This window comes from Elgaria multicarinata, chromosome 6 (genome assembly GCF_023053635.1).
Source record: "Elgaria multicarinata webbii isolate HBS135686 ecotype San Diego chromosome 6, rElgMul1.1.pri, whole genome shotgun sequence".
NCBI classification, from domain to species: domain Eukaryota; kingdom Metazoa; phylum Chordata; class Lepidosauria; order Squamata; family Anguidae; genus Elgaria; species Elgaria multicarinata.
This window is the reverse complement of record NC_086176.1, coordinates 15473919-15618097: the sequence shown is the minus strand read 5'-3', so window position 1 is coordinate 15618097 and position 144179 is coordinate 15473919. Positions and strand designations below refer to the sequence as shown.

The 144179-nt window shown below is 44.4% G+C and overlaps 3 protein-coding genes across 7 annotated transcripts; 1 reads left to right on the top strand and 2 right to left on the bottom strand.

Moving 5' to 3' along the window:
• Positions 1-55266: 55266 nt before the first annotated feature.
• On the top strand, positions 55267-102640 carry GNE (glucosamine (UDP-N-acetyl)-2-epimerase/N-acetylmannosamine kinase). Of its 3 annotated transcripts, none has more exons than XM_063129097.1 (12): positions 55267-55357; positions 81422-81630; positions 87486-87937; positions 89353-89505; positions 90120-90332; positions 92163-92250; positions 95211-95421; positions 96372-96501; positions 97160-97381; positions 98793-98975; positions 99516-99632; positions 100772-102640. In XM_063129097.1, the coding sequence occupies exons 1-12, from the start codon at positions 55304-55306 to the stop codon at positions 101005-101007; spliced, it is 2268 nt and encodes a 755-aa protein (XP_062985167.1). In that variant the 5' UTR covers positions 55267-55303; the 3' UTR covers positions 101008-102640. The 3 variants fall into 3 exon arrangements, with proteins under 3 accessions (XP_062985167.1, XP_062985168.1, XP_062985165.1); XM_063129098.1 differs by lacking the exon at positions 55267-55357 and adding an exon at positions 68768-68942; XM_063129095.1 differs by lacking the exon at positions 55267-55357 and adding an exon at positions 79721-80013.
• A 4756-nt stretch (positions 102641-107396) lies between these two features.
• Positions 107397-126988, bottom strand: CLTA (clathrin light chain A). 3 transcript variants are annotated; one of them, XM_063129103.1, is made up of 7 exons: positions 126613-126988; positions 118386-118423; positions 116709-116826; positions 115455-115566; positions 112517-112570; positions 109040-109075; positions 107397-107853 (listed from the first exon to the last, which is right to left on the bottom strand). In XM_063129103.1, the coding sequence occupies exons 1-7, from the start codon at positions 126836-126838 to the stop codon at positions 107682-107684; spliced, it is 756 nt and encodes a 251-aa protein (XP_062985173.1). In that variant the 5' UTR covers positions 126839-126988; the 3' UTR covers positions 107397-107681. The 3 variants fall into 3 exon arrangements, with proteins under 3 accessions (XP_062985173.1, XP_062985174.1, XP_062985176.1); XM_063129104.1 differs by lacking the exon at positions 112517-112570 and having other exon boundaries at positions 126613-126986; XM_063129106.1 differs by lacking the exons at positions 109040-109075; positions 112517-112570 and having other exon boundaries at positions 126613-126984.
• An 8291-nt stretch (positions 126989-135279) lies between these two features.
• On the bottom strand, positions 135280-137156 carry CCIN (calicin). Its single transcript, XM_063128503.1, has one exon. It carries the CDS (start codon positions 137053-137055, stop codon positions 135280-135282), a length of 1776 nt encoding a protein of 591 aa, XP_062984573.1. The 5' UTR covers positions 137056-137156.
• Between the last annotated feature and the right edge of the window lie 7023 nt (positions 137157-144179).

Below are 144179 nucleotides of genomic sequence, written 5' to 3'. Positions count from 1 at the left end.
AAAGTCAAGGCTATCTGGCTAAAGAGATGGATTTGCTCAGTCAAGTGCAAAAGTTAGCATTGCTTTGTTACAGGGTGGAATGGCTGCTTCTTTATCTTTCTCTATTTTTAGTCAAATAACCTGGAAGGAAATGCCGCTTTGGGGGTTTATATACGCTCGCACTGCTGCCAGTGGTTCCATGCAAGCAGAACACTTTGGCAATGCCCAATGTAAAATTAATGTTTTGCTAGTCCTAAGGCAAAATCCTCAAATTCATACACATTCACACATAATTTAGCACTATAATCATGCCATTTAGGGCTGGCTCGCACATGCATAGCTTTGCCAGTGGCACTCCAGGAACTGTTTTTGCCTTTAAAGCCACTGACACAATCAATAAGGGATGGGAGGGAGCAATAAGATGTTGCAGGGGGGAAGCCAGGAGGGAGGGCCCCATACATCTTTACCCAAGGGGAGACGTGAGGTGGAGCCAAGGCAGGGAATCCTACCGGATCCTGTTGTTGTAATTATTGCATTTATACCCCGTCTTTATTCCTCCAAGGAACCCAAGGTGGTGTACATAAATCTCCTCCTCTCCATTTTATCCTCTGATGCCATGTTTCTCGCCTGCCCAAGGGCCTCTACTTCCCTTGCTCGGCTTCGTCCATTCTCTTCTGCTGCCCCTTACGCCTGGAACGCTCTTCCAGAACATTTGAGAACTACAAGTTCAATCGCAGCTTTTAAAGCTCAACTAAAAATTTTTCTTTTTCCTAAAGCTTTTAAAACTTGATGTTGTGCGGACTTTATACTGTTAGTTTTACCCTACCCTGTGCCTGCTTACCCTACCCTGTGTCTGTTGGCATTCTCTTCCCCTCCTTATTGTTTTACTATGATTTTATTAGATTGTAAGCCTATGCGGCAGGGCCTTGCTATTTACTGTTTTACTCTGTACAGCACCATGTACATTGATGGTGCTATATAAATAAATAATAATAATAATAATAACAACAACAACCCTGTGAGGTAGGTTGGGCTGAGAGTCTGTGACTGGCCCAAAGACACCCAGTGGGTTTCCATGGCTGAGTGGGGACTAGAACCCAGATCTCCCAACTCCCAGTCCAACACTTTAGCCACTACACCACACTGGCTCTCTTCTTCTTCTTCTTCTTCTTCTTCTTCTTCTTCTTCTTCTTCTTCTTCTTCTTCTTCTTCTTCTTCTTCTTCTTCTTCTTCTTCTTCTTCTTCTTCTTCTTCTTCTTCTTCTTCTTCTTCTCAGAGTCATTTATACAACAAAAACAACAAAAACATGGAGGTGGCTGCTGTTGCTGAGGGGGCAGCCCCCCACCTCTATTGCGTCTCTGGCCTCATCTACGCCAAGCAGGATATTGCACTATGAAAGTGGTATATAAAAGGCAGGAGCCACACCAACCTGGATATAGCACTATGAAAGCAGAATGAAAGCGGTATATGGTATATGTGTCAATGGGCCCCAACAGTTGTCAGTGCACTTCAATACTGCTATAAAGCAGTAGTGTGGCTCCTGCCTTTTATATACCACTTTCATAGTGCAATATCCTGCTTGGTGTAGATGAGGCCTCTGTCAGCATAATGCAGGTGCACTCTGCCTAACTACCCAGCTGAGCATGGAAAACTAATAGCAGCAGATTGTACAGGGCAAATCAATCGACACCTACTGTCTTGTGTGGTGCTGACAGAGTCATGCACACACCTTGCGTTGGCCAACACCTTGTATTCCCAATCTGGTAAAGACATGGGGACAACCTGTCCCTCAGAAACAGCAGTCACCTCTTACCTGTTTGCCTTGTTGGTTCCATAAATGACTTTAAATGCTAAGTGGGGCAGAGGGAACAGCCTCTGGGTCTGGATCTAGCAAGCATAGCCATGCACAGCAATCACTTGGATCCTCTCTACTGAAATGTGAACTGATGCCACTGAAAAATATAGCGTTGGCATGGGCGGTGTTTGATTAGTGATGGATCCTTCACACATGTGAGTCCCTGCTTTCTTTATCAAATACTAGACATGCATGTGTGAACCACTCCTTAGAAGGTGGGCTTCCAAGATGACTGGACACATGACTAGGGCTTTCTCTGTTGTGGAATGCCCTTGCCTTAGAAGCTTGACTGGCGTCAACACTGGCTTCATTTTGGCGCCAAGTTAAAATGTGGCTTTTTATCAAGGTCTTTGAGGGCTAAATTTGCTAAAAGCTGCATGTAGGGTTGTTTTGGTTTTGCTTTTAAATTTTCTACTGGTTTCAGCTTGTTAATGGTTTTATACATCTTTAGCTGTGTACTTTCTTTATCGTTTTATATGGTTTGATTTTATCTGAACGCTGCCCTGAGATCTCAGTAATATAGGGTGGGATACAAATGATTTAATAAATAATTGACTAATGCCAAATCATAATAATGAATTATGGGTGGGTAAGAAATAGGCATTAGCTCCTCCACACTCATCCTATATACTGAATGTATCTCACTAAAAGAACTTTGCAGATGCTAAATCAATCAAAGGGTGTATTGACTGTTGAACGGAGTATTATCAAAGAGAGGCAAAAGCTTCAAATAAAAGTCTAATGTAGAACTATACTTTGTGGCTAGTAGAACCATCACAGATGATCCCTGCAGGTAGTTAAATGGGACATTGGAGGAGAGTATTACTGCCATGCAGGGTTGACCTGGAGGAAAAATAAAAATCAGCACGTTGACCAATCCTATTTCCTTTCCTGCTTGTCAGTGAGAGCTCTGGTGGCTCCAATTTCGGTGAGGCAGTGATTCCATTCTTGGTTTTAGTTAGCACCGGACAGAACTCTAAAAGAGCTAACCAAGGTGTTTGACCCATTTTAGGGATAGGGTTAAGTACCTTAGATAGCTCATTTAGAGTTCTGACTAAAACCCTGAGTGGAAACACCACCCCACTGAAATTGAAGCCACCAGCTTCCATTGCTGTTGGCCAACTAGTGAGACCTCTGGGAGCCAAGTATGTCTATTTATTTATTTATTTATTTATTTTATTACATTTTTATACCGCCCAATAGCCGAAGCTCTCTGGGCGGTTCACAAAAATTAAAACCATAATAAAACAACCAACAGGTTAAAAACACAAATACAAAATACAGTATAAAAAGCACAACCAGGATAAAACCATGCAGCAAAAATTGATATAAGATTTTAATACAGAGTTAGAACAGTTAAATTTAAGTTAAAATTAAGTGTTAAAATAGTTCACTAGGCAAGGTCCCAACCTCACACTATAATGTTTATGGGTCAAAGCCTGAATCCCATTACTGGCATCTTCTGTGCAAAGTGGTGCATTGTCTTTCTTTGCTCAAAGGGTACCCGATACAGGGATATGGCAAAGTTTATACAACTAGCTGTGCAAACGGAGTCAAGGGGTCTACAACAGGATTAGGCAACGTATGGCCCACTAGTTTTGGCTGACAACTCCCATCAGCTCTAACTAGCATAGCCAACGGTGAGGGATGATGGGAGTTGTAGGTTAACACATCCAGAGGGCCACAGGTTGCCCACCCCTTGTCTAAAGCCTTGAAAGGAAAGAACCGTCTCAGAAATCTGATGCTGGCTTTGAATTCCAGCTGCTTTTTGGAGTATGGGGAGCTTTAATGAACAGAGCAGAATTTAGTCAGCTGTAACCGCAGAATGTTCACTTCCTCCCCATTCGCTTGCCTTGTCTCTGTTATGCAAAAATTCTATTTATGTGCAGCTTTCAAGGTCAAGTTAAAAGTCAGGCTTAGGAAGACATCACGCAATGCTGCTGCTTCCCCCAACCTTGTTTCTGCCCGGAGGCCGCCAGACAAAATGTCTGAAAAGAGGCTCGGCTGGCAGACTAGGCTAGCCAAAAGTCCTGGTCGAAGGAACGGCAGTGTAATGCTAAGACGATGAGTTCCCAGGAGAACTCTCTGGGATGAATCAGCTTGCCTAGAGAGACAAAAGGATTAAGCTATTCAAGGTAACACATCGCTAAGGTAGAATGTAAAGGGTCAGGAGTTTAATTCCTGTAGGCCTGCAGAGGGTTCCAAGATGGGATTCCAGCTGACAAGATAATGGCATGCAGCATCCTGGTGACAGATCCGAAGGAGAATGAGAAAAATACAGTGTATTCATTCTGTAGAGCAGGCATCCGATAAACAACGTTGGCAGTGGTATTTTCCACATGCACAGCTCTAAGATACACATCCTACACAGTATAAGTTGGGCGGCCATGTACACATTCCCCCAAAAATGGAAGCGCATCACCAAAAATGCCAGCTGCATAACATTTGCCTATGCTACTTTATATGAATAGACACAAGTAGAGAAATAATCACTATAATTTAAATAGAAACGCATAGTTTTTCCCACCATAGTGGGAAAAACTCACCAGGTGAACTGTGTGCCTGCTCACTCTGCTGTCCAGGTGCTTAAGTGTTGTTGCACAACTTCATCAGCTCCTCATAGAATCATAGGATAGTAGAGTTGGAAGGGGCCTATAAGTCCATTGAGTCCAACCCCCTGCTCAATGCAGGAATCCACCCTAAAGCATCCCTGACAGATGGTTGTCCAGCTGCCTCTTGAATCCCTCTAGCTTCCATTGTCATACCACTCTAACAGTCAGGAAGTTTTTCCTGATGTCCAGCCGGAATCTGGCTTCCTGTAACTTGAGCCCATTATTCCGTGTCTTGCACTCTGGGATGATCGAGAAGAGATCCTGGCCCTCCTCTGGGTGACAACCTTTCAAGTATTTGAAGAGTGCTATCATGTCTCCCCTCAATCTTCTCTTCTCCAGACTACATATGCCCAGTTCTTTCAGTCTTTCCTCATAGGGCTTTGTTTCCAGACCCTGGATCATCCCCATTGCCCTCCTCTGAACACGCTCCAGCTTGTCTTCATCCTTCTTGAAGTGTGGAGCCCAGAACTGGATGCAATACTCAAGATGAGGCCTAACCAATTCTGAATAGAAGGGAACCAGTACCTTCATCAGCTCATGTTGAGTCCTTCAAACAGTGGACACCATCAAGCAGAGGACTATCCTCTGTAAAGTAGGACACTTGGCCACCCTAAATATAACATCCTTATCACAAGAGAAACCCCTAAGGAGTAGCCAGTCCTGTCATAACTGCTCCCTTTGGCTCTCCTTTTTACTTCTCTCTATTAAAGGATCCCAACCATGTAGTTTCATTGACTCTTCCTGGCCCCACAGCAACCAGCCCAGCACTCTATTCTCCACCCAATTCACCCTTTTACTTCACCACTGCCACCATATATCTCAGTACCTTACCTCAGATACTTTAAGGATCCAATCCAGTTTATGAAACAAAGTAACTTTAACAATAAGTAAGTCCATGCAGTTTCTCAATCTTGTGGTTTCATTTGTTGCACTACTTGTTTGTTACGATACAGTGTATATCATATATCCTTGCCTGCTCTACCCACTAGCCAAATCTATCTCCTCCTGTTCCATCTTTTCCCAAAACAATAAAATGTTGATCCTACTCTGATCTAAACCCATCAACAGACAAACCCAGACTCACTCTCTCTCTCTCTCAACTTTCCACACACAACTCTCAACTGCTTCTAACTGCTAACTGTCACACACTTGAATCTCACAGCCTATCAGCATCCACTCCAACATTCCATGCACTCACTCCCCCTCCCAACAGAATTAACCACTTACCATCCAAAGTCCAAACTGCACTTACATCCTAGATAAATAGCAATAAACAGTAAAAACATCACAAGCCCACCTGGAGCTGTAATGGTTGATATGTTAGTGATATGATGTTAATGATGGTTACCAGCTGGGAAGCAGAGGCTAAGAGCAGGGCCAGCTCCAGGTTTCAAGGGCCCTTGGTACCAGTGAGAGGATGCTCCTTCAATCTAGGGTGACCATATGAAAAGGAGGACAGGGCTCCTGTATCTTTAAAAGTTGTATTGAAAAGGAAATTTCAGCAGGTGTCATTTGTATATATGGGGAAGCTGGGGAAATTTCCTCTTCATCACAGCAGTTAAAGCTGCAGGTGCCCTGCCCTCTTTTAAATCTGGTCACTCTAGTATAGCTCCTGCAGCTTTAACTGTTGTGATGAAGAGGGAATTTCACCAGCTGTGACATGGATACAAATGACATCTGCTGAAATTCCCTTTTCTATGCAACTGTTAAAGATACAGGAGCCCTGTCCTCCTTTTCATATGGTCACCCTACTTCAATCAGTGCAGGGCAACTGCTATTTTAATTTCTCTACAGTTCCCAAAGCAACACTATGCTGCCCATTGCTGGAAAAACTGTGGAGGCCAAAGACAGGTATTGACATTGGGCCATGTTTGGAGCACTGCAGCTTTGGCACTTGCACAAGAATACCATCTGGTTATGCTAGGCTTAGCTAAGACTCCTGGAGAGTCTACAGTTTGAACCCCACCTCAGCTAGAAATGTACTAGATGCCCTTAAGAGAACCAAGAACTATCAGTCTCTCCTTTGCCAATGTAAGGCGAACATTCCTGAGCCCTTTTATGTGGCTTTTATTTAGTTCAATTTCTATCCTGTCCCTTCCAATGTGCTGATACAGGGCAGTTTGAGAAGGCTAGAGGACACCAGGTTGGTGGGTGTTTCTGGATAATTAAAGCCAATTAAGGAAGAAGTTATAATGCAGCCTTTAGGAGTCATCTGTGCACTCTAAGAAGGAGCCCAAAGTTGGCTGGCTCTAAATGTTTCTTGACCAAGCTTAAGAGACACTAATATTCTGGCCTTGTTTGTAAGTTTGGTCAGATGCCTTTCAGCCACTGCATTTTCCAGCTTTATTACCTTTCCCCAGATCTGCCACATCGACTCCCTGACACATCTGCCCAGTATCCCCCATTCCTGCTCCAACACTAATCCAATCCTACTGGGACACTAACCTCCAGCCACCCTGTGTTCCTGGCACTGTGTTTATGGAGCAAAACTGCTCAAGTTCCTCTGTTTTATTTGTGTTATCGCCTACAACCAGGAACCCTTGGAGAGTGAAGCTTACACTGCTGGCAACTCCTTGGAGGTACCAGAACAAGTCACTTGTCCTTCTGAAGGGGGGTCCGCTACCTTGGATCTCATAACATTCCACACAAACCCTAGGTGGTGCCACTGCCCAAACGTCAAGGAGTGGACCTCAGGTTCCTCTAGTGAACAAGGAGATCCTGAGGAGCAGTCCCCAAGTGGCTGCTCAACCGTCCAACCTTCATTCCCCAAAGAGAAGTCAATGCCTACAGGAACTGGCTGCTGGCCCTTTAACAGACAGATACAGCACTTGAGGGGGTGGAGCATCCAGAAGGAGGGTCCTGGCCTGACTATAAATACCTGCCAGTTGTTTTTGGTCAGTACTGGGGTAAGTTGTCCAGTGGCCTAGTTCTAGAAGATCTGTCCATGGTCCTGAAATTAACTCAGATCTGGTCCAGCTGCCTGTTCTATGTTATGCCTCCTCACCTGAGCCATTGCCCAGAGTGGATGATGGAATCCAGATGGAGCAGGACAATTTGCAGCCCTCCATGTAGAGCAGTAGATTTTGCAACATCATTTTAAACAGAGGCAAAACACTGATTCCAGCATACACACACACACACTTCACTTCTGTAGGGAGGAGCAAAGGAAGAGATTTCAACAGGAAGAGTTTGAAAGGAAGGCTGTGGTGGTTTTTAGCCAGCAATTTAAAGTGCATTACTGTGACAAGGGAGATTAAGTCATTATCCTGCTGCTCTTTAAATATCTGTTTTTAAGGCTATTATTTTATGGCTGGAAATAGACATTTATTTATCACCCAAACGGATTGCCTTTTCAGTTTAACTAGACCAGGATGGCAAACCTGGATAACGTGCAGACCTCTAGCTGTTTCAAATGTTCTTTCTCCTGTTCTACATATGAAAGGAGGTGCAGGGTGTTGTGTCTTGTGAAAAAGATTGGGCACCTCAGGAAAGAGAGGGGGGTTTCTGTGTTGAGGCTGGCAATCCAGAGGCACAGCTGCCTCCCATTTCTAGACAAAAAAGGGAGAGTGGGCCTCAAACAGGCAGACTGAAGAGATAAATCCAGATGGGCATTGAGCAGGCAGGCTTGTATGCTTAAAAGTAAGCACAGGGTCTTGATTCAAGAGAGAATACATGGATTGAGAAATCAGTCCAAAGTCTGAACCTTTATGGATCAAAATGAAACCTCAGTGGACCCCCTCTGTGACCGGACAATGGCTGCATTAGTAAGCTGTCACTCCCTTTTTCTGACCAGCAGCTTTGGTGATGCTTAAGTGCCCCCAAAGAACAGGCCATAGCGATTCCCTCTTCAGACAAGCCCTGTTGGTATTAATTAGGGCAGCCTCCCCCAACCTGGTAGCCTCCAGATGTTTTGGACTACACTCCCAGCATTCCTGACTAGCTGGGGCTGATGGGAATTGAAGTCCAAACATCTGGGTAGTGGATTGGGGAAGGCTGGACTAGGCTAAGATGATTGGACCTGGCTGCTAGAGACCCTGGCACACTGTGGCTACTCTCAGCCTGGAAGACCACAAGGACTTCCAGAAACCAGGCTCTCTCTGGCAATCATGGTGCTGCTGATGCAATCTGTGCTGATCCCCTAGAAATCCAGAGTCCAGGCTCTTTTACCTCCTGCAGGCTAAAGAAGGTTCTAGGTGTTTCTCCTGACACACTTGAGGAACGCTGGGATTATTATCTCTGGGCTTCCTCATCTGCCTTCTCGATCTTGTTGAAGATCACTGGCTGCATCATGAATCACGACCACCTGTGTCTCTGCAACTTGTTCTTCTGTGGTTCAACAGGCCAGATAAATGAGAGAACTCCCTGGAAATGCACACAAAGGGCAGCATGATGGTCTCCCATTGGTGTAGTGGAGTCAGGACTCACAGGGATGCAGCACCGGCATGTTTTGATTAACAAGGATGCTGCCACCTTCTGCTACCTCCACCTCCTCAGACATCCATGTTCCCTCTGAACTTTGCTGCACTCCTCAAAGTAGTTGTGGGGGTGGGATGGATTTTCCCAGCAACAATATATTGTTCCCTGTTGTAATGCAAAGTATTTTGGAATGGCCTGGTCTTGAATGGGCAATGAAGACCCCCTTAGCTTTACAAAACACCTGCTCCTGGTGGAGATGAAAATTGCCAGATTTGCTTTGTTGATATGGACCAGCACATTATTATTTTTCACTACCCTTGGGGGTGTGGCTATCATCCGTGACATGATGAGCACCTGCACTTCAGCATTTACCTCTACACCATTGCTGCCTCCCATGCATGCCTTCTTCCATACATTCCATGGAAGAAATAGTCTTGAGTGGTCATCACCTAGAGGAGGACATGCTGTAATGCATGCAAATCTACCTCAAAGGGGCTGTGGCATTACCCCACAGTTCTGTTCCCTTAGGTATGTCTGACTTTGCATGTCTAGTGAGTGCAGAATGTTGGACTGAGTGGGCGTGGCTGATGATGCAGTGAAAGGGGGAGGAGTATAAATGTTGGTTAGTTGGTTGGGAGTTGGGAGTGTCAGTTAGGTTTGTCAGTGGTGTGGAGGGTGAAAGGAGATAAGATTAAGAGACTTAAGATTACGGCTATTATTAAAACTAGTAGATTAAGCAGGTTAACTTGAATTTGAAGTAACTAAGATCTGTTAAACAAAAATAAACAGTTTATTTTGTTTCGTTACCTCAAACCACGTGTCTGCTTGGCTTTATCACCTGTTCTTACAGTTACTATCATAAACACCTTATATATAACCTTCAGCTTATTACATACACAGTAAAAGCTTTTCAGATTCTAGCCTTTACCCTCTCATATGAGGGAAAGGTTGTGTTTTACCCTACCCTCAGGTTGTTCAAGCAATGGTGCTTGGCTTGAGGAGGGTTTGTGTGCGACACGGCCTGGTGTGTGAGGCCTGTGTCATGACAGGGCCTCTTTTTGCATACTAGGGTAGGGGAGCCATGGGAATAAGGGAACAATCAACAGCTGGCCTAAGTGGGGTTTTTGTTGTTGTTGTCATTTTGGGGTAATAGAGAGAGAGAGAGAGAGAGAGAGAGAGAGAGAGAGAGAGAGAGAGAGAGAGAGAGAGAGAGAGAGAGAGAGAGAGAGAGAGGCTCAGCACTAAACTAGCTTGTAAATAAACTAAACCTGGAGAGCATTGTTACTGAAAGCTCTAGAAGGACTGATGGCTCCTTCCTGGTTGATCACACTGAATTACTCGTAGAAAATGTTTGAAGAATCACTAGGGCCATAGCTAGACCTAAGGTTTATCCCTGGATCGTCCAGGGGTCAAACCTGTTCATCTAGGTGACACACAGGGGATCCAGTGCTCAGGCAGGGGCGAACCCTGGATGATCCCAGGATAAACCTTAGGTCTAGCTGTGGCCTAGGTATCCCCTTCACTATGTGATCCCTGATTGGCTAGGATTGCCTGTATGATTAGTCCAGGAAGAAGGAAGAAGCAACACCTGGAGGAAAATGGTGCAGGTGTTGCAGCAGCTACAGGAAACAGCAGGAGAGAAGAACTGAAAATGAATATTTGTGTAATATAAGGGTTTTTAAATATATTTCTACCATACCAAAGGAATTATTTGTGGCCTAAAAATCAAAACTGGGGAATATTCAATGCAGCCCTAGAATTTACTATTACCTAGAAAAGGAGTGGAGTAGATTTCCAGATGTGTTGGATTTCAAGTCCCAGATGTGCCTGTACAGCCAATGGTCAGGAATGCTGGGAGCTGAAGCCCAAAATATCTGGAGATCTATTTTCTGCCCACCCCTGGTTTAGAAGAATACTGAAGAGTTATATCTGTAAGAGATATCGCTTGTTAGCCAAGTATCCCAATATGTTTGTGTTTTCCCCCCTGCAATTAAAAGCAATACAATATGTTTCTTTCTCCCTCTGGTGGCTACATGGTGCATAAATGCTCAGTAGCTGACACAACACTTGAGACTGCCTAGCAGTCTTTTAACCTGAGCAACAGATCCGTACAGTTCTGATCCCTCTTCACTCAAGCAGTGGGGAACTCAAGGCAGTTATTCCAGGAGCCCTTTCCTTCAGACAAGGAAGTGTGCTCCAGACTTCTAATAAAATCTGTTTCTTTACAAGCAGAGAAGAGAGGAATGGACAAGGAACACTAATCAGCATGTGTAGCACTAGCCAAAGGCTTAATTAGTGTGCAGGCCTGGAGCCCTCTTTGCACAGCCAACCTGAGCTCCTGGCAGCCACTGTTTCAGCTGTGCTGTCATGTCATCAGTTTGCACCCACAAGGGTCCTAAAAGCGACAGCAAATGAGCAGCTTAATGACATCAGCACTGTGCTGCCTGGCCTGTTCTCACTCCGCTGCCACCCAGCAACACTACTGGTATATACACAGTGGAGGCTGATGGCTCCAATTTCAGTGGAGCTACGAATCCATTCTGAGTTTCGGTCAGAACCATCCAGAACACTAAAGGAATGATCCAGTTGCTGAACCGTATCTCCAAATAGGTTCAGGCTCTGACTGAAACCCAGAATGGAGTCACAGCTCCACCAAAACAGATGCCACCAGCCTCCAGTGATACGCAACCTCCCTTCCCTATTACTTAGCTCCCAGAGGTGGTGGACAGTCGAGATCATGCTGACCCCGTTCAGAAGACACCTTAAACCACGGCTTTATGGTGAATCAAGCAAAGAGCCTTATTCACTGTGGTTATTTGTTGAGATTCTTTATACAGTAAAAAAAAACTGTTTTTGACAGAACAAATAGGAAGTAAAATTAAAATTTGTGTTGGGGAAAAAATGTTTGCAATGCAGAAAGAAAAAAAAGCCCTCCACATCCACAGGCAGCTGCCAATGGCCCCAGCACCTCAGGAGGACCCAATGTTGTCTCCTGCCCTGACCTCTTCCTGTAAACACACTTGTTTTCTGGCACTTGTCGCTAGGTCTGGGAGCCAGCCAGAGGCCTCAAACCTGGAGCCGGCCTTGATTCTCACCTTCTACTCCTCAGCTGCTCATTAGCAGGAGCACACCAAGACACAGGCCAACAGCAGCAAGCAGCTGAAGTCAGAACATCGGAAGCTGCCTTATAATAGGGGACAAAGTACACTAGGGCTTTTCCCTCACGCTGCAACATCTGGCGTACTCACAGGCCTCATAATGCACTTGCCAAGACACTGTCCTCCTGCTGCTTCTGCCCCTGTACTCCAGTATTTTGCAGAGTTGTGTTTTTATAAAAAAAAATGGCAGCTTTTTTGTTTATTACAATATCCCCGTGCTAGCGATTTTGCTGTGGGGAAGCTGTGTACTATCAATAAGAATATGCTCTTGGCAATCTTTCTTTGCCACTTTCATTGATCACCTCAGATTCGGTGGGGGATTAGCTCTGTGAGCAGGAAATAGGGGGCCTGCCCTCCATTTACCAACTATAATCAACCAGGCTGGTTGGTTGGCCATATGTACGTATGGGCCTTGCTAGACCTACTGGAGAATCCGTGTGGGAGGAGGGGCCAGCCCATGCTAGAAGTAGCGCGGGCTGTCGCTCCTTTCCACACGGCAGACACGGCAGGGTAAAGGAAAGCCCCGTCGCGTTGGCCATTTTGTTTAAGATCTTAAAGGGGCCAGGTGCACAGGAGGCGACTAAGGTAGGTGTTTTTTTAAAAAACAAAGGGTTCCCCGCTCCCCCCATCCCCAATTTCCCCCCCGTCCCCGATATCCCCACCCGCGATCTCTGCTTCCCCCCATCCTCTGCCCGTGATCTCTGCTTCCCCCCATCCCCCACCCGCAATCCCCAGTTCCCCCCACCCCCGATCTCCGTTTCCCCCATCCCCCGCCTGCAATCTCCGGTTCCCCCCATCTCCCCACCCTGCCCTGATGGCCGCAGTGCTCCTGCTGAGCGCCGTCTGCCACTTTCCCAAGCTACTCACAAGTAAATGCGGTAGCCGGGAAAAGCGGCGGAACGGGCTACATGCCCATGGTCTCGGGCTCAGCCCAAGATCTTGGGAAATACTGGGCCACAACCGGTGCTGGTTACCCCAGGGCCAGGGAGGTTTGACCCCTGCCTGTGCCCGGGATCCCCTGTGCGTCATCTGGATGCACAGGGACGAGTCCAGGCCTCGCACCGGGCTAACCCCTGGTCTAGCAAGACTCTATGTATGTATGTATCTTTATTGGGTGTAATTTTAAAATGTGCACCTGCACATCTGTGCATAGTTGGAGTTTTGTTTTGTTTTTTCGTCCTAAATAAGAACATAAGAAGAGCCATGCTAGATCAGACCAAGGGTCCATCTAGTCCTGCATTCTGTCTACACAATGGCCAACCAGCTGTCAACCCGGGAACAGGCCATGAGTGCAACATCACCCTCCTGCCCAAGTTCACCAGCACTTGGTGTACATAGGCTTACTGCCTCTGCTACTGGAGGTAGCACATAGCCTTCAAGACTAGTATCTCTGAAGGATATATTATTCAGGCCTATCGGGTGTGAATAATTTCTTGCCTGAATAAAGCTTTGTGGATTACGTTGCTGACCTCTTTATCGTCTCCCAAAAAGGCGGGAGGTTCTGGGAAACACGACATCACCGCTGCCTCACCCACTAAAAAAAAAAAATCTCCATGCAACTAGTCCTGATGACTATATGTTACCTTCAATATCCGAAGCAGGAAGCCTATATACACCACTTGCTGGGAAACCTGGGTGGCTGGGTGCTTTTGCATCCATGTCCTGCTTGCGGTCTACAGCTGATTTGGCCACTGTGAACAGAGTGCTGGACTAGATGGACCTTTGGTCTCGTCCAGCATGGTTCTTCTTCTTATGTTCTTATGAAGAGAGAGGCATGGAATGCCATGCCTCTCTCTGCACAGAGAAAGGGACTCATCTGAGGCTTGCGCTATTCTGGTTGTGCTTTTTATACTGTATTTTGTAATTGCGCTTTTAACCTGTTGGTTGTTTTATTGTGGTTTTAATTTTTGTGAACCGCCCAGAGAGCTTCGGCTATTGGGCGGTATAAAAATGTAATAAATAAATAAATAAAATAAATATTGCAGGCAGGGCCGGTGCCAGACTATTTTCTGTGGCAAGGTGAGCTATTTTCACCCACCCACCCCCCAAAAAATGCTAACTTTGATTTTTAAGAACATATGTTTCCTGGAAAAAAATAAGAAGCACAAAACTTGAAACTGCTAAATTTATTTTAAAGTGCAAGAAATACGTCATGCCAATTATAGCAAACAAATTGGAAAGGAACGTCTATGGGCCTAAAATGCATTATTTAATAGGAATATCACCTCCAAATCAGCCCCCCCAACTCACATGCGTGTGCACACACACACACTCTCAGCATCGCTCTATCCAAACGAACACACACATGAACACCTGCATTCACTCAAAGACCCCATGCACCCCATTCACGTTCCAGAAGTCCAAACATGGAGCCGCCCATCCCAGCGTCCCTGGCTTTGCTTCGGCAGGCGAGATGGCACCTCGCGCCCATCCAGCTGAAGGGAAGCCAGGGACGCTGGGGTGGGGTGGGCGGCTCCACGTTCGGACTTCCACCCGGGTGGAAGTCCGAACGTGGAGCCGCCCACCCACCCCAGCGTCCCTGGCTTCTCTTCAGCTGGATGGGCATGGGGCACCATCTCACCTGCCCAGGCCCAGCTGAATCCTTGGGCCAACTGATAGCCAACGCACGTGAGTGCTGCGCTGCGCCCGGCACCCCTCTTAGCTTGGCACTCTAGGCAGCCGCCTGAGTGGCCTCTATGGTAGCACCGGCCCTGCTTGCAGGAACTGATGCCTGCAAGCAGCAGCCAGCTCTAGCTGCTGCTTCTGTGCCTCAGGCCTCCCAATCAGGGCAGGAGCACTGCCGGAAGTGGTGCAGGGGAATCCCCAGCTTATCTCCAGTCTCTGATCAGAGATACAAAAGGGATTCCCTTTGGTGCCGCTTGTCCTTGGGGAGAGAGGCTTTGCTAGAGGGGGGACTTGGGGAGGTCAGGGGGCAGGGCCCACAAATTGGGGCAGAGGTTGCCCTCCCCCAAAATAAGGAGAGTGAACGCACATACTCCTCTTCCCATTTCAATGGATGGTGCTGACTTGATGCAGGACCTCACCAGCCCGATTCTGCCTGTTGTGATTGCACTGACATTCTTATTTTATGTTTTCAAAGGACAGCATGTGCGGAGCAAGGAACAGTAGACTGAGACTGTTGCAAGGCCTAATCCTTTCTGAGACTCGAATTAGATCTTTGAATCTACCGCAGCCCATTCTGTGTAACAGGAAAGAAAAGCGATGGCAGGGCTCTAATAGAGTGGAGTTTATTGTTATCGCGGCTGTTTTATATATAAATATACAATGGAGTGTGATGGTTGTCATAGCAAATTTCCATCACGGGGAGCATTTGCAAATCCTTGAGAAAACAGGTTGGAGGAAAAACTAAATTGTTTGAAAGGACAGGGAGGAAATGAAGCCATTTTAATAGCTTTCTAAACTGTCAAGCATACCTCGGGTTGTGGTGGAATGAATTCATCACGGTAGCTTAAGTAGCTACCTCTACCATCAATGGCCATCTCCAAACAAGAAAATCCCCTCATTGTGATCCATCCAATAGATTTCCATCTCCTGAGAGCTAGAGCTTCCTCGAAAACAATTTCCTTTCATAGCACTGTCCAAGGAATAAAGATATTCTGGCATCTCTATTGGCCTTAAATCAAAATTACGGAGTTTGTATACATTATATATTTTCAAGAACCACAAGAATAACAAAGTGGGTTCTATGGAGATGGATTTGACATGGGGAAAGAGGTTGAGAATATGACTATTAGAGCTACGCTTGATCAAGAGCTTGCTGTCATGCCACCGCTTTGCTGCCACTTAGCTGGTAAGGTCCGTGGTTTCGCTGCTGCAAGGGGAGTAATCCCCATTGCAGGAGGCAGTGCAGGCTTTCCAGTGACCATCCAAGTACTCAAGACCACCCTCTGCCCTCTGCCCATCTTCTAGCAACCAATCAGCAGTCACCATCTGCCCCAGAACACCCCCGGCTCAATGCCAAAGTGAGGTCACACCGTGGTAGGGCCATGGTGACCTCACTTCGAAGGAAATTTTTTCCTGATGTCCGTATTCCTTCTGGACATCAGGAAATATTTCCTGACTGTTAGAGTAGCACGACAATGGAACCAATTACCTAGGGAGGTTGTGGGCTCTCCTACACTAGAGGCATTCAAGAGGCGGCTGGACAGCCATCTGTCAGGGATGCTTTAAGGTAGATTCCTGCAATGAGCAGGGGGTTGGACCCGATGGCTTTGTAGGCCCCTTCCAACTCTGCTATTCCATGATTCTATGATTCTATGAAAAAGTCTGGGTAAGTCCCTGACTTTTTTAAGGTACAGCCACCACAGGGCAAAGAAGACATATAGACAGCCCCCAGGAGTTTCTGGGCCATGTGTAGGGTTAACACAAATTTGATGGCGGCAGGGGCAGTGGGGGGCTACAAAAACGGCCAGGGGTGCACATGTGGGCTTCATATTGCTCACTCCTGGATTGAAGAATGAGTCCAGGCAAGTAAAGGCTGGATTGGGGCTAAAGTGGCTAGATTCAGGTGCAGAACAGAAGCAAGAAGGACTTGGTTGCATTGCAAGCAGATAGGATGAGATTAAACAGGGGGGAAAGGAAGATTAGAAAGGGATGTAGGCTGAGCAGTCAACTCAAAGGAACAGGTTCACAGAGAGAGCCAGGAAACAAAAACCTAAAAACAGATAGAAAAGGCAGGGTCCAGAAGAGCGGGTTCACTGTGTTAGGCACACCACGTTTGGTCTGAGCAAACCCTACACAGTGTGATATAATGTGCAGAATATGGTCCAGGGTGGTACTGCATGCAGAGGATTCATTGTCTTGAGAATCCCAGCTTTTCTTCTGTTCTCAACACTGTGAAGATATGCTTGAAAATGTGTGGGTTATAAATGGTGATCTCCGGCCTTAGCTACACCCAAGGTTTATTCCGGGATCATCCCTGCCTGCTCCCGGGATATCCTGTGTGTCATTTACATGAACAGGGATGACCCCGGGACGATCCCGGGATAAACCTTAGGTCTAGCTAAGGCCTCAGAAGCCAGAAGGTTGGCACTGCAGGATTGGTAGTAGTTGGAGAACCTGAACCTCCTGCACCCCACAAGTAGCAGAAGCAGAATATACAAAACGGAGAACATAACCACATCATTTATTCCAGCTGCAGAATTCTGCTTTCCTTGGGGCAGAATCTGTGTTACTTTGCACGGAATATCCATTTATTATCACAGGGAGGCACAGATTATCCCTTGCTCTACCTGCTGATAGTCCGCCAAGTAGGGTGGCCAGACGCAGAATTAGACAGGGCTCGTGCACCTTTCATAGATGTGTAGCATAGAGAATTTCAGCAGGTAAAGTCTGCATGAAAACTGCACCTGTTCAAATTCCCCCTTCTGCTATTAAAGGTGCAGCAGCCGCTGTCCTCTTTTGCACCTGGTCACCTGATAGGACCCTAGGCAGTGGCCTTATATACAGAATCAGACGAGTGGATTTTTGGCTCCCAAAACCGTTGTTGAATTTCACAGTAAATGATCATAACCAAAATGCAGTCATAGAACAGTGAGTAAAATCCATAAAAGTTAACTCTCGATAGACAAAACAAAAGCATTCTTGCCTAGTACCGGAAAGGTTGCAATGTTGGCCCCAGGCAAATCTCTGTACAGAGGATGATCCATAGTCAGGGCACCACTGTTGAGAAATACTTTTCTCTTGTCGCAGAACTCCGTGTCGCCAATAAAAGAGGCATCTGAAGGAGGGTTTGGCCACAGTGCAGGGATGCAAAACCTCATGCTTGTGGGCCAAATCTGGCCCGCCTGGACTCCCAATCTGGCCCTCCAGGGTTCTTCAGGTGGCCACACACCCTTCCCTTAGCCCCACCCACTTTCCCCAACCACCAATCATTTTGTACTTTGCTGGCTTTTGCATGTTTTTCCTCCCATTCTAAAAGGTCAAAATTCCTCTCCTACAGCTTAGTTGCTGCAGTAAAAGCTGTAAGCTAAAATATGCTGCTATATTTAGTATTTTGGCCCTAACTCTTTGCCTTTGGCCCTGCCTTATTTGGTATTTTGCCCCACCCACCACTGGGATGTGGCCCCTGGGAGCCTCTCCCAAACTGAATTCAGTGCTCTAGCTTAAAAAGGTCCGATGCCCCTGCTTCTGTGTGTCAAGGAGGAGGGTTTTTCATCCATGTACCTCATTGGGAGCCCTGCCTCACATGTCTGGAAACCATTGATGTTTTGGGGGTTGTGAAAACATCACCTTCCCCATCACATTGGCGTCAGGGAACTAGTCTTCTTGAAGTGCAATGGATCGAAGACCTAATAACATTATCAACTGGTGAACAAGTGTTATATAGACGCAACTTGCAAGTGGATAAACACATGGATATCTGGTCTGCTTTTCTTGACACCTTTGTATAACTTTCTCCCTTTTTATTTATTTATTTATTTATTTTTGGGTATGGTACATTCGATGGAAATGATGATAATTTTATATACACAATGTATGGGGTTTTTTTTCTGTTTTCACAAAGTATTTTCTGTTCTGTTTGTTGATATTCACAATTTAAAAGTTTTTTTTTTAAAAAAAAAATTAAATGCCTGGAGTGGATTGCAGAATCCATTCTGATTCCACAATGCATTCTGGAGTTTGGGCGGAACAGATTAGAGCCTCTATCCAAACTGTTAGGAGAGGAATCAGGGGATTCCATTCATGTGTCATCCACATGTGAACTGGCCATACTATAGCCACCAAAAGGATAAACATATTCTCAGAGGCTAGAAAAAAGAACTTGGACAACAGCACAACACCAGCCAGTGATGGGCGCCTCAACAATTCTCTCTCTCCTTGCCTGTCTGAGCAGAAGCTCAAATGCCTATAACAACAGCAGTCCCGGGGGGGGGGGGGGGATAGACTGTCTGCGGCCACAAATCTGCCCACATGGCTTGGGGCACATCTTTAATAATGACACATTGTCTACCCTGTCAAGACTTCCACGATAAAGGTGCTGTCTGCCTGATGCTATCATTAATCAAGATGACATAAGAGGCCAGGAATAGGTTCAATACATGGAGCTGGCTGGCTAGGCCTTAGGGCCTGTCATTTCTAATTCATCCAGTACGTCTTGGTCTCTATTCATAAAGGGAACTGTAGAACACAAGATGCCATTTCTTGAAAGAAACACATTTGTGAGAGGGAATGCCCATCAAGGAGGAAAATGTCCTGGGGAAATGGGATAGAGATCTGCTTGCTAAAGTAATGGGCCACGAGGGTATCAGGGAAAGCGAAGTAAAAAAATAAGCTGTAATAAATGTACATAGAAAATATTAACTTGAATGAAATCAAGGACAATCCTGAGGTCTCCAAAGTGTGTGTGTGTGTGTGTGTGTGTGTGTGTGAACAGCAATCTCACAGGCAGGGTCACTGGCAGTTGAGTTGGGAGACATTTTCACCTCTTTGAATCCCCAGTGAATCCCCTGATGCTGGAATAGTGCTTTACACCCACCCACCCACCCACCGACACACACACTGCAGGCCATCTGATCAGTTGCACTGTGGGGGGAAGCAGCTAGGCATGCAAAAACTCCACCGGCTGCACTGGGAGAGTCCAAGGGCAGTACTGGCTCTATGTTTTGGAGGGCCCTTGGGCATGACACCTTCAGCAGTGTCACCAGCTGTGGCTGGCCTCCTTCCCCTTCTTCACAATTGCTGTCACCTGCTTGCTTGCCAGGTAGAGAACCAATGAACAAGTAGGCTGTGATGTCTACTGCTCTTCCTTCAGACCACCACTGGGTCAGAGTAAGAGGATGAGGGACAAACAAGTCACAGCAGGGAAAAGGAGGAACAGTTCAAGGCAGAGTGGGGCCCTCAGGAAGTGCCCGACAATATCAACCCTTGACACTGGTCATGGGCCAAGGGTTGTGCACTCCCGGTTCATAGCCACCCGTTCCAAACATTCTCCCTCTTTGGCACAGCCTTAAAGGTTCGCATACAAAAGTTCCAGCCCTTTTCAGCCAGGCCTTCCTCATGGACTTATAAATGCTTGCTAGCCACACCCCAACAGTTGCCTCCTACATGTAGACCAAGGAGGGAGGTATAAATCAGGGACTTTGCTGGGTTGATTGTAGGCTCTCTGTGGGATTGAGAAGCTTGGGTTGATAGTGAGGAGCAGGCCCAATAAGGGCACATGGGCAGAGTGATCAAGCATGGTAGGGTGGCTGTGTGTCCTCTGTTTGAAGGGTTGTCCAGTTCAAGTCCAATTTAAAGGTAAAGGACCCTAAGAACTGCTGCCCATCACCAGTGAGCACCTGGGCAGTAGGCCGAACAGGCAGGCTCAGAGGTCACCTGCTCTTCAGATGAAGTGTGCTATACTTCCATTGAAATTATAATAGTTATTTCTAAATTTGCACCTTTGAGAGACATCTGGTTAGCCACTGTGTGAAACAAGGACACTGGACTAGATGGATCTCCTCACAGGGCTCTTCTTATCCTCTACAGCTTTCCATGAGGTCCTGGAGATAGTGACCTCAATTACTTTTCAAAGCCATTTCTGTCTACGTTTCACCACCACCAAAACACCATTCTCGGAACACACAGTAGTCAGGGACAGAGACGCAAGGCAGGCCTGAAGGACTTGCGGCCCGCCAAATCAAATGTGGCCCAGGAGGCATGTATTGTGGTCTTCCAAGTGCTTGGGGCATCCCCTATTTCGGCACTCCTGGGCACGTAATAAAAAAGAAAGCAAAGAAAAGCAGGACGTGTATCAAGCTGCCATGTCTGAACTACATTTGGCTTTGCATCCAACGTTAGTCTCACTTAAGTCCCATTTGTTTCAACAGGTCTCCTCTGAGTAGGACCAACATTGGATGCAACCCTCTGAGATACAGGAATGATGTCCCAGTTCTTACCCAGCACTGGCAGAGTAGGCACAAGGCCAGATGGTGTGGGCAGGGGTTGAAAGATCAGCCCATGCCAATGGAATGTGGAAATAAGGATGGGAAAAGTGGGGGCCCTCCAAGAATTTTGGACTACAATTCCTGTGATCCCTGACCATTGGCTATATTGGTTGGGGCTGATAGGAGTTGTAGTCCAAAATGTCTGGAGGGCACGAGGTTGCCTATCCCTGACTTGGGAGAGGGGGAAACCTGGCAAAGCAGGGGACCAAGCCGCAAAAGGGATGAATCCAATCTTTCTGTGCAAGCAGAAACTAGCTGTCTCTTTCCAAAAGTTAACTGGAGGGAAGGTTGGCGCTCTCTTCCCCCATGCGATGTAGCTCTAATTAAAGACAGCAAATTGCTCTTGCGGATGATTGCCGCCACAGCCTACGCCGCTGAAGATTCTTCATCGCTTTATAAATAACAGAGTGCGCTTTTGTTGCAAATAGCATAGTTCAAAAGGCATGCTTTATTAACTCATTTGCTGTAACTGTTGCACAGAAAGCTCCGAATTAGGAGCTGAGCAAGACTGCAGGGTGGGTGTTGTTGTAACATTCCTCTTAGGGTGGCAAGCACAATCGGTTCCAATAAAAGCAACTAATTCAAAATTCAGATGAACAAACAATCACCACTTTTCGGCGTCCGTGACAGGGTTGGAAAGTAAAAGAAAGAAAGAAAGAAAGAAAGAAAGAAAGAAAGAAAGAAAGAAAGAAAGAAGCTAGGTTCTAGTAGTCATGTTGGCAACCCCTGGACCATCTATATTTTAAAATACTGGAATTAGGGTGGCCAGTGATGCATGGCCAAAAAAGAGGAAACACATACCCAAAAAAGAGGAAACGCATACCAAAAAAAGAGGAAACGCATACCAAAAAAAGAGGAAACACATACCAAAAAAAGAGGAAACACATACCCAAAAAAGAGGAAACACATACCCAAAAAAGAGGAAACGCATACCAAAAAAAGAGGAAACACATACCAAAAAAAGAGGAAACGCATACCAAAAAAAGAGGAAACGCATCACCAAAAAGAGGGCATAAAGTGTTTTGTATAACATTTGCATATACTAATTTATATATACAGATGCAAATTTAGAAATGATTATTAAAATTTAAATAGAAATACCGTACATCTCACCATAGTGCAGAAGACTGTGACCAGGTGGCCCGTGTGGCCTGCTTGCTTAATGTGCTGTCCAAGTGCTCACTGCTGATGGGTAACCATTCTTATTGTTCATTACCTTGAACCATATTCAGGATGGGCGGGGGCAGCTGGGAAACCAACAAATCTGGACCTGACCACAGTTATCCATGCACTAGTGATGTCCAGGTTGGACTACTGTAATGTGTTGAAAGTGGGGCTGCCCTTGAAGACAGTCCGGAAACTTCAGCTGGTGCCAGAATGCTGCCCCACCCGAGTGTTGGTGGGGGCAAGGTGGTCAGATCATATATTATCACCTATAGCGCACGAGCTACACTGCTTACCTGTGCATTTCCAAGGCCAATTTTTTTACCTTGACAGCCCTAAACAGTTTGGGGCCAAATTTCCTTTGGACCACCTTCATCCATATCAGCCAGCTTCGCCTTTAAGATCAAGAACAGGGTCCCTTCTTGCTTGCCCACCTTTGAGAGCAGTTAAGGTGGACAAATTCATAAGAAAGGGCCTTTTCCACAGTAGCCCCACACCTCTGGAATGTCAATGGAGATCCATTAGGCCCCATTGTTGCAGGATTTTCAGAAGAACCTGGAGATTTATGTTTTACCAAACTGTTCTGGGTTATAGCTGCAATTGTGTTGTAGGTTTTTAGTACTGCCTAGGCCTAATTCTGTTATGGAAAAAGCTTGGGCATTTTTCTTGCATTTGGGGGGTACCCAACTGTGTAGAATATTCAGCCATGTGTTTGGAAACAGGGGAAGGATTTGTGGAAACCAGTCTGTGGACCCAAGTTCTAAAATTCTGATTATGAGCTCCATCCAACGAGGGGAAATCACACTTCCCTACCGTCGCTTCTCCATCCTTGCTCTTGTAGCTTGATACTTCCTCTTTCAAAAGAGGAAGTAAACAACATGCATGAGGGCTATTCAGTGGGGCGTTCTGATCACGCTGCTTCTCCTGCACACAGCACGAGATACTTCCATCTTTAAAAATAAGTCATAATTACTGGGGTGTTTTATTGTGGCACGAAGAAGTCTAGAAGGGGCGGGTGGCATGCGGGAGGCAGACGACGATGTGAGAGGGACCCGCGAAAATCCATGAGTGCCCAGCAATGAGTGTGCAATAAAACGCTTGTCTGATGAAGTTCTATGTCAGCAGTTTTTTTATCAACATCTAGCTTTGTTCAGCTTATGCTAACAGACACATTCTCTTGTAAACGGTCCCATACAATTTTATATAAAATTGGCCATACTGGTGTTTTGCTCGAATCTCTTCTAACCCTTGAGCAACAATAAGTTTCTAAACTTCTGATTCAGAGATGATATGATGTTTGAAAAACAAGAATTATATTCCCTGGGTCCCCTAGGGCCCATGGAATTCTGCCCAGATATGATATTTTACTGTCTTTATTTGATGTCTCTTAAGAATATACAAGCCTGTAGAGCATTTATACTCGCAAGACTTAACATTTTACCAACAGCAGTACTTCAGGGTAGATTTTTGGAAACCCCATTCCAAAGCTGTCCATATAAGGCAGAGGTCCCTGAAACTCTGACTCACATACTCTAATGTTGTAGTTTTTATACTGATTTGTGATGTCATCTAATTTATCCTCTTCTGACCAACTTCCCATACATCCAGATGAAAGACTGGCAATTCATTGACTATCCACTCAGGTCCCATATATCACTAAATAGGAGCCTAATTACTTTCTAATCGACATGTGTATAAGAACTCAGCTGATTTATTACATTTAGCTAAAGTGGGGGGGAACTGTATCCCTACATCCTAATATTGTGTTTTGCATTCCTTTAACCTGAACAGATCTAATGACTTTAATAAATATTAGGGATGTATGCTCTGCACTGAAAATCTGGGGGTCTGCCAGACTTCCAACAAACCTCCGAAATCACAGTGCCCCAAATGGATCTGCAGGTTCAAAGGCTTTTTTGGTGACATGAAGTCTCATTTCATGTTGATGGACAGCTGACTGAATACACTTCCATATTAGGAAGACACCGAGGGGTGAAGGGGGGGGGATTTTGAGATTGACATCTGTGGCTAACCAATAGCCACAGTCTCCTCCCTGTCCTTCCCTCCAATCCCAGTGCTTAGGGGGAGGGATTGCAAGTGATATAACCTATTTTCCCCTGCCCTGGAACTCATTTGTTTGCTAGCTCATGGAGCGAGAAAGACTCCAAGTTCCACTCCCCATATGCACTATTGATGTTAGCCAAAAGGAAGGGTTTTGGAAAAATGGCTCACATTATGAAAATAATGAAAGCCATTCCGTGTAAATGAGTTGTCCCAGGAAGTGATGATGACTGGCAGGCAGGGTAGATCCATACAGTTTCACAAGCCAATATTAGGGTACGGAAAAGAACCTTGTGCCAAAGGCTGATCTGTGTACTGCAAGTATGGATGCAACTCAGCCACGCGTAAAGTCAGAAGAAGAAGGGGCGGCAAGAGAAAAGTGTTTTGAAGACAGGACTCAAGTTTATATGCTTTTATTTTTTTAAAAAATAAAGGTATTATATTTACATTTCATAGAATCGTAGAATAGTAGAGTTGGAAGGGGCCTATAAGGCCATCGAGTCCAACCCCCTGCTCAATGCAGGAATCCACCCTAAAGCATCCCTGAAAGATGGTTGTCCAGCTGCCTCTCGAATGCCTCTAGTGTGGGAGAGCCCACAACCTCCCTAGGTAACTGGTTCCGTTGTCGTACTGCTCTAACAGTCAGGAAGTTTTTCCTGATGTCCAGCCAGAATCTGGCTTCCTGTCACTTGAGCCCGTTATTCAGTGTCCTGCACTCTGGGAGGATCGAGAAGAGATCCTGGCCCTCCTCTGTGTGACATCCTTTTAAGTATTTGAAGAGTGCTCTCATGTCTCCCCTCAATCTTCTCTTCTCCAGGCTAAATATGTCCAGTTCTTTCAGTCTCTCTTCATAGGGCTTTGTTTCCAGACCCCTGTTCTTGTCTGACCTCTCCGTATCTCCTTTTTTTCACCTGAATTGGTGCTTCTTCCCTCCCATCGCAGACCACCCTACACAGCTGTCGAACAGGGACCCACAAGCAGGACCCATGCAGTAGCATCCTCCCCACCCATGTTCTCCAACACCTGGTGTGTAGGCTTACTGCCTCTAATACTGGATAATTGAATCTTCTACCTTATATCAGGAGAAATACGTTGCAAATTATCCTAATCACCACTTGGTGTCAGCACTGCTCTTCAAAAGTAGTAATAATCACTGTATGGATCTAGCACAAATATTGGGCAAAATTGACCAGGGGTGAGGGCCGGTGATAGGTGAGGAGAGAAACTGGTAGGACTAGAAGGATTTCACGTAATTCCGGTAAAGTGACACATGGTTTTGTCTGTCTGAAACAGTCACAGAGCTGAAGATCACTCTTACTACAATGACATCAGAGCAACAGGTTCCAGAAAGAGAGTCTTATGAGTCTGTCATGCCAAAATTATCAAAGAAGCCTGGGGCACTTTAAAAAATATGGCCCCGATCCTGACAACTAGTGTCTGTACAAGGGGATGTACATGCCTACATCCGAAGATGATTGAAAAGAGTGTTTTTGAGTTTTGGAGCTCAGACCCATGTCTGCCTTGTTTTTAGCGTCTTGGAAAGTTACTTTTCTGTTAGTATCACCAGTTTGTCTCTTGGGAAATGGGTGTTTTGTACCAGTCATGCCCACACTGCCAGCCATTTTATTAATGGCAAGGCACACACCCCGATTGCAGCCATTTCGTGAGGGCACCATGACACCCTCTCAAAATTCCAAATGTGCCCACCAACCCAAAATGTTTGGGGACCCTACAATAAGCACTCTAGTGGAAGTAACCACCAAGTTTGCCTAATGCAAAATTTTAAGACAAAATTGGAGGTCCTGCTGGGTGAAACATCTGGAATAAGAAGGGAAGTTAAGGGGGGAACAGACTTTGGATAAGTCTAGTAAAGTTTCTCAGGGGAGTTCCACACACACCCAAATTCTAACCCATGCAGTTTTGTTCTTTGCATGAGTCAGGAAATACAAAAACAGATTTTTAAGTGTGAAACTGTCATCATTTGCAAAGCAGTAGCTTGGAAAGGCTTCCTTTTTCTGCATGCCTGGAACATGAGAGGCGTGCTATTGCCAGAGCTCTCCTCTCTTTCATGGTTAATAGTAGGGATGTGCTCCGCTTCTAATCGGACCGGCGAATTAGAAGCGGAGCGGGGTGCTTCGCCTCCCCTTAAGGCGGAGGCGAAGAGGATTGGGGGGCCAGCGGAGCATGGCGAAGAGGATCGAGGTGAAGGCAGATCCTTCGCCTCGATCCGGAGCTCCGCCGGAAAGGTAAGTGGGGTTTACCGGGCCCTGCCGCTGTCGCTGTCGCCCATGCGGCGACAGCGGCAGGGCCCGGTAAACCCCCCCTCCTCTCCCTTACCTGCCTCCGTCCGCGGTCCCTCGGCTTCTTTAATTGAGCCCACGGTTCAACCAGAAAGTCTAGGCGGCCCAGACTTCCTGGCTGAACCGCGGGCTCAATTGAAGAAGCCGACGGACCGCGGACGGAGGCAGGTAAGGCCCCCCTCCCCCTTGGTTCCTTACCGGGCTCTGCCGCCGTCGCCGCACAGGCGGCGACGGCAGCAGGGCCCGGTAACCCACCCCCCCGCCACCCTCTCCCGGCCTTACCTGGCACCACTCCCCTCCACTGCGGAGCTCTGATTTGGAGCCGGAGCTCCGCGGCGAAGAGGAGCGGAGTATGGGCGGAGCGGGCCGATCCAAAATTTTTGGATCGGCCCGTGGGGCGGAGCGGGGGGTCTGTGCACACCCCTAGTTAATAGCATGTCTGAACAGTGGCCCGCTTTCACACAAGGCCCAGTTAAAGGCATCACTTCATTGAATGAAAATGCAATTGAAAGACTTACCATCCATCACTCTGAAGTAGAGCACAAAACGTGACATGTGATGGGCTCTCCCAGTAATGAGGAAGGAAGGAAGGAAGGAAGGAAGGAAGGAAGGAAGGAAGGAGGAGGAGGAGGAGGAGGAGGAGGAGGAGGAGGAGGAGGAGGAGGAGGAGGGGGAGGAGGAGAAGGAGAAGGAGAAGGAGAAGAAGAGGAAGAGGAAGAAGAAGAAGAAGAAGAAGAAGAAGAAGAAGAAGAAGAAGAAGAAGAAGAAGAAGAAGAAGAAGAAGAAGAAGAAGAAGAAGAAGAAGAAGAAGAAGAATGGAAGGTTTATCCAAGAAATGTAAAGTGTTGTGATGGTATTCAGCCAAGCAAGTATATTTTAGAACTGCAGTGAAATTGCCCATTCTGTGCTTTGTTTTTCTCTCTTCTGTTGCTCCAATTAAATAAAATCTGGAGAGAGTTTGACTGGACTGGACTAGGCTTCTTTTAATTGATCTACTAGCAGAGTTTTACAATAATTGGTCAGTGGATGGAGCTGGGGGTGTGAGTAGTTAAGGAAAGAGGTGGGCTTTGACTGGTTTATGTACCTATAGGAGCTTGCCTTCAAAGGTGTTTGTTTGTTTGTTTGTTTATTACATTTTTATACCGCCCAATAGCCGAAGCTCTCTGGGCGGTTCACAAAAATTAAAACCATAATAAAACAACCAACAGGTTAAAAACACAAATACAAAATACAGTATAAAAAGCACAACCAGGGTAAAACCACGCAGCAAAATTGATATACTGTATTATTTTGATTGTAAGACGCACACTAATTTCAGTACCACGAACAGAAAAAACAAAACTAAGACACACCCCGTTTTTAGAGATGTTTATATGGGGGGGGGGGAAGTGTGTCTTAGAACTGAAGACATATGGTAAGATTAAAATACAGAGTTAGAACAGTAAAATTTAAATTTAAGTTGAAATTAAGTGTTAAAATACTAAGAGAATAAAAAGGTCTTTAGCTGGTGACGAAAGGAGTACAGTGTAGGCACCAGGTGGACCTCTTTGGGGAGCTCAATCCACAGCCGGTGTGCCACAGAGGAGAACGCCCTCCTCCTAGTAGCCACCTGCCTCACTTCCTTCGGCAGGGGCTCACGGAGAAGGACCCCTGAGGATGACCTTAGGGTCCGGGCAGGTACATACGGGAGGAGGCGTTCCTTCAGATAGTCTGGCCCCAAACCGTTTAGGGCTTTGAATGTCAATACCAGTACTTTGAATCAGGCCCAGACCTGGACTGGCAGCCAATGAAGTTGTAAAAGGACTGGCGTAACGTGGTCTCGCCAGCCAGTCCCTGTTAGTAAACGGTGTTGTAGCCAGGGGTGGGATTTTTGTCATGACCATCGCAGGGGAAGAAAGGGTTAACACCTCTCACCACGTACTGTGGTTCTGATGACACCATCACCACCTCCAAGTTGGCTTTTAACAACTAAAAACAAAAGAACAACCTGTTGGGGTGAATTTTCTCCACAGAGGAAAGAAAGGACTTTATAGAGTTAAAATGCTTGGCAGATTTGTCTCTGGACTGCAGCAGGTGTTCAAACTGGAGCCTGGCAGTTTGGCCTACGTGCAAGACCTGGAGTAGAGACAATTGGTTAATTGAACCAAAGGGGGAAAGTATTTAAGATGTCCCTGTTTAAAGGCATTTTGTTGTCATGTTATTGGTGAAGTGTGCTGTATATATCGATGACCATATGTAAAGGAAAGTTTGTTTCAGTAAAGTTATTCTTACTGACAAAATCCTGTGAGTATTGATTTTTTCCTCAGTAAGCCTCTCAAGTCAGAAACTTAGTGCCTCCAGCTATCGCGTATGCTACGCACTCAGCAAATTTATTCAATTCCACAACACAACCATGGCACTTTGAGGGCATAATCCTATGTGTGTTTAGACAGGGAGGGAAGTCCTACAACTCCCAGCATGCCCTAATCTAAACATGCATAGGATTGCGCCCAAGTGACGTATTTAGCATCATGCCTAGTTTGGCCTTTACAGAGCTTTAAACAAACATTGACAGAGTCAAGACTATGTTTTCCTTTTTAATGTGCTGCCTTTATTGGTCCATTCATTCCAAAGACGAACATGATTCATTCCAAAGACAAACCATGATTGGTTGTTTGGAGGAAAATGGATGAGACCAGTGTAAGGAGCTGTGGGCATCTGGGGAACCTCAGAGAGCCAGACTGGAACCCCAGGTGGGCAGGATTTGGCCCACAACCCTGAGGTTCAGCAGCCCTGCTTTAGCTAAACAAATCTATAAAACCACCAAATTGATGATCAAGCTGTGCTTATGGGACCCAGTAAAACTGTTCAAAAGCTCACTTCTGGCATCTCAGATGTTTTAAAAGTTAGGAACAAGGTGGAGAGCCCTATCCTTATTCTAGGCTAGATTCTTTTCATGTTCATCTCCTGTTTAAATAGGGTGACCCTATGGAAAGGAGGACAGGGCTCCTGTATCTTTAAAAGTTGTATTGAAAAGGGAATTTCAGCAGATGTCATTTGTATATATGGGGAACCTGGCGAAATTTCCTCTTCATCACCGCAGTGAAAGCTGCAGGAACTATACTAGAGTGACCAGATTTAAAAGAGGGCAGGGCACCTGCAGCTTTAACTGGTGTGATGAAGAGGAAATTTCACCTGGTTCCCCATATATACAAATGACACCTGCTGAAATTCCCTTTTCAATACAACTGTTAAAGATACAGGAGCCCTGTCCTCCTTTCCATATGGTCACCCTAGTTTATATTGGGCCTGGGTCGCATTGCACCTTAGCAGATAGACTCTCTTTTTGTAGGTATCACAGAATAAATATTAAAGATTTTTCTCCCTCCCTCCCTCTCTGGCCCTTTCTAGACCTATGGATTATCCCAGGCAAATGGAGGGGTCATCCCTGCCTGCTCCCGGGATCCCCTGTATGTCATCTGGATGCACAGGGATGATCCCAGGACAATCCTGGGGAAAAAGGCCATGTAGAAATGGCCTCTGTCTCTCTCAAACACACACATTTTTTAAAAGGTCATTGGCAGCAGATGGCTCTCTGACCCCGGCCCAAAGTAAGATAAGAGCTTTATTGATTTCTCTTGTTGACGTCAGCACCGCTTTCAAGTCCTCCAGGTTCCAAGCGGTGCCTACGGGACCATTCACATCTAACATTTTGCAAGCCGCCAATGCAGCCACAAATTGCATTTTGGAGCAGCCAGAAAAAGGGCTGCAGCAGTGCTGTTCATGACATTAGCTTTATTATTAAGATTCATTTGTACGGCACTTAAAATTTACTAAGCACTTCACGGTCAATGAAGAACAAGTGGCAAATCTCTGCCAGAAGGCTTACTATCAAAACAGAACAAGACATAAAAGAGAAGGGGACCAGGGAGGCTAGAACATGCAGTGTTACGTTTTTATGATTTCACTTTTATCGGTTCTGTTGTGCTGATTGTGGTTTGTATTGATTCCACCACCTGCTGTTATACTAAGCATGGATTTCTCAGAGTATCTAAGGCCAGATTTACACCTTGGGTCAAATCATTACGATCCCATCATGGTAACGCTTTATCCCTCTTGCACAGTTATACCTCATAGGACATTTGTTGAGATATTTTGGATAATGTGGAATAAATAGCAGGAAATAGCACCATGAAAGTGGTATATGGAATGTGTCATGTGCCCCAACAGTTATCAGTACATTTCAATACCACCATAAGGCAGTAGTATAGATCTAGCCTAAATCTCTTCAAGACTGCTTTTTGAAGTGAGTAGCAACACATATATTATTGTTAATTTTAATAATAATAATGTGTATATTAAAAGCACTATGCCAGGTTGCCCCTTGCCATACTCTATGTGCTGGGATGCAGTAGTATGCCATGAGAAATAAATGAATTAAACAGTTTAAAGCTGCTGTGAGCCCATAGTACCTATTTATTTATTTATTTATTTATTTATTTATTATTACACTTATATACCGCCCCCTTAGCCAGAGCTCTCTGGGCAGTTTACAGAAATTCTAAAACTGAGACAAAAACAAGCATACAAAATTTAAAAATTTAAAACAGAACATACACACATAAAGCATTAAAAACCGTTAAAAAACTAAACATGTGGGTGATTAAGATGTGCCGCCATATGCCTGGGCAAAGAGGAAAGTCTTAACCTGGCGCCGGAAAGATAGCAGCGTTGGCGCCAAGCGAGCCTCGTCAGGGAGATCATTCCATAGTCTGGGGGCCACCACCAAAAAGGCCCTGTCCCTCGTTGCCACACTCCGAGCCTCCCTCGGAGTAGGCACCCGGAGGAGGACCTTAGATGTTGAATGTAGTGACCGGGTACCTACCCATTGGATGGGGGCTGAACACTGCATCTCTGTAATGATCCACTGTTCTGGCTTTGCCCCCTTCCAATCATCTCCTGCCACATCACCCCAATAGGTGTGATTGGATCATTCCGTTATTGGATCATTCACCTACTGAAATTCCCTTGGAATGAGACCCTAGTGTATTTGCGCCATTCAGCTATACCACACCGCCATCTAGTGGTTGTGCAATGTAACATACAGAAAAGCAGAGAAAGAAAGAAAAACAGGGTGTGGGGGACATGTTTAAAGGGCCCAGTCTTAATCCCGCAAATAATCCAAAAACTGAGGTCTCGGATAAAGGTGCAAGATAAAAGCCTCATGTAGAGAAGTCCATGTAGTCTGGCCCTAAGATACCTGCATGAGTAAGTCACTGGACAGGTAGAAGCACTCTTGCATCTGTTCTAGAGCAACTTAATTAGATCCTCTATGATTACTTGTCTTTTTAATAGCTAACTGTATGCTCAGTCCTTTTGTATGTTGAAATGGTCTATTGACTGCAATAAAATTGGTGGTGTTGTAACTTAATTCATTGTTACATCATGTGTTCCAATTTCAGCCCTGGCATTGAAAACAAGCCAGGGCACGTATTAAGTTCTGAATCCCATATCAGTGTATTTTATCCAGAGATATCACTAGGGCTGCCTAAAGGGAGAGACGGATAAGTCTTTCAGTGCAGGATCCAGAAGTACCCAGCTGCAGCACTAACTCTGTCACTCTGCAGCATAGGCATATGCAGCACATTTCATTAGGGAGTGCACCCAGGGATATATATGTTTTAAAGGCCAACATTTATTGAATACTCAATCATAAGGGTGGATTCCTGCACTTTAGGGTGGATTCCTGCATTGAGCAGGGGGTTGGACTCGATGGCCTTGTAGGCCCCTTCCAACTCTGCTATTCTATGATTCTATGATTCTATGATAAAAACATTATTTTTATTCAATTATTTATTAAACATTGTATAGGGTGACATATGAAAAGGAGGATGGGGCTCCTGTATTTTTAACAGTTGCATAGAAAAGGGAATTTCTGCAGGTGTCATTTGTATATATGGAGAACCTGGTGAAATGTCCTCTTCATCACAACAGTTAAAGCTGCAGGTGCCCTGCCCTTTTTAAAATCTGGTCACTCTGGTATAGCTCCTGTAGCTTTAACTGTGGTGATGAAGAGGGAATTTCACCAGGTTCCCCATATATACAAATGACACCTGCTGAAATCCACTTTTCTATGCAACTGTTAAAGATACAGGAGCCCCGTCCTCCTTTTCATATGGTCACCCTAACACTGTAGACACTGATACCCTAACTCTGCATTCAGCATGCCTGATCACTGGAGGGCCGTTATAGGTGAGGGGGGGGTATGAGGAGGCACTCCTCAAGTCCCAGCATTGGTGGGGCTTTGTGGTGACACTGACCAGAGGAGGGGCTTATGGGCCCCTCCTCCTGGCCTCTTTGAAGCGGGTCTCCCAGCACAGAGGATTCCAGCCCAGTTGTTCCTTTTTGCTTCTGCTGCCAGGGGCATTGGTACTGGAGCAGTCAGAGGGCAGCTGGAGGACCATTCCCACTGTGTCTGGATACCTACTCAATGGCCCCCTCAGTTCAGCACTTATTGCTTGAGACATTAGGTAGGCTGACCATATGAAAAGGAGGACAGGGCTCCTGTATCTTTAACAGCTGTATTGAAAGGAGAATTTCAGCAGGTGTCGTTTGTATATATGAAGAACCTGGTGAAATGTCCTCTTCAACACAATAGTTAAAGCTGCAGGAGCCCTGCCCTCTTTTGAATCTGGTCACTCTAGGCTCCTGCACTTTAACTGTTGTGATGAAGAGGGAATTTCACCAGGTTCTCCATATATACAAATGACACCTACTGAAATGCCCTTTTCTGTGCAACTGTTAAAGATACAGGAGCCCTGTCCTCCTTTTCATATGGTCACCCTAACATTAGGGTGTGCCTGGGCACACCTGGCACACCCCTTACTCATGCCTATGCTCTTCAGCTGTTCTGGCTATTTGGTAAGAAACAACAAACCTATACACCCAGTCACCCTTGAGTCAAGTTGCCACAGGGATGAAACAGCACCCACACAGCAAGTGTTCATTCATAAACGTTCATTCATGTGTGTCCACAGCTGCCAAAATGTACAGCCTATGCCGGAATTGTAAAGGTCATCTGCCCAGATCAGAGCTATTTTTATAACACCTTTTTTTTTAGTTTTAAAAATTGACAGGCTTTGTGAAGCAGCGCAGACACAACTTCTCCCACAGGCTGAGGAAGAGTAACCTTTTCAGAAAGTTGCATGGCTCTTCTGTTTCAACAGGGGAGCATGATCACATCAATTCCCTGACCTTTGAAGGTTATGTACCTTGAATAGGAAGTGGGAAAGGTGTGTTCTGAAATGTCTCTACCCAGCAAAACTAGAATTGCCACCTTTTCATTGCCCTTCCTCGTGTGCCTTTAGCAGCATCTTGAGACACAGACAATTAGCCGGTGAACCTTTTCCCGTTAATTTTCTCTATGGCAGAAAAAGCTTCACCTGCTGCCTCCCTAGCTGTAACCGGGCCCCAAATAACCTTCCTCTCTCTCCCCCACTCCTCTCTCTCTCCAACTAGGTTTGAAAAAAGCCTGGCTTAAAGAGATAGGGCCATGGGGTACAGGCCACTGAGCTTTTAATATCCCAACCATAGAATCACAGGATTGCAGAGTTGGAAGAGACCACAAGGATCATCAAGTCCAACCCTCTGCAATGTGCAGGAAACCCCATTAAACCATCCACGAGAGGGGGCTGTCCAGACTCTTCTTTAAAAACTCCAGAGATGGAAATGGAAAATAGTTCTTGACCAACTTCCCTGTGGCACCCTTTTATGTACCTGAACACTGCTAACATGTCTTCCTTCAGTCTTCTTTTCTCCAGACTTAACACCCCACATTCCTTCAGCCTGTCTTCTCAAGGCTGAAGGTGCATGCCAAGAGGTGCAGATATATGATAAATTATGTAGGAAGATAGTTATCTATGGCCATCTCTACTAGGCTGACCATATGAAAAGGAGGACAGGGCTCCTGTATCTTTAACAGTTGTATTGAAAAGGAAATTTCAGCAAGTGTAATTTGTATATATGGGGAACCTGGTGAAATTCTGTCTTCATCACAGCACTTCAAGCTGCAGGAGCTATACTAGAGTGACCAGATTTAAAAGAGGGCAGGGCACCTGCAGCTTTAACTGTTGTGATGAAGAGGGAATTTCATCAGGTTCTCCATATATACAAATGACACCTGCTGAAATTCCCTGTTCTATGCAACTGTTAAAGATACAGGAGCCCTGTCCTCCTTTTCATATGGTCACCCTATCTCTACACCAGCCTGATAGTCCAGGCTGGTCGCAGCTGAGTCCCTGTGCGTCCAAATTATGCACAGGGACTCCCGGTGGTGGTGGGTGGCCACAGGTTTCCCCAGGGATAAAGAAACCCTGGGAAAACCGATTCTTCCTGCAGTCACATTTCTGATGGAACGGGGCCTCGCTCTTACGCAACGCACCCTGTTGCTTTAAAAAAATGAAGCCTGCACTGTCCCTGGAAGTGTTGTGGGCATGTGGACCCAGGGGGAGAATCTCAGAACCAGGAAATCCAGAGATCCTCTCCCCTCCCTTCTGGAAGGCCAGGAGGTATCGAAAGGCCTATATACACCCTGAGCCTAGCTAGTTAACAACCAGGGAAATTTGAACCATTAAGGTTTGATGTATTTTTCCTCATTCCTCCAATCAGATACATAAGTCACTAACATACATCAGCTTTTACTAGCCCACTATCATATGTTAGTCATTTATAACCAAAAAGAAACTTTTGTCCTGCCTAGTTTCCTGGAAATTACTCTTATTTGGCATAGATAAGTGAGGGCTTATTTTAAAAGCCTGAGATAAGTCTATGCACTGTAAGTGAATATTCGTTTTTCATCATGTATGGTGCTTCCATATCCATGGCAAACCACCAAAATGAAAATTCTGCTATCTGTTGAGCAAATATTGGGACAACAACGTTGACTTCAACGTTCTGGCAAGCTGCAGGGTTATCTATATATACAGTGGCTGTTTGCACTGTGTACACAGTAGGCAAAGAACCAATTCAAGTGTGTGTTTTCAGACACGGTACAGTCTTTTCGCAGGACTGAACTTCTTCGAAATGCACGTTTGGAAATGACCACATATCAGAATCTCCCAGAACGTGAACAGAGAACACATCAGCTCCTTGACATGTTCGCACTCACACTTTGTACTATCAAGGAATGTATTGTACATGTATGAACAGAGGTTCCAATTGAAATGGTTGACCTAAGTCAGTACCAGGACTTTTATTCCTTGAGCTTTACAATCTGGTTGGCATCAGCTCTTTCCCTGCAAAGAGCTTGTCTATACGGCTTGTTTACCCCAGCATAGCTGTGCATATTCTCCTTTTAGGACACACAAGTCAGCCGTCCGTTCGCAGGAACATCACATTTTAACCACGATAATGCGCATATTCACATCAGCAATTTACCATTACTTTTCAATCATGTCCGAGTTTGCTCTGCGTTATGGTTATGTGTCATTGGGGGAGTTAAATCGTATTTTGACAGGTGGGTGGAGCTTTGAGGGTAGGAGAATGTGATTGGCTGGTTTCCTGCTTTCCCACCTATCGGCTGGGTCCTTTTTTTGCGCCATTTTCAGGCTGAACGATCTGATCCTACGGAGCTCCGCAAAAGCCAGAGGTAAGTGCCCATCTTTTTTTCAGCAGAGTTTCTGGTGTTTGTCCCTGAATAGCTTGCGATGACGGCTGCGTCATGTAGATGTCCTGCCACTACTGCGAATCCACTCTGGGGCAAACCCTTCGTCAAGACAAGCCCAGATTCTCACTACTGGCTGCCCCCTCTCCTTCCCCTCTGTGTATTCTTTATTGCGTACTACATATAAGCCGGCTACTCCACTATTGTGAATGAAACAGTGCAACTGTGAATGGGAAAAGGAGGGTACTGCGAATGGGAGGGCTGCTTTCACGAAAGCACAACCCAAATTAGCTGCTGAACATTTTCAGCTACGTTACCGTGATTTCATTCATGTTTTTTACCTGATCAACATCTCAGCCATTGCAATGGGTATTTCTTCACTGTCTTCAAAATGTGGCAAGCTAGCTGTGCTGTGTTTGGAGGTCCTCCTGCTTATTCTGTTGAGTGGGGCCTTGGACTTCTTCTCCAAAGCCCTACCCTGAATGCACTACTCTGTGTGTGTGTGTGTGTGTGTGTGTGTGTGTGTGTGTGTGTGTGTGTAAAATGATGTCCTAACAGTGCCATCTGGTGACTACAGACATAAAACATCCGTTCTTTCTGGGAGCCGGTTATACAAAGAGTCCATCAATTATTGTCATTGAGTACATTTTTGTGGTTTTCCTCCATTTCAACGGAAGCCTTCACCCTCTTTTTAAAAGAGAGAGCACTTGAGCATTGAATATTTATAATGGTCTCATTCAAATCCTGTACACTTGGTTCAGGTTGCCACATTCTGCCGCATCCCCCCCCTTGCCAGAGCTTCTCTGCCTAACAGCTGCATGACAGGCAGAACTCAACAGGTAAATCTTTTTCTGGAGATATAAAATGGGGAACATCTTCCGCCTGATTGCCTGTTATGCAACTGCCAAAGGGCACAGTAACCCAGCCAGCAAAACGGTTGGTCATGATTTATTAATTTCTTTTGTTATTGTTATTTAAACACGGAAGCTGAGACAAAGTGGGATTGCCATCTTTTTTTTATGGGCCTGCTTCCATGCCTTTAACAGCCTCTGTCACCCAGAAGTTAAACAAGTAAAGTTTTCCGCATTATAATATGTCTGAAGTGTCAGGGCATCAGGTGCTGTTAAGACACAGGAGGAGGGGCAGGAAGAGAAAGCCTAGCAAGACTGAAACACAGGACTAATCTACACCTGTAGCCCTTTTGCTACAGAAGAGCGCTGCTTAAGAATGCTCCCGTTTCTACGGTCGTCACTCACGGAGCACACGCGACTGATCTTTACCGCAATTACAGGAGTGCTATTGTGGGAGCACGTGTGTCCCATTATAGTGCTCCCACACGTGTATTGGTAGAAGTGGGCGGGGCTAGGGAGATGGCTATGGGGCAGAGGGGGTTTTTTAATGACTCATGAGGGTTGCGCAGGAGCGCAAACGCGCAACAACACATGGGGGGATGGGACCTCACAAAGGTGGGGGGGAACGACACCGCAAGCGTTCTTCAGAATGGTGAGAGAGCCGGAAAAAATGCAACAAAAGTAGTCAGGGATATTCTGGTACAACTGAAAGGTGGAGCGACGATCACAGCAGGAGCAAGTGAATGTCATGTGTCCCGTTAGTGACAACTGCGATACAATCCTGCAATAAACGGCTGGTGTAGACTCCACCACAGTGCCCGAGGTTGGCAGCCAAAGAGTCCATGGTTGTATTTGAATTGGTCCCTTCCTATCCTTTGGGTCCTACTGGGACCTCCCCATTCCCCACCCACCCCAAGAAGGCCCAGTTTAATCAGCTGGAGAGCACCAAAAGTGTTCAAGGCTCAATTTGAAGTTCTCTTTGGTAAACCGCTTTTCAGTAAAACACAACTGTGTACTTTGTACCTAAAACCGATCATAAGCATGAAATGTATTGAATTCCCGAACATTTAGATGTTTGCTTAATTGACTTGCCCTTATCTTCACCTTCCATCCCACTGACAAGAGACAAATCTGTAGCTCGCTAGCTTCTCACAAAGCAAACTTTCCTGTGCTTTGTTTAAGGACAGTTATGATCCAGATCAATGAAAAGACTGGGTGGAAACAAGGATACAAATCCGGAATCATGTCCTTGCCTTGACGTCTTTGCACAGCTATAGTGACGTAATAATACACACACAGGCTTGAATGGGGGGAAAATCTCAGGCTGGCATAAAACTGTCATTCAACAAAGCAACTGGCAGCCCAGGAGCCAAGCCCAACCCTCTAGAAAGTGCTACCTGCCAACTGTACACGCAAAAGAGGAGAGCAAATGAGTAGCATCTATGTTTATTATTGTTCACCACATTTTGAAGTGGAGTAATACACATTATGCTCTCAAGGGTGGGTGGGTGTAAGGCCTTGATGTTCAAAGTCAAAAATTACCCAACTGCATTACTCCATCTACATCAACAGCTCTTCACAGTGGAGCCTTTGAGGAAGTGCACGTGGACCTTCATGGCACCACCTATCACTCCCTCTTCATGGTGTCCAACAAAACTAGGGCATGTCTAGACCTATGGGTGTAGAGGGCCAGAGAGGGGGCGACCCTGAACTTACTTACTTCCGGGATCATCACCTTCTGTCTGTCCCAGGAGGATGGAGGCCATCGCGCCCACCATTTTGTTTCTTTTTTTATTGAAAAAGAGTGCAGGAGCGCTCCTGTGCAAAGGTAAGGGTTTTTTTAATAAAAAAAAATTAGTCCCGCTCCCCCCCACTCCACCCCCAATGGACCTGGAGCTCCTGAGGAGCTCAGTGCCCCTTGCCTGGTTCCTGGCTCCTTGTGGTAACTCACGAGGATCCAGGACAAAAACGGGATGCCCGGCTGCATGTCCCACAATCTTGGGATCACCCTGAGACCATGGAAAAAGTCAGGATAGAAGGGTAGGGCAATATCCCAGGGAAAGGGATGGATCATCCCTCCCTGCTCCCAGGATCCCGTGCATCATGTCGACGCACAGGGATGATCCCAGGGCAATCCCTGGAATATCGCCCCATCTAACCATGCCCTTTAGTTGCTGAGCAGAGATGTAACTTCATTCCAGATAAATATAGCCTTGTGTGGAACCTCTTCATGGAAATGTAAATATATCAGAAAGATGAATTCTAAGTGAAAAGCATTAGGATTGTCACAAGGGCACCTAAATTTCAGACCCACCCCATACAGTAGGGGAGAGGGAGTTTGTGTGTTGTGAAAATGGCCCCATTTTGAGTGTGAGAGTCAGGCCAGATCTACACATTGTGTCATATCGTTACGAATGTGCCATAAAAAGCAGGGATATAACACTATTAAAGTGGTATATGGAATGTGGATTGTGGCCCAACAGTTAGCAGTGCACTTCAATACTGCTATAGAGAAGTAGTGCAGATCTAACCTCAGATTTTATTATTTATTTTATTATTTATTTATTTATTTATTTATTACATTTCTATTCCGCCCAATAGCTGAAGCTATTTTCAACAGGCCTAGTAACTTCAAAGGTAACAGAGCTGGGGTGGGGGGGAATCCTCAGTCTCTTTGCGACCAGAGGCAATGAGTAAGGGCTACCAGGAGATAATTTAGACTGACCCCAACCACATAACACTATTCCCTCTTCTGAAGAGGTCTGGGCCACAGACTACTAAAGACAAGCAAAGTAGCAGACCATAATAACAGTTCTCATGTGGCCACTTGCTTTATGAAGCAGGTGCTTCTGCGGGCTACCAAACAGAGGGACTAACAAGCCATAAAGTTGCCTGGCTGGGTCTGCCAGAAATCCGGCCTCAACCCTCCTGGAAGGTCCATGTTCTACAGCACCTGGTCTCAGATGAGCTTGATGAACTAGTCCTACCACAATAAAACCATGATCACTTTGAAAAGCAGTTTCTCAATCTGGCCTCACCCACAACCCACCAGAATCTGACCCCCCTAGATAATGTCCTGGCTCTCTTCAGCTTTCAGCGCCAGTTTTGCTCCCTCTGCCCAGCTGACCACTTTTCCCAAATGATTCCAGCCAATCATGCCTCACATAATAACTGCAATGGTGTCGCGATGTCACATGTCCATTCAGAGTGCTGTCTGCCCTGATACTGACCGTCAGCCATGTAGCCAATCAGGTAGGGCTACATGGTGACATCACAAAGGCAATTTGGAATGAAGGCAACCTCGATTAGTGAATGGTTTCAACCTTGCTTGCTGCCCTACTGCCCTGAGCAACCACCAAGCCAGGGGAGGTACTTTTTGAAGGGAATGAAAGTGTTTCTGAAGAGCCCCCTCCCCTCATTTTGGCTTTGCCCTAGCTACAACGTAATCTTATTTTTTGCCCCCACTACATAGTATTGGAATGCAGAGGGAAGGAGAAGTCTACAGGAGCAGGTCTTTGTTCCTTAAACTACCCTGGGACTGCAAAGTCAATCTTCCTCCTACTGAACTTTGTACATCTGTTAGGTTCTCATTTCTCACCACAAAATCTCTAAGAACCATATGCTCCCCAAGGGTCACCAAATCATGAAATAAAAAAACAACAGCATTCTGGTATCTCTGTAAGGGCCTGTTCAGAAGACACCTTAATACTCAACAAAAAGTTAAGGATATATATATATATATATACAGTAGAACAATAGTATTTAATGTACAAGCATAGAATTAAAATTAATAGTAATATTGCATTAAAAGTGCAATAGCATATTGCACAGAAACAAATGTCTAGCAGAGACAACGTGAAATAAAAAGGCCAAACGCATTTCAACACAAAGTCTTCGTCAGTGGCCAATGCGGGCTGCTGTATGCTCCCTGGAGACTTAATTGGGCTGACTTTACAGTTCCCACAGTTATGTGGTAGAGGATGTCACTCTCATTTGAAAATAATGCAGGGCCTCAGCCTTTTCAAACCGCCTAGGCCGTGGTCTTTAGATTTGTGTTTTATACACCATGGTTAAAGCCATAGTTTAAGGTGTCTTCTGAACATAGTCCAACTTTCTGGCTTAACCACCATGGCTAAAGCCATGGTTTAAGGTGTCTTCTGAATGGGGACATATACTTGCAGTGGGTGGAGTTTGTTGGCTCTTGGGTAGAGCTTGGAGTAAGTCTGCTGGTAGAGCCAGAGGGACAGCCAAGCGGTTTCTGACAGGACCAGAGGCAATACAACAGCTATTCACCACAGCATACAGCTGTTAAATATTTGGCTTAGGGAAGTGGAACAGCCTTATCTCTTCGCTGCCCTTGTAACCGAAGAGAAAGCAAAAAATGAATAAAATGAAAACTGGGCAGGCTGTTCCCCTCCACCCCCGAGTAAATTGGCATGGCACCTCTACATTCATCTTTCTTCTGTGCTGTATTGTATTTGTAGTTGAATAGTACTGAGATTTCCCAGTGTTGTTGTTCTGTCCCATAAAAAAAAAAACCTTGTGCTGATATCATATGATTAGGGTTGTTATAGAAAGCATAACTGTATATTTAATTGATGGAGGGCTGTGGGAGAGAAAAGAAAATGACACAAAGGAAGGAGAACAAAGGAAAGACAATGAGACACTTTTTGCCTGCCTCTTGGGTCCTTTTGTCCTACATTTATTTCCCGTTCTCTTAGTATTCAAGGTAAAGAGAAATAGCAATTTAGCACTGCTAACATCTTCTCTAACTTTCCCAACAGGCTGTTTTGTTCTGGTTGCACCAGAGGCTGCAGGGCTTGGGCAGTTACCAGGATCCAGGCCCATGAAGGGGCCCACCATGCCGCCATGTTGACTCCCACAGTGCCAACCACTACCTACAACAAATAACAGCTAGGTGTTTAGGGGTTCCTAATCTTTTTGGGTCAGTGGACACATTTGGAATTTTGAGGGAGTGTTATGGGCATTCTCATAAAATGGCTGCCATGGGGGAGGGGGGACTTGCCCATTCATAAAATGGCTGCCATGGTGGGCACGACCAGTCAAAAAGCACTCATTTCCCAGAAAACAAACTAGTGGAACTAAAAGAAAAATAACTTGCCCCGAAATCTAAATCCTATGCTCAGGTGGCCCCTGAGCTCTAAAACACTCTTTTGAATCCAAATAAAGTTGGCACTGGAGGACAGCACTGTACTTTGCAGCATGCCAGCCCTCCAGATAAAACACAAAAAAATCTTAAGAAATAAAATAAAAATCAGGGGGGCAGGGAGCTTGTTGGCACCAAGACAGGTGTCCACAGGCCATCCTAATGGAGTTCCCACATATAGTAGCACAGCTTCTTGTGTTCATGTTGGTGCGCAATATGTCCAGATTGATTCAGTACTTTTTTTTTAGGGTAGTATCTGTGCCATGACACAGGCTCTTAACAACAGGCCTGTCCGTGGACACTCCTTGCTCAAGCTAAGCGCCACCACTTTATGAGCCTGAGGGGAGGGACAAACACCACCTTTCTACAAACTAGAAAGGGGTTAAACAGGAATAATTTCAGGAATAAAATAATGTGCTGTGAATTATATGTGCTGATGGTGAATTAATGTCGGAACAGGTGTTATATGTATATAACTGCAGATGATAAATGCCAAGGAGACACGTGGGATTTTTGTGGTAGTAAAACAAACTGAATAAAAAATTATTTCAATGTTCACAAACTTTGTTTCATAATAAAACTTTTCAGACCCTTGCTAAAACCTCTCATCCAATCCTTTCTCTCTTCTCATACACTCTTTCCTTTCTCTCACACCTTCACGCTTGAATTTTCTCCATTATCAGGGTTGTTTAATATACACCAACTGAATATCTGCACACTACACTCAAAAGACAACTCTCTTTACCCTGATCCTGTAATTCTCCCCTCGAACCAAAGTACTTTAAAAACACACCACCATTATATATCCTCCAACCCCCCTCCTAAGATATTCAATCTCCACCCACTCAGGCCAACATTCTAAACACAATAAACTTACAACTCCTAGACATACATTAAGGAACTGACTTGTGGGGTGCAACGCCACAGTATCTGCCTGCGTCTCCCTTGTAACTAGGGCTGCGCACCCACCCCCCAATCCACCTCAGAGGCCAGTTCAGAGCTCCTGAAGCAGCCCCAATTCGGCTCAAGGGTGCTTCAGGGGTTGACCGACCCTGCCTTGGCACGCCAACGCTGATACATGTCACAAACAACAGTATGATTGACCTACTACCATCGGTTAATTAAGGCGGGTCATGGGAAGGGTGATTTTGAGTGAACAATGGAGAAACGTTTAAGCCAGGGTTCCCCAACGCAGCACCCATGAATGGTGCCCAGGGGCAACCAGGAAAAAAATTAAAATCTTTTTTAAAAAATTGTTTTCATTTTTTTTAAAAAAAAATCATACATGGATTTCTATGAAATGCATATAATGTTCTAGCAATTATGCATAGGCTTCCATAAAAGTAGATCAAATATCCAAATAAGTATCCATTTGAAGGTAGCTTAGATATGCCACATGTTCAAATAATGAAAGCATTGAAAGGTCCTCAATCCATTGCATTATAGGAGGTGAGTGTTTATCCTCCCAATATTGTAAAATCAATCTTCTAGCTGTCAAAAGGGTGTAGAGAATCCATTTATGCTGACCGTTTGTTCCCAATGAAGCAGGTAAATAATTTAAAAGAGTATGTACATCAGTGAATATTAAAGATCGTTCCAGCACAAAATTTATCTGCGTAATAACCTCTCCCCCCACCCCCCCGACCACCAAAAAGAAGCAGCAGCTACTGGACTTTGTCAAAACATATGTTTAAAAGAAGCTGTATGGCATCACCAGCAATCAGACAATTTTTTGTAAATCGCCCAGAGAGCTTTGGCTATCGGGCAGTATATAAAAGTAATAAATAAATACATAAATAAATTAGATAATCCCTTATTAAAGCGATAGTGTCTGATAGACACAAAGAAAAGGTTTTTTCTGAATATGACACAGCCTAAGATCCATAGATAATGACAGATAGACACCGAAATGGTGATATACTCATTAAGCATTTTGTGGTGGTGCCCACAGCATGGTCCCTAATTACTAAATGAGCCCATGGGTCCAAAATGGTTGGAGATTCCTGGAGTAAGCAGCCTCTCCCCTGATAATATTTATTTATTTATTTATTTATTTATTTATTTATTTATTTATTTATTTATTTCACTTATATACTGCTCCCATAGCCAGGGCTCTCTGGGCGGTTTACAGAAATTCTACAATTGAGATAAAAACAAGTATACGAAATTTAAAATTCTAAAACACAGAACATACACACTCATTCCGCTCATAATTATGGCCTTCTAAGGCTATTTTTTATTATTATTTTTAAAAAGAAAAGAATAGAGCCTTGTTGGTCCAAATGGGCTGTCATGTAAAGAACTCGTGGTGTAAATGTCTGGTCACATGCTGCTTTGACACGGAAGTTGCTTTCTCTTAACCTCAGCTCTCAGCTAAATGAAAATGTTCCTCATTCCCACAGAGGTTGAGCTTGTTTCTCCCTCACAAGGATTTGCTTGCTCAAAAGCATCCATATTTCTTTAAGTTCCTTTTACAAAAACCAAATACTGGAAGTACGGCTCCCTCCAGCAGTGAAAGAGTTGCTAGCGGAACTGTAATCAGCCTTTGGAGTGGTTAATTAATGAATCCATTACATTAAACGAATTAGCATATTGGGTGCAAGGTAATATGATAATGTTTGCGGCCTTGTTTCTCACAGATGCAACTGTTTGGGCGTTTGTAACTTCTAGGCTAGACTACTGTGATATGCTTTATTAGGGCTGCCCTTGATGGCAGTTTGAAGGTTCCAGCTGGTAGCTGATGCAGAAGTAAATGCACATCTGGGGCTTGTCTTGATGAAGGGTTTGCCCCGGGGTGGATTTACAGTAGCGGTAGGTCATCTACATGACGACGACGCCATTGCGAAACTATCCAGGAGCAAACCCCAGAAGCACTACTGAAAAAAAGTCGGCCATTTTTGGGCAGCGGAGGCTTGTCACAGCCCATGGCGCCCCCTGATTGGTTGTCATCAGCTGGACAGGGAAGGGGGCAGACCTCTGGGAGCTCAAGAGAGCCCTGCACATCGCTGTAAATAAAAAAATAACTTTTAAAAAATGGTGGGAGGAGAGGAACAGGCCCCGCATGTCCTGTAAGTAAAAAAAAATGGGGGGAGGAGGAGAGGAACGGGCCCCACGCAGCCTGTAAATAAAAAAAAATGGAGGAGAGGAAGGGCCCCCGCGTGTCCTGTGAATAAAAAAAACCGGGGGAGGAAAGGAACTAGGCCCATTCCCCCCCAGTTTTGTCTTGTTTTGTTTTGTTTCTTTATCTGTATCTGCGAAGCTATGCAGACACAGATAAATAAGTATTTTTTAAATAACAGGGTGGGAAGGAATGGGCAGTCAGAGGGAGGTCAGAGAGAGGAGAGGTGGTTCCTCTCTTCGTCCCCTTCTGGCTGCCTCGTTCCTGCCCCATCCCCCCATCCCCCCAGTGCGCAGCGGGCAGCAGTGGCAGCGGCAACTCCACACTTGCGTTCCTTCCCTTGCAGATGCCAGGAAGGAGCGCAAATGCAGGAGCCCGAGGCCTCGTGGCACCAAAACAGCGCCATCAAGACAGGGGCCTGGATTCATACTTATATCTGAATTGCGATGCTCATCCAGTGTCACAAGCCATTGTGTCCTTTACAGATAAATTATTTCACTCTATTCTACAACCGCTCCAGAAGGCTCTTTTCTTTATCACAGTATGTGAACAAACTTGCATTTTCCCCCACCTTCCTCTTTATTACTGCATTTGCTGCATGTCTTGAATTCCAGGCAAGGGTAACGAAGTCATTACGTTTGAGAAACACCTACTGAGCTCCATCGTTATTAGGCATTTCCGAGTACATAACAAGTTCAGATGACGCCTAAAGGTTTCTTAAATTAGTTGAGCAGATTTTTATCCGTCTTCTCGGTGGTTTGGGTGCCAGATTATTGGAGCACCTGCTTTAATAAATGATTGCACAATTTGCTATGTATACGCATAATCAGCCTCTGCAAATAAGCCTTAAGTAACCTGAGTAGTTGAAAGAGCACTTCCTAATCCAACATTTTATGTGTGAGAGAATTCTGCATTTCGCTCAGCACAAATGACTCCGGGTTATAATTGTGCAAGCTTTTCTTCAGCCCACATGCAACAGAATGTCCAAACGTTGCCACAGTGAGGTGGGGGATGAGCCGGCTGGGTAGGAACCTGTGCCCTTTCCTTTACATACCACAGGAATTAAGCTAGGGTGACCCTATGGAAAGGAGGACTGGGCTCCTGTATCTTTAACAGTTGCATGGAAAAGGGAATTTCAGCAGGTGTCATTGGTATATATGGGGAACTTGGTGAAATTCCCTCTTCATCACAACAGTTAAAGTGCAGGAGCTATACTAGAGCGACCAGGTTTAAAAGAGGGCAGGGCACCTGCAGCTTTAACTGGTGTGATGAAGAGGAAATTTCCCCAGATTCCCTACATATACAAATAACACCTGCTGAAATTCCCTTTTCAATACAACTGTTAAAGATACAGGATTTCATATGGTCACCCTAATTAAGCTTCTAGAGCAGGAATGTTGAATCTCCACGTTCCACCTCGAAGGAGCTCTCCGGGGCTGCATTTCTGGGGTGGGAGAGGCCAAAGGGGCGGGGCCAAAATGCCAAAAGGAGCGGAGTATTGTAGCTGAAAGCTCTTACTTCCAGTATAAGCCTGAGGGGAGGCATTTCAACCTTTTACGATGGGGGGAAAGCTACATAAAATCACCAAAGAATTGGAAGGTGGGCGGAAAGGGGATGGAACCAGGGAAAGGGAGCATGTTCACCTGGAGAACCGTGGAGGGCTGGATTGGGACCCCAAGTGAATTTGTTTTGCCCACCAGCAGGGCCGGCCCTACCATTAGGCAGAGTGAAGCAGTCACCTTAGGCTGCAGATGGTGGGAGGTGGCAGCCTGGTGTTGAAGGAGAGAGCTGTGTGCCATGTAGCCTGCCCTGTGCCCCCTCAGCTAGCATGCTACCTTCAGGTGCATCTGGGATGCTGCCCCATCCCCATTATTGAAGTAAGCTTCAACTGCCAGTCCAGTCAGCTTTTGTACATCCTGTTCTTTGCCTCAGGTGGCAAAACGCCCTGGGACGGCCCAGGCCCTCAGCTCTGAGGTTCCTGCACCTCTGTTCTAGAGGAAGGAAAACCCTGGCGAATCTTAAAGGAGGGTGTGACTGGAAAGAGGGACTGGCAGATCAGTGTATCAGGCAAGGATGTAGCAGGCAGCCTCCTCTACACATAGCACATTAGCTATCCTCTCAAGGCATGCTAGTATGCCCCAGGACACAATTTGGGGATTACTCATCTAGACTGTAGCTCAGTGAAGTGCTTCCATGGGATTGAGCGTTCAGAAGTGAAAAATGAGTCTGGACTGCTCCTTTGTCTGGAGAGAGAGAGAGAGAGAGAGAGAGAGAGAGAGAGAGGAGAGGGCAAACAGAAATACCATACATGTCGTGGAATCATAGAGTTGGGAGGGAACCTGGAGATCATCTTTATTTTATTTATTTTATTTTATTTTATTTATTACATTTTTATACCGCCCAATAGCCGAAGCTCTCTGGGCGGTTCACAAAAATTAAAACCATCATAAAACAACCAACAAGTTAAAAATACAAATACAAAATACAATATAAAAAGCACAACCAGGATAAAACCACGCAGCAAAATTGATATAAGGTTAAAATACAGAGTTAAAACAGTATAATTTAAATTTAAGTTAAAATTAAGTGTTAAAATACTGAGCGAATAAAAAGGTCTTCAGCTGGCGACGAAAGGAGTACAGTGTAGGCGCCAGGCGGACCTCTCTGGGGAGCTCATTCCACAACCGGGGTGCCACAGCAGAGAAAGCCCTCCTCCTAGTAGCCACCTGCCTCACTTCCTTTGGCAGGGGCTCACGGAGAAGGGCCCCTGTAGATGATCTTAAGGTCCGGGTAGGTACATATGGGAGGAGGCGTTCCTTCAAATAACCTGGCCCCAAACCGTTTAGGGCTTTAAATGTCAATACCAGCACTTTGAATCGGGCCCGGACCTGGACTGGCAGCCAATGAAGTTGTAAAAGGACTGGCGTAATGTGATCTCGCCAGCCAGTCCCTGTTAGTAAACGGGCTGCCCTGTTTTGTACCAGCTGAAGCTTCCGGACCGTTTTCAAAGGCAGCCCCACGTATAACGCATTGCAGTAATCCAAACGAGAGGTTATCAGAGCATGGATAACTGTAGCTAGGCTATCACTGTCCAGATAAGGGCGTAGTTGGTATATCAGCCTAAGCTGATAAAAGGTGCTCTTTGCCACTGAGTTCACCTGTGCCTCAAGTGACAGTTCTGGATCGAAGAGCACCCCCAAACTACGGACCCGATCCTTTAGGGAGAGTGCAACCCCGTCCAGGACAGGGCAAACATCACCTCGCCGGACAAATGAACCACCCGCTAACAGTACCTCCGTCTTGTCTGGATTGAGTCTCAGTTTGTTAGCCCTCATCCAGTCCATTACCGTGCCCAGGCACTGGTTCAGAACAGTCACTGCCTCACCTGGGTTTGATGAAAAGGAAAGGTAGAGCTGGGTATCATCCGCATATTGATGACACCTCAGTCCACATCTCCGGATAACCTCCCCCAGCGGCTTCATGTATATGTTAAACAGCATAGGGGATAAAATAGAGCCCTGCAGAACCCCATGGCTTAGGAGCCACGGCACAGAGCAATAATCCCCCAGCACCACCTTCTGGAATCGGCCATCCAAGTAGGAGCGAAACCACTGCAACGCAGTACCTCCAACTCCCAGCTCAGACAGCCTATCCAGAAGGATACCATGGTCGATGGTATCGAAGGCCGCTGAAAGGTCCAGGAGAACCAACAGGGTCGCACTCCCCCTGTCTCTCTCCCAACAGAGGTCATCCCACAGGGCGACCAAGGCAGTTTCCATTCCAAAACCAGGCCTGAAGCCCGATTGAAATGGATCTAGATAATCCGTTTCATTCAAGAGTGCCTGGAGTTGTCCTGCAACCACCCGCTCAAGCACCTTGCCCAGGAAAGGGATATTTGCCACCGGCCTGTAGTTGTTAACATCTTCCGGGTCCAGATTAGGCTTCTTCAGGAGTGGTCTAATTACCGCCTCTTTTAAAGAGGCCGGCACCACTCCCTCTCTCAAGGAGGCATTTACAACCTCCTGGACCCAGCCGGCGATCCCCTCCTTATTTGATGTAATGAGCCACGAGGGGCAAGGGGCAAGCACACAGGTGGTCGACCGGACTTGGCCAAGCACCTTGTCCACATCCTCGGGCCTCAATAACTGAAACTCATCCAATAAAACTGAGCCGGACAGCGCTCTGAACGCCTCTACTAGTGGTGCTGCATTAAGTGTGGTGTCCAATTCATGACGAATCTGAGCGACTTTATCTTCAAAGTGCCGTGCAAACTCGTCCCAGCGTGCTACCGAGGGTTCAACTATCTCACGCCCTGGCCCAGAGTGTAACAGGCCACGAACCACTCGGAAAAGCTCCACTGGACGACACCGAGAAGACGCAATGCTGGTGGAAAAGAACTGCCTCTTTGCCACCCTCACCGCCACAGAGTAGGCTCGACAGTGAGCTCTAACCCGTGTTCGATCAGACCCAGCATGAGTTTTCCTCCACCTGCGTTCTAGCCGTCTCCCCTCTTGCTTCATTGCCCTCAGCTCAGGTGTATACCAAGGAGCTGACCGGGCTCTGCTCAGAGGGAGAGGACGCTTGGGCGCGATCGTGTCAACCGCCCGAGTCATCTCTGCATTCCACAGAGCGACCTGGGCTTCGACAGGAGCACCGGCCATATCAGCAGGAAAATCCCCCAGAGCCCTCTGGAATCCATCGGAGTCCATTAGCCTCCGGGGGCGGACCATTTTAATAGGCCCCCCACCCTTGCAGAGGGGAAAGGCTGCCGAGAGTCTAAACCTCAGTAGGAAGTGATCCGACCATGACAAGGGGGTAGATGTTAGTTCCCCCACTTCCAGATCACCATCCTCCTGTCCAGTCGAGAAAACCAGATCAAGCGTGTGTCACTTTGCATGTGTTGGGCCGATGACATGTTGAGACAGCCCCATGGTTGTCATGGCAGCCATGAAGTCCTGAGCCGCTCCGGATACAGCAGCCTCGGCATGGAAGTTGAGATCCCCCAGAACCAACATCCTGGGGGTCCTCAACACCAGGTCCGAGACAACCTCCGTCAGCTCAGGCAGGGAGACTGTTGGGCAGCGGGGTGGACGGTACACCAGCAGAATCCCTAATCTGTCTCGAGTACCCAACACACAGTACAAACACTCCAGACCAGCACTCGACTGAACAGGAAGCCTAGAGAGGGAGATTGTATTCCTATAGACCACGGCAACCCCCCCTCCCCGGCCCTCGAGTCTGTGCTGGTGCTGCACCGAGTACCGAGGAGGGCAGAGCTGGGTGAGAGCAACCCCACCCAGTTCACCCACCCAGGTCTCAGTGATGCATACCAGGTCAGACCCCTCATCCACAATCAAATCATGGATGAGGGAGATTTTATTCTGGACTGACCTGGCGTTCAGCAGCAGCACCACCAGACCCGAGAGCAAGCTGATATGGCTGCCAGGAACTATCCGGTTGGGGTAGGAACCAGAAGAGGGAATAGCTGTAAGGAATCTATCCCCTCTTCTCCTCATCTGGCCTGTTCCTCCCCGAGCACCATACCTCCCCCTACCAGTAACCACAGTTATGTGGGCATCCCCGTATCCCCCAGAGCTCCCCAGGCACATATTAAAAAGTAATTAAAATGTATTTTACAATTTGCTGCTGGTTGGCTGGTTGGAGATCTTGCAGGTACAGTAGTATGGTATCTCCTATCTGCGCGGCGCCGAGGCGCGCGCCGAGGCGCAGCCTCTGGCAGGCTGCAGATGTACCTGTTAGGGAGAGGTGGAGCACTCATCTATACAACACCCCTGCTCAGTGCCAACTCTGCAATGAAGGTTGCTGCTACAGAGTCCCTGACAGATGGCCTCTGCTTTAATACTTCCAGCAATGGAGAACCCACCTCTCCTGAGGCAGTTTACTCCACTGCCAAACATCCCAGATGCTTGAGCGATTTCTCCTAATGTTTAGCCGAAATCTGCTTCCCTGCAACTTCTACCCATTGTTTCTACTCCTGCCATAAAGAGCAACAGGGAACAAGTCTGCTCCATCTTCTGCATGACAGCCTTTCAGATATTTGAAGGCTGCTATCTTGTTTCCCCTTAATCTTTTCTTCTCCAGGCTAATGTATCCATCTCTTTCGACCATTCCCTATAGGACTTGGTTTCCAGACACCTCTCACCATCCTAGTCTTCTCTGGACATGCTCCAGTTTGTCCAAAGACCTTCTTAAAATGCCATGCCCAGAGATGGACACAGTACTCCACATGCAGCTTGGCTAATGCAGAATAAAACGGAGTTATTACTTCCCATGGCCTGGAAGCTATGACTGGATTTGCATGATTGCAGGGTTAAAAGTCACCAACTTGGCTTCTCCCCCTGACCTGCCGCTACTGTGAATCCACCATGGGGCAAACCCTTCATCAAGACATGGGAGAAAGCAGCACAATTTGCAGCTCTACCTACTCTGCTGCCCGAGGTGAGTATTTCTCTGAGGAACAACGGAAACAAATTCACATGGCTGAGGATGATAGAAGCTGTAGTCCAAGTTATCTAGAGAGCACCAGTTTGGGGAAGACTGTCCTAATTTCATTCCCACCCAGCTAATTCCTTCTCTCCATCACCCTCTTTCCTCTCCTAACTTCCAAAATGTCCACAGTCATCCCCCACCTCAACTGCCTTCCACTCCCCACTCCCACACAACATCTCATCCCACACTCTAGCCATTCTTCTCTCCCTTCTGCTCCAAATACGAGCCCCAAATATTGGCCAATTTATTACAAGTGGTGTTTGGGCTTCAATGAGTTAACATGGGTGGACCAGGCAAAGGGAGGGAGCGCTGACAGGCAAAGCTAGACGAGGAAGAAGGGACGAAAATAAAACCTCAAACAAGGAAAAACCCGTTTTGTCCAAGTCAACGTGTCATACGCATGACGTGCTTCCTGACCCCATTAACAAACAAAATGCTTGCTTTTACCGTATTGACCCAAAGAGATCTAGATCATACAGTAGAGAGGAAGTCAAAGGGTCACCCTTCATTTTCTGCCCTTCTGCTTTGGAGTTTTAATAGTCTCATGTGAGCCTCTTCATTTTTCAAGTCACGAATCACAAGACTCTCACATTAGATAGAATGAAAGGGGAGAGGAGGAGAGGAACGTTCTCTCTTTCCGTTCTTGTTCTCTGTCCTTGACCCAAGGCAAATCATAATATCAAACTATAACTTCCTAAAGTTGTGAAATGTGCTTCTGCTTCTTCTGCGCAAGTCCACTTTGCGGTCATATATGAACTGAAAGCCTTAATGCATGTTGGTTACAGTGATAGCAGAGGTAAAGCAAGCTGTGTGAACTGAGGCATTTATTTCACTTTAGACTGACCCCAACATGGGTGTCCTCATATGTACTGTACTGCCACTCCCATAATTCCTAGGCAACGTGTCCCTCACCACTTGAATTTGTTTGTCTGCAATGAAAACTGAGATTCTTAGGAAGCTGAATTCTGTGGCCACTGGCCAATGCCACATTCGGCAACTTTCTTGCCCTTCCATGAAATCGCCGCCTCAGTCATAGCATAGAGGAGGATACTATATTCGTAGAACTGAAGCATGGGTTGTTTATGGGTGGCAGCCCCTGACAGCTTTTCAAGCACACCTTTCTCAAACATAATGGATAATCTGAGTAATTACTGGAATGCATTAGAACTGAAATTCTGCCAAATACCATACCCAGGTTCACAGGAATCAGAGTTGTGAGGAAGATCTCAGTTACCAAAGTCTACAGCCCGTTAGTGAGAGTGGTTTTTTATCTGATCACATGTCCTGCCTTTTTTCAAAAGGACGAGGCACTAACCAGAGAGCATGTTATCTGGAGTATCTCTAGATAACATAGTGGAACATACCCTTAAGTTAATCATAACAGCAAATAAATGTCATCCAGTTCTTTCTGGCATGATTTTCCTTAGGCTCTTGTAGGAGACAACTCATTATAGGAGCATAACTGGAGCTTTCAAGTGAACTCCCTATGACTTCCAAATTTCACATGGCCTGGCTGCAAGGCAGGGTGGAAAAATATTTGGATATTCTGAGTTTGATTGGGAGGGTGCTGTTGCATCCATTCCCTGCTTTATTGGTTCCTGGTCGGCAGCTGGTTGGCCAATGTGTGAACAGAATGCTGGACTAGATGGACCCTGGATTTGATCCAGCAGGGCTCTTCTTAAGTGATTATGATCCAGTATTAGTCCTATTTGAGTAGCCCCATTGAAATGAACAAGACTTAAATTAGTCATGACTAACCTAAGTCCTATTCATTTCAATGGGGCTGCTCTGAGTTGAACTAATTCTGGATTCCACTGGATATATTTTTCCTTGGTGTTGCGCTGGTGACATAAAACCTTAGAAAACCTTCATCATAACAATGATAGTGCCCTACAGGATTATCTACAGGGAATTTGTAACCAATATACTGGCCTTCCCCAACGTGCTAAATATTTTTATTTAGCTTTATTCGTATAGAAGAAAAACAACTTCTCACAGGAAATCAATAATGATATTATAACTATTACAATGTATAACTATTACAATGTATATCATTCTTCAGAACTTGACCATTTCCTTCTTTTCTCTAAGGGTCAGAGAAAATAAGTTAACCAACCTCAAGAGAAGTGGTTTTCATTATCCAACCAAAAAGATTTATTATTATTATTATTAATATTATTATTATTTTATTTATTGCATTTTTATACCACTCAATAGCCAAAGCTCTCTGGGCGGTTCACAAAAATTAAAACCATGAAAAGCATAATGAAACAACCAACAGTCTAAAAACACAAATACAAAATACAATATAAAAAGCACAACCAGGATAAAACCACACAGCAGAAGTTGATATAGATTAAAATAAGGAATTAAAACAGCAAAGTTTAAATTTAAGTTAAATTAGGGGTTAAAATACTGAGAAAATAAAAAGGTCTTCAGCTGGCGATGGAAGGAGTACAGTGTAGCACACAGGCGAACCTCTCTGGGGAGCTCATTCTACTGCCGGGGTGCCAAGGAGAGTTCAAAAATGCAGGCTGCTGTTTTGATCCATATCAGCAAACCAGTTCTATTCCTTTTCATCTCTAGCTGAATTGGTTTTTACTGCCCATTCTAGACCAAGGCCCTTTCTACACCTCGGCCTTCCAGGAGGGAGAGGGGAGGCTCTTAGGATTTCCTGGTTCCAAGATCCTCACCCTGGGTCCACACGCCTGTGCCACGTCCATGGCTTAGCGTGTCGTCTGACCAGGCCCATAATGTAAAGTGCTGTTATTATACTCACAAAGTGCTTTGCTATGTAAAGCAATGCCAGCTCCTGGTTTTGGGTGGCCCAGGGTAAGCCCCCCCCCCCATGGGCCCCCAACCTCAGTGAGCTTACCTTCTCACTGTCATGGTCACCAGCTGGTCTTGCACCTCACCCTGTTTCTCATCATGGTTACTATTTGCTTGTCCAACAGGCAGAGAGCCAGTGAGCAAGCAGGCGGTGATACCCATTGCTCCTCCACCACCATTGTCTGGGACAGGCGAGAGGCAGGCGAAGGAGCCAGGTTACAACAGTGCAGGGGACAAGCAACTTCGGGGGGGGGGGGGTCTTGTCGGTGGGGCCCTGCTGGGGTGTGCGCTTTCGGCAGATGCCCAAGGATGCCTGCTCTTGAGGTTGGCCCTGGTGCTAAGCAGAGCCGTGCAGCTTAAGATGTGGGTTGGGAAAAAGTAGTGTGAGGATTCAGATGCAATCCAAAGAGGGGAACAGAATACACACTTTTCTTAGAAGAGTAATAGCCAGCTCTGTGTTTCCATCTGGAAAATAGACTCAGCTGACATCCTGGTTGCTGCGAAGGACCACATGAATGAGTCAGAACTCTCTCTCTCTCTCTCTCTCTCTCTTTGAGAAAATGACTTTCGAAGGGGGCAGGGCTTAGCATGGGGAATGTGGCATTCAGGTGCCCATCAAAGCCTTCGCTGCGAGGAACAAATAGTTGTTCTGCTCCTCAAGGCAGAAAAGGCAGCACCAAAGCCGGCTGGACAGGATGGGGAGCAAAGTGCATCTCAGCTGGGAGCAGCAGAGCCCCCGCGGTCCTCACGTAAGCGAGATCTCGACAGAGAAGCCTTTTGTTTCTGAAACTGCCGGGAGGGAGGGGGAAGCGGCAGGATGTGCGGGGTGGGCTGGGGTGGGGGAGCGCTGAGAAGCTTGCGAAAAGCGATGGAGAGAGCGGTGGCCACGGAATGGTTTCGTTGCCACGGAATGGTTTTGGGTTTGGGCTTTTGTGTTGCTGGCAAGCGCCGCTTCGATCTTCCTCTTGACTTTGGTGCCGCGATCACCCCTGGGGGTGCTTTGGTCGCAGAGCCCTCACAATTCGCCTGCCTAGAACAGGATTGCTAGAAATGCAGAAGAGAGAGATTGAGATTGAGAGAGAGAGAGAGAACAAGGTCCGCCCCCCCCCTCCCGGGTCCCCACCCATACACACACACACACACACACACACACACACACACACACACACACACACACACAGAGTGTACTGAGAGCGGTCCATTCGGCGCGGAATATCCCGATCTTCATTCATGCAAGGGGAGACGGGTCTGTTTTCAGACAGCGGCAACAACAACAGAGAAATATTATGACTGGGTGCGATTGAGTTGGTTAATTTCGAGATGCCGCGGCTCAAGCCTGGTCTGGCAAGATCTCAGCTATTTTCACACACACACACACACACACACACACATACGCACACCCCACCCCATCCCCCAATTCATGCAGATTTTCGGTGGTTTTCCAGCGGTAAAGGGAATGCACTCTGCGTCTGCTCAGGAGCACTGTCGTCTGCTTACGCGGACGCTGAAGACAGGGGCCAGGGCTGACCTAGAACGTAAATTGAACCCAGTTAGTGAACTCACACGCCCCCCTTCACGGAAGGGGCTTCTAGTGACTTCCCATCCAAGCACTGACTCGGTTCACACATGCTTGGTCAACTTCAGCGTCAGTTGCTGAAGCCCAAACCCAGAACATTTCTTCACCGCTAGAGTTTTTGAAGGCTGTAGTTGTATACCTACTGACCTGGGAGGAAGCCCCATTGAACTCAATGGGACTTAGTTCTGAATGGAAATCGTGAAGTTAGGTGTTTAAGGGCACAATTAGAGAGAGAGAAAATCCTACAACTCCCAGCATGCCCTAGCCAGCCATGGACTTTAGATCTACTCTTGAGATGGAAATGTGTATTCTTCACTTAACTTCAAGTGAAGTCCCGCTTAGTCCATTCTACTGGGGTGGGATGTTAGATTTCTGCCCCAAAGTCCTACCATGATGGCGCCACCACCGAGTAGATATATCTTGGTTTGAACCGGAAGAGTTTGAGTTTTCTGTAGCAGTTATTTTGCATTCATCTGGGGCCAAAATCTCCTGTTTGGTGTCGACAAGATTTGTATTTTTAGACCAGGAAGCTCTGGGGGAAATTCTTGTTAATTTATGACAAGACGTTTCCTCTGCTCAGAAATAATATACACGTTTGATGTCCTAGAGCCCAGCCCTATGCCTGTTTACTCAGATATGTGTCCTAAATGGCTTGGAAGAATCTTTCTCTGAAATCGACATAAGGTTGGGTTCTCCAGCGCTTTTTAGACTTTTTGGGGGGTAAATGTATGGCTGGAGCAGGATCACCCATACGCTCTACTTTTGCTCTCAGTTGCCATGCACACACCTGAAAGCTGGAATTGCAAGATGTTTCCTCTGAAAGTTTTTCACCTCTGCTCAGAAATAATATGCTTGACTGATGCCATACAGTACGTCCCTATATCTATACACCTACATGTGTCCAAGAAAACATAGAGTAAATATTGTTGATTTAAAATGAACAAAATGCCAGTCATTTTGATGGGTGGAATGCTTGTGGGGAGAGCTGGCTGGCATATTCCAAGGACCTGTGAGTTAGGGTTGCATCCTTAAAGGGCCCAACCCAGAAGATTGGAGAAATATCTCCAACTCACAGGAATGCAATTCATCTCCAGGAGTCCTTGAAATATATGCCCCAATATTTGGCATAAAGACACCCCAATTACTATAAAATATGAAGACGAGTTTTATACTTCTCCCTCTTTCAAAACCAAGGGCTTGGTGTTATACCCCAAGTTATGCCCAGAACACCAGAAATGTTGAGCTCTACCATGCTACAAAACTCTGGCAAGTGTACATGTTAGCACCTCCCTGTCAAATCAAGCCACAGGTGAAATGGAAAGTTGGGGTATGGGGATCTTGTTGCCTCTTCAGGCTAGGATTTGTGAGAAAGGGCATTTCTCATAGCACATGTATGCATGCATAGAATGCATATGTAATTTAAATCAATACCTTCTCATATCATTCACTGGTAAAAGAGGCCCATGTGGATAAAAACACATCTGAGTAAGGGCTGGTGTTTATATATTTTCAAAATGGGGATCCTACATTTTCCCCAACAACCCTATAGGCAACTCCAGGCCCAACTTTATGACCATCACATGACCTCCAGAGACTAATTTGAATGTCTGCAGACCCCTCCTTCATCTTGGACTCTGAATATGCAGAAACTGACCCGGTTCGCACATAACACCAATTCATGGCTTATTTGACCCACAAATTGGCAGGGGCGAGCGGGAACAAACAGAGTGGGAACATTGCCTCTGCTGTTCTCCTCGCCTCTGCTTTCAATTAACAACCTATAATCATCCCGTTCGCAGGTTGTTAGTGTGACATCTGAACCCGGACACTCTGGGTTGTTTATGGGTTAAACAACCCAACGTTAAAACAGCAACAAACTTTGAGTTAACTCTGGGTTGTTTAACCCCTAAAACAACCAAGAGTGTCTGGGTTTAGATATCACACTAACAACCTATAAACAGGGCAATTGTAAGTTGTTAATTGAAAGTCAGGAGTCCAGCAGATGCAGCATCTGGAGACAGTGTTCTTGCTCCCACTTGTGCCCAGCAATTTGTGCATTAAATAAAATAATGCATGATTTGTCTTATGTTTGAACCAGGACCACTGTGACTTTACCCCCAAGTCTGGATCCCCCCACCCCATCCTTCCCAACTGCAAACCTGCTTTTTATATTATCTTGCTTGATGAAGAGATCTGAAGACTTGAAAGCACATTGTTTGTGAACTAAATAAAGGTATTACACTAATATGGATTTTGGAATTTCCCCCGTATCATTTGTGTATAAGATCGAGAGAGAGAGAGAGAGAGAGAGAGAGAGAGAGAGAGAGAGAGAGAGAGAGATTGACTAGCAAAATGTCTGTAATTATGACTGGTAGCTGTATAGAGGAAAGGATCATATTTTGTAGGAAACCCAAGTTAGAGCTCACGTACTCCCCCCCCCCCCGTCCCATATGATTCAGTGGGAGCCACTTGTCTAGCCTCTATCTGCATAACCTTGCCTTGGATTCGGTGTCCAGGTTACATATGATGGGAGGTGGGGAACCTGCTTTTCTATAGGGACAAAATAATCTATCTATGTACAGAAAAAAACAGTTTTATCCAGTGTGTTCCCGCCCCCCGCCCCATCATTTCTTATAGTCCTGGCTTTGTTTTGCCCTTCTCTACCCTGCATGCTTTAATTGTGTTTGCATGAACATATACGTGTTTTTTTCCAGAGAGCGAGTCTTCCTATTTTAAGAACAGGAATACACTGTACAATGCTGTATCTGAGGACTACAAGTGGCCCATGTTCTCCCAGGTTGTGTGAGAATATTCCTGAATTCTTTGGTCTGCTTTCCACAGTGCAAGAAGTAGCTATACTCTCTGTGTTTAGTCAGAGGCAGGGAAAGAGCAGAGCCCCAACTGCTGAAACACTCAGGAGAGCAAACAGCAGTTTGCACGATCAAACAGCCCATCATGGCTTATTTAAACCATAGAGAGCTGCGGCAAAGGGCGGCCATCTTGAATATTCCAGCCGCAACTCTGGCTTGTCATGCCGCCTGAACCCAGTGAGTATATGAGTGAGAATACTACACTCATATGTCCTTTCTCCTGTTCTGTCCTTTCTCAATTTATTTATTTATTACATTTTTATACCGCCCAGTAGCCGAAACTCTCCGGGCGGTTCACAAGCTCTCTGGGCATAGTACAGAGTTAGTGCTATAACAACCTAAATAAAGGTCAATACAGCTAATGCTCATATCCATCATTCATTGGGTGCCAAGTAATTGAGCTAACTTCCTAAGTCTAGAAATGGCATATTATGTCAGCTCAAACACAACACTTTCCAATGGAGTCAATTCACACTTTCAGCTGAAGCTCATCCAAATATTGAGTAACCATGTAACGTACGTGTATGTACAAAGCAGCCCTCTGTGTGAACATTATAGGAGCTGAAGTGGTAAGGATTTAAATTGCAATAGCTAAACTGAAGTAACTGTTCTTCTGAACGTAACTTGATTTTTTTATTTAATTCAACGTAGTTGAAATGATGAACCTCATAGAGGGGATTGTTTGGGGAAGTGATTAGTGTGGCGGTCATATGGCAAATAGGTTGCATGAGGTGACTTCCTGATCCCTCTTATTCACTCTGGACACATTATAATTGATATGAGGTCAGCAGAACAGTCCTACACAGATAAATTGAAAGTCTGCCCCACTGATTTGTTTTGGATCCAGGTGTTAAGCTGCACAGGCAGGATGACTAATTTTGTGCCCACGATTCAGAATTTGCCAGATTGCAATGGGTATGTGCGGAATTAAACGTAAACAAGTTGCATGTGTTAGTTGTGACGTGTAAAAGCAACAAATGTAGAATGTCGATGCAAGTGGAAGATATTTGATGGCCATGTTTGCTTTGCAGGCAGGGTGGGGGAGTGTGTGTGTGTGTGTGTGTGTGTGTGTGTGTGTGTGTGTGAGAGAGAGAGAGAGAGAGAGAGAGAGAGAGAGAGAGAGAGAGAGAGGCAGGAAATGCCTGTACCAAACCCCCCCCCCCCGAAATGATTTGTTCTCCTCTGCCTTCTACTAGTAATAGGCTGGCCGTAGCATGGGTGGGCAGCGAAAGCTGGCATTAAAGTTCAGTACAAGCAATTTCAGTGACACCAGATACACATACATACATACACACACACACACACACACACAGAGAGAGAGAGAGAGAGAGAGAGAGAGAGAGAGAGAGAGAGAGAGACACACACACACCAGCTTTTACATACAAGACTTCTCCTTTCCTTTGCCCTATAATAATTTTTGTCTCATGCTACCACTTACATTCTTGCCATTGGTTGATTCAGCTTCCTACATCACATTTTGTTGTAACGCTGTTCCAAGAGTTCGCAACCCATGGAAAAAATGTGAGTGCAAAATGTGGCGCAACAAATGTATCAGATGGTACACTAGTCAGGACGCTATGTTTGGCTGCAGCTTTCTGTGGAATGCACCCCCCCCCCCAAGTCTGCTTCTGCCCAGTGTGTGAAACTTACCCTTAAATCACAGGTGGGCCACTTGTAGTCCTCAGAGTCTCAGGGAACCTTGCCTATTTCCCCCTCCTGCCCAGCTGATCAGCCATCAGCTGGGGTGGGGACACTGTGGTTAGCAGCACAGAGACAGTGATCTTGATGGCTGAAAGGGGAGCTTCAACCCTGCCTTCAGCAATCCCAATGCAGCCAGAATTGTTTTCATGCTGCTTGTCTTGGCTGCATTAATATTGCTGGGTGTGGGGGGTGAATGAATGAAAGAATGCATGGAAGAGAGATAAATGAAGGCAAGAGAAAGAGAAAATGAGTATCCCCACCCACTCTTTGCTTTGGGCTTAACCAGCCTTGGCCTCACCCATCACAAGTAGTATGAAGACCCCAACCACTTTCCCACATAGGAATGTGACACTCAACACCGAAAAGGTTGCCCACCCCTGTGCGGAAATTATTCCATTTCTTTATTGGCTACATGAGAGTCTGTAAGTTGTTTTAAGGGTAAAACACTTTTTAAAACAACGAGTCCATGGCAGCAAGATACTAGGCAGCAGGTGCGACATTTTAAAGCAGGTGTAGTGTTCACTTGCAGAGTGTACATTGTCTGCATTTCTTGTTCTACCAGTTCTCTATGATTTAGTGATCAGAAAGTGACATTTACTGAGTAAAGAAATTCTCCTGAAATAAAATAGTTTGGGGCGGGTACTTACCAGGTAGGAACCTGAGTGCACTTAATGCACTTAATGCTTTTGGCAGAAAAATAAATAAAACAAAAATCATGTATGAATAACCCTGGACCAGGAGTGAACACTGGGTGGAATCCAATGAGCTCATTCCACTGACAAAATGGTTTCCCTCAGTAGAACAGGGAGGGAGGTGATTGCTTCAAAATCTGCTTCAAAAGGTTGGGGGACGGACAACTCCAAATTGTGGGAGGGCACAGGGGTGGGGAGTAAAGTCTCATCACACGTATGGTGACCCTATGGAAAGGAGAACAGGGCTCCTGTATCTTTCAACAGTTGTATAGAAAGGGGAATTTCAGCAGGGGTCATTTGTATGCATGCAGCACCTGGGGAAATTCCCTCTTCAGCTCCAGGAGACCTGCCCTCTTTGGTATCTGGTCACCGTGATTATATTAGCATTATCCTCGAAATACTTTTGCAAATTCATTATATAACTGAATGTGCACCTATATAATCTATAGCTGAAGCCATGTCAATAACATGCCAAAACTTCTCTGATGTGAGGCAGACAGAGCGCAGGGAAAGAAAATGTCATTTGTCAGGAAACCAGTGGAAATACTTTGCATTTATACATTTATTTAAAGCATTTTTATAGCACCGCCTCACCATTTCTGGCATCGAGGCGCTTTACAATAACATATAAAACAATTCCATTAAAACCCTCAACCCACATTAAGACAATTTCATTAAAACCCTCACCCTCAAACCATCAAAAGCCCTCAACCCCAATTTAAACCACCCCCTCCCCAAACTCTTGTGAAAATAAAAATGCCTTACAAAGGCGTTTGAATAGGGCGACCCTATGAAAAGGAGGACAGGGCTCCTGTATCTTTAACAGTTGTATAGAAAAGGGAATTTCAGCAGGTGCTATTTGTATACATGCAACATCTGGTGAAATTCCCCCTTTCATCACGACAGTTAAAGCTGCAGAAGCCCTGCCCTCTTTTGTATCTGATCACTCTAGTATAGCTCCTACAGCTTCAACTGTTGTGATGAAGAGGGAATTTCACCAGGTGCTGCATGCATAGAAATAACACCTGCTGAAATTCTCTTCGCTCTATAAATGTTAAAGATACAGGAGCCCTGTCCTCCTTTTCATATGGTCACCCTAGTTTGAAGCAATTGAGAGTGGGAGCCTATCTAATCTCCAGTGGCACATTATTCCATAACTGGGGGCTAGCCACTGAAAAAGCCCTGGCCCCGGCACATTCCAATGGCACTGTTTTGCCATTCAGATTTAGCAACAACACCTCCTCATGGCTTCATTTAGCAAAGAACAAAACAAAACAACAACCAAGACCACTAAATCAGTCAGATCTCCTGGCATAAGTAGTAGTTTGGCCATCATTTGGGCAAATTAATCTCGTATGGCAAAGTTTTGTATTGCAGGGAAGAGTACACTTTGGGCTGATTTGATTGATTATGTCTGACTTGTCACATTCACATGTGAGTTTCTCCTGAGGCTGCAAACCTATACACACTATTAATAAATAACCACAGAAGTTGCCTGTTCGTTTTTGATAAAACTGAGGTCATTCAACTGATCTTCACCCACCTGCAAAAACCACTAGTAAATACAATAGTATATTTGTGAATGCTTGCTGCGTTCCAGGAAGGCGGCTACTCTACAGAAATGGTGCCAACTGTGTTGTCCTATGTTTGTTGAAAAGAAATTAGCAAGCAAAGACTGCCTATTCATATTCACAGGTGTCCATGCATGTACTGCAGCCACTTGCAGGATGCCTATGATGCTGTTGTTAAAAACGTAGCATGCAAGAATAGTCACATGGAAACTGCACTTTTGCAAGCTATAATAAACAGTGGGTGGAGTTGCTATTTGTGCACATGTACTTTAATTTACTGGCTGACCTTTTGACTGTGTAAATTGCATAATTTATTGAATTACCCTTGTGCATACATGCACTGTTAATAGTTAACAAAAGCTATCCCTTTCTAAAATCTAGAGAGAGAAGGTTTCATTAAGCAACTCACCATACTTTTTAGGATCTTCTTTGTTTTTGAAGACCTTTATTTTATTATTACATTTTTACATCCCACCACTTTTTCATCTTGTAAAGAACCCAAGGTGGCTTACGTGGTCCTCCTCCTCCTCTCCATTTTATCCTCACAACAGCCCTGTGAGGTTGGTTAGACTGAGAGTGAGTGACGGTCCCAAAGTCACCCATTGAGTTTCATGACTGTATGGGGACTAGAACCATGGAACTCCCAAGTCCCAGTCCAACACTGCTACACCACACTGGCTGTCACACTTATCTGTACTACACCAGAGCCAAACATACGTTCAGCAAAATCAGATGGTATAGATTAGAGCCATTGAATCTTAGGTCTGCAGTCCCAATCTAGCCCTCCAGGCTTTCTCAAAAGGCCATACAAATACCCTTAGACACAACCCTTTCCCCCAACCAGTCTCTGTGTTGTGTCCTCCATCAAAAGGTTGAAATGCCTCTCCTAAGGCTTAGTTAAAGGCAATGATGTAGATTTTCTGGAAGAATTTAAATTGGAGATTTTTTCCCCCAGAAAATGATCCTATGCAAATTAGAATAATTTGCTTAAGGTAATTTAAATAGGGGAAATCAGTTTGCATTGGAAAAATTTCTGATGCCCTAGAGAGGAATCAGGTTTAACACATTTATTTTACTTGCATTTACTAAACAAAACTAAAAACTGAATAAATATTTGAGGAGAAAAATAAAGCATACTTAAGGGGATCGAAACATTATATATTATGTAGACATTTTTGTTGCAATACTTGTAAAAAATTTAAAGCCAATAGCATGTACTTTCCTTACATTGTTTAGGGTGATCATATGAAAAGGAGGACAGGGCTCCTGTATCTTTAACAGTTGCATAGAAAAGGGAATTTCAGCAGGTGTCATTTGTCTATATGGAGAATCTGGTGAAATTCCCACTCCATTACCACAGTTAAAGCTGCAGGAGCTATATTTAAAATGACCAGATTTAAAAGAGGGCAGGGCACCTGCAGCTTTAACTCTTGTGATGAAGAGAAAATTTCACCAGGTTCCCCATATATACAAATACACCTGGTGAAATTCCCTTTTCTATGCAACTGTTAAAGATACAGGAGCCCCATCCTCCTTTTCATATGGTCACCCTAACATTGTTTATATTTAAGGGGGGAACTCAAGGTATCGAAAACTGTTAACAAACTAATACATTTAAGCAACCCAAAGAAGTGTGCATGTTATGCTGATAACCACTCACATATTTCAACAGAGTTCAAACTCTTCTGCTGTGGTAGTTGGGGCACCTTTGGATTTGCTGTCACTACCTATGTATTTCAATGACATATAGGTATTCTCTCACATACTTGCTAGGGATAATCTTTTTGCCTAATGTTATATTTGCAATTGGCATCCATTCATTGTGACTGATGAACTTATGAAATGGAAACTTTTCCATGGAGAATTTTCTACTCCACATCACTAGTTACTAGCAGTATGAGTGTCTTTTGCCTTTGACCCTGCTCAGCACTGAGAGCTTCTCTGAAATTGAATTTGGCCCTCAGGCTGAAAAAGATTTGACACCCCTGATATATACTTTCTTAAGACTTACTTCATGGCTACAGGTGGCAAATCCCATTCTTGAAATGGCATTAATCAGGTTTTAAAACCTGATACCAGCTCATTTTTAAATGCATTTTTGTCTTTTACACATGTGCTGTTAGTACACATGTACTAACAGCACAATCCTATGCAAGTATCCTCAGAAGTAAGTCTGTGGCTTACTGTCATGTAAATGGGTACAGGATTGCAGCCTAAAGGCACAATCCTATGCATGTTTAGATAGCAAAAGGGCCTACAATTTCCAGCATTCCCCAGCCAGTCAATGCTGGGAGTTGTAGGACTTTTTCTGTCTAAACATGCATAGGATTGCACCCTAAAGCACTTTTGAATATTTACTTCTGCACATGTCTATACAGTGTATGTAGATAAAGGGAAGGTGTGGGGAAGTTCTGATGGAAGGAGGATAAGGAGAATTGTTATTTTAAAAGTCTCTTTCTCAAGCACTCTATAATATTTGTCAGTGTCCATAGCTATACTTCCTGTAACAATATATCTGGTGCAGATTATTTTAGATGCTGGACTTTAATGGTCTAATGGGGTCAGGCATGTGTATTTATTCAGTTGTGAAGCATACAACTACCCCCCCAACACACACACACACACACACACACACACCAATTCCATGCTTTATAACTGTTTCTACATTCCTGATATGTTAGAGCAAAAAGAAAAGAACAACATTTGATCAGGGTTGGATAACAAGCCTGATCAAGGTCAGGATATGCAGTGTCCCATTTTAAAGTCACTTAAAACATAGTACCATCATCAGTTCCTATAGCAGGCAGTGGTGGCCCACTGGGAATAACCTGGCAGTTTCAGGTTGGGGAGAGGGGGATTATGTATTTATATGTCTGGATTGATGGTATGTGTGTCTGATCTGTGAAATACATTTCTGTTGGTTCTGAAAACTGTGAGTTCAAACCCTAGCTCTGCCTTGTACTTAGTCTTTTGGACTGGTTATTTATCTGAGTTGACTAGCCATGCCTCCCATGTAAGCCGTTTTGGGCAGTTTCTCAAATTGCCAAATCTGAGGATGGGCTCAAAAAGGATGTCTGCCACTGAAATAGTCTATTTAATATTGGGGCAGGGTTTTCATTTAATGTGCAGTTGGACACAAAATGTGCAGTTGAGGGAAAATGTGCAGTTGGAAATCTGATAATGTGCAGTTGAAAAAAGTGGTGAAAAAAATAAGACATGTGTTATGTGCTTTTAAGAACTTAACAACAGACATAGGCCGTTTCTACACCTGCCTTTCCCCCCAGGATCATCCCTGTGCATCCAAATGATACACAGGGGATCCTGGGAGCAAGCAGGGATGATCCCTCCATTTTCCTGGGATAATCCTTAGGTGTAGAAAGGGCCCATGTTAGGGATGTCATGTAACACAAATTATATAAGGATGCAGGTGAAAGAGCCCTTGATGGTTCGACTGATGTTGTTGGGTCCTGTGACAGTGTTGCCTAAATAGATGTGGGGGCAGAGTTGGCACTTGGGTCTATTGCATGTTCTGGTCCCTCTGTCTGTGCCTCTGTCCTGGGTTAGTATCTGCTTCAGGTTGGGAGGTTGTCTGTAGGCCAGGACTGGCCTGCCTCCCAAGGCTTGTGTGAGAGAAGTGTCTGTGCTGATGATGGGTTGGAGTTCACTGATGATATGTTGCAGTGGTTTCAATTGGGGGTTGTAGATGACAACCAGTGGTGTACTTCTCTTGGTCTGTCGTCCTTCCTGGGTATCCGGTTGGCCCTGGCAATCTGTCTTTAAGTTTAAGGTGCTACTAGTGTTGGTGATAATCTGTCATATCATGAAAGAGAAATAATGTGTTTGGCTTGGGGGTGCATGCATCTGACAGGACATTTGTGCAGTTGGAAAATTTGCTTTAAAAAAATCCTATATCGGGGCTGCCTGCTCTTAAGGTTTTAGGCTGCAAGTAAGCCCCAGCTGAACTGAATGAGAACTGCTTTTGGGTAGACATGTATAAGTTAAGCTGTTAAAACACAAATATGGAGCAGCAGCAACCTTGGATCAAATTGGGACGCTCCTTGGGGGTGCGTGCATCTGACAGGGCATTTGTGCAGTTGGAAAATTTGCTTTTAAAAAAATCCTATATCGGGGCTGCCTGCTCTTAAGGTTTTAGGCTGCAAGTAAGCCCCAGCTGAAATGAATGAGAACTGCTTTTGAGTAGACATGTGTAAGCTTATGCTGTTAAAACACAAATATGGAGCGTCAGCAACCTTGGATCAAATTGGGACCGATCTAACATCGCTTAGAGAAGATCCATTGAAACAAATGGAACTTAAGCTAGGGTGACCATATGAAAAGGAGGACAGGACTCCTGTATCTGTAACAGTTATATTGAAAAGGGAATTTCAGCAGATGTCATTTGTATTAGGGGTGTGCACGGACCCCCCGATCCGCCCCGCGGGCCGCTCCCGAAAATTTTGGATCGGCCCACTCCGCTCGGCCCATACTCTGCTCCTCTTCGCCGCGGAACTCCGGCTCCGAATCGGAGCTCTGCAGTGGAGGGGAGTGGCGCCAGGTAAGGCCCCCCTCCCTCCTCTCCCTTACCTGCAGAGACCAAGGGGGAGGGGGGCTTTACCTGCGTCCGTCCGCGGTCCCTCGGCTTCTTCAATTGAGCCCATGGCTCAACCAGGAAGTCTGGGCTGCGGCCTAGACTTCCTGGTTGAGCCGCGGGCTCAATTGAAGAAGCCGAGGGACCGCAACGGAGGCAGGTAAGGGAGAGGAGGGCGGGGGGGGGTTACCGGGCCCTGTCGCTGTTGCCGCATGGGCAACAGCGGCAGGGCCCGGTAAACCCCACTTACCTTTCTGGCAGAGCTCCAGATCGAGGCGAAGGATCCGCCTTCACCTCGATCCTCTTCGCCACGCTCCGCCGGCCCCCCAATCCTCTTCGCCTCTGCCTTAAGGGTAGGCGAAGCCCCCTGCTCCGCTCCTGCTTCTCCGGTTCGAGGAGAAGCGCAGCACATCCCTAATTTGTATGCATTCAGCACCTGCTGAAATTCCGTCTTCGTCACAGCAGTTAAAGCTATCTGATCATGCTAGGCAAGGCTTCTGCAGCTTTAGCTGTTGTGATGCAGAGGGAATTTCCCCAGGTGCTTCATGCATACAAATGACACCTGCTGAAATGCCCTTTTCTATACAACTGTAAAAGATACAGGAGCCCTGTCCTCCTTTTCATATGGTCACCCTACTTAAGTTAAGAATAACATCGGATATTGTCAATTAGGGCTAATGGAGGCTGGTGGCTCCTATTTCGGGGGGGGGGGGCTGTGGACCCATTCTGGGTTTCAGTCAGAACTCTGAAGGAGCTTTCCAAGGTGCTGAACCCTATTTCTCGAGTTCTGGCTGGAACCCAGAATGGAATCACAAGAAACCGGAGCCACCAGCCTCTACTGCCTTGGCCCACTTTTCAGTAGAGAGACATCCTTGCTCCCCTCAAGCAGGGCCTTTGCCGCCCCTGCAAAAGCAGCTTTTGTGGAATCCACCCTGAATAGACGACGGCGGGAGTTTCCCGCCAATAGCCGGCCTCGGATATTGAATACTCGGCACAGGCGCGAAAGGCTCGCTATGTCGGGGAGGGGGAGAGGAAGGAGAGGGAGAAAGAGGAGGAGGAGGAGAAGTCCCCTCCGAACTGAGGTGAAAGCGAAGCTACTACTGCGAGAGGCTGAGGGGCCTCGGAGGGCGCCTCTCCGTCTCCAACCCTCCGCTGGCGGCGGCGGCCGAGGCTCTGCGGGGGAGGCGGGACGACGTTGCCGCAAAGTCGACGGAGGGCGGCCTGTCGTGTGGGCCTTTTTTATACCCGCCGGGTGCCTCCGCGGTGGAGGTTTCCTCCAGGCCGCGGGAACCGGCCCAGTTCCCTCACAAGCCCGGAGGGAGGCGAATGAAGAAAGGTAAAGGGGAGGGAGGGAGGGAGGCGGGGTGTCGGTTTTAATCCGTTGTCGGTGGCGCCCATATTTTAGGTGAGGGACGGGGGAAGACGAGCCGGCAGCGCTGCCCGCAAATAGTACACAGGCACGTCGGGAGAATGAAAACGAGGCATCACTGGGCGGGGTGTATGTGTGTGTGTGTGTGTGTACACGTTTCCGTAGATTTGCATGTGTGCAGCGAGGCCTCATCGGCCCTCTCTCTCTCTCTCTCTCTCCCCCCCCCCCGCAGATACTTTACACAGCCCTATAGTCCCCCCCTCCCCCCCGCGTCACCCAGTTAAACTCCAAGATATATTCTTGGCTGAAAATTGTAAAAACCAAAAACCCAGCTGTATCTAGTGTACGACCGCGCGTTGAATTTTGGCATAGTGGGTACCCGGTAAATCATGCACACGCAGCATCCCGCATCAAGGATAGCTGCGTCAGCACCATCTTTCCCTTTTTTTCACCTGGCTGAAAGGCTCTCTCCTCCACCTGCCTTGGTTGGTTCCTTGACTCTGCAAATAAAAGGCCTGCCCTGGTTTCTGGAGTAGGATGTTACTTAAAATGGCACTTTTTGTTTTAGACATAAGGACCCTTAACGCTTAGGCAGGGTCTGCAAATAAAAGGCCTGCCCTGGTTTCTGGAGTAGGATGTTACTTAAAATGGCATTTCTTCTTTTATTCTGTTAGACATAAGAACCCATAACGTGAGAACTGCCGTGAGAGCCATTTTTGGCTAAATGGCGGCATAAAAATGCTTAAATAAATAAATAAATAAATAAAAATAACACTTAGGAAGGATCTGCAAATAAAAGGCCTGCCCTGGTTTCTGGAGTAGGATGTTACTTAAAATGGCACTTTTTCTTTTAGACATAAGGACCCTTAACGCTTAGGCAGGGTCTGCAAATAAAAGGCCTGCCCTGGTTTCTGGAGTAGGAAGTTACTTAAAATGGCATTTCTTCTTTTATTCATTTAGACATAAGAACCCATAACGTGAGAGCTGCCGTGAGAGCCTTTTTTGGCTAAATGGCGGCATAAAAATGCTTAAATAAATAAATAAATAAATAAAAATAACACTTAGGAAGGATCTGCAAATAAAAGGCCTGCCCTGGTTTCTGGAGTAGGAAGTTACTTAAAATGGCACTTTTTCTTTTATTCTTTTAGACATAAGCACCCATAACACTTAGGCAGGATCTATACTACTGCTTTATAATGGTTTATAACAGTTTTGACAACTGTTCGGAGCTAGGACACATTACATATTCAGGTTTCAATCCATTTTCAAAGTGTTATATCCTGCTTGGTGTAGATCCGGCCTAATCTCACAATGAGTGATTTGTGCCTCTATAAAATGCTTATTTATTTAAGCATTTTTATCCCACCCTTTAGCTAAAAAGGCTCTCAAGGCAGCTTACAAAAATATTTCTTAAGACAGCCCCTGCCCACAAGTTTACAATCTAAAAAACATGACACAAAAGGAAAGGAGACTGGGAGGGAGGAGGGGACCTTCAGAAACCTTTACACTCTGGATAGGCAGTTATGGGATGGGAGGGCATTTTGACTCCCTGTGTGATGGGGAAGAAACTCTTTCTAAGAGATTTTATCTTAGAAAATGGGGGAGGGGGTGCTGCAGCCTAAAGAAGTCTCTGCTGCCAAAACCCCATGGTATTGCTGCTGCAGGGTGGCGACAAGTGGTCCTTACTGGAGGACGCAGTGCAGGCTTTCCGGTGGCCATTCGGCTCACCAGGCCCAACCCTTTCCCCTCACCTGGCATCCAGTGACCAATTGGAGGTTCCTTCCACCCAAGAGTGTCCTCAGCGTGACAGCGGAGCTAGGACAGATGGCAGAAGAGCCATAGTGACCTTGTTCTGGCAGGAAAAGTTGGGGTAAGTCCCCGAGTTTTCCAGTGTGCAGCTTTGCAGGAAAACCCCGCAGTGGCTGCAAGGTGGCTGTTGCATCATATAAGCGACACAGCACCACTGCGCAGCTACCGCGGGGCTTTAAAACTGTATAGACAGCTTCTAGGGTATACTTGTGCATGCTAACAATATTTAAAAATATTTTAAAATTTAGCTTGTCCGTATGAACTAGTCGAGAAGTGACTAAGCCATGTGTCACTGGGCCAGATCCATCTTCTCCAGGAAGGGGTGCAGCAGGCCCAAACTGGGCAAAAGCATTCCAGGCCACAAAAGTCACCTGAGCATCCAGGAGCCATGCCAGATCCAGAAGCACTTCCAAACTGGGAACCTGATCCTTCAGAGGGAATACAGTCCTGTCAAAAACAGGCTGTACTCTCGATCACGAACTAGTTTATTGACGAGCAGCACCTCTCTCTTGAATGAAATGTACCTCAACTTGATAGGCCACAACTAATCCATCACTGCCTCCAGGCAATAGTTCAGAACTTCCATAGTCTCCTTGGTGTTCAATGAAAAGGAAAAATAATAGTTGGGTATAATCTGCATATTGATGTGAAGCCACCCTCAACTCTAGATAAACTCTCCTGGTGACTTCATGTAGATATTAAAAAGGATGGAGGAATACAATAAATCCTAGGGGTGTGCACGGACCCCCCGCTCCACCCCGCGGGCCGATCCAAAAATTTCGGATCAGCCCGCGCCGCTCCGCCCATACTCTGCTCCTCTTCGCTGCGGAGCTCCGGCTCCAAATCGGAGCTCCGCAGTGGAGGGGAGTGGCTCCAGGTAAGGCCGGGAGAGGAGGGCGGGGGTTTTTACGGGGCCCTGCTGCTGTCGCCGCACGGGCGGCGATGGCAGCAGGGCCCGGTAAAAAACCCCGCCCTCCTCTCCCTTACCTGTCTCCGTCCACGGTCCGTCGGCTTCTTCAATTGAGCCCGCGGTTCAAACAGGAAGTCTGGGCCACAAGTGCGACAGCAACAGCGGCAGGGCCCGGTAAACCCTACTTACCTTTCCAGCGGAGCTCCGGATCGAGGCGAAGGATCCGCCTTCACCTCGATCCTCTTCGCCACGCTCCGTCGGCCCCCCAATCCTCTTCGCTTCCGCCTTAAGGGCAGGCGAAGCCCCCCGCTCCGCTTCTAATTCGCCGGTCCGATTAGAAGTGGAGCACATCCCTAATAAATCCCCAAGGGGCTGAGCAATAATCCCATACTTTCTGAGAATGTTCAGTCAAATAGGATTAGAACCACTTGTAAAAAGGTGTCCCCAGATCCTATGCCATTCAAACATCCCAGAAAGATACTACGGTCAATGGCTCTGAATATTGATGAGAGGTTTGCAAAACCAACAGGGACATACTATGGAAGGGACCGTAGCTCAGTATGACAGAGCACATGCTTTGCATACAGAAGGGTCCAAGGTTCAATCTCCGGCTTCTCCAAGTAAGGCGAGGAAAGACTCTTGCCTGAAACCTTCAACAGCCGCTTCCAGTCAGTGTCAACAATACTGGGCTAGATGGACCAATGGTCTGACTCAGTATAAGGCAGCTTCCTATGTTCTTTTAGTCCTCCTGCCTAGTTCCCGGCATAGGTCATCCACCAAAGCCAACAAAACCCGGCCTAAAACCTGTTCGGAAAGGATCCAAATACTGAAGTTCATCTAAGATAATTTGGAGTTGAGTTGCTACCACCTGCTCTAGGACCTTGCTCGACAAATAAAGATTGAAGGTAGGCCAATAATTATCCAGGATGGTGGAATCCAAAGTTGGTTTCTTTAATAATGATCTTCCAACTGCTCTATTAGTGATGCAAAGACAACAACTGCTTCTTTATCGATGCAGTTTTAATTATTAGCCGAGATGGTCATAGGCCCGACAAGGAAATGGTTGGCTTCACTGCTCCATAGCAACCTGCTATGTCATTAGGCTGAACAAAATAAAACTCATCTATCAAAATCACCAATCGGATGCTTACGTCACTTATGGTTTAAAGTTATATAAACTATATATTGCCCAGAACTTTGATTATTGGGTGGTTTAGAAATGTAATAGATAAATAAGTAAAATTGTTTCCCACATGCCACAATAGTAATTACACAGGTTTAAACTCTGAAAAGTTTACCTATCACACTTTCATATTCCACTTGGTTGTTAGGCAACTGTTTCTCAGTTTTGTAGAGGTCATGATTGCTCTCCAATACCGCAGTTCGTTTTTTCATTCCTTTCTTTTGGTATTTAAGTTGATCTAAGTGTTTGTCGAGGTAATTGTGGGAAAGGTAGGGGTGGCAAAATTTGTTTGTTTTGCATGTTTGTTTTGGCTGAGAAAGTATGCATCTACTAGAAGTGTAATTTATGAGTTACTTATGACTCATTGGCAAGAATAGTGGAAGGGGAGGTGGAATAATTCTTATGCAAGTATTAGTAAAAGCTAATATTCAATCCCATACTGTGGGATTTCAATCCCATACTGTGGGATTTCTCCGCTGTGGCACCCCGGTTGTGGAACGAGCTCCCCAGAGAGGTCCGCTTGGCGCCTACACTGTACTGCTTTCGTCGCCAGCTGAAGACCTTTTTATTCACTCAGTATTTTAACACTTAATTTTAACTTAAATTTAAATTTTACTGTTTTAACTCTGTATTTTAATCTTATATCAACTTTGCTGTGTGGTTTTATCCTGGTTGCGCTTTTTATACTGTATTTCATAATTGTGTTTTAACCTGTTGGGTGTTTTATTGTGGTTTTAATTTTTGTGAACCGCCCAGAGAGCTTCGGCTATTGGGCAGTATAAAAATGTAATAAATAAATAAATAAATAAATAAATTTTGCAAGAGGATAGGAGAAGGTAAGATTTCTTGATACTAAAGTGAAAGAAAATTATTGAGAGGAGTGTCCAAAAGGAGACTTGCTACCATATCTGTGGTGTTAATATTGAGTGTTAATAAAAAGGAGCTTTTCTCTGTTTTTATTTTATTTTAATTGAAAGAAAGTAGTACTTCAGAGACCAAAATAAAGTTAGAATACAAAATCAATTCCTGTAGCTCATGACCAATGGGAAATCTGTTGTGATCAAACCTAAAGAAAGCTGAGCTTTCTATTTCATATGAGCAAAATATTAATTATTTAGCTGTGTTGCAACATTTGCCTGTCTGATTTATTTAAGCAGGCAGAAATTTTCTGTTCCAGATTTCTGTATAATTGTGATGTCTAGCACAAGTCATAAAAGTTGGTCAGTTAATGTTATGTTTTAGAATCGTTTCATGTAGGGATGTGCTCCGCTCCGATTAGAATCGGAGAATCAGAAGCGAATTGGCCTGCTCCGCCTTGGCCAGAGGCGGAGTAGAAGTGAACCGCGGATCCTTAGAAGCAAGGCGAAGAGCTTCTCTTTCCGCGGAGCGCTCCGATCGCCATTTTGAAAAATTTCGCCCATAGGATTGCATTGCGGAAAAGAAAAGGGGATAACTGTGTTGTTTTTTAAGCTATCTTTCTGAAACTTCTTGTGCTTAGAGAGTCGTGGGTGGGGGTCATTTTGAGCCTACTCTCAGCTCTCTGCGTGGTGCGGTTCGCTTGCTATAATTTTTTTAAAAAAAATGGGTAAAAAAACCGGGAGATTTACCTTTTTGAAGTGCTGAGGGGCAGAGTCAACTCCCGGTCATGATCACATGATCCCAAAGTCGGAGGAGGGGATAGGCAAAACAGGATACTTAGGATACTGGGAACTTCTCTTTCTTAGTCTGAACGGACTTTTCCCAGTGTTTTTAAAACAGTAGCCCCACCAAATGCACAAACACAACCTGAAATCATATACTAAGCAAATAAATAACAGATAGGAAACACAGCACTGCTACCCACCCTAACCTTGGTGAACAACTGAATAGATGTTGTGCAAGGGGATGAGCTCCCCTAGGGCATGTGGACGTGCCCAGTGCACAGACACTGTGTCCTGTCCTGGAGGGTCATCAGAGCCCTCCAAAGGTTAACCAGTGGAGAAGCAATGCCTATCATGAGTTGAAGTGTTAGTTTGCTTCTTAAAGACTGGTCCCTAGACAGGGACAGTCAAAATTGGCATTATTTCCCCCTCCCCCTGGGCACGTCCACTTCCCTCTTACTGGTAAAAAACAGATATAGCCTTTTTAAAAAAATTCTTCCTGTTGTTTATTCAGCAACACTGCTGGTTTTAATTCTACCCCTCCTTTGTTTATTTATTTATTCCATTTTATATTTACACCCCATAGCCCAAGCTCTCCTGGCTTTTCCTCTTCAGTGAAGTCAGGCAGGCTTTCATTGTGGCTCAACTCCTTCTTGTTGTTGTTATTATTATTATTGCTATTAATATTAATTAGTACTGCTATTATTAACGTTACTATTGTTGTTGTTCTTGTTTAATAATGGCTGTGATCACAATGCAGTCAATCAACTCTGAAGCAAGGATCACAAAGCTTTACTCTTATCCTCCTAGCCTCCGAGTTATGGGATGCAAAAGAAAAGCTTTTTTTATGCCACGACACAGGCTCTGAACACCAGACCTCCTGTCTGCCACCACTTCTTATGGGGCGACACAGGCTCTGTACACCAGACCCGGCCGAGGCTACTCCCTGCTCAAGCCAAGCACCACTGCTTGATATGCCTGAGGCAAGGGATAAAGCCCACCTTCCTCCAAACTATGTGGAGAAAGGGGTTTAAAATGGAGAAGGATTTAATATCTATATAATAATGCGCTGTGAGTTATATCTGTTGAGGTGAATTATTGTCAGAGTGGGTGCTGAATGTGTAAACTTAAGATGATAAATGCCAAACAGACACGTGGGATTTTCGTGGTAGTTTTTAAAATAAACAATCAAACTTTATTTTTAAAAGTTCATAAGCTTTGTTTCTAATAACAACATTTAAAAACCTTTTTGAAACCATCCATACAATCCTGTCACTCTCACATTCGCGCTTTCCTTTCTCTCACACAATCACTCTTGAACTTTCTTTATTATCAGTATTGAATTATATACTTCCACTACGTGCACACCACACTCTAAAGACACCACTCACTACACTGACTCTCAAATTTCCCAGAAGTTATGTACCATAAATACAGAGAGGGATGAAGAAACATCATGGCCTGCTCCTGTTGGACTCTTCCCCCATCCCCACAGGGCAAACTGTCATCTTGGCCCTGTGGGGAAGAAGAAAGAACAAGGGGACAGGAGCAGGCAGAAGAAACATCATGGCCTGCTCCTGTTGGACTCTTCCCCCACCCCCACAGGGCAAACTGTCATCTTGGCCCTGTGGGGAAGAAGAAAGAACAAGGGGACAGGAGCAGGCAGAAGAAACATCATGGCCTGCTCCTGTTGGACTCTTCCCCCACCCCCACAGGGCAAACTGTCATCTTGGTCCTGTGGGGAAGAAGAAAGAGCAAGGGGACAGGAGCAGGCAGAAGAAACATCATGGCCTGCTCCTGTTGGAGTCTTCCCCCATCCCCACAGGGCAAACTGCCATCTTGGCCCTGTGGGGAAGAAGAAAGAGCAAGGGGACAGGAGCAGGCAGAAGAAACATCATGGCCTGCTCCTGTTGGACTCTTCCCCCACCCCCACAGGGCAAACTGTCATCTTGGCCCTGTGGGGAAGAAGAAAGAGCAAGGGGACAGGAGCAGGCAGAAGAAACATCATGGCCTGCTCCTGTTGGACTCTTCCCCCACCCCCACAGGGCAAACTGTCATCTTGGTCCTGTGGGGAAGAAGAAAGAACAAGGGGACAGGAGCAGGCAGAAGAAACATCATGGCCTGCTCCTGTTGGACTCTTCCCCCACCCCCACAGGGCAAACTGTCATCTTGGCCCTGTGGGGAAGAAGAAAGAGCAAGGGGACAGGAGCAGGCAGAAGAAACATCATGGCCTGTTCCTGTTGGACTCTCTCTCTCTCCTCCCCCCTCCCTCCTGAACTCCTGTTCCTTGTGTGTCATGTCTTTATTAGACTGTAAGCCTGAGGGCAGGGACTGTCTTTTTTGCTAAGTGTAAGCCGCTCTGAGAGCCTTTTTTGGCTGAGGAGCGGGGTATAAATATGATAAATAAATAAAAAAATAAATAAAATAAAAGGCATCTCGCTGTGCTGCTCCCACCTCACAGGGATGGTTTGCATTACTGGCTTTGAAACTATCCTTGGCTCACTTCCTTGTGCCCCCAGAAATGTCTGCTGCCTGCCTGCCTTCCCTCCCTCCTCCCCTGCCCACCTCGCAGGGATGATTTTTGTGTGTCTTGCTTTGACTCAGGGGATAAGTACTTCCTGCGCTCACTTAGACTTTTGGAAGTTCTAAATCAATTTTTCAAGTGTGGAAGAAGATTCATATAGGTTTATCTCTACTCCCCAATTCATGGCATGTTGGGATTTCTTTTGAAATGGCCCCTGTCTGCAGCTTTAAAATCCCTGAGATACTGGGGTGTCCGATTTTCATAAATTCCCCAAAAATCAGGGGATGATGGGATTTGCTTGAAACTTGGCGTCCATGTGGACACATGGATAAGCTGTCATGGGACCGAACGTGAGGTTTCTGATGTGCAAATTGGCGTAGTTGTAGCATGGGACTTGATTTGGGGTGAGTTAAAAGGTTTAAGCCCCACCAAAAATCAGGGGATGATGGGATTTGCTTGAAACTTGGCATGACTGTGGATCTAGATGGCATCTGGGAGGGTGCCCACTTCAATTTTTTTTAATCTGTCAAAATGTCAGAGAACAGTCCATGTCTGAAAATGGGGTGTCCGATTTTCAAATATTCCCCAAAAATCAGGGGATGATGGGATTTGCTTGAAACTTGGCATCCATGTGGACACATGGATAAGCTGTCATGGGACCGAACGTGAGGTTTCTGACGTGCAAATTGACGTAGTTGTAGCATGGGACTTGATTTGGGGTGAGTTAAAAGGTTTAAGCCCCGCCAAAAATCAGGGGATGATGGGATTTGCTTGAAACTTGGCATGAATGTGGATCTAGATGGCATCTGTGAGGGTGCCCGCTTCAATTTTTTTTATCTGTCAAAATGTCGGAGAACAGTCCCATGTCTGAAAATAGGGTGTCCGATTTTCATAAATTCCCCAAAAATCAGGGGATGATGGGATTGGCTTGAGTCTTGGCATGCATGTGTATCCATGGATAAGCTATCATGGTGCCGAGTTTGAGGTTTCTAACGTGAAAATTGACGGAGATATCGAAAGGGGTGTGAATTGGGGCTATGGGTGGTGCGTTAGAGGTTAAAGCCCTGCCAAAAATCAGGGGAGGATGGGATTTGCTTGAAACTTGGCATGATTGTGGATCTAGATGGCATCTGTGAGGGTGCCCGCTTCCAATTTTTTTATCTGTCAAAATGTCGGAGAACAGTCCATGTCTGAAAATGGGGTGTCCGATTTTCATAAATTTCCTAAAAATCAGGGGAGGCTTGGATTGGCTTGAGTCTTGGCATGCGTGTGTATACGTCCATGAGGTGTCATGGTGCCAAACTTGAGGTTTCTAACTTTAACAGAAAAAAAGTTGTATACTTTTTGGGATTTCAATGCAAGCCTATGGGGGGGAAAAGCGGAGCTCCGATCCGGATCCGCAGCGGAGCGGAGAGGACTATAGCGGGGCGGAGCGAAGCGGCCCGATCCGCAAATTGCAGATCTGGAAGAGAAGTGGATCGGGGGGGGCGGTCCGTGCACACCCCTAGTTTCATGTTTATTTCAGGGCACAAGACTGCCCTCTTTTTTTTTTAAACTGTTGAAAAATGTAGTTGTGGAGGATGAAAAAAAATCTACTTCCATGTATGCTTGTAATTCGGGAGCAAGAAACCGAAGCTCTGTATTTTGCTTCCTGGAAATTATTTCTGGGTGTGTTGAGCAAGACAATGATGAAGGAAGCTATTTGGTTAGTTACAGGTGTATGATTTTCTTCCTACATGGCAAAGCAAAAGCAGGCCCCACTCCAGGTATTTCTCAGTAGGAACAAAAATGCCAACCCTGGTTATGGGAGGGGATCCCAGATTTAAACCACCCTTTGCATAATAGATTAAGCTGAAAATGCTTCATGGTAGTGTTCTAGAAAGGCCTAGGTTAATGATGGGGCAACATAATTGAGGTAAAGTGTTGTTAATTAAAATTGCTGAAGACTGAAGAGAATGATTCTGAGATGGTAGCCATTAATAAGAACCCCCTCTTGTTTACAATGTATTATTATTATTATTATTATTATTATTATTATTATTATTATTATTATTATGCCTTTAAGGGCTAAAGCCTCCCCAAGGCGGCATACACAATTCTATTGTAAAAAAATAATAAAATCAACAAATACCAGCAATACAACATATAGCCCAGTCAATACTATAATCTAAATTGCAGGTAAAAACCTAATGCCCAATCAATGAGGAATGGAAAGAGAAATCCTGTTTTTGCTACTGCTATCTAACAAGCACACAAAGAGTGGTTCTGCTTTGAACTTTTGCTTTGCTGTTCCTCTTAATTTCAGGAAATCTTTGTTCGAGAAAATGTCTTGGTGAATTACGCTAAAAAAAACCACCCAAACCCAAGTAGCACATATAAAATTTGGGAAAGAAATTGGCGGTTTTATAGCTGTAATAGTCACTTAGGTTTCATGAAAATCCAAGTGTAACAGCATTGATAGTGGAGGCTAGAATTTGTATAAGTACAGCACAATTTAGTTATATATTTAAAAACAAAACCCTAAACATAAAATTCATAACATCTTAAACCCTAAAATTTACCCAAAACACATATTTTTATTTTTGCACATATGGATAAAGGAATGTTCCACTATTTTCTCTAAAACAGATGTGAAGAAACTCTTTGAGTTGGTGGCTGCATTGGTCCCCATAGAACTTTTTTTTGGGGGGAGTGCACAACTGGGGCTGGTTGGTAAAACCATGACACACACACACACTATCTCTCTCCCTCTCTCCTCCTCACACACACACAGAAAGGATTGCTGGAGGTGGGTTAACCTCACCCCCGTGGCATGACCAGGATCAGCAGGGGAGAAAAATTTGGTAGCAGGAATGGACAACCTGTGGCTAGCTGCAAGAAAGGCCTTCGAGGGCTGTGTGCAGGCTATAGGTTGCCAACACCCTGCTCTAGAGAAAGTGTTCCACATAAACATTTGGATTTCCCCATTACAGGTATGAAGCATTAATTCTAATAATAAAAGTAACTACACATGTGAGATGCATGATTACTACCCGTACATTTAATGTGAGGTTGGTAGAGATAACTCTCTTGTCAGGTTAAACAGGGAGTAAAAGCCAAACTTTTTGATTATCAGCTAGCTTGGTCACTTCTGTGAGACAATGTCCAGTTTCAAACACAGCGGCATTTCAGGGTTATGTGGAGGGTCTCTGGAGTGTCCACCGTATCACCTACTTGAAGTTGGTCAAATGCTTCTGAAACTGAGATATTTGATTTTTCTAGATGGATACCCTCAACAGAAGGGCATTATTTAAAAAATGTAGCTTGTATCTCATTCATAGTTACACAGGTGTTATTACAATTATTGCGTAACACTGGGGATTTCTTACAGGTTTCAGTATCAGTCCTATAATTGCATTCAACGACATGCTCAACAGGAAGAGGAACAGGAATAATTACTGTAGTAGTTACCGTTTTCAAGACAACGTACTTTAAAATGTACAATAAAACAGAGGAGATAAATATGCCCCACATTGGCATTTGACTAGCTGCACAACCTTTGGTTAGTGTGTTGTCTCTCTGGCTCAGTGGACTATTTTGCAGGGCTGAGTTGACTATCTCGGCTGGCTACAGAGTTCCAGGGCAAGAGTGGCCAAAACCGCACTGACTGCTCTGCTACAGTCGGCACAACTCGCAGAAGCTGCTGGGATAGCACCGGGAGGACTGAGGGAAGGTGAAGAGAGTGGCTGGGGCTGTGTCAGTCAAATGCTGGGTTGACACAGTTGTGTAGGAATATGTTGTGTGGGGAGTACCCCCTCTATAATCAACCCCAGAGTTGACTATTAACCCACCATTGACTATTGTGTTGTCTGAACACAGCTAATGTATGTGAAGCAATAGAGCACTTGATAAGGAACAGTATGTAGCTAATAAAGCAAGAGTGGGGAAACATTTTTGACCCAAGTGTCAGGATATCAGGGGCCGCAAGTCAGCAGTAGGCAGGCCACCACCCAACGTTGGTAGGGACACTGTTAACCATGCCCTTCCACTCCACATTTTAACACATTTATACAAACACACATAATTTGTGCACATACCACATTCATGCACCCACATGCATCGCTTATTACAGCTTCTTTTCAGAGTGCTTATCTCTGTGCTGGCACCCTCCCTCTGGAATGACCTCTGCTCTGAGATACATTGAGCACTGATGATTATGTGCTTTCAATGATTATTAAAAACTTCCTTGTTTACCCTGTCTTTTTCCAACCATTAACTTATGCAAATATTGTTGTCCTTTAATAATGATCTACTGTTGTATGATTTGTTGTAAACTGTTGTTTTTTTAATTGGGCAGTGTTATAAAAATATTCTAAATTAATATAGTGTGTATTATTTCAGGAACTATATTTCCAGAACCTTTCCAAACAGAAACAAAAGCAAGGAATGGAGAAGAATGGGAACAACCGGAAGCTTCGAGTTTGTGTTGCTACCTGCAACCGGGCTGATTATTCCAAATTGGCCCCCATCATGTTTGGCCTTAAAGCAGAACCGGACTTCTTTGAGCTGGATGTTGTAGTTCTGGGAACCCACCTGATTGATGACTATGGGTAAGTTGTATAATTGTGTTTAAAATATAATGTTTAATATATATAACTAGCTGTACCCTGCCACGCGTTGCTGTGGCTCAGTCTGGTTAAATTGAAAAGAAAGAAAAGACAAAGTGGATATTTCTAATATGTTTAATTTCACAATGCTTGTGGATATACAATATTTTTAGTTGATCCATTGTCTGTGTAGATATAGAGATTGTCTGGTTTGCCAACTCTAGAACACGCAACATATAATTGTCCATGTGAGAAGCAATCTGTGTCTAGATCTAAACCGCACAATTCTAAAGATTGGCCCTGAGCTTTGTTGATGGTGATTGCAAATGCCAGTCGAATTGGGAATTGCAATCTCTTAAATTGAAATGGCATATCTGTTGGAATCATAGGAATGCGAGGAATGAGGACATCTTCACCTTTGAAAGGTCCTGTCAAGATTGTTCCTTCTGATGCCCGTTCTTCCTGAGTCTGATTTGCAATTTCTCGTCGCAGTACTTCCGCTCTGCCAGTACGACGACCTAAGTGTGATCTTCTGCGAGGCATTATTTGGATGAAGTAAAGCAGATTGTTTGGTTTTTAAAAAAGGATGTTTTTACGGTGAGGAGGTTAATGGAAACTCCTGGCAGTTACCTTTCTTCAGAACGTGTAACTGTCACAGGTGTGACATCTATATTCACTCAGTCAATTGTGAGAGAACATGCAAATAGGAGAGGAGGCAGAGGCAGTGGATTGGCCTACTGGTTGGCGATGTCACAATGACCTATAAGAGCAAATAGGAGAGAACATGCAAATAAGAGAGGAGGCAGAGGCAGTGGATTGGCCTACTGGTTGGCGATGTCACAATGATCAGCGGGACTAGTTTTGAGGAGGCCTATTTCTTCGATTTTAAGACAAACTTTTGACCCCATATAGAACATAGTTACATAACAACGCTCGCGTATTCGAATGCAACGTTGTGTCAACATTTCAAAGCAATCGGTGAAGAACTTTCGGAGATATAACGTCTGTTTCGAACGAACATTTACATTTTTATTTATATAGAGATATATATATGTTTCTTCTATCATATTTTACTGAAAGAAGTGGGGCATTCTCAAAATCATTCTCTTTATTCCAGATTGATTGATTGATGCAGGAAAAAATACCAATCCTTGGAGCTGTTTATAGCGATTGCTAGTGCAGATCAGAATTCATAGGTGCAGTCCAGAAAAGGTTAAATCCAATCAATTTAAATGTGACAGGAGTGCAGTTTTATTTCTTGATGTTGTTGTATTGGATTCTTCCTTAATGAAGCAAGGGTGGCTTAGGTAGCGTTCTCAGTGGCATCCCACTCATGTATCAGGTCTGCGTGGTCAGTTTTACATCTACTTAGCTTCAAGGACAATATAGCATAGGTCCTCCCAGATCACTCACAGAATCATTGTTCACCTAATCAGAGGTGTTTAAAGGATAAATATTTTCCCCCAATAGTTCAGGGATGTATGTTCTGGGGGATATCTTTGAAACCATATTATAACTTTGAATGATTAGAAATAACCCTCAGATTAGTTGCTATAGTGCAGCCTTCCCCAAACTGGTGCCTTCCAGATGTTTTATTTATTTATTTATTTATCATACTTATACCCCGCTCCTCAGCCAAAAAAGGCTCTCGGAGCGGCTTACATTTAGCAAAAAAGACAGTCCCTGCCCTCAGGCTTACAGTCTAATAAAGACATGACACACAAGGAAAAAGAGTCAAGGAGAGAGAGAGAGAGAGAGTCCAGCAGGAGCAGGCCCCGATGTTACTTCTGCCTGCTCCTGTGCCCTTGGTCCTTCTTCTTCCCCACAGGGCCAAGATGGCAGTTTGCCCTGTAGGGGGGCGGGAAGAGTCCAGCAGGAGCAGGCCCTGATGTTACTTCTGCCTGCTCCTGTCCCCTCGGTCCTTCTTCTTCCCCACAGGGCCAAGATGGCAGTTTGCCCTGTGGGGGGGGGGGGAAGAGTCCAACAGGAGCAGGCCCCGATGTTACTTCTGCCTGCTCCTGTCCCCTCGGTCCTTCTTCTTCCCCACAGGGCCAAGATGGCAGTTTGCCCTGTGGGGGGGGGGGAAGAGTCCAGCAGGAGCAGGCCCCGATGTTACTTCTGCCTGCTCCTGTCCCCTTGGTCCTTCTTCTTCCCCACAGGGCCAAGATGGCAGTTTGCCCTGTGGTGGGGGGGAAGAGTCCAGCAGGAGCAGGCCCCGATGTTACTTCTGCCTGCTCCTGTCCCCTCGGTCCTTCTTCTTCCCCACCTTTTAGGCTGCAATTCCAAGCATTCCTTACAATTGGTTAGACTGGGTGAGGTTGATGGGAGTTGGTCCAAAACATCTGGAGGACACCAGGTTGGAGAATACCGCTATAGTGCGTTCTGATAATCATTACGATAGATAAGTGAGTATGCTTCTAATTAAAATATTCTGGGCCTATTCAGATGTGACTAGGACAATGGTGGTTAGGGGAACTATGACGGGGAGGGGGGGGGTAAGGAAAACCATGATGTGCACATCCATCACACAACCGGGAACTGCACCATGGTTTAGTGACCCATTCCTACCTCATAGTTATTCCCCTGGCTTCCTTCTGCTGCCAGTTATCCCAGCATCCACTGCACCAGGAAAATGTGTGCACTGGCCGCTCCATCTGTGATGTGATGGCAACCATAGAGTCCAGCCACAATGCCTAGAGCATCACCAAAAGTGGTAGATGCTCTCGCCAACCAACTCTGCATTTTCATGTCGTATATAATTTCAGTGCCTTTATTTTATAATTATATATAAATGTGGCAACCAATAATTTAAACAAATTTATTAAGAATAATAGGTTAAAAACTTTGTGTTGACTATGCACAGAATGGCTTTGTATGTGTGCTTTCTCTCCTAATTTTCAGACAAAAATTGTCTCCCAATTATCTCTGTCCCAGAATTGAATGCAGAATGATGCTGATGGGTGCTGTACATTAATGAAAAAAAAACAGAAACCAGACTTTCAAGCTGAAGGGCAAGAACCCAAAGGGTAGAGGGAAGAGGTAGAGGAGGAAATCAGTTTTAAGTGTGTTGGGGCAAAGAGGTGAACTATGAATAGGCCTTTATTTATTTTATTTATTTAAAAACATTTGAATCCTCCCAGGGTGCTCACACAAATAAACAAGTTGCCCACCTCTGCTTTAGAGGAAACTGCTCTGGATACTTCACTGAAGGGGCAGAGGAAGGGGTATAGTCCCAAGGTCATAGTCCTTGGGACTATAGTCCCAAGGTCATAGTCCTGTGGTTTTGGATCACTTCTGATAGTAGACTTCACATAAACATGACAACACAGGAATAGGTGTCATCAAACAATGTTGCATGTATGGGCCATTTAGGATGGCTTTTATTGTGTTTTATAGCAGAAGATGGGGGGAATTAGTACTCTTGCAATAAAAACAAACACACAGCCATCGTCTTATTAAGAGAGCTTCCAATATTCCTGGCCCCCCAACTTGCACCACTTATTCTGCTAAGTCAAAATTGCAATTCTATCATTGTTAGATCTCATGTTTTTCATTTAAATTATTAGTTGTTACCACAGCAGCTTGATGCTAGCTGTAACAGGATTTTTGTTTTTGTTTCAATAGCATCTCTTTTTTTTTTAATAGAAGGCTAATGACATTGGACAGCTTGCATTGGTGTGGCTGATGGTCCAAATCATGAGGAAAATGTAAACTGAGACAATATTAACACAGTAGACATGTGTGAGGGCTTTATAGAAAACCCACCATTATTGTAAGGAATAGTGCCATCTATTAAGAAATCACAAAGTTTAACCTACAAGTATTTTCCTGGCTATGATTTCTATTTTGGCAGGATGCCAGTAGCCACGTAGAAGAAATAGTTTGGCTAAACATCCAGTACAAAGCAATATGTCTACCTTTTCTGTTGGAAAGACAAAAAATAAGAGTGCCTTGCTGGCTTTCCAGTTAGAATTACTGATTGGAACAATTAATAATTCCTGTATGATTGATCGTTTATTTTTTTAATTGGATTTGTACCAAGAAAATGGCACTCAAGGTGGCTTACAATCCGAAGAACAAAAACATTTTCAAAATAAAACTTGATTAAAACAACGATGAAACAAATACATAAAAACACAGTTAAAATCACAGCAGCAGAATAAAAACAGTCCCAGCTCACACATCAAAGCCCCGTTTGAATAAGAACATCTTTGCCTGCCAGCAGAAGGACGGCAGCCTCCCTTGGAGGAGGGTTCCACCGCCTGAGAATCACTTCTGAAGCTGGCAGTATTGAAAGAAGGGCCTCTCCCAAAGGCCTTAAATGAGGAAAGTGCATCACTGCATTCTTTCAGTGGGAAAGAAAATCTGTTTTCCTCTTACGGTTTGACCTTGGCCCCATTTCTGTGTTGTAGATAAATTTAGGACTAGCACTTAGCAATGATGCTACAACATCACAAATGTTATGTCTTTCCTGTTTCATTGTGTCTTTACCTTTTTCTTGTGTAGCAGCAGCGTTCATATCCTATTATTACCAGCCAAGCGGCAGCATTGCTCTCTTTTTCTTGCACGGACTATGATTTAATTGGACACCGTTTAATTCCGTTTCTATATTGTGAGTTATTAAACATGAGAGAGTTGTTCACCTGTGTGTGCATAAAGTAGAATTATAGCAACTGGTCATTTCCACAGAATACATGTGGTGGAGTTTTATCATCTGAATCTATCCCCAGCTTGGTTCTTCATATTTCAGTTCACAGGGAAGAATTCATTATATCCTCTGATAGCTGTTTAATGCGTCAATTTCAAAGAAAGAACATGAAAATAGAAAAGGATTTTGCAGTATTTGGTTATCAAGGCTTTGATCATGGTTAAAAGATTTTATCTGGTTTCAGTTTTATTTTTTATATGCTGCCTGTCTCTTTTTGCAGGTGGTTGCTATTTTATTGATAAAATAAAATAGCATATGACACTCTACTGAATATTTAAAAAAGGTTTATTTATCTCTTTTAAGAAAACTTATCTGGAGGTTTAAGCACATTTTTGTGGCGCTTTCTTTCTCTCCCTTATCCCTTATGAAAAAATATATACATGGCATTACCTTATGTATACAAATATTCCCAAACTACCCATTTTCAAATATGTAGTTGTTGGTTTTGGTGGTGTGTGTGATGTTATATGAATAAAAATACTCACAAAATACCAATTTTTAAATATACAGGTGTTGTGGGGTGGGGAGCATGTGTCATGTTAAGTAACTACATCCACGTTTAAGTAACACATAGGATAAACGTTGATGATAAATGTTTTGGAATTTATTTATTTATTTATTTATTTATTACATTTTTATACCGCCCAATAGCCGAAGCTCTCTGGGCGGTTCACAAAAATTAATTCACAAAAAATTACAGATTCAAAACATCCTAGCCAGAGGTAGGCAACCTTTTCAGGTTTGTGGGCACATTTTTCATTTTGAAAAAGTGTCTGTGAAAAACAAAAAATTATGGAAGCAACTGGGGGGGTGAGAGGAAGGAAGAAATGTGTGGTGGCTGCAGGGAGGAAGCAAACAGTGAGTGGGCACACTGGGGGGTGCCGCTGGACGCTACATTGCTGACCCCAGATTTAACCCACAGGAGAACCTAGACATTTTGATAGGGAAAAACCATTGGTTTGCAGGAAATTGTTAATATTTCCTATTGTTAGTCTTACTGTCAAAAAAATATGTTGGGTTAATCATGACTCACTTAAGCGCTATTGTTTTCAGTGGGTCTGCTTTACGTATGACTAAGTTTGGATCTAACCATTGATGTGAAGGCATATAGCACTGTAGTCTAAATACTTTTTCCTCTTCCTCTTTCCAGTAACACTTACCGTATGATTGAGCAGGACGACTTTGACATCCACACGAGGTTACACACAATAGTAAGAGGAGAAGATGAGGCGGCCATGGTGGAGTCTGTAGGCCTTGCCTTGGTCAAACTACCAGATGTCCTCAATCGCTTGAAGCCCGATGTAGTGATAGTCCATGGAGATAGGTTTGATGCTCTAGCACTGGCTACATCTGCGGCCTTGATGAACATTCGGATTCTTCACATTGAAGGCGGAGAAGTCAGTGGGACCATAGATGATTCTATTAGGCATGCCATAACTAAGCTGGCTCATTACCATGTGTGCTGCACAAGGAGTGCAGAGCAGCATTTGATTTCTATGTGTGAAGACCACGACCGCATCCTCCTGGCGGGCTGCCCTTCATACGATAAGTTGCTGTTAGCCAAAAATAAGGACTACATGAGTGTTATCCGCATGTGGTTAGGTGGGTATTTTGTACATAAATACATATTTTGACTGCACAATTTTGACTCACAAAACAGAATGCAGCCCACCAGCTTTATATGTCGGCCGGCCAAACGTCTGATAGCTATCTTGTTTATTGAGTACACAGCAAAAAGAGGTTTATTTAGGCCCTGGTGGAGCTGCTATCGTGAATTAGTGATCCATACCCCATGCGGGTCTTCTTTAGATGATGTATTGGAAACTGGTGCTTTTCTTTTATGCAGATTAGATTCATTTACAGTTCTGTTCATATCTTACAAGTAGATAGGGAGTAAAAGTTGGATGTATAAACTGGGCATTATAGAACACTAAGGACATTTTGCATTAAATACAATGAATATAAAACAGTGCACCATTCCCTGTACAATAAAAACTTAGCAGTACGTGTTTCTGAGATATTTAGTTTATAATAACCATCAAAATGAGCCAGTTTGTTTCTTTGATGTTCAATAAGAGAAGTTCTTAAGAGAGCAATCCTGTGACCCCTAGACAGTGTCTGGAGCCCATTGGATGCTACAGATCTCGTTCTCTGTGCCCTTAGATAGAGCTGTGAGCACAGAAGAGTAGACACTATTATGGATCTTCCATCTCCCCCACCCCCACCCCCGGTCCCCTACCTGGGCGTGCTGAGGGGAGAGTCAAGTCCAGGTTTCACACTATTCTATGCCCTCTCCAGTCCCTTCCCTGCCCTGAAAGGTATGTCGGCTAGACAGGCTCAGAGGCCCATCTAGCTGCTTTCTGTATGGAGGCTGAAGAAATAGCCTCTGTCCTCTTCTCGGCCTGTCTGGCTCTTGCCACAAGGACATAGGAAAGGCAGAGGGCTCCAACCTTGGAGCCCTCTATCTATTGGGAGTGCAACCCATAGGTTTGTGCCATATGTTTTAAATCTACTCTTGCATTTTGAGAGCAAATGGACTAGCTGCATGGCCTTGGGACTCATGCCTTACTAGCTTTCAGTAGGTTTACAAATAAACTAAAACAAGCCCCTTTCTATCCCTCTCCATTGTATAACATATAGACAGGACAATCAAACATCTGTCTTTAAGAATAAAGTACACTGATGGTGCTATATAAATAAATAATAATAATAATAATAATAATAATAAATGAGGATACCTTTTTTTCCTTATGGCCATGGGTTGTCAGGAGTCTGATCAAATAAATGAATATAATAATAAAAAAATGTCTAATTAAACACACTATTGCATAACTCTTGATCAGATCTTCCTTATGTGCTGGTTAATAATATAAGAAATGGTCCAAGTGATCATTTACTGTGGAACAAAAACTCTTATTTCACAGTGGAATAAATTTGGAGTATGGTTTCTTTTGTTTATCCAGATCAAGAGTAGATTCATTTTTTAAGCCATATATTTCTTTTCTTTTCTTTTACAGGTGAGGATGTAAAACCAAAGGAATATATAGTTGCTTTACAGCATCCAGTGACCACAGACATTAAACATTCCGTAAAGATGATTGAATTGACTATAGATGCCCTCATGACTTTTAACAAGAAGACATTGGTTTTATTCCCAAATATTGATGCAGGTGAGTAAGATGAATTCATATTCAAGACGTTTGAACTTGGGATGGCCGCATAGCTCTTATCCTGCCACAGCTTTATGTCATGCAAAATGTATACTTGCATGGCACAAATAAACAGCTAGTGTTTAAAGTTCTGGTTCCCAGTTGCTTCTTTAAAAAAAAGATATCATGATCTATCCAAACTTAAGTGGATAGATTATGATATCTTGATCTGTCCACTAAACATGGACTTAACTCTCAAATACAAATCAGTGGATATTAAAGGTGTATAACTTTGGGTTATTTTTTGGGCTGTGGTATTAATGTTTAAAACATGACTGCTGTATGACCAGGTAACTGCGTTGCAAAGCTTCACTGTATAATAGATTATTACATGTGCTAGATTGTTTTGCTTTAACGGTGAAAATTTTCTGAAACTTAACATTGTCAGCATCCAGAAATAGAATCAAATGAATTCAGTGGAGCCTTTTCCCCTTTCTGATTAGTACCCTTCAGGATCATCCATGCAGGCTTTAGAAATAGTAGCTCCTCTGTTTTTGTGGTTATGTAATACAGAGTTATGTTTCCAAATTTCAATGACTTATTGTGAAATTATCTATTTTTTCCTTTTACCACAGGGAGCAAAGAAATGGTTCGGGTAATAAGGAAGAAAGGTGTTGAGCACCACCCAAATTTCCGAGCAGTAAAACATGTTCCATTTGACCAGTTCATTCACTTAGTGGCTCACGCCGGCTGCGTGATTGGGAACAGCAGCTGTGGCGTGCGAGAAGTCGGGGCATTTGGTACTCCTGTCATTAATCTTGGAACACGACAGATAGGGAGAGAAACAGGTATTGTATTATTATTTTTAATGCCATGGCACCCTAACGACTAACAGTGTCCTTGTGGCATAAGCTGTTATGGACTAGGGCCCACTGGATCAAGATTGTGAAGTATTGTTCTGCATTGATGAGCATATGTACATGTGCTGGATATGTGTGCGTTGCAGAGCTGCCTTCTAACTTTGTTTTCTTAAGTGTGCCCAGCTCTGTTAGTATTTAGAAAGGATAATTGGCAAATGTCTTTTCATTTTGGGGTAGGGTTTTTTCTTTTCTATTCTATTTTTTTTTCTAGAGAGGTTGCATCCTTTGCAATAGTTCAAACTCATCAATAACTGTGGAATAAACAATCTTTTCTGCAAACCAAGTATAAGATTACTAAAAAGCAGAACTTGTGTCCGCAGCCTGTTTAAGTAAAACCATGTGAGGGAACTACCTGATGAACTAGAAACTGGACAGTAATGTTGCTAATGCAGCAAATACTGGTTAGCATTCTCAGGCAGAGCAGAAACTTTGAAACAGAAAATGGAACAATGATTTCTTCTCTTCCCAGAACAGATCTTGCTTAGCAGCATAAACAGCACTTCCTTGGGGTTCTAGTGTATTCTGGGATCACCCAGCTCTCAAGTTCTCCCTCCCATAGATATTTAAGGAGAATGCAGAGATAAGTGGATATATTCTCTCCCCACCACTGATGAGATTGATGGCAGCACGGGAAACTATGCATGACTCACAAGGTGTTAGAGGCTGCCAACAGAGTAGGAGTACAAATTTATGTTGCGTTTTTGGTTTGTTATTAGCTTGTTCCATTTTCTGTGTGTCTGCAAAATTATATTTTCTGTATTAGTTGTTGATTGGTTGTGTTCCCTATTTATTTATTTATTTATTTCCTTTACATCCTGCATTTTTTTCCCTCTTGCAAGGAACCCACGGTGGCTTCCATGATCTTCCTCCTCTCCATTTTATCCTCACAACAATCCTGTGAGGTACGTTAGGCTGAGAGTCCAAAGTCACCCAGTGAGCATCTTGGTTGAGTGGGGACCAGAATCTGGGTCTCCCCTGTCCTGGTCAAAACTCTAACCACTACACCACACTGGCTGTGTTTTTGATATGTAGGGGAAAATAACACCACCGTTATTGTCTAGTTTCTAGTTCATATGTCTGCTATGTTGTTAGAATAGCTTCCCCCCCCCCCCTTGTATCTGCATGAGTTAAACCAAATCCCTCTCTACAATAGTAAAGGGGATGTGCTTTGTGCTTTGTGCATACTGAGAGGGCGCCCTTAGTGGGCAAGAGAAGGCTCCTGCATATCAGGGCACCACCCAGGCTTGTAGGGAATCCATGTTTAGTGTTTCGTTGTTTAAACTACAACACCTCATCCCTGTTACTGAAAAGCTCAGCCAGGATGGCTTGTGCATGTGTGTTTCCTTCGCATCACCCTAACACCTTCTTTAATATGTTTTATAGTTCTGGAAAGGCTGCATGGCCTGGGAAGCTCCCCAACCTGATGCCCTCCAGATGTTTTGAACTACAACTCCCAGTATTCCTGACCATTGGCCACGCTGGCAGAGGCTGAGGGGAACTGTAGGCCAAACCACCTGGAAGGCCACAATTTGCCCACCCTGCCCTAAATAATTATACTAGCATATCTGTCGACAGTGCAGGTGTAACAAGTCAACTGCAGTGTCGGCATTTGTCATTATTTGCTGGTGCAGCAATAGGTTCTCCCCATACCAAGCATGTATTTGCTAGGAATGCATTGGCAGCATTCAGAAGCAAGTACTTTTCATTTCAATTTCCTCCTATAATATTGTTTTACTGCTTCTTTTTTTAAAAATAAAGGTGAAAATGTCCTTCATGTTCGTGATGCTGACACCCAGAACAAAATACTGCATGCTCTGCATCTCCAGTTTGGGAAACAGTATCCTTGGTAAGTATAACCATGCAAGTGACTGCAAGAGATATTTAGGCGCAATCCTATGCCAGGGCTCGTAAGCCTTCGAATGTGGGGGCTTACGGGCATCCAGTGCTGAGCTGGTGGAGAGGTGGAGTCAGATCTTTGCCTCCGTGCTTCTCCTCCTGCATTTTGGCTAGACAGGCTTTTTTGCCCATCTCGCTGGGGCGCTTCAGAGTAAGAGGAAGGAGGCTGGGGAGGCCTCGAGATACATGACATCCCGGCTTCCACAGTCCCCTACACTCCGCGTCCCCCCAGCATCCCTCCTCTACTCCCTCTCTGAGGTTCTCTCCACTCCAGCTGCGAGGGGGCGGGGCGGGAAGTGTGGGTTCCTGGCTCAGCACTGGCTCTGACCTCAGAACCAAGGATCCAAGAAATCCTACAGACGCTGCCATAGGATTTCTCTCTCCAGCACCGGGAGAGCTATTTTGGTAACTTGCCATCTCTTTTCCCAGCATCAGCCCAACACAGAGGTGCTCTGATCTGTGGCATCAGTAAACAGCTGCTGTTGGCTAAACGATCATAGTGTAGTGGCTAAGAGAAAGAGGGGGGAACTGGGGATTCCTCAGGTGAGATCTCCTCTCACGCCTGCCGTTGCATTCATTCTCATTTTATATTTGCGTGCTCACAAAAGCATGACTAAACACAACAAAATACCTCCATTTTGAAAAACAATTCAATTAAACAGTTTTATAATCACAAATATCACTACAATTGCATAAATGTCAAAATAGCAAAACAATGAATTATTAAATTCATAACCAAGTGTTAGCAGGAAAAGGGCAAAACAACAACAACTAGCAAATGACAGCTAGCAGAACTCTTTCCTCTGACTATACGCCATGGCCTCAACGGCCCCGCTAGGATACAGGGGGAACAATATTATTATTATTTATTTATATAGCACCATCAATGTACTAGGCTTCCTTTCCTGGATGATGTAAGGCTTCATGTATGTGAACTGCTTTGAGCACGTCAGAACTTGAGCACTTACAAACTCTCAATATTCCTATAAACACAAGACCCCGCTCCACGCTGGCAAATGGTGCCCCTGATTCTGCCATTGCAAACTCAGCCATTTGCCTTTGCTTGGTCTCCTAGTGGATTGTTACAGGACAGCTGTTTATGCATGCCATCGATCAGGCTGATCATGGGCCAGATTTCACGAAAAATCATGCGGCCTAATCCTGAGGCTCTCTTCAGTAGCTGATAGAGGTTAGAGCCTAGAAGGGCCTATGGCTGTACCAGCATACAGTTAACAAGTACTGGTATCATGTTGGCTTTGCAGAGCTGTCATACTTACCTTGCAGACATATATGCTGTTACAATTGTTTAGGATCAAAATTTTAGCTACCACTGGCACTGGAGTGTAGATTTTTGGTGCGGTTGCCCAAAGTTGGTTCACCTGTGTTGGCCGAAAGGTCTCAATACGTAAAACAGAAGCATTTCCTCTGTGTGGATTGATATGATCATCTAACGTCAAAATAACGTCAAAATAATGCATTGAGTGTGGATATCTTGCGTTATTTCCCCATTTGTTGTAATAATTGTGTGTTGTAGTGTGATTTTGTAAAAAAGAGCCAAAAAAAGCTGTAATATAAATACAGGAATTTGTGTTGTGCAGTGACTAAGAAGATGAACTAAAGATCAGGATCTCCGTGGCTTGAATCTTACCTCTGCCATAGGTGGCTTTAGGGGAACCACATTCTTTCAGTAGCCTTTACCTGCAATAGGAGGATAATAATACTGACCCACTTTACAGGATTTTCAGGATTATTGAGATAATGTATGTGATGTACCTCTCTATAAATATGTTTCCCACCCACTTTTCACCACAGCCCAGCTGATCAGCTAGACTGGAGCTGCAGTGGTGGGGGTGGTGGATACACACTGTTTTATTAGCAGCAACTAGACGCAATTTTTGCCGCTACCAACCCCCAGCAAAACCACCTCTGGGATTGCTGTTTTCCTGATGCTAGTAGTGGCACAGAAACTGCGATCTCACTCGAAATTGCTGGGGAAGACAAATGCCGTTCCCAACCCTCAGCGACCTCACCTGCCATAGTGTGTTTTTTCTGCTGCTTTTAGCAGAGTGATCACATCACTAGGGACTGGGAGAGGTGAAAGTTTCTCCCAATCCCCGGGTATCCCTAAGTCCGAGCGTGCAGGTAGGGGATGTGGAGGGTGCAGGTGGGGAGGGAGAAGAGTGTGCATTTGTGAGTATGTGTGTGGCAGGGGGATAACACTGTAAATGTGTGTGTCTGGTGGAGGGGAGTGAATATGTTTGAAGGGAGTGTGTGTGTAGTGAGGAAGAGAGTATTTGTGTGGGTGCTCTCTCTGTGTGTGTGTGCGTGTGCACGCACACACAAGCATATATCCACCCCGCACCCCTGCATCCAACACCAGATGTAGTCCTTGAGGCTAAAACGTTGCACACCCCTGCCTTAAACCTGGCTTTTTCAGTTCAAATTGGTGAGATTTAAAGTGTTGAAATGTGATTGAATTTTACCTAGACGTTCTGAAGTTATGTTTCTTACAGGTGCACAAATTCCTAATTATGAGCACCTGATGAATAAATGACATACTTCCTGATGCAATATACTGAAATCAGAAATGCAAATGCAGCAATTTGAGATTTTTTTTAAAAAAAAAAAACTGGGCAACTGAAACATATTTAAGCGCAAGTTACCATACATTTGCATTAGGATGCACAACAAAGTTATTTTGACCCTCCCACCCCACCTCAGATTACATGTTGAACGGAAGTGTAACATGAGCTTGGAAGAGTGTTAGTTACAGAGACAACATTTAATACAATCTCGTGCAATAGTATTTTTGTCTTTTTCCTACTTATCATCTAGAATGCATTGGTTTGAATTGTACGCTGTATTATGTGTTTTTTTACATGTTGCAATTGCTGCCACCTAATGTTATAGTTCAAAAATATATGGAGATGGGAATGCTGTTCCAAGAATTTTGAAATTCCTTAAGTCTATTGATGTCCAAGAGCCCATTCAGAAGAAATTCTGCTTCCCTCCTGTAAAAGAAAGCATCTCCCAAGATATTGACCATATCCTAGAAACACAGTGCGCACTGGCAGTGGACCTGGGTGGAACAAACCTCCGAGTAGCAATTGTTACAATGAAGGTAAATAGAAACTTAACCGAGAGGGTGAGAATTTATTTGCTGGACTGGGACGTGGGTGACATTGCCAATTTTAAATAGAACAATGAGCCACGTTGCTCTTTTCAAAACCTGCCTGGCATGCATGTACACTGTTTCACTCAAACACATGGCAGACCTTCCAGGAGACTGGCACGTTGCCACTGTATTGGAGGTTCAAACCCAAAACCTCTGGAACCAAAAGGCATGATGTGAAGTAGATTTGCACAACTTGAATATAATACACCATCGACTGCAGTAAATATCTATTGATCCACCATTGCAAGTTCTCCATAAAAGAACACATACAAATATAAAAATACATGAATGTCCCAATAATCCAGAAAAGGATAATACACATGTATTAAATAATCCTCAGAATAATGGGTTTTTTGGGGTTTATTTTATTTATGTAATTACATTTATATACCACCCCACAGCCAAAGCTCTCTGGGCAGTTTACAAAAGCTAAAAACAGTAAACATTAAAAATATACAAAAATTAAATACCATCAGAAACATAAAAACAACAGTATAAAAACAGCAGCATCCATTTAAAACAACAATTCTGTTTAACAATTTTAAAATCCTGAACAAGTTTGGGATGATGTTGAAACACTGTTCCAAACAGAATGTAGTCCTGTGACATTGCAGACGCGTCCTGTTTCAGAAGACATGATGAGGAGCTCTGAAAGTCTCTAGCTGTAGTAGTGAGAATGAAATAAAAAAGAGCACATCCAATCCCCGAATAAAAGCCCAGAGAGGTCCACACATACCCCACAACACTTGCATATCATCCATAATCATGTGTATTTTCTTAGCCTTTGACCCTGACTATCATATACTTGTCAGCCTGTGGAGAAACCACTTTTAATATAAGGGAGGGTGACTAGACTTCTTTTTGCAAGGTTTGATGTGTTTTCCCCTTTTGCTTAGGGTGACATAGTTAAGAAATATACTCAGCTCAACCCCAAAACCTATGAGGACAGAATAGAACTGATCCTTAAGATGTGTGTAGAGGCTGCCTCAGAAGCAGTAGATCTGAATTGCAGAATTCTGGGTGTGGGTAAGTTTGACAAGCATTACATATTGAACAGTATTGTGCCCTTTTCAGTACTATACGTTTTAGGTATAATATAATGCTGGGACATTTTTTAAAGTGACCATATATAGAAAATAGCTAAAGGCAGACATGATAGTAAAAAACTGCAAAATGTATTAGTATACCATATTCATGTGAGTGTACAATTCTTTAATAATAATAATAATAATAATCAGATTTTTCTGCAGGCTAAAAAGTAAAAATGTCACCGTTTGAAATGGGAGACACCAGCCTCTCATTGGCCTCTCAGTCCCTTGCAGTCTTTCATCCCTTTTATTCTTGTACTGTTGTCTTCTCTTTGAGTTCTGCATAACTGCAAGGAACCATAAAAGACAGGCCAAAACGTGGATCTAAGGAATCATAATATGCAGATATAAAGAGAAATTTATATTCTTGAGTCGTTTACCAAATGGTAACCATTCTTTGCTTGTTTGGGAGCATTATTGATGAGTGCTTTTTTTAAAAAAATTAAAAAACTGAAAAGACTGATGACGGACAGAGGCTGTTTTATTTTGTTTCTTAATGTCAAGTTGACAGTTGAAAAGCTTTTCTTTTAGATTTTTCAGCATTACCAAATTTGTATTAATTGTGTTTTTCTTTCTTGACCTGCTTTGGGGCTCAGGCATTTCTACAGGCGGACGGGTAAATCCAAGAGAAGGTGTTGTTCTTCATTCCACAAAACTTATTCAGGAGTGGAGTTCTGTTGATCTGCGGACTCCGATATCAGATGCTCTACATTTGCCAGTGTGGGTAGACAATGATGGCAACTGTGCAGCTCTGGCAGAGAGAAAATTTGGGCATGGAAAAGGAGTGGAAAACTTTATAACCCTCATCACTGGGACAGGTATCTATTTGCTCAGGCCAAAATCTGGCATAGAGCCTGGGGCATTGAAATCATTTGTCTTAAACACACTTCAGTCTTAAGAAATCAGAAGAGCTACGCTGAATCAGATCAAAGGTCCATCTCACAAGTAGGACATGAGTGCAACATTACACACATGCATCACACACACCATTCATGTTCCCCAGCAATTGGTATGTAGAGGCATTCTGCCTCTGATGCAGGAGGTAACATCGATGACATCATGACTAGTAGCCATTGACAGCTTTATCCTTTAATTTGTCTAATCTCCATTCTTTGCACTATTTCGCTCCCACTAGTTTCCACCACTCATCACGGTCTAGTGTTGGATCAGTAAGCAGCTTAAATACCATTAAAGCCTGAGTGAACAGCCATGGCTTTACTTGGCACCTTAAGATAGGTGCCAAATAAATGAGATGCCACAAATGAAAATGCCACTGCTGAGATGCTCCTATCCCTAGTAGCATTCCTATCCTCATGTCTGAAAGTGGGGGCACTCGAAGCTGAGCTTCTGCAAAAAAATAATAATCATGTACCCTATGGGAGCAAGTGGTTCCTCAGATATCTTGATCCGCGACTGTTTAGGCCTTTATACGTATTTTCCACACACACATCCTAGATATAGATATAGATATACACACACACACACGCACACAAGTAAAAACTGTATTCAACAAAGGATTATATATGTTCACACAATATATCTCATTCCACACTATAGTGCTTAGATTGGCTGTGGTTTCCTATTATGTGTACACACTATTGGTGATATGCGTTTGCCATGATGTGATGTGCAAAACAGCCCTTGGTCTCAGATAATTCAATCCTATCTATTAATTGTGGAACCTTACATAGGGTGACCATATGAAAAGGAGGACAGGGCTCCTGTATATTTAACAGTTGCATAGAAAAAGGAATTTCATCAGGTGTCATTTGTATATATGAAGAACCTGATGAAATTCCCTCTTTATCACAACAGTTAAAGTGCAGGAGCTATACTAGAGTGACACAGCTTTAACTGTGGTGATGAAGAGGAAATTTCACCAGGTTCCCCATATATACAAATGACACCTGCTGAAATTTCTTTTTCAGTACAACTGTTAAAGATACAGGAGCCGTGTCCTCCTTTTCCTATGGTCACCCTACCTTATAGTAACCAGCACCTTAGAATATAGTGTGCATTTAAAAGAACACTTTTTAAATAACATGAAACAGAGACTAGGAAAATTAAAATGTATGCCTTAAGGTGTGTAATGATAAATACATTTCTCTCAAGATATATACAAATATTATTAACTACATTTCTATACCACCTAGTAGCTGGGTCACTATACAAAAATAGGGTTCTGTGATGCTATAAATATCATTTTCAGACCTTGTCAATAACTTTCAGGTATTGGCGGTGGAATCGTTCATCAAAATGAATTGATCCATGGAAGCTCTTTTTGTGCTGCTGAGCTTGGGCACATTATGGTAGCTATAGATGGACCTGAGTGCCTGTGTGGGAGCCATGGATGTATAGAAGCATATGCTTCTGGAATGGCCTTGCAGAGAGAAGCTAAGAAATTGCATGACGGTAGGTATTGTGTTGAACCTATCCCTTCATGTTTATTTATATTCACCTTCCCCAAATCTGGTGCCCACCAGATGTTTTGGGCTACAACTCCCAGGATTCCTGACTATTGGCCATTTGGGATGTGGTTGATGGGAGCTGAAATCCCATAAATCTAGGGGGCACCAGTTTGGAAGTAATGCAAGTAACCTAAAAAAAAAAAAAGGTTCACCTGCTATATATTTAAATAATTACAGTGTCAGAGTAGCACTTAATGCTGTATTCCTAAGCAAATAAAGTGGCAAGATTTTCAGAAGTAAAGTGCTCCCGATTAACTGTGCTCCCATCCAAACCAGTAATTTAAAGCTTCATGTCAACAAAGGACCTACAACAAGGTTAATCTTGCTCCATTTGACATAAACTGCTCACATCAAATTTTGCATGTGATACTAAGGGTCTTCTTTCCACCATTTTTCATGGTTGGTTAAATGTAAGAAACAACCACTCTGTTTTCACTCCTTAGTCACTACAACCTCTTCCTATCTCCCTTTTCTGTCCAAGCAGAGGATTTATTGTTAATTGGCGGGATGTCTGTAATGAAAGAAGAGACAGTAACTGCTGCACATCTCATACAAGCAGCTAAACTGGGAAATCCAAAAGCTGACAACATTGTTAGAACAGGTAAGTGTGCAAACGTAAGGCAGAAATCTTTATTAGAATCCTGGCTAGAGATAAAGATGTGATGTGGTAACTTTATTGTTGTTGATACAGCAGTATGTTGATGTCAGTTCCAAAGTAACATTAGTAAAAATGGCTAGGTCCTTGCCCCAAGAAGATTACATTTTAAGTTTCACTTGGAGGGAACAAAGGGAGGGAAAGAATAGGCGAGACAAGGGAAGAATGTGAGCAAATGTAGCTACACATATCACAGGGTGGTGTCCAACTAGTGTTCTTCTGCCAATGGAAGGCATCCTTCATTGGGAGAGAGCAATTTTCAGCCCCCAGGTGCCTCCCATCTGTTCTGGAGGGTTCCCCAACCCTCTGGAGCAGATTTTTGAGGCTTTAAGCTAGGGGTGCATAACATGTGGCCCTCCACATGTGGGGGATGATGGGAATTGTAGACCAGAACATCTGGAGGACCTCAAGTTGCCCACCCCTGCCTTAAGCAGAAGATGGAGAAAAGCCTATGTTTGGGAGAGCCGGGGGGGAGGGGCTTCCTTACTGTAACGTGCCAGTTTTGACAAGAGATAATCTATATCTAATAATTCAAATCCATCTTTATCTTGAAATCAAATAATTCTCCCCATCCCCCGTTGTCACTCCTTTTATATGTGGAAACCTTCCTGTCTTCCTTATTTCTTGTATCCCAAGCATGTCTCCTCTACCATGTTTTTAATTATTAGAACTTGGCCAGCTGCTTCTAGGGAGCTACTAAATGCATAAAACATTCTCTGTAGAGGTGCAATGATACCTTGTAGGGAGTGTTGTCTTTTGACTCATAAATATATTACTTATGATTGTTACCACACCGTGTGGGATCTTGACATCAAAGTGTTATGTGTCGGCTGTTTTGGACAGTTGACAGTGGTGTGAGAGAGGCACAGTTGCCCATGGTGTGTATGCTTATCTCCTCTGTTGCCTCTGATAAACATATTTTGTGGTGCTTTAAGAATCCTGCAAGATCTGGTTTGATCAGAGATAACAGTAACAAGAAATAAATGTAGATGTACGCCAAGGACAATAATCCTTCTTTCATAGCATTTTGCCTCTCAGCAAATTCCCATATTCTCACGGACTTCTGTTTCCTGTCTTTCTCACAGCAGGTACAGCTCTGGGCCTTGGAGTTGTGAACATCCTGCACACCATTAATCCCTCCCTTGTGATACTTTCTGGCGTCTTGGCAAGCCATTATGTCAACATTGTCAAAGATGTGATCCATCAGCGGGCCTTGTTCTCCGTACAGGCAGTGGATGTGGTTGTCTCAGACCTGGCAGATCCTGCCTTGCTTGGAGCAGCTAGCATGGTCCTGGATTATACCACACGCAGGATATACTAGACACGTGGCCAAAAAAGAGCAAGAAATAGAAATACAACATTGCAGCTTATAGTGGCTCTTTTGGAAAAGATTTCTTACTGATGTCAACTTTCTTTTTTAATTAGGTAGCAGGTCCTTCAGTTTCCTCTTCCAAAATACTTTTCCCCTTGTTTTTATAATGTGCAGTTTCATTGTATGCTGGAAGATCACAAGATACTAGAAAGGTGGCTCACAGTAGGACTCTCTCACAGACCGTTTTGAAACTCAACAATTCATGGGGATGCGAGATATTAATTTCCTTACTTCTTCCTGCTCATGGATATTCCATGTTAGCCAAATGCGTAGCCTTTTCAATAACCAGAAACTGTGACAGTCATTAATCAAGCCAAGAACCCTCACTTACAGATGTACATATAACCGTTCCTGCCTCTGCAGAGGCTAAAATGCACAGCTGTGATCTCCGCTTGAAGAGAAGAGACTACATACAACCATCTAATGCTAGATTATCCAGTGATACGCTGTGCCCATCCATGTATTTATTTGTTAAAGTAATATTTAAAAGTCCTTGTTGGGAAGGAGAGTGCAATGGTACACAGTGCACTTAGAGGCATAGCTTCCGAGAGCTTACATACTAGGATGAAAGAAGTACTAGCTTTGTCTCAGTCACCTGTGGTGATGGTGTGTGTGTGTGTTTTTAAATGCAACCTATCTGTAACATAGTCTTATCCCTCTCATTTGTAGAGGATCATGCAGCCAAATCTCACAAGTCATTTGTGTTACAGGCTGCTTTTACTCAATTGATCCAAATTGCTAGACAATAGCTGGAGACCGGCATCTTGGCTGACTTGGTATATAAGTTACTGCTTTGTGCTTGTCGCCTGAATCAATCCCACACTTATAACTGGCCTTCGAAGATGTTAAACCATTTTAGCAGCCCAAGAGCCCAAACACCAATCTGTTAAATCCTCTTTTTACCGCGAGGATCTGAGCAGATAGTATCAAAAGTCAGCCTAGCAAAATTCTATGATACTTCAGTATTAGTGTACCTGACCATCAGATTTGAAGATCAGGAAACCAAATTTCAAATTTAATGAATCAGTCGCCTCACCTACATTGCTACTAAGTGTACTTACTTGGAAATAAGGAATGCTTCTTTTAACAGCACTGTGGGTGTGCCAGTGTTTGATTTATGTTTGCAGCACACATAAATGGGAGACACGTGGCCTAAAAATGCTCAAAGACATTTAGCGGACGCTTGCAGGGGAACCATGATCAGCTGCGCTCCCTGGTGTGTTTAAGGATGTAGTTTTCTCCTTCAGGTGTTGAGTACAGCAAATACCAGCTCTATGTCCCCTTGAATTCAGAGGGACTTGCTTTTGAGCAATCATGTTTAGGAGTGTCAGGACACAAATCTGATTTCTTCACTCTATTTTAAAGGCATTTTAAAAATGCAGCATGATAGAATGTTAGTGACATAAGTTGAACAGAGGTACTTGAGAACTCCCATCCTAAAAGCTATAAAAATAGCTGCTTTAGTTTTTAGAGCACTATAATATAAAAAACAAGTGTACTTGGCCATCAGATTTGAAGATCAGTACACCAGATTTGAAACTTTGAATTTAATGAATCCATTAAATTTCATATTGACTTTGAATATTTGCTTCCAGTTTAATTTATTTACCACAAGGAGGTCAGGTGCAAATTGGGAAATTAGGTAAGAAAAAATAAGGTCTGACTGAGAGATTACTTTGAGCTAGGATTTCATGACCCCTCAGTGAGATGGGATGAAGACATTAAACAGACAGGAGACAAACTATTTAGTGTGTCTAATAGTCTTTTATGGCTAAGTTTAGGTCTGTAAAAACAGCTACAACAATTTTTAAAATATTGGGCCTGAAATACACGATCTCTTCAATAATGAATGTAAGAAGGATTTTTGTTCCCTGTCAATGCTTCTTCCCCAGATTCAACTTATTCAATACTTACTGCTAGGATCTAATGTCCAGCCAAAAATTGCTTGTAATCAGCAGGAAGTGATCATTTCCCACCCCAATACTTTGAAAGAGAAAAAAATATACTGTTTATTCTAGCATGGTAAAAATGTGGTTGATCTTATGCATAGGGGAAGAATAAACAACGCTTCAACCCAACCCAAGCAAGAAACTGCTTAGGTTTTAGAGCTAGGTGAGCAGGCGCTTGGTCATCTACCCCTGAATCTGGAGGGCAGTGTGGCATTTACCTATTCCTTCCCTGCAGGGTACAGGAGAGTTTTTGGTGAGATTGGGGTCCATTGTGGACGTCCCCAACCTTTGTTTTATCATTCTTTCTGGGATACTCTTTAATCTATTAATCTTTCACATCTAAAAGAATATTTGGAAGAGTGATTAATTTGGATCAGAAGAAGTGCTTTTTCACTCATCGTAATTAAGCCTCCTTCCTGCAGGATTTTTTCCCCAGCTTTGTTATGGTCAGTGGTCTATGTGTATTGAACGCACATGCCTTGACACTCATCCCTCAAGTATAATTCCCCCACTCACCCCTCCAGGACACCATATAAAATTGTTAGGGGCTTGATCGGGGTAGTTTCTTGTTCCTCCTCCTCCAACTGATGTTCAGCTACCCTAAACATTCCATGCTTTCTGGAGGAGGGTAAGCATACTCAGTCCTCCATTAGGCTATTCTGAGACGAGTATTTTCTGCAAGTTACCGAATTGTACAGAAACCTTGTGTGCATGACCCTGTTTTTCTACAAAGCTTATAGCCATAGGACCCCCCACCACCACCACCCAGGTTCATTACTGGGTGAAACAAGTGCAGGCGTAAAACAAAATGTTGCAGCGAGAGCACTACTTGCTTCCACAGAAAGCATTAGGAGTGATGATAATGTAATAAGTCAGTGGACTGTTGTACTGTCAGTTTGTCTTTGACTTGTCATTTATTGCCCTGGGGAGACCCTTGCAGTTTTCTAGACTTGGAAGGTTTGCAAACAAGCATGTTTGAGAACCTCTGGTTTTCTACCAATAGTAAATCTTGGTTTAACTAGTCAGATGCCGTATCTGCTCATAATTCAGGGATATGTAGCTAGAATTTCTGGGGGTTTCCCCCCCAGAAATTGCCATCCCAATTCAAGAGCCATTTCTGTAGTAATGGGAACATGCTCACTTTTGTGCTTGCAGATCCACAGACATCAGAGATGTGACTAGAGGCGTAAGCGAGACTGCATTGGTCACCTGTTAGATGGGAGGAGGGGAATCCATAGACTATAAAACAATTGGCTGTGGTCTCCTCCCTCCTGCCCCACCCAACCCAGTGCAGATAGAAATGGATCTACTTCAGGGCAAAAGCTATTTCCAAGAGCACATTGCTGTTGCTAGATCAGGATGAATAACTCAGGGTGCAATCATATGCGTGTTTAGAAAGAAAAAAGTCCCACACCTCCCAACATGGCTGGCTCGGGCATGCTGAGAGTTGTAGGACTTTCTTTTGTCTAAACATGCATAAGATTGCGTCCCTCAGTATTAAATCGAATGTCAAGCACATGCCAATTTGTGTCATACTATGCCTGAATTAGTAGCAAAAACAAATATATTCACCAGAGGGCAATACTGCACTTTTCATTTTAAATCCAATAGTTACAGCATCAGAAAATTATTTATAGTCCAATATCTTCAGTAAGTTTCCCATTTATGATGGTTATGAATTTTGAGCACCCCTATACCAGGTTTGTAAAACTTGAGACCCAATGTTGTCCCACAGGTCTATTGCTCTTGCTTGATGGGTGCCAATTCGAACTTGCTGAAAATGCCTTTTTCTACCAAAGTTAGTATGACCACATAAGCAATTGCTTTTTGTCTACTTTAACTATTTCATAGTGCTTAAATGGCACTAAGATACTGCTCTAAAAGGCAAGAGCCTTCATCCATTGCTTTAACTGGAACCCAACATTTTATTCATTACTTTTAACTGTGAATCAAACCCTTTATGTTGAAGTAGTTGTATGGAGCTCAGTATGTAATAATCATTATTTTGTCTGATGTGACAGTATTTCTATTGCTGGATATAATATCACTTGTGTATAAATGAATGGTTAAACTCAGAATACAAACTAAATTCAGAATTCTAGGATCAAGTGCCATCTTCAACAGTATTTCTTTACAGTAAAGGCTGTAGGGATACATAGTAGCTTTCCTCATGGTGTCTAGTTTGCATTATTCATTTTGAACAATTATGTTCTTTGGCCTAATACTGAAAAAGACAGATCTACATGGCTTGTGTTAAATTCTATAAAATTTAAACACTCAAAGCTGTTAAATGTATATATCCCAACATGCCACAATTACCTTGTTTCCAAGGCAATAAGCTAAATGAACATGTCACTCTTGCACGATTTCTTAACATGTAGCCCACTATCATCAAATTTCTAAAGCTAATGAAATGGTGCTGTTCTATTAGTAACAAATGTTGATTTGTATAGGGGTTAGAATAAAGATGGCCAAATCTGAAGCTAGGGGGAAAGAGGTGTGTTTTAGGATATAGGGCCTGGGTATTTTCAGAACTTTTATATTAGTTACACACTTTGTATTAGATACATTTTATGCCTTCAGCCCTGTATGTTTTGGTAAGACCCTCTATCTTCAGCCATTATCAGTCCTCATCTTTACAAGAATCTATTGGCTTGGCAGTTCAATTGACACTTAAGCCCTCTATTCTGGCTAGAACATCTTACATTCCATATAGCAACTGGTACTAGCTAGCTGTAGAAGCATGTTCCGTGCAGAGTGATGCATGGGAGAGTGCATCCCGTGCATGGGAGAGTGATGGCATGTGCATAGAAACTTCACAGGCAATAAGCCATCTGAAAAAGGGTGCTTTTGGTTTGGGGAGTTTCACTCTGCCCCACTATTTACAAGAAACTAACCTTTTTTTTTTAGCTGGGCCTCTCACGCATCTGTTTTTGTCTAGCCCCATTAGCAGGAAGACACAAGAGAAGACTAAATGTTGAAACGGATGGGCCTTCCCCTCCGCTCTGCCTGCTAGTAATTTACTACCAAGGTTCCACAAAAGCACCTGCCAGATCAATTCATAGAACATCAGGTACAAGGAGTCTTCCTCGAGTGAGTGTAGAGAGGGAGAGACTGAGCCTTTTATGGGCTGGAATTTACCCCATGAAACAGTCGTCTTACATCTTGGAAGCAGTGAAGATTCTTCTTGAAGCAGTTGACAAAATGCAGCCATGTTGGACATGCCTTTGGTCCCAAAAACACATAGGCCAAGCTTGCAGAGGTATGCAATCCACTTGCATAACATGATAAGATTGATCAGTTATTTTCTGGGAAGGTTCTCCCTGTGATCATCTACAGAGGAAACAGTATTAGTTCTGAGGTTGCTGTGAGGACAGGATGGGCTCCAACCATGTACCTATCCCACAGGCTAGGAAGCACTCCTGGAACACAGGATTCTGTTCTAGCTTTTGTCTCAGGATGGAAACTGTCTCCTCTGCTTCCCCACTCACTGCCGACACACACACTAAACCAGGGATGCACAAGAATAGAGCATTTAGCTTTAGTGCTGAGCTGGAAACTTGTTTGCTCAGTGGGATCTACAGGAAAAATCCTGCTCTTCTGGTGTAGACACAATGAGAGAACTGGGATGGGAAATCCCTTCCCTAAGAAACACGGTGTTTAATTAGCCCTGCCTCTCGAGTCCAAGAAGATACAGGAAGTATGGTGTAAGTTCCTGACCATGAGCTATTGCCATCTGTCAAGAGCAGGGTTGCCAGATTACAGGGGGTTGTTTCTTTAAGAGCTGCACAGGAGGTATTTTACCAAATAGCTTTTCATACCATGTTGCTTCAGATGCAGCTTTGGCTACTGAAAGGATTTTTCCCTTTGCCACTTTTAAAAGGTGAGAACCCTCATGTTCTGAAGCTGGCAACCCTACTCAGAAGGACACTTCTCTCTCCCACATACCACCCCCCAATCTGATAGACCTGAGTTTTATTAGCTCTATTCCCACACTCTACCACTCTTCCCTTGCCTCAAGAGCAGCAGTTAAGACAGAAACCACCACTCTAAATTAAGCTACCAGGTGGTGGAGAAGAGGGAGTTATGATACAATCTCTGGACTAGCTGCCTTAGCACCTGAAGCTACAGCTGCTTCTGTAAAAGTCACCGCTGTGGGGAACCAAGCCTCTTGCAGAGACAGCAGGACAAGGAGGAGGAAGATATTGCATACTGCTTGATACAGTAAAAATGCCTCTCTATTTTCTCTGCATTTTATTAGACCACTGCAGCTACAGGATCTTGTTCAAAACTAGCCCCTATTAATCATACAAGCTATAGGTCAGCATGTCTGTGTCTTTTTAAATGGTAAAGATGTTGCTTTGGTTTTTTAAAATCCCCACACAAGAGTGCTGTTTAAACAGACCTTTAATATCGGTACAGTTGAAAGTGAAATCTCGATGCACAAGAGCACAGAGACTACGGTCCCGGACGTTTCCTCCCAATTTGGACACCAGGAGGACACAGATGAGGGAAGAACATGCAATCACAAAACAATGATCAAACTCTAAATACGTCATGAGGTTTGGTCCAAAAACAAAAACAGTTAAACATAATTAATCCAATTACTGCAAACACAGCTTCTCTGAGTAAAGTTAAAGGTATTGCATTTGTAGTGCCGGGTGTGCTTTCCCTTCAGCGAACCAGCGGAGCCTGCTTGAGTGAAATCAGCACGGAGCGCATGCGGGACACATCCTTTGCCTGCTTGCTCGACTTGGGGTTAAAGTCACAGAGCCGTGCCACACGTTCCCACTCCGTGCCTGGGGAGGATTCGTCGACATCATTCACAAAAGCTTCTTCAGCTGCCCTAGAAGCAATGCAACATCAGGTTTAATGTCAGCCGCATACATTTCCCACCCCAGCCCCATGAACTATTTGACCAGGGGGTGAGGGGTGGAGAGAATCCAGTAGCGTTTTGAGGACTTCCTGCACCCACCACCGCAGAACATCCTGATAGAGGACAGGGCAGCAGTCAGGCCCACATGAATAGAGACGTGCTATGTAAAATGTTGGAATACAGGTGTTTCATTTAAGAGAGAAATGCAATCGCAGCCTGTTTCATTTACAAACATGCCTGTTAGGAGTTATCTCAGAGTGCCTTCACAGCAACACTTGCGCCCTATGCAGACATAGAGGGCTATGCATAGTGAGGGGGGATTGGGGTTACCACAAGATCAACTGTACAGATGGCATAGCTGGGACCTACAAATGTTGGGCTCTACGTGCACAGGCCCCTCTGCAAAAACCGCACCCTACACACACAACTCAGGTGTGCTGGTGGGGATGGGTGAGAATCCAATCTCCATACATTAACACTCAAGTTCTGCATAGGGCATGAATTTGGCACAGCAGAAGCTAAACACCCAGGTGGGAAAGTTGTGCTAGGGGTGGGTGTTCAACTGCCCTTTTAATTTCTGGAAGCTACTTCCAAGGCTTACAAATATAAGTATAAGACATGACAACATTTCCAATGCTGTGGAAAAGCAGAGAGGATCAGCAAAACAAAAACAAACAAAAAAGAGGCCTCATGCTTTTAAGTGCTATGGACTTGATGGTATAAGCTGGAGCAGGGGAGATCAATGAAAGGCCAACTCAAATAATAATTTTGCCCATTCATTTCATGCCCACACGCACACAGTTCAGTGGACATCTCCGTAAGAATCAATGTCACTCTTTCAATACTGGCGCACTGCTATACTGCTTGAACACAAAAGGAATTTTTCAGGGACTAAAGCAAAAAGGGAGCCCCTGGAACCCACACATGGGCAGAAGCTGTGAGCACCCCTAATTGCAGGAAGAGGAAGGCCAGGAGTCCCAACTACAACAAGAAGTACCAGGAAAAAAAGCAATGAGGATGAGCCCATGTGAAGGTCAGCACGGATCACAAGGATGATTGTTGTTGCTTTACGAACACCACCGATGACAAAGGGTCACTACAACACTGCTATTTTATGTGACAAGACACTTAAGGGGCAGTGAAGAGTTTACTTAACTGTTCTAGGCTGTAGCAAGGATGGTTTATGTTTGTGCTTAAAGGTGAAGAGAAACAAAAAAAGGAGAGTTTAAGTCAGATATAGTAAAATGAAAATGAGCATAATGCAGATGATAAGTAAAGCTGGCCAGACATGCATTCCCCAGCCCTGCCTACTACATTCAAGAAACATGCTGCTAGCTTGATTCTGCGTCAATTGTACGGCAGGTTTCCTCCTTGTCCTCCCCCACTGGCTGTAAGAAATAAGTCTGCATCGACTCCAATTGCAAAAGGCAAACACCACCTGTAAGTCCAGCATTTCACAAGTTTGGGATGATTCTAGGTCATTTGTCAGCCACATTTCCACAGGGTGAATCTTTAATGCTAGACTCAGAACAGAGACACGCATACAAGAACCATCTGTTGCTTCCAGAGCAGAGAGGCATGCGCCTGGTGGCACAGCCAGGCTGTGGAAAAGGAAGCATCAGATTGCAGAGGCCGAGGGTTAGAGCAAAGTCCGAATGCAGCTCGAGCAATGCTGCCTCTTCCCAACTGGTAGCCATTGCGGTGGTGTCATGTCAGGCAAATAGGGCTTGCCCCAGAGACAGAGATGGGGAAGTTGCCCTATCTCCTGATAGTGCCACCTAAATAATGGCTTTTGAATAGGAACAGGAAGCAAGGGCTGAAAATTGTTCTTGGTCTTCTTCCCTAATTGGTTAGTGACAACGGCTGAGTTCACAGAACATGACAACCCACAGTCATGTTTGAGTGTGGGTTGTCGTTGAACCAAGGGTTGTTGTATTGTGTAAACCCAGCTGCATTAACAAACCATGGTTTGTGTATCATGGAAATTTGCTACGATACAATAAACTTTGCTTGTTGGGTTGTGAACGGTGGATTGTTCATAGTTAACAAACCATGGTTTCTTAGTGCAATTGGGTTCACACAACACAACCCACGTTACAACACCAACCCACCTTAAACTTGAGTGTGGGTTGTGTTATGGGAACCCAGCCAATGTCTCTATTTGGCCAGAAAACAGCTCTGCCTCCCATGATGATCCTGCTAGTCCATCTGGACTAGCTCCAACCAGCATGGGTATCACATGGGCACCAACCAGCCAAGAAACATCACATGGGAAAGTACCCCTCATATAAAAATGGACCTACTCCAGTTGAAAGACTGGGAGAGTGCCTCCCTGTTGATCTACCTGGATCTCTCAGCAGCTTTTGATATTTTTGATCATGGTATCTTTCTGGATCGGCTCTGCAAGATGGGAGTAGGAGGCACTGTGTTACAGCGGTTCTGTTCCTACTTGCAGGGCCGATTCCAGAAAGTGGTATTGGAGGATTCCTGTTCCACTCTATGGCTATCCCCCATGCTGTTCAACATCTTATATGAAGCCGCTGGATGAGGTCACTAGGGGCTTTGGGGTTGAGCGTCATCAGTATGATGATGATACTCAGCTCTACTTCTTATCGTCAGAGTCAGCTGAAGCAGTGAAGGTGTTGGACCAGTGCCTGGAGGTTGTAATGGGCTAGATGAGGGCCAATAAACTGAAGCCTGATAAGACAAAAGCTCTGTGGAATGCTGGTTCCTGAGTCCAGGAATTGGATAAGCGACCTGTTCTGGATGGGGTTGCACTCCCTCTGAAGGAGGAGGTGCGTAGCTTGGGAGTACTCCTAAATCCATCTTTGTCACTGGAGGCCCAGGTGGACTCCTTGGCCCAGAGTACTTGGGGTCGGCTTTGGCTGATCCACCAACTACGGCCCTTCCTGGACAGGGACAACCTAGCCACAGTAGTGCATGCACTGGTAACTTCCTGATTAGACTACTGCAATGCATTCAATATGGGGCTGCCCTTGAAGACGACTTGGAAGTTGCAGCTAATGCAAAATGTAGCAGCTAGGCTGCTGACCGGTACACCCCACAAAGGCTATATAACACTGGTCTTAAAAGAATCGCACTGGCTGCCTATATGCTTCCAGTCAGAATTCAAGGTGTTGGTAATGACATTTAAAGCCCCAAACATCTTGGGACCTCGAAACTTGAGAGAGTGCTTCTTCCTCTATGTGCCTGCCCGAGACTTGAGAGGAGCCCACCAACACAAGACATTTACTACAGTGGGACATGGGAGAGGGCTTTCTCTGTTGTGGCACCCCGACTATGGAAAGCCCTCCCCTTGGAGGCCCGACTGGTGCCAACCCTGACTTCATTCCGCTGCCAAGTAAAGACATGGCTTTTGAACAAGCCTTTGATGGCTAAATTCACCAAGCTTGCACACTGTTTGAACTGTTTTAATTGGTTTTACTGCTTTTAAATTCTGTACTGCTTTTAGCTGGATTAATGGTTTAATTTGTTTTTAGCTGTGTATATTGTTTTATATTGTTATATAATTTTACCTGTATGCCACCCTGAGATCCTAGTGATATAGGGTGGGATACAAATGTTTTAATAAATTGCAGAAGAAGATAATTAAGTGTGGGGTTGTTAAAAAAAACCCCAACCACCTCACACTTCCAGAAAACAGGAATATAAGAGCTCTTCTGTGTAGATAAGAGGTCTGACAAAATCTATTCTACCTATTTGTAAACTGGAATTGCATACAGTAATTTGGGTCTGCTTCATAGTAAACCAACAGGTATTGCTCCTTGCACACGATTAAAGCCAGATTTCTAAACAGCACAAAAGGGTAGAACCCACTTGACTGAGATTAAAAAGAATTGAGCATTTCAATTTTTCCCACTTCCGAATTTGTAATATACCAACCTACTTGAACCAGTTGAGGAAAAGCACACAACTGCACTTTCCAAAATACCTCGGACAGCTTACGTTTCAAAAGATCCGCTTCATACAAATCTTATGGAACCTAGCAATGATTTGGAAGTGTGCGATTTACCATCCTACCACTTTTTCAGCTACTGCACGGATGGTCCAAGTATTCTCAGAGACTAAGGTGTTCTCTGGGCAGCTGTACAGGCAGGGGCTAAAGTTTACTTTGCTGCACAATCTAAACCCATCATGGGTTCTGAGGTTCTAATTAGGATTGTGCATAGAAGCATTATATGCAAAATCCAATAGAGAGCAGTAATATTAAACATGGAATCGCTCTCATAGAAATTTTTGAAACCTCTTCATCCTTACAGTTTCACCCAAACTTTCACCATGGCTTTGATTAAAAGTTGGTCGGACAACTGAGAGCTACATCGACTGCTCCATGGGCCAGATGTAGCTGACAAGAATCCATCCCCAAGCTTCAGCATTCCTTCTTACTTTTATCACACACTTTCCCATGTTATGGACTAGACCCTTACTCCCCTCCATATCCTAGAAACTCAAGAATGCTTTCTTGCAATCGGATCTGCCGCAGAAGATGCCTCTCTGCCTGACGTGATTTGTCTTGGGATACTTTGACAACAATACCTCTCACAGATTAGAAGTGTTAATTGAAACTGATGGATAATGGATCAGACAAATAATCAGTAGTTAGGTAACATACACATAACCAATCCCGTCAGAGAAGGGTTGTTTGTAGAAAGCTTCATCTGCCACCCTAGGTGGCAAGTGGTCCATAGAAGCAGGCAGGAGAGAGAGAGAGAGAAAAGAGAAGAATAAGCAGAAGAAAATACAGGTGAAGCAATATTAGGTTTAATATGTTAAACGTGCAATAGATTAGTCGGAGCCTAGAAACATGAAGAAAAAAATTATTTAAGCATTGAGCTACACTGTTAAGGAACACTTTGGCCCAGTGCAGACATAACACTGGCTCCATGTACACCATAATTTCCAAAATGGGAGCCAGCCTCATGGAAACAACCTCAGCATCCCTTTCAGGCCTACGGTTTGACTCAAACGTGAGTATCAAACGTGATACTCACTGACTCAAACCATGAGTATCCTGGTAAACCAGACTGCAACACAGTTTGTAAATCACAACAAAGAAGAGACCTGCCTTGCATTAGCTACAACTTGTGTCACTACTGGATTTCTGGACTATTTCATCATTCAGGCATGCCAAGTATAGAATATTTAACATGTTGAACCGTAGAGACCCAGGTCCCTCACTGAGTTATGAAAAGGGAGAAAGAACAGGGCTCAGAAACCGGTATTACCATCAACCCCATCTCCCACTAGTAGGGGAAAAATAATTAATAGGACAAGGAGGGTCTGAATTCAAATCTCCGCTTGGTCACACAGCTCGCTGGACAAGCTGCTAGCTCTCGGACTAAGCTACCTTACAGGGCTGTTGGGAGGACATTCTGAACTCCTTTGGGGACAGAGTCCTGCTTCCCCCTTTGCCAGTCCATAGCTTTCTACAGGAAAAGGGAAGCAATGCGTCTGAATTAAGCAGACAAACACAGACCTGAGTGTTTCCCTGCTGTTTTATACCATTCCCATCACATGCAAGTACTAGGAAGCCTGCTAAAACATAGCATCCACAGTCCACTGGAAAATGTGAAGTACATCCAAGTCCAACGATCCCAGTGGCCTTAAACATATTCAGCTCTGAACTGGACTACAGCCAGTGTTGTTTGCCTCAAGGGCTGTATATGCAGGTGCTATTCCATGGAGAGCCTCACAAGAGGATATTTGTTAATTTTATCATTTCCACCTTCTGCAACAAAATGCTCCCAGGCCACGTAATATTAAGCCCAATACAGTTACACATTATTGCTTTTAGAATAATGATGATGACGTTCTACCCAGTTTCATCAACGTTCTAAGATGGTAATAGATTTTGCTGTAGTCATAGTAAATTAGTGCTGCTCACAGCACACTCAGTTTAACTGGGAGAAGCAGCTCAAAATGTTCTAAATAAATCCTGCTTCAACTGGCAACAAGCCCTGCAACGCAGCCTTGCTATCACAGGGTTCCACAAGTCTAATGAGCATGAGTGATACAGCTCCTTGAATCCTGGTCATTGGCTATTTTAAGCATGTCCAAGGATTTGACCGCACACATTGGGTTTTGCGACTCCCCGTCGATCTTGAAAAACAAACCCCCCCCACCAGTGCAAAAAAGAAAAGAAAAAGTCACATCAAATGACATTAGAAGTAGGCCCACTTTTCTTCAAGCTGTTGCTCTGGGAGACTTTTTCGGAGGAGGACAAAAATGCTTCAAAACAATAAATGGGGCTTGTACAACATGGGAGGCTGTTTTAAGGCAGGGGTCCTCAACCTTTTCGTGTCAGCTGAGTGTGTCATGGGGGCTCTCACAAAATGGCTGCCGTGGCAGGTGGCTTGCTCATTCATAAAAGGCATGGTGAGCATGGCCAGTCACAAACCATTCATTTTTCAGACAGCAAACTGGCAAGAATAAAAGGAAAGTAACTTGCCCAAGAACAAAGTATAAAACAGAGCTCCAAAGCAAAAAAACACTTTTGAAGCCCAAAATCAGGATGGGCTGGTAGCCTGGTGGTCATTGAGAGAGGTGTCCAGAGACACATTGATGCCCGCAGACACCAGGTTGGAGAACCCAGTTTTAAGGCCTTTGGGGGCTTGTGTGACTAGGCATGTGGGTCCTTGGATCCGAGACAGAGCTGGACTGCAAAATTAAGCCTGGTCAACTTGCTGACATGAGAAACCTCATATATTCTCAACTCCACATATTGCCCTTTCTTTTTCCACTTTTTTTCTCCAACTGTTGCAAAAGCAGAGTTATTTGCTTTATTTTAATATAAACCAAGAAGGGAAGGGAGCTGTGAGTTGCTCTTATAATGGCTTCTAGGAAAGCAAGCTGCTGTTCACCTGTCACTTATCAGCATAATATTCCCTTCCCTTCCCATTTATTATACACATAACATGCAAAGTAATTCCAATTGTTACTTTGCAGCTTAATTCCAGAGAATCTATGCTTGTTCCACTTCCACAGATACTTGATCCACATAACCAAGGCCTGATCTCCTGGAACAATCCATATGATTCCGGGAAGAGCTAGTTCCTTTGCCATACAAATCCACTGCCTGCAAATCAGAAGCCAGCCTTGGTTACACAAGCCCCTTCCTCCCCACTCTCCTTCCTTCTGCCAGGTCAATCCCACCCTTCACCCCTCACTTCCCTTGCTGGCTTTATCCATGATTTAGTTTTCCATTATTTAGTTTTATCGTGTACCAACAAAAGCCAGAGTTAGAACATCAAGGTTAAGTATGGTGTGTACCTAGCCTTGACTGGGGTAGCCATCTATCCAGATGCAGTGGTGAAACCAAAGTTGAAGTTGACAAGGAAAAGCAAGTGAAGCAAAGTAGGAAATTCACGCTAGAAAGGGGCAGCAGGGGTGGGCATTCCCAAGGACAACTCCCTGTTTGCTAGTTGTGGTGTGCAGGAAGCCAGCGTTATGGTAGCCAGACAGAAAGCCAAAATGGAGCGGCTGAGCTGCAGCCATGTCTGAGTTCATCCTAAGGCGTGTAAAAAAACAACAACCCTGCAAGCCCTTCTTACCTATTGTTAGCTTTTGTTTTCTGTAGCTGCTCATCTTGCCTTTCATACCATTCTTCCAACTCCTTTATTGCTTTCTCTTTCCATTCTGCTTCTTGCTTTCGAGAGTTCGCATCTTCAAAAAGGAACACAGACACAAAGATGTGGCTTGTACACAAACATCTGTTCTTGGGGGCTAAATTTAGCTAAGATTCTGAGATATAAGTAATCCAGGCTTTGGAAGGCATGGAGCTGCTAGAGTGGCCAAAGCAACAGAAACCAGCCAGGTTGTTACTTGAAATTCTATTGGTGTGCCGATAAGAGGGTTAAATACAAAAGTGTTGGAGCAGTAACACAAGCATCCAGTAGTTTGATCCACTTCAGTGACACAAACTCAACGGGTAGCACAAGTCCTCCAGTTCTCTCTCCATTCACTGAAGTCTCCATATTATGTTTGGCAAATGTCAAATGCCAACACCCACAGGCCCAAACAGCAGCAATTTCATAGGAGCACAGAATGAGATTTTCAGCTTAAGTATCTCAGTTTTCTTTTTTTAATAAAGTTCCTAACAGTTACAGCTGTGAAGATATGCTTGACTGTATGGGCAATTCCTACTGAATTCTCAGGGATATACGAAGGGATCAGGCCCCTCCCCACTTCCACAGTGCAACAGCCCTCGTGTGGCACTGCTGTGGAAGCTGCATTACCAGAGGCGGCAGTGGCTGCTGGGACCAGACCTGCCACTGCCCTTCCAACGCCATCACCAGATCCCTCGTGCCCAAAAGAAGCAGGACACAAATCCTGAAAATTCCCTTTTAAGGTAGGAGGACTTACACATGGGACAGGCAACTGAAAACCTGGGCGGGCAAACCAGTCCCCAGAATCTTTCCCATCTGTCCTTTAGTATAGTTTGCAATTCAGAGGCTGGTTAGACAACATCGATGATGTGAGTCACAGGACGACTTGTCAAGCTCCCCCTCCCCGGTATGCACAGCAACAGAGGCTCTGCTAGATTTCTGCCCTTCCATGCCTCAACAGCTCCATCCAACCCAAAGTGTGAATGAAGATGCAGTCAAAAGGGAGGCAGGACGCATTCAAGGGAAACTCCAAGCAAAGCTGCTCTTCATGCTGAGGTAGGAGACAAAGCAGCCTTCGCCTGTGACTGGCAGGTCAAGGGACAGAGCGCCAATGTTGCTGCCCCATCAGGCTTTGCTCAGGTCAAAACGCCGCCCCTATGCACTATTAGGGGCTGAAGGATGTACAGTCCTGGCCCTTACCAAGTTCTTCTAGGCGCTCCCGTTGCTCTTCTCTCCATTTGCGGATGCTCTCTGGTTCTGTCTGCAGACGATCAGCGTGTGAAATAGCTGCATAGCAATCTGTTGGACCATTGCTCTCCTGAACCAGACAAAAAGATGCAGGCATTTTTACCATCATCAGTGAATAAAACAGTTCTAAAGTGGCATTACTTTTTGTCAGAATTTTTAAAATAACCAAGGATATAAGAGTTTGGCAGCTATGCCATGACTGAACAATGTTACTGGTATAGGGACGCTCCTGTAAGAGTCTGTTTGACCTAATCTGACCTGCGCAGAGGTTCCCCATCTGGCTTACAGAGCCTCCTTGGAATTCCCTAGAGGAAGCCCTCTAGTATCTCTGATTACAGATCAGAGATAACAGTGGGGATGGGTGAAGCCGGGGCCCTGGCTGGTGCTGGGAGGAGCTGAAAGGAAGTCCAGACAGATATCCAATAATTCCCCCAATGCTACCCAAAAAAATAAAAGTTATTGAGAAAACAAGCAGCTGCGCAAAAGTTTGTTCCCTAATTCTCATGGGATTTTGCTCTATTGTCAGCAAAAATTTGATTTCACCTAATGGGCAACACATGGGCTCCACTGTCCTGCGGTGCGGCTCCTGCTCCAACGAATTTGGCAGCAGCAAAAAAAAACAACGCCCATTCTAGCACTACAGGGCTAAATTTGAGAACAAGCAAAATTTGACTGTTCCAGCAATCTGTTCTGATTTGTCACCAAATTTCAGCGATAAATTGCTGGGCCTGGAGGTTTTACCTGGTGTTCTGCAGGATCTGAGAGCCCTGTGGAGGGGTTCAGCAGATGAAAATGTTGCTCACCCCTGCTTTAAATTATCACCCTTAGTAGCAGTGAACCCAAACCCATAAAACTTTGCTTAGAGAAATCTATGCAACCCTATATGCATTTTTAAACACAGGAATGTGTGTAGGGAATCACAGCTTCCTAAAATAGGGCAGGCACACGTTTGCAAACCCCTACTTCATGGCAGGAACAGGCAATTGTCAAACAAGGTGTCCAGCCTGATCTTCAGGGGCTTCCTGGCTGACCACACACATCGCCCCAAATCCTCCACTATCCCTTTGATCTACCTCCACTTCTTTCTCTTCAGCGGGTCACAAGCAAGACACTAATCCCCTCCTCCTCAGCAGAACAGTAACAGCAGCTTTTAGAGTTCTCCCTTCCTGCGCTTCAACTGCTCACTCTTGCATGCAAGCCAGGACTTTAGAAAACGGGGAGTGGGCTGCTGAGTTGCAGACGGGGAGAAATGGACTTTGCTGCTTTTCAAACTGGTGAAAAAGCAAGTTAAAGAATTCTCTGTGCCTGCCTCTTTAGCTTTGCTCAGTTCAAAATCTGTTGCCAACGCCCGCACGCATGCAGCAAAACTCTGCTCCATCACCTTTGACCGAAATAACACAATATGCATTGTCTGGAGGACCATCCAATGACTATTATTATTATTTTTATTTATTTATATAGCACATGGTGCTGTACAGAGTAAAACAGTAAATAGCGAGACCCTGCCGCATAGGCTTACATTCTAATAAAATCATAATAAAACAATAAGGAGGGGAAGAGAATGCAAACAGGCACAGGGTAGGGTAAACAGGCACTGGGTAGGGTAAAACTCATTTCATTCACATTTACCTGATAGACATCACCATTCGTCACTCCATCAATCGAATCTGCAGAAGAAGAATTGGATCTATATTAGCCTCTTTTTTTTTCAACAAGGAAACATTTCCATAGAAAACCGTAGGAGTTAAGAGTGTGCAAGAAGGGAACTGAAAGATGGAGGTTTTGCTAGGCTAAATGTAGGCAGGCTTCAGACCACCGCAATGGGGAACTGAGAGGCAATGCAAGCCAACCTTCCCATATGCAGTGTTCTCTGGTTGTGCTGGACTGCAACACCCATAATTCCCAGCTATCATGGAATTATGGGAGTTGCAATCCAGCATAACTGGAGGGTACCAAAATGGGGAAGGCTGATGTAGGCTGGCAGCAAGGAGTATGAGGCAGGAAGCCCCATTTCAAGGCTCAGCTCAATCAAGAACTTGGTGATCTTAAGAAAGCCCGTTTCTAGGCCTCATCCCATCCCTCTCCTACAACTTGCAACAGAATGATTAGGAAAACCCTTTAATATCAGCTGGAAAGACCAGCATGACAATGACTTTGAAGTGCTTTGAATGCTTTAGCACTAGCATTCATTATATTTTGTAAGAACCAAAACAATTCGCTTCTTTCAAATCAATTCTCATCAACCGCACAATAATCCCAGCGATTAAAGGCTGGCTGTGCAGACTACGGGGATAAAGCAATGACGGAGGGGAAATTGTACTAGATTAAGAATCAATGAAAATCAGGTGGCTACATTTCAGAAAAGCAGCACTCTTTTGGAGAGATCATGAGCGTACATATGGGCTAGAAAACACAATCACGGAAGTGGATAAATATTTCGCAATGACGCAATCTCTTTCCTTTCCTGTGGCATACTGGAATGAACTGAAATGCTACATAAGTGGCATTAACCAAACTCAGAAGTTTATCTGTTCTGCATTACTTCAAGCACATGGTCACATGCCAATACAAACATAGAGACGAGACTTGGCATTGTATTAATTAAACAGAATTTCAAAGGCACAGGCCTAAATTATTTAGAACTAGAAGTCTGGGTAACAATTGTTGATCATGTTTCTAAGCTGGAGTGAGATCAGACATAGAAAGGGGTGGTGGTACCCCAGAAGTAATATTGCTTCTAAGGAAAAGATCCGTTAAATACAGATTTATCTACAAAGCCTATTTTCATTAGCTAAGAGCAAACAGAAGCCAGCAACAGTGGCCAGCAGAACAAACAACTGCTACCAATAGTCAGCCTTATTTCAAAATGCCAGCATTGAAGGTCATCTAGTCTTCCGCTTATGGACATTATCAGAATTGGACAGTGAAAGTGAGGCCTGGACAAATGGTGACCCAGCAAGCCAAATGCAGCCCATCAGCCATGGTAGAAGCCCCTGGAGTGTTCCAAGAGAAATCCTGGTTTTGCTGTCTAGGACTACAAAGATAAGCATTTGTGGGCTGTCAGTTGATTCTATAATGTATGCGAGGGGGTCTCGGGGGCACAGGTCTCATATTGTGAGGAGCACTTGCTGTCCTCACATGCACAGCATATTAATCAGATGGTTACATAGTTTTGAGATTACACAGATTATCAGGGAACAGCTGCAAATCAATCTGCAACTATTTTAAACATCAAGAACGGCCAACATAAAGGCCAACGTATTACTTTGCTCTAAATCCACAAACCTCATCGTGTTACTGGCCTTCAGGAATCTAGAGCTGAAAATCCAACTGAGTAACAATTTAAACATCTGGAAGAGAGGCAAGCAAGAAACACAAACTCACTAGCCCACTACATAGACATTTCGGATTATTAAACCAAGAAGTTCAGGAGTCTTGTGCCTACGCCACTCTTTCCCAATAAATGGGCTGCAAGTGAAGACTTTCTGGCTTAATGAATCATAGTTTCCCACTGCATCTGAACCAGGAAACTATGGTTACCAGGGTCAGAACAAACTAGGTCCCAAAACCAACTTCAAGCCATAGTTTTAGGTTCTGGTTTGTTTTGATCTTAGTAACAACATACCCCGATTCCAATGCAACGGGGCTAATCCACTGAACAATTAACTAATGCCTAATGGTTAATTAACCCAGGAAGCCTTTAAGTACAGCATACTGGGATGTGGGAACATAAGTTTTGTACACATTTTGGCTTCATAGGTTATGTCCAAACTAAGCCACCATGGTTTCCACATCTCCAAATCCCTACTACATCAAATGCTTGAGGGGTAGCTTGGGTTTCTCCATATTTGAAAATCAGGTTAAGGGCAACATTTCCACATCCTCATACCAATGGAAACTGTAAACTGCAATTAACTAAAAATCATTATCCATGCCCCTCCAATTCACAATGAGCCGTATCCAACGCAACACTACTGCTAATGGAAATTACATTGCACTAACTTGAACCATCTATCTAGCACAATGCCAACACGCTTGTCGGCACGATGGGTTTCTCAGGGAAACCCAACATGCCAGCAAAAGCTATTGGTGTTACACTACAGGTCATTCACACTAGCGCAATGTAGCCTATGCTAATATCGGATACTGCCCAGTATTTCCAGTGTAGTCCTCAGTGCTAACAATAATAGCTCCTCTTTTTAAAGAGCTTGGAGAATTCACCATATATATTATAAACGGTGAGTTTTATTTTAATTAAAAATACTCATATGCCATCTGAAACAAAGGAGATGGGAAACCGCCCCCCACTCCAAAAATGTCACCCCTGATCCATCCATTGAGACAGTAGAAAAGCTCTAGTTGAGCTGCAATGGCAAGGATAAGCCTGGAAAGCAGTTATAAAACAAACAATACTAACTGGAAGTGTTAACTTAGGGTGACCATATGAAAAGGAGGACAGGGCTCCTATATCTTTAACAGTTGTATTGAAAAGGAAATTTCAGCAAGTGTCATTTGTATATATGGGGAACCTGGTGAAATTTCCTCATCACAGTAGTTAAAGCTGCAGGTGCCCTGCCCTCTTTTAAATCTGGTCACTCTAGTAAAGCTCCTGCAGCTTTAACTGTGGTGATGAAGAGGGAATTTCACCAGGGTCTCCATATATACAAATGACACCTGCTGAAATTCCTTTGTCTATGCAACTGTTAAAGATAAAGGAGCCCTGTCCTCCTTTTCATATGGTCACCCTTGTTAACGGGTAGAAATTGGATTCTAGGAATCACCTCCTGTCAAATGAGACAGGAAAGCCAGAATTTATGGGACAAGGGATGCAAGACCTTAAGGGTGTTTATGCACAAAGATGACAGCCCTCCTCCAACCTAGCTGTTCTAATTTGATCGGACTATTTCAAAGGACAAAAAACCATTTCAAGGCAGTGTACAAAGGTTGAGGCTTTACCATTCAAGTGTACTCAGTGATAGGCGGGTTGGCTCTTCCCACGTGGACCAAGAAAACAATCTGCTGGCTTTGCATTTAATGAGCTACCCAACCCTACGTGGACCACATGATGTTATTTCAGGTTCAGCAGCATCACCAGCAAGCCTGGCTGCCTTGCACCAATACATCTCCACATTTCTTTTCTTTTCTTTTTTTAACAATTCTCAGTAACAAAGCTAAGCTACTGAGACTGAGTCATCAACACTCTTACAGAATACTCCAGGGCATCTTTTCATAAGCCTCCCACTCCTAAACCAGTCATTTTTACTATGTAATTTGACTCACACTGTATTTAGTTCCAAGAAGGTACCTGGGATACCACAACTATCACCCAAATACTGTATTTCATTCCAAACAGGGATAGTGCTTGGCACAAGCAACATGTTTTAAGAGCACCAAATTGAATAAGATGGTTCAGAAGGTTAGAGTTATAAAAAGTAAATCCACAAATCCCCAGCTGTTCTCCCTACTTAACTACTTAAAATTAACAAGGGTGCAAACAGCAGCTAGTTAATTGCACTCCACAGTAAGAAATAAATTGGACGGCTGTTATGTAAAGTAATTGAACCACAGTTCCAACAACTTTTGCTATCATATTTAATTTTCCTATACAACACAAATAAGGGGCTAGCTAACACCCTCAACAGACCTTATGTTGAGCTTTCAAGTTTTAGTTTTAGTACTGTATTGCTTTTTCTTCACCTTTTTCACATCGTGTTGGCAGAAAGGCAATTTGTACATTTGTTTTTTAGGGTGCAATCCTTTTGACTGCACCCTCACTTCTTGGAAGCCTCCAAACTTGGAGTCTTCTGAGACCCCTGTGCCCTGTGGGGCTAAAGCCAGAAGCAACCAGGGCGATTTTCGCCTCCCTATCCTCAGTCTTTGGTGATTTTTGCTAGACAGGAAATGCCCGTCTAGCAAGGGTGCTTTGAACGGAAACACAAGGAGGCGGGAGGGGGCTCCGGTGTCATCTTTCCTTTCCCCTGGAGTGCCCCCTTCCCTCCTTTTCAAACCTTGGAGGGCAGCCAGCGCAGTCTTTCCCTACCAGCTGTGAGTAGGCAGGGGAGGGGGGGGTCAGATCTCCAACTCCCCCTTCTGACAGCAGAGCGCTGCCTCTGACTTTGAAAGGCTTCTTCCTAGCAATCCTATGGCCCCTGGGATGTTCTCCCCGGGATTGCTCTCCTAAGAGTGTCGGTTTAGAGAGTTAAAATTAGCTAGCAAGTCCAACTGCTTCACTTCGTTTATTTGATTTATACACAGTCCAACTGACAAAAGCCCTCAAAGCAGTTTACAATAATAAAAAACCCAAAGAGAAACTACTCCAAACTTGAACATTTATTTTAAAGGAGAATACTTACCACCCAATCCTATCTATGTTTACTCTGAAGCATATTCCACCAAGCTCAGTGGAATTTAGCCCCAAATGTACATTCATAGGATACCAGTTGTAGTTAAAATGTGCCCCATTCCTAAGCTCATGAAAGAGCATCTCTAATTTTATGTCAAACCCATTTCTGAAGATTTCATCAAGTATACCAGAACAGTAGTTAAATCCAAGGGAAACTTCGTGTCAGCAAATTTGTAGTGTACTCTGTCCCAAAAAGCAGACACAAACAGAAAAAATATTTTCCCCGCATAGTTTAGCAGGCTAATGTTTCTGTACTACTTATTTCCTGGTTTTAGATAAACTGCTGAGTGAGGGAGTCCTTTGGTCAAAGGCAAAATGTGCTAGTCAGCACCTGGCTCTGAATACTATCAGCAAGCTGGGAATTAGTTTATATTCCATCCAAGGCAACTAAGAACTATCGGCCGCAACACAAAAAAAATTAACAGATTAAAACAACAACAGGGGATAGTAAAAGCAGCATCCAGCCAGGTGCATTGCATGCCAGGAATAGAAATGTCTTCAAGAGAGAATTTGACATTAGAGAGGGGCCCAAGGGTTGGGAATTTCACAACTTGGGTGCCACAATGGAGAAGGCCCTTCTGTGCAGATCCAAACACAGGAGAGAGAGGCGGAGTGAGCAGAAGGCCCCCCTTGACTGATCTTAACGGAGAGGCAGGATCATATGGGAGGAAGAAATCCCCTAAGTCCTAAGCCAGTTAGGGCTTTAAAGTCAACAACCAGCACTTTACATTTAATATAACCTCTATAACCTCCAATAAAGGAATATGGCAGTAGCTTTTCTAAGGTTTACCTTCAAGAAGCTATTTCTGTGCTGAGGAACACTGGCACATCTGTTACTAGAACTCCAGCACGCTGCAGGGAATTCTGGACACATTCTAGGGGGGGACCCTCAATTCACCTGTGGCACAAGCCAACCCTGCTGGGCCCTTACTGTTTCCTGCATAAACCAGGAGCACAATTTAGAACACCGCCAAAACTCTCTTGTAGCTGCACATTCCTCATTTTCCCCTGCAGTGGGTAGGCAAACAGGCTGTCATTACTGATCTCACTGAGGAGCCCAGCATTCCCTGAATAGAGTCTAGCAGTCAGAAAGGAAGGGGGAGAGAGAGGGGGGGGGGGAGAATGCATCTCTCTCAAACATCCTTTCCACATTTCATTCGGAATCCTTTTAGAAGACAACTGACATGAGGTCAAAAATTCTACATTGTCAACCATCTGAGTTTTATGATGGAGCCCCTTTTCTTTAGTGCGATGGCTTTTTAAAGAAGATGCTTTTAAAAGAGAAAGGGAGGGAATACACATGGGGAGACTGAATGCCCTTATACCTGTGTCTCACCCCCCCCCCCCAAAAGTCTGTCCCCAATACCAAGTTTCTTCGAATAGTCTTTTTTTAAAAAGGGGACTAAGAAATTCAAATGATAAAATATCACAGGTGAGTTCAGCTAGAAGAAAAGTATCTGTGGAAGGCTGCAAAGTCAATGGCACTTACTTCCAAGTAAAGATGTGTGCACTGAGCTATTGCTGTAAATTTAAAGACACTTCAAAGAACTGGCACAGAGTAGCTTTTATCTTGCTTTAAGACATTTCAAGGAAGGGGTGGGGACCCATTGCTTCAGAGGTAATCTGTGGGAGGGGGTTCCACAGGCTAGAGAGTGGACACCCCTCTTCCTTCTCTCCCCCACTCTGACAGGCACTTCTCTCTCTCTCTCCCCCAATAATGGCACTTGCCACAAGTCTGAAGTGAACACTTGCAGAGGGCTTTTAGTCTAAGGGATGAAGAGAGCCATAGATCTACAGGCTCCCTACCCATTTTAAGACCTCCAATACATATAGAATGGAGTTGACACATCTAACCACTCCTAAAAACCAAGTTGAGAGAAACCTGGAATACAAGAGGCCATATTGACATAGATCTAGCTGATAAGACAACTTTAGAAACAGGCCCCAGTGATTAAAATTTGTTTGCTCTATGGTTCTGACAGGCTTTCTGAAGAAATAGCCTGTATTCAACTATGTGTGTTTTTCCTTTCCTGTTTGACGGGAGACTCAGCACTTTTAATTTAGAAGTACAGCATTAACTCAACTCAATGGATTTCACTGGCTCACCCAAACTTTTCCAGTGTTCTCCAAGATCATCTATTGCCTGATGAAATCAAGAAAGGTATGGTTCCTGCTGAAAAATTGGATCAATTCACATAACTAGCCTGCCAGGTTGAGTAGCACCCAAGACAAAAAAATATACGTTTTTTAAAAAAATAAATTGTATATTTTATCACCTTGAGCTCGTTTTGAGGGCTGAAAGATTATACACTATAGATATTTTATAGATAAGATAAAATGCATTTTGGAGGTGCAATCCTTTACAGTTATTCCAAGAAGATCCCAGCTCGCAATTTAACACAACCCTGTAAATGTGTCAAAAGTAATTTGGAACTGCACAGAACACTGGCTGTGTTACACTCACAGCAAAGAGGACACACACACACTTATGTCATCGAAGGCAGTTGACAGGAAATCACAAGACAGAGAGAGGTATTGCTCTGGGATGAGTTTGAGGGAGGGGATACCTTCCACAGATACTTTTCTCCCAGCTGAACTTACCTGTGATATTTTATTTAATGAATTTCTTAGTCCCCTTTCTCTTAAAAAAAAAAGACTACTTGAAGAAACTTGATATTTACCTTCCCCCCACATAAAGTGTGTGTGGGGGGGAATTGAAGGACTTGGCCATGAAGAACACCTGCAGAAATTGGGTTGTACAGAGGGAAAGGTTGTGTTTTTAAGAACCTATTTATTCATTTAAGCATTTTTATGCCGCCATTCAGCCCAAAAAGGCTCTCGTGGCAGCTTGCAAAAGTATTTCTTGACAACCTAGACCTGGCTCCCTAAAGAGATTCGCTTGGCACCTACATTATATGCCTTTAGACGCCAGGTGAAGACCTTTTTATTCCCCCAGGATTTTAACAGTCTATAAATTTTAACTTGGCGTTTTAAATTTGTAATTTTGCATTGCTGCTGTTTTTATCTGGTTGAGCTTTTTTATATTGTATTTTTATATTATGGTTTTATACTGTTGTTTTATACTTCGAATGGTGTTGTTTTTTTTTTTCATTTTTGTGAGCCGCCCAGAGAGCTCCGGCTACTGGGCGGTATAGAAATGCAATAAATAAATAAATAAATAGGGAAATGAGGGGCTGAACAAGAAAGAGACGGACTTGCTTCAGGCCACCTTGGCGAGTCCGTAGCAGAGGCGGGACTGGAGTCTTTCCAGACTCCCAGCTCAGCAGGACCCCCGAGTCACTGAGTGGGCCAGTCGCGGGGAGGAGTCGCCGCCCCGGTCCTGGACCCGCGACCGCGCGCTCACACGTGCCCGTCCTCACGTGACGCGCCTGCCCGTGCGGCTCCTCCCTCCCTCCCTTCCTCCCGCCCCACCCCCCCCAGCAGCCCCCTTACCCGTGAGCAGCCCTTCCTGGCCTTGCATCCCGGCCGGCACCTCCCCGTTCTCGAGGATGCTGTAGCCCTCGTCGTTCTCGATGCCCGCGATCTCGTTCTCCTGTTGGGCCAGGAAGGCGGCGGCCGGGTCTTCCTCGCCGCCGCTGCCGCTGCCGCTGCCGCCGCTACCCAGCGAGCCGTTCCCCGCCGCCGGCTGAGGGGCACCGAAGAGATCGAACTCGGCCATGAGCGTCGAGGGGGGGGGAGGAGCCAACAGAAGCAACGGCTGCGAGGGGCCGCGAGCGCTCGAGCCGTTTAACGGACGCCGAAGGAGCAGCAGCAGCTATACTTCCGGCCTCCTGGGGCGACTCCGTCAAGCAGGCAGCACCCTGCGCTCCTCTTCCTCCTCCCCCCTCCTTACCCGGAAAGCTTCCAGAGTGACGGCGCAACTCCACCAACCGACCGAGAGAGGGGGGAAACGGGACAGCCAATCAGCGCGCCGAGAGGGCGGGCTTCATAGTACGCTCCACGTGACCCCTTCCCCCCCACCCCCGCCTCTGCGCGCGCCGAAGAGGCGTTGTGGCCAATCGGCACGTCTTCCATCCCTGCTGCGCGCGGGGGGAGGGAGGGGTTTCCCCGTTCGACGGGAAGGCGGGGCCAGGGTCGGAGTCCTCTGTGGGGTCTCTCCTAGGCAGCCAGGTGGCGACTTGGATGGGCGGGATGAGGGCTGCGCTCCTGCGCTTACTGGGGAGCGAGTACCGTTAACTCACGGGAACTTACTTCTGAGTGAGCCTGCCAAGGCTGGAGCTGTACATTCACTAATGCAGTGGTTCCCAATTAGCTAACTACTGCAGACCTCTTGTTTTTCAAATGCCTAGCCATGGACCCCCTACTTTTGAATTTTTTGTTATCTCTATGGTAGTTACCTGTGCGGAGCAATTTTTTGGAGAAAATAAGGGGTGGCCCCTAATAAGCAAAGGATTTTAGGTATACTAAAAAAAAACAGACCATAAAATTTGTGGTATTTGTGATATTACCACACAAAAATGACAATGATTTAGTTAGGAATATAAAGACGAATTTAATTTTACTAATGTCTAGTTTAAAATTGAACAAATTATGACATGTCTAGCAGCTACTAAACCTAGATGGGAGAAATCATGCCTCTTTTTGTCCCAAACAATCCCTTCCACATCCTGTTCAATATTTCCTACTTTTAATCTCAAATCTGGATCAACATTGAGTGTATTTTTTTATTATTAAAATGTGGACCTTGCAGAGCTAATATGTGAATGGTGCCACGGACACCCTGGGTGGGTTACACAGACACCCTGGGGTCCGCGGACCACCAATTGGGAACCACTGCACTAATGCAAGTTGGAGAAAGACATCTCAGTTCTTGAATCCTAGCAAAGCTTGCTTGCTTTCCAGCCTTAAAACTAACCCTACTTAATTAGGATAAATTCCTACAGAACAATGTACGATTTATTATTAATTTATTGCATTTATATCACGCCTTTTTCTTCCAAGGAACCCAAGGCGGTGTATATAATCATCCTCTCCATTTTATCCTCACAACAACCCTGTGAGGTAGGTTGGGCTGAGAGTCTTAGCTTCATCCCACCTACCTGTTTCCTCGAATTATCCCCTACAGCACTAAGCTACAGGGCGGCAAGTTCCTTTGCATACCAGGAAATGGGTTTAAGGGGGAAATGTGAAAAAATAAAATAAAAAATCAACGGATGACCCAATCCAATTCAAATTTGATATGCTTAAAGCTCTCCTTAATATCTATTACTGTGCCAATTTTGATGACTTTATCTTTAAAGCTTACGCAGATGTAAGCTTTTTCTTCAAATCCTGCTCCTGCGTCCCAGTGGCCACTCAGATGATAAGCTCGAAAACTAAACTAGTATCAAAATACAGCCAGGCTTTTGCCTTTGAAGCACAATTAAAGCAGGATGCATGGGAGTACTTCACAATAAAAGCAGATTATAAACTGGAAAACTTCTGAGTCTTTTGCATGCAATTCGCAGTGATTGCACAGTATAACACTGGTGTGATAAAACTCTGTGACTGGCCCAAAGTCACCCAGTGGGTTTCCATGGCTGAGTTGGGACTAGAACCCAGATCTCCCAACTCCCAGTCCAACACTTTAGCCACTGCACCACACTGGCTATGCATAGGATTGGGCTATGCACAACAAATAATGGACCCGTTGAGAAGACATCTTAAACCGTTAAAGCTGTCTTCTGAATACAGCCTGGCTTTCTGGCATAACCACCATGGTTAAAGCCATGGTTTAGGGTGACCAGATGGAAAGGAGGGCTCCTGTATCTTTAACAGTTGTATAGAAAAGGGAATTTCAGCAGGTGCCATTTGTAGACATGCAGCACCTGGTGAAATTCCCCTCTTCATCACCACAGTTAAAGCTGCAGAAGCCTTGCCCTCTATTGTATCTGATCACTCTAGTATAGCTCCTGCAGCTTCAGCTGTTGTGATGAAGCGGGGAATTTCACCAGGTGCTGCATGCATAGAAATGACATCTGCTGAAATACTCTTCTCTATATAACTGTTAAACATACAGGAGCCCTGTCCTCATTTTCATATGGTCACCCTAGTTTAAGGTGTCTTCGGAATGGGGCCAATGAGTTACATGAGGACTATGTTTCTTGTGTGCATGCTGAAGATTGCAGAGTTACTAGGAAGTAAATCCCACTGAAATCAGTGCTATGACATTCAAATAAACATAGGATCAGGCCATTCATGTATAAATAAAGCCTGTGATAAAGGGTCCCAATTTGACCCTATGGAATTAAAGTCCCACCGTTCAATGAGTCAAACTCCCAAGTATGTGTGCGGAGATATACCATTTATAGCTTGATCCTATGTATGTATAACCCAAATGTAAATCACACTTTATTCAATAAACCTAACTCCCAGGATTGCAGCTCTAGTATTTCCCTCTCCCTCCAGTTTTCCCCCTTTCAAAATTCGTTTTAAATGTTTTGTTTCCATATAAAACTCTGTGGCCTCAAGAGATTTTCCTGGGATTGCCAACTGTTTTACTGGTCTTTTGCCTGTGCTTTTTTATAGCTTCCTAATATGCAGGAATTAAACAGGTGCCACACAAATGACCATTGTGAAAGATTCACCTGCACATTTGACTACTGTTAAAAGCGCAGGAGCCAGGCCAGAAAAAGAAAGATGGCAACCCTACATTTCCTATGGATTCTTCCTGGAGCAATGTTACCTTAAGAAATTTGTGTAGGGCTGGTCAGAGCCCAGAACTTCTCCTTAGCCAATTCTGGAGACAAGCGTTCCTGTTTCTCAATTCCTCTTCTTTCTGCTGGTTCAGCTCTCTGCTACAGTTCTCTGTAAATTATTATGCAATCATAAGTAGAACTTTAGTAGCTTGTTGTCCTTGGTACAGTGTAAGGGTTATCTTGACTGGCAGCTAACTTGGCTGGAAAGTCACGTTGAGAAGGAGAAAGTGATGGGCCAAGGCCCCGAAGGCCATCCTTCCTCATGGCCCACCAGAAAGTCCCACTCTTCACATCCTGATTTTCAATTCCTGGATATGGTTCACCAGCCTCCAATTTTGCAAGCTAGCTTAGCATATTCCTGCTCCCTGAAATAATTACATCTGGCTGCCTCTTGAGTAACACAAAAGAACCATGGACTACATGTTTAACCGCCTTTCTTTAAACATTCCTTGGAGCACACTCTTTGTCTCAGAGTAAATGCATTTATTATTTACTTTATGAATTTACAAATGGTTTTTTTTCTCTTAAAAGAAACATGCAGCGGCAACTTGCAAAATATCAGGGAAACCACTCAAAGCACCTAAAAACTCGCTGTGCAGGAACACTTTGTTAAAAAAAAATGAAACTCCAGTTCAAACATAGGAAGAGAACAGTGGCAACACTAATAATTAGGAACATTGTAGTAAATAAACACCTTCATGATTTAGCAAAATGCAAGAGGCACCAGGCCAATGAAAAACTGCAAAGGCGCTTCTCTGCCTGGTCTGAAAAAGCCACATATCAGGGTTTTAGGGCAAGCTGACATATGGCTTTTCATCAGCTACCTTGAAATTTGTCTAGTTCATACTAAACGAAACCTGCTCTGATATGTTCTTTTAACAGCTATTAATATATTATAGGGTACTTGATATCAGTTTGGCTTGCCCACCTATGCTTGAGGCAGAATCCCCGGCTTCTATCCTTGTTACCCATGCAAGATCCACATCTCTGTGGTGTTGTCCCATGCAGCTGCAGTGCGGGCAACTAGCTGCAATCCTATGCATACATACCTGGGAGCTCATTGAATTTGATGGGACTTTCCTCTGAGTAGACATGCATAGGATTGTGCTGCCAGTGAGTCTTCCCACCTGAACAACAGGACACTGATTGGGTGGAAGACACTCACACAGCTAGTTCTGGCCATGTGGTTGCAATATGCATACACCCAATGCAACTGTGTGCAGTAGCGCCACAGGAGAATTTAGTCCGGAATTGCCATCCTTTGTACTTTCACTTTTCATGGAGAATCCGGACAACATCTTTGCCAGCCCGTTGTTGTCCCATGTTTTCTGTTATCCTTTTTTTCAAATCTGATTTGTGGCGATTTTTTAAAACTTAAAATGCAGTTGTAATACCAATTTTAGGGCTACTGTGTCTTTAATTAGAGGTTTTCTCCTTGTGATTTCTGCCTCTAATTACTTCCTGTTCAGTTAAAAAACAAACAAAAAAGTAAAATAAAATAAAAATTGGCAACCCTAAATTCCCATACTTGTGATCCAGTTGCACGCAAGCAAATAAAATATGCAAGTTAATCACAGTCCTTGATTTCAGTGTGTTTTCAAATTCAGTCTTGGGTGATGAATAGTTGCCAATTGGCCAGTACTTTTCTAGTCAACCTAGTAAAACAGTGTCTGATAACCAGTATTAGGATCTAAAAAGGCAGTAATTGCCAGATTCTGCAGGGATCCACTCAAAACCCACCAGTTTCCACCTGGCTATGTTCTTAACCAATCGTATTTCATGCAGGCTTTGCCTCTGCTTCTTGGTCATTTTCCTCCAAACTGCATCACTGCCCTTTTTTTAAAAAAAATACTCCTGGTATAAGACTGCAGCGTAAAGAGCCAAACTGTGATCCTAAATATATGTTCCTCTAAATTCAGTGGGACGTACTCTCCAGTAAGTGTGTTTAGGATTGCAGTTAACATGCTTGGATTTAGGGCCACATAACATAAAGGCATTGAATCAGATTAATCCAAAGAGTTGGCTTAATTCTTACGCTGCAAACCTATTGGCAAGGCCTGTCCTGGATTTTTGCTTTGTACAGAGCCTAGCAATGTACCTGCCTTAAAGATGATGATGATTATTAAGGAACAACTTCTGAGGTGTTAAGAAATTTCACAGAAGTATTTGTTCTATTCAAGGATGTTTAAAGAATCGGTTAAGGAATTCATCCCAATAATATGAGTAAAAAAAATGCTTCAACCCCTGTGAGTGGATTGCAAGAGAGGAAGGATTAAGAATTGAACAAGCAACTCTGGATGAAATGTCCTTAGTTTGCAGTAAACCAATCAAGAGGAAAAACAAGGGCAACTTATCCCTTAAAGCACTACAGCCAGCTGTGATGTGTGCTTCCAAGGAAGTGAGTGATGTTTCCCCGAGGAAGGAAGCTGAGAGACAGGGCTGAGGGGCTCCCAGACACAAAAATAGGCCAGAAAAAGATACGGGTATATACATCTCCCTGCACAGAAAGAAAAACAGCTCGAAAGGGAATTTTCAGCGGGGCGTGGGATGATTAGAAGGGGAAAAGTTAAGCCACCGATCGATCCACTGCCCAAATCTTGGTGATTTTGTTTAAATCACCAAGAAAGAAGAAGAGGTGGGGTTGGACATATATGCATCATATGTAGTTTTAGCCAAGGAATATCACAAGAAACTGCAAAAAGGGGGGAGTTACTGCACTTTCCCCCAGGTCTGCTATATCTTTTACCTGCTCTGCTCCTGCTACTTTTAACAGCAGCCAGGGGCCTAAACTAAATGTGTAAAATGTGTGATCTCATATAACATTGGATTTAACAACAGCAACCAGCTGCAACCTCCACCCAGGCAATCGGGATGGGGAGCATGGTTTAACGCTCCCCACCCACCACCACCACCACCACAGTCTTGATGAGAATTACACATATACCCTCCCCCAAAATTCCTGATTGCTCTGGGAAGGGAAGCTGCTATCAGCATCAATAGGAGCTTCTTTCCTATGAAAAATAGCAGCTTCAGGTAGGGTGACCAGATGGAAAGGAGGACAGGGCTCCTGTATCTTTAACAGTTGTATTGAAAAGGGAATTTCAGCAGGTGTCCTTTGTATGCATGCAGCATCTGGTGAAATTCCCTCTTCATCACAACAGTTAACGCTGCAAGAGCCCTGCCCTCTGCTATATCTGGTCACTCTAGCTATACAAAGCTTTAAAATATTAAGTTTTGTCCCACTACACCACAAGTATTTGACCTGAAATATTTGAGGGAGGGTAAAATAAAAACACACCTAGGATGCAATTCTATATATGTTGACAGGAAAAAAAAATCCTAAACTCCCAGCATTCCCCAGCCAGCCATGCTGAGGGATGCTGGGAGTGTAGGTCCTTTTTTTCTGTCTAAACCTACAGAGGATGCTGGCTTGGGAATGCTGGGAGTTGTAGGTCTTTTTTTTCATCTACACATGCATAAGATTGTGCCCTTGACTGTTGTATTATATAGACATTTCTATTGGGATACTGTAAAAATTTAAATGCAACACTGCAGAGACCACCAGTGAGGGAGGAAGCAGCAGCCAGGCACCTCTCCACCGTGCCTGGGTCCAGCTCCAGCTGAGAGCCCCCTCCCTCCTGCTACCAACTGTCTCTGCAGAGGCCACCAGTGAGGGAGGAAGCAGCAGCCAGGCACCTCTCCACCGTGCCTGGGTCCTGCTCCAGCTGAGAGCCCCCTCCCTCCTGCTACCAACTATCTCTGCAGAGGCCACCAGTGAGGGAGGAAGCAGCAGCCAGGCACCTCTCCACCGTGCCTGGGTCCAGCTCCAGCTCAGAGCCCCCTCCCTCCTGCTACCAACTATCTCTGCAGAAGCCACCAGCGAGGGAGGAAGCAACAGCCAGGCACCTCTCCGCCGTGCCTGGATCCAGCTCCAGCTGAAGACCCCCTCCCTCCTGCTGTCAACTGTAACTGCTGAACTTTGCAATTAAGATTGTAGTGCCTGAATTTGCTTTCCTTTTCCCCCTCCTCCTCCTCCCTCCCAATCCCCTTTCCTTTTGTGTCATGTCTTTTAGATTGTAAGCCTGTGGGCAGGGACTGTAAAGAAATACTTTTGTAAGCCGCCGTGAGAGCCTTTTTTGGCTGAATGGCGGCATAAAAATCCTTAAATTAATTAATTAATTAATTAATTAATACTTCCCTTTCATTGTTTAAGAAGAAGAAACCCAAGAGTACTGAAAACTGTTGATGCACTAATCAGTTTTAGCAACCCAAGTATCTGTACATGATATGCTGACAACTCCTTATCTATTTCAACAGAGTACAAGTTTCTTCCACTGAAGTTGTTAAGGGCACCTTCAGTTTGAGACATATGTGTTATTTCAATGAAAATATGTATTCTCTCACACACTTGCTAGGATAATCATCTGAAAAAACATGAATTACAACTTTAAAACTAGAGAGGTTGTCTAACATTGTGTTTGCAGTTGGCATCCATTCATTGTTACTAATGAATTTACAACACAGTGAGGGAGAAATCCACAGAAAAAGTTAAGCACTGGAAAAATGTTCACTTTGTATCTGTGACTTCAACTCCCAACAGCCCCCCACACACACAGCCAGCAAGGATCCTGCTGGCTGGTCATGATGGGTTTTGTTGTCCAACACATCTGGAGGGCGTGAGTTTGGGTAGGGCTGATCTGCCATTTTGAAAATGTGATTAAATATTCCGCACTGGGGCGGGCAACATTACACAACATTTTAACTATCCAACACATCTGGAGGACAACCAGGATGATCAGGGGTCTGGAAACAAAGCCCTATGAAGAGAGACTGAAACAACTGGGCATGTTTAGCCTGGAGAAGAGAAGATTGAGGGGAGACATGATAGCACTCTTCAAATACTTGAAAAGTTGTCACACAGAGGAAGGCCAGGATCTCTTCTCGATCCTCCCAGAGTGCAGGACACGGAATAATGGGCTCAAGTTACAGGAAGTCAGATTCTGGCTGGACATCAGGAACACTTCCTGACTGTTAGAGCAGTATGACAATGGAACCAGTTATCTAGGGAGGTTTTGGGCTCTCCCACACTAGAGGCCTTCAAGAGGCAGCTGGACAGCCATCTGTCAGGGATGCTTTAGGGTGGATTCCTGCACTGAGTAGGGGTTTGGACTCCATGGCCTTATAGGCCCCTTCCAACTCTACTATTCTATGATTCTATTTTACATGATGCATGGATGCCCATTTTCTTCCCCTGTCCCTGGTTGTGTCCAAGGCAGGTGCTCATATCATCCCACCCTGGTTATACAATTGAATCAAAATGCATGATGAAGAAACAGAGGGGAGCCGCCTTGTGTTTTACCTGTGATCTGCAATTCAGTCATTCTTTATTGCTAGAAATTCTGTTTGCTCTTGTCTTCCCAAATTAATTGACTACAGTTTTCTGGAGAACCTTGCATGGCAACTTGGCTGTACAGCAAGCGGGACAATCCAGAGCTTCGGGAGGCTCCGCCAATACCCTCCATTCCCCCGTGTTTTGATCTAACATATACGCTTGCCGATTGATAGAATACTCCTCTGGACGTTTGTCACCCGGACAAATGAGGCCACCGCACACAAACACTTTGTTATTCCCGACAGAGCACACCGCATGCGAAAGGTCCAAGCTATAGTTATTTGGCAAGAGAGGCACAAGGTTTGTGGATTTGTTCATTTTAATCTTCTGCAGGTTTATTTCCAGGCTCTCTTTGTGGCTCCGTATGCTCAAGACGTTCTCCTGGGGAAAGGACAACAAGGGCTTGTGGTTGAACTGAATGGGAAATGTGATGTACTGCACCACGTCCCGGGTTTGCGTGTCGAAGCAGTCCAGCACCCCAACGCGAGAGAAGCGCCCATTCACCAGGCATCTCCCCGTCACAATGTAAATCGTCTTGTCCCCCTTGGTGATCAGCGCAGTGGCGTCCATGGGGATGCTCATCTTCCCAGCAAGAACCCACTTCTCTTTCCCTTCGTCATACTTGAAGATGCTTGAAATGTACTTTCTTGGGGCTGTGCTTCCTCCTACAGAGTACACTGCCCCCCCACAAGTCACCATGGTGTGGAAGACCAAACCGGTGGGCAGATCCGGAAGTTTGATCCAGGAGTTGGTATCCATATCATATTTCCAGGCGGTCTTCAACCCAGAGATTTGCTCTGTCGTTCCTCCAGAGACATAAATGTATTTCCCCAATGACGTTGCACTAAGAGCAGCTGCTTTGTAAGGCATGTCTGTGAGCTTCAGCCAGATGTTCTCTCCGATGACGTACGCGAAAACCCCGTTGTTGAACTTACCCTGCTCTTTTTGCCCTCCTAAGATCACCACGGAGTCCATCAGCGCCCCTTTCCTTTGGTAAAGCATCAAGCTTTGAGGATTGCCATGTTTACGGTCGCTCAAAACACCCTCTATCCGGGACAGGGGGCCGGTGTGGTCTTCAAAGAGCAACACTTCCCGGCAGCCAGCAAGCAGCGTCTTGGTGGAGACTGCAGATAGATGTATGTGGGCAAAATACTTCTTAAAAAACTTCTCCCTCTCACTCTTTTTGTATTTCACCCACTGAATGAGAGCCAGGAATGTCTGGTCTTCGTTTTGCACGTGAAGGTTATCATCTTTAATGAGCCGGCTGAAGACATGTGAAGGGCAGTGCACAAAGTCTGTGATGCCCTTAGGGCCTGCCCAGTAATGGAAGTTGTCCCGTATGCCTTCGTAGGCTGCATTTCCCACCTCTTTCAGGTTGTACGTATTGGCCAGGAGCATGTAGGAGAGGCAGTTGTCCTTCTTGAGGGACCTGAGGAGGAAGTCAGAGCAGTGGCTTTTCAGAGTCTGGGAACTGAAATACTTGGCTCCCTTCAGCAGGTCTTCCACGTTCTTTTCCGAAATCACAACCTTCCCAGTGTAGAAGTAGTCGAGCACCTCTTCCACCAAGGCAGGGCTCAGGAACTTGGAGTCGATGATAATGAAGAGCTCGTCGTCGGCCTTCATGTCATTGCTTGAGATCAGAGTCCTTATATGGGGCGACACGGCTGCTAAGATGTTGAGGTGGGCGTGGAAGAAGTTCTGGTCGACGCTGAGGACCACGTCACAAAACTCCTTGTTCTTTCTCTGTTTGTTGAGGGCCTGCATTATGAAACTGTTGTGGTTCTTCTCTGTAAACTGCATCCTCATTTTTGGAGCCAAGCTTGTCTGGAATGAAGGATGATGGTATTAAGTATAGAGGACTCTTTGCCCAGTTGTTGAAAGCCACTCTGGATAAAGAGGAGTGATGTCATAAGCTATAGTTGCCAGGTCACAATTACCTGTGACATGTGTTGAAAACAGCCCTTTCAGATTACCCCTCTTGTAATGAGAGAATATAAGTTTCTTGGCTGACAGATGTGGTTCAGAATCAAAGACGTGCCGTCGATTGGAGGTAAGGCTGCTTAGAGCGTGTTTGTATAGGCAGGCTGTCTGGTACAAAGGAAATCTGAGGATTTGAGAAGCCTTTAGGTAAAGCAGTATGCTTTAGTGATAGTCATATAGGAATATGTTCCTGTTGAATTTATTAGGGTCCATTGCATGTGATCTGTCTCAAAGGTAGCCTTCCCAAACACCACAGTCTCAATCATGAAGCCCCCCCTTCCCATGGCTGCAATTTACATTTAAAAACACACACACCAGGCATTGTAAATGCATACACTAGAGTTGTATGCATAGGGCGACCATATGAAAAGAAGGACAGGGCTCCTGTATCTTTAACAGTTGCACAGAAAAGGGAATTTCAGCAGGTGTCATTTGTATATATGGAGAACCTGGTGAAATTCCCTCTTCATCACAGCAGTTAAAGCTGCAGGAGCTAACCTAGAGTGACCCAATTTAAAAGACGGCAGGGCACCTGCAGCTTTAACTGTTGGGATGAAAAGGAAATTTCACCAGGTTCCCCATATATACAAATGACACCTGCTGAAATTTCCTATTCAATTCAACTGTTAAAGATACAGGAGCCCTGTTCTTTTTCATATGGTCACCCTATGTACGCACCAACTAAAAGTTGGAAAAGTGCAGAATTTCTAACATTGAAATCCAGGTAGATGGAACTGAGGCAAATAGCCATGGCATAAAAATTGACATACCAGTTGAAATTAGCTAAAGGCAAAATCAAAATACCTGATTTTTATACAACATGGCATATTTTTTTTTCAATTTTTCAAATACAAATCAGGGACATATGTAGCAAAGCTGTCCCTCAGATTATGAATAAAAGACTAAATATAATTTGCTATTATAAAGAACCATCAAGAAAATCTTCAAACACCCAGTACATTCCACTTATATTTTTGTCTGTAAAAGTTGTGTGTGTATGGAGTTAAATGTACTACTCTCTGTTAATAACCAGACTTGAACTTAATGCAATTTTCTTTCTTTTCTTTTTCTTCTTCTGTTGATTTGTTTGCCTTTGTTTTTGGAAAATTAATTCAACTGTGTGTGGGGTGGTGGTGGTGGTGGTGGTGGTGGAATGGAAGAAGACATTGCCCAGACTGTGCCTGCCCCTAATTATCTGAATGAGGTAGGTTTAGGGCTGGCCCTGCCATTAGGCAGGGTGAAGTAGTCGCCTCAGGTGGCAGATATTGGGAGGTGGCCACAAGATGTTAAAGGGGAGAGATGTGGGCCTGCAGCCCGCTCCTTAAGCTAGCCTGCTGCCTTCAGGTTTAACAGAGGATGCTGCTCCATCACCAGTGTTGAAGAAACAGCTTTTGCACATGAAATGGGGATGGGTGCCATATTTTCTTTGCCTCAGGCAGGATAATGTCTTGGGCTGGCCCTGATCAATAAAAGCCTCATTTGGAGGCATGCTATGCCTGACCGCTAGTCCAGTAGTGATTTTTCTGGTTGGCAACAGCTCTCTAAAGTCTCAGGCTGAAATCTTTTAATGTGGACAGCCTGTCAATTTAACCAAGGAAAGTTTGGGCTGTACTGCTGACTGATGCCTCTTTTTCTAGGGCCTTTTGAAAAGGGCCACCTCCCAATAACCAATTTCCTTGGTTAAATTAACTCTGACTGGGTTTGGACGATAGCAGTGAGGGAGACAACCATCATGGCTGCTTCCCCCACCCCTGCCTGTGCAGCATGTACAATTGCCGTTGGCATAATTTCCCACGCTGCAGTGCAGGTGTGCTGTGCAGGTTTCAGGCAGGAGTTTTTTCCAGCCATACCTGGAGATGCCAGGGATCAAACCGGGGGGCTTCTGCATTTTTTGTAGTCCAAAACTTCTTGGAGCACCAGGTTGAGAAAGGCTGCAGTAAAGTGTCTCTAGGACTTCGGCCTTAGTGGTCTCTCTGCATCTGAAGCAACTTGATTTTGTTCTCTATTCTCTGTTGGTTGGCAGCATTTCAGCCTCTTGAATCCCTGTACGCTCAACGAGAATGCTGTAGGAGGAAGGATGAGTGCTTTTGAGGCTGAGTCACCCTCCAGATGTTCTCATTTTCTGGTCACAGGAATGCAATACCCCCCCTTAACAATAGGACAATTATTAACAGTGCCATTTGAAATTTGCATTAAAGGGACAGAGAAGCAACAAGTCTAAGCCAGGAATATTATGTTTGGAATATGGGTAGGATCGTAGGGTCACCCTTGCCAACTGGGCTGCCAACTGACTAGCAAAACATGGCATGGCCAGTTCCTATGCATTTAATAGCAACCTGCTCTATAGAAGCTGCCAGAGTAAGCTTTTTACAGCACAGGCATAAACCTCAGGCATTTGGAATCATACTTACAGGGAGAGTTAGAACGAGCACGCTAGCTCTGACCACCTCTTTCACTGTTCTCTTTGCCTCCAGTTCAGGACGAACTTCTGAAGTGAGACTTTCTTTTAAAAGAAATGCAATTCTATCATTTGATACTTGGGCAGACGTAAACAATGTATCTGCCAGTCTAATGATTTTCTGTGATATTTAATTGACTTTAATTTCCAGTACTTAAATGCTTCACCCATACGCCTCCACTCCCTCCCAGAATGCCTGAATGGTGCTACCTCAATCTCTTCCCTGAAGGGACTCCTCTTGTTCAGCCTCTTGCCTTCATCCTGTACAAAAACTGAGCCTACAGATATGTAACTGCATTGATGAATATTCTTCCCTTGTAACCTTTGTGTCTTCCTTCACTCCCCACCCATTTTGAAAGGGAGGTCGTACTGCAGAGATTTTGAGGCAAAGGCTTGTCTCTTTTAGTATTCACGTCTTAAGGGAACTTCAAGGCAACTAGGACTCATTAGTGCTGCGCAGAAAATTTCTCCCCTGAGAATTTCTCCCATTCTCATTCAATTTGATAGAAAAGGAACTGCTTTCGAAAATGAATTCAAAGGAAAAGAAATTTCAGGGGAAATCTTGTGCTTACCTTACTGGTGAGATGACTGAGGAGTGTGTGTGAGTAGTCTGCCTTTCATTGTACAATCATCTCTCTGACAGCCTGTAGCCTCCTTGGCTTCCCTCACTTCCTGCCCAGGGGAAGATATCATGAATTTATTCCTCCCATAGGGCCTTTTCAAATCATGAAGCACAGACAGCCTGGGAGACTGTAGAACAATAGTGAGATGTGTAATAGACAGAAAATATAGACAGCCCCCTCAGCCACCTTAGGTAAGAAGCACCACCAAAACACACTGAAAATAAATTATAAACTGAGAATGAGGCAGAAAAATGGAAGCTCCTTTCATAGGGAAAGGACACTTTCAGGAAATTCCTGATAATTTTCTTTTCTTGTCTCCTAGAAATTAAAGGACATTTTTCAGAATTTTCTCCGCAAGTTCTTCGCCATTATTTTTTGTGGCGGCTGCATTCCCTCCCCTCAATGCCCTGGAGCGATGTGAGGTTTATGGGGCATTGTGGAGGATGCAAAATTAGGGTGACCATATGAAAAGGAGGACTGGGCTCCTGTATCTTTAACAGTTGTATTGAAAAGGAAATTTCAGCAGGTGTCATTGGTATATATGGCGAACCTGGTGAAATTTCCTCTTCATCACAGCAGTTAAAGCTGCAGGAGCTATACTAGAGTGACCAGATTTAAAAGAGGCCAGGGCACCTGCAGCTTTAGGTGTTGTGATGAAGAGGAAATTTCACCAGGTTCTCCATATATACAAATGACATCTGCAGAAATTCCCTTTTTAATACAACTGTTAAAGATACAGGAGCCCTGTCCTCCTTTTCATAGGGTCACCCTATGCAAAATGGGGGCCAGGCTGCCAACAAAGTGGATGCTGTTGCCACTTGCAGTGCAAAAAACCCAAAATCCCAAAATCTACAACCCTTGCTAATGGTGATGCCGACCTGTGAGAAATGGTTGGAGAATTCTTCTTCCCCTGGAGAAATTCAGTGAAATTGTCCCCCTAATTTCTTTACCCACAATTAGGGTGGAGAATTTTAAGAGTCCGCTTGTGCACAGCTCTAAAACTCATTAAAACAATGGAGCTTAAACTTACAGCCCCTTTCAGCAGTGGCTTCCATGTGTTGGCTAAACCCACGGAATGGGAGGGGCAACGTGCTGACTGGCCCCTCCCCCAAATCACCACATCCTTCTGGCCCCATTCCTACCTAAGTGCCAGATGACCCTTTTTCAGATCTTTGGCTCTACATGTTGGAGGCATGTCGTTCTGCTTCTCCCTCCATGTGTTTATTCTGTGCATCCAGGATAAGGTCTGAAAGGGGCTTATTGTTACTCTGTAACGCTAGTAACAATTGATGGCTAATAATAGAAACTAGTAACTCAAAAGAAAGGAAACCATAAAAGAGAAGTTCCCATTCATCTGGGCAACTCGATCAAGCATTACCATCACACCTTTTTCCTCCACCCTCCCAGTCTCTTCCCTGTGACTCATGTCTTTTTTAGATTGTAAGCCTGGGGGTAGAGATGCCTAATTATTGATTCTTATAAGCTGCGCTGGAAGCCTTTTGACTGAAGAGTGGGATAATACTGCTTTGAATAAAGAAATAAATGGAGAGAGCAACCCTATGGTCCCTGGGAGAGCGTCACAGGACACATAGGATTGTTCGGAGTCTCTCCCACCCCTCGACGCCCATCCCTGAGGCCTTAGACACTGTTACAATCTCAGGAGGGGGACTCTGATAGCTTCATCCCACGTACCTGCTTCCCTCGGATTATCCCTGTAGCGCTAAGCTTTCACAGTTGTTGTTTTTGCTACCAGGCGACAGTGATCCTTTGCATACCAGGACGTGAGTTTAAGGGGGGAAATGTAAAAAATAATTAGAAATCAGCAGATGATCCAATTCAATTCAAATTTGGGATGCTTAAAGCTCTCCCTAATATCTATTACTGTGCCAATTTTGGTGTCTTTATCTTTAAAGCTTATGCAGATGTAAGCATTTCTTTAAAATCCTGCTCCTGTGCCCCAGTGGTGGCTCGGAAGATACGCTCAAAAAGTAGGGGCTAAGTATGGCAAATCTGTTGGCTTTATTGCACAATTAAGGCAGAATGTATGGGAGTACTTCACAATCAAAGCAGATTATAAGGTGGAAAACTTCTGAGTCCTTTGCATGCAATTCGCAGTGATTGCACAGTATAATGCTCATATGAGAATGCTCTGAGTTCTGATCCTCCACCTCCTCACAGCCACCATGGAAAGAACCACGGCTACTTCCTGAGGTTACCCGAACCTCGGAGGGAGAGAAAAGGGGCCGTTCCGATGAGTGGGGAAAAAGAGAGAGGCTAGGATACAAAAACTTCCATGGCCTCTCCAGGCCTGGCCCAGCCTCATGCCTTCTCTAGACAGGCTCAAAGCCCTGTCTAGTGGGCAGGAAATGGTACAAGGAGGGTGGAGACGTGAAAATCGCCTCCATTGCTCCCCCCACCTTGCCAGCAATTTTCCAGCAAAGTATGGGATACTTGGAAGCTTCCGAAATCAGAGACTTCCTTCTGAGGAAAGAACTAACTAGCTCATAATAATAGAATATTGAATGCATACAATATTGCATTCATTGGCTCTAGGTGCCCCATCATCATTTTCACTTCTTAGAGGCACATGGAGTGCATCTCGGGAATCTCACAAATGTAAAGTTGTTTGTTACAGGTGAATCAATGACAGCACACAATGGAACTCAAGTTAAATTTACTTTCAGATAAGCATGTTTAGATTTGCAGACCTGAAGCCCTTTTGAGAGTTAAATTGCAGTTATTCCATCAGTCCAAATACCAGCACACCTGTGCAATTCAAACAGGTTGTCTGACACACAATACTCATTCCATGTTGACACAGCTGACCACAAACACAAAAAATGCCTTCACTCTGAAACCTGTTCTTTACCAATCTTTGTTCCTCCACCTTCAAATGGCAACACCCAGTCTCTGCCATTGACAGTTAAGATTCATTTGATGTCACAAGCATCTGAATAAGCAGCACAAGAAAGGGTGGCTTATAAGCAAAGAGACAAATTGGAGAGATTTCAGAAGGTATGGAGTAGCTTCCTGGACTTCTGTGATAAATCTTTCATTTCCCTCTTTTCTTTTTATCAGTATTGTGTCTTACAGTTAGGCTATATACCCACTCCCTTTAATAGCAAACAGTGTACATAAAAACAGCCATGCTGGATCAAACCAAGGGTCCATCTAGTCCAGCATTCTGTTCACACAGTGGCCAACCAGCTCTTGACCAGGACCCCACAAACAGGACTCCAATATAATAGGATCCTCCAGGCAACTGGTGTATATAGGTTTGCTGCCTCTGCTACTGAAGGTAGAATCATAGAATAGTAGAGTTGGAAGGGGCCTATAAGGTCATTGAGTCCAACCCCCTGCTCAATGCAGGAATCCATCTTAAAGCATCCCTGACAGATGGCTGTCCAGCTGCCTCTTGAATGCTTCTAGGGTGGGAGAGCCCACAACCTCCTTCATAATTGGCTCCATTGTTGTACTGCTCTAAGTCAGGAAGTTTTTTCTGGTGTCTAGCAGGAATCTGGCTTCCTGTAACTTAAGCCCATTATTATTTATTTATTATTTATTAATTACATTTCTATACCGCCCAATAGCTGGAGCTCTCTGGGTGGTTCACAAAAATTAAAAACATTCAAAGTATAAAACAACAGTATAAAACCATAATATAAAATACAATATAATTATTGTATTATTCTGTGTCCTGCACTCTGGGATGATCGAGAAGAGATCCTGGCCCTCCTCTGTGTGACAACCTTTCAAGTATTTGAAGAGTGCTATCATGTCTCCCCTCAATCTTCTCTTCTCCAGGCTAAATATGCCCAGTTCTTTCAGTCTCTTCTCATAGGGCTTTGTTTCGAGACCCCTGACCTTGC

Excerpts from the sequence above, each read along its gene's own strand:
- GNE (XM_063129095.1), top strand. The coding sequence starts at position 79,894 with ATGGACAACCTGTGGCTAGCTGCAAGAAAGGCCTTCGAGGGCTGTGTG. Across the intron at positions 89,506-90,119 it reads ATTCCCAAATATTGATGCAG|GGAGCAAAGAAATGGTTCGG; the intron begins GTGAGTAAGATG and ends CTTTTACCACAG. Across the intron at positions 90,333-92,162 it reads ACAGATAGGGAGAGAAACAG|GTGAAAATGTCCTTCATGTT; the intron begins GTATTGTATTAT and ends TTAAAAATAAAG.
- CLTA (XM_063129103.1), bottom strand. The coding sequence starts at position 126,838 with ATGGCCGAGTTCGATCTCTTCGGTGCCCCTCAGCCGGCGGCGGGGAAC. Across the intron at positions 116,827-118,385 it reads CGAATGGTGATGTCTATCAG|GAGAGCAATGGTCCAACAGA; the intron begins GTAAATGTGAAT and ends TGTCTGGTTCAG. Across the intron at positions 107,854-109,039 it reads CCTTGCTACAGCCTAGAACA|GGCAGCTGAAGAAGCTTTTG; the intron begins GTTAAGTAAACT and ends CATTGCTTCTAG.
- CCIN (XM_063128503.1), bottom strand. The coding sequence starts at position 137,055 with ATGAGGATGCAGTTTACAGAGAAGAACCACAACAGTTTCATAATGCAG.